General features: G+C 39.0%; 3 protein-coding genes across 4 annotated transcripts; all 3 read left to right on the top strand.

Annotated features, from left to right (window-relative positions):
- The first annotated feature begins 2,215 nt into the window (after nt 1–2,215).
- Nucleotides 2,216–6,714, top strand: clic3 (CLIC family member 3). 2 transcript variants are annotated; one of them, XM_084746206.1, is made up of 7 exons: nt 2,216–2,368; nt 2,463–2,582; nt 4,085–4,194; nt 4,626–4,751; nt 5,693–5,799; nt 5,901–6,076; nt 6,187–6,714. In XM_084746206.1, the coding sequence occupies exons 2-7, from the start codon at nt 2,547–2,549 to the stop codon at nt 6,361–6,363; spliced, it is 732 nt and encodes a 243-aa protein (XP_084602332.1). In that variant the 5' UTR covers nt 2,216–2,368; nt 2,463–2,546; the 3' UTR covers nt 6,364–6,714. The 2 variants fall into 2 exon arrangements, with proteins under 2 accessions (XP_084602332.1, XP_084602334.1); XM_084746208.1 differs by lacking the exons at nt 2,216–2,368; nt 2,463–2,582 and adding an exon at nt 3,786–3,804.
- Nucleotides 6,715–8,859: 2,145 nt separating this feature from the next.
- Nucleotides 8,860–37,776, top strand: pnpla7a (patatin-like phospholipase domain containing 7a). The gene is made up of 36 exons (XM_084746015.1): nt 8,860–8,982; nt 9,470–9,521; nt 9,655–9,729; nt 11,959–12,046; nt 12,200–12,282; nt 12,416–12,516; nt 12,641–12,781; nt 12,866–13,025; nt 14,090–14,170; nt 14,775–14,903; nt 15,113–15,193; nt 16,536–16,665; nt 16,789–16,860; nt 17,019–17,095; nt 17,208–17,363; nt 17,598–17,675; nt 18,573–18,778; nt 19,779–19,910; nt 20,068–20,191; nt 21,366–21,479; nt 22,107–22,173; nt 22,261–22,410; nt 22,918–22,981; nt 23,205–23,373; nt 26,756–26,938; nt 27,133–27,251; nt 27,401–27,557; nt 28,718–28,834; nt 28,963–29,032; nt 29,948–30,064; nt 30,225–30,373; nt 30,515–30,667; nt 30,893–31,012; nt 34,294–34,378; nt 34,740–34,855; nt 36,983–37,776. Exons 2-36 carry the CDS (start codon nt 9,471–9,473, stop codon nt 37,118–37,120), a joined length of 4,053 nt encoding a protein of 1,350 aa, XP_084602141.1. The 5' UTR covers nt 8,860–8,982; nt 9,470; the 3' UTR covers nt 37,121–37,776.
- Nucleotides 37,777–73,430: 35,654 nt separating this feature from the next.
- nsmfa (NMDA receptor synaptonuclear signaling and neuronal migration factor a) lies at nt 73,431–129,385 on the top strand. The gene is given in 15 exon segments (XM_084746543.1): nt 73,431–73,758; nt 92,321–92,382; nt 93,599–94,510; nt 95,922–95,994; nt 99,749–99,817; nt 107,422–107,474; nt 110,530–110,619; nt 115,132–115,262; nt 117,577–117,660; nt 117,770–117,803; nt 118,668–118,738; nt 118,967–119,046; nt 120,154–120,256; nt 126,841–126,916; nt 128,420–129,385. Coding segments are annotated over 15 exon segments (2,007 nt in total). The 5' UTR covers nt 73,431–73,687; the 3' UTR covers nt 128,518–129,385.
- Nucleotides 129,386–144,179: the final 14,794 nt, after the last annotated feature.

The raw sequence follows: 144,179 nt of genomic DNA, 5'->3' as shown, positions 1-144,179 counted from the left end.
GAAAGCAGGAAAACCACAGGCATATTTTATTTTATTATTTTGATTCCACAGCACAGAGTCATAGATTGACAATCACACCCTCATGATTTCCTCCCTTTTGCACCCTCACCTATACAAATACATTGTTGTGTGGCTCCACTCATTTGTGTCTTTCTGTTTCGGGATCTTTATCTCCCTCCTCTCTGCTTGCAAACCTTGTTTCTCTTTATGACAACCTGCTTTTGGGGGCGATGTTTCTCCCTCCTCTGAACATTCACAGAAAGTTCAGTGAAACCTCAGTGAATACCTGCTACATGACAGCATTCTCTGCCAGTCATGAATGCTGATCAGCAACTAAAAGTTGGCTGGCCAGATGAACGCAAAACAAACACATCCAACTAAGAGGAAGACAGGGAACAAGACATACCAAAATACAGAAAACACTGCTGACAACCCAGAGAGAGAGAGAGAGAGATGAATGTGAATCTGGTATGGTAAGACCTGTATTTACACTACCTCATATCAGTACGGCTGCCATGAAAAAGGTCTATTGTGACCATTCATAAGTCCTGCTCCTTCCTGTCATGAATGCTGATCAGCAACTAAAAGTTGGCTGGCCAGATGAGCACAAAACAAACACATCAAAGTAAGAGGAAGACAGGGATAAAATACAGAAAACACCGCTGACGAGAGAGAGAGAGAGAGAGAGAGAGAGAGAGAGAGAGAGAGAGAGAGAGAGAGAGAGAGAGAGAGAGAGAGAGAGAGATGAATGTGACTCTGGTATGGTAAGACCTGTATTTACACATATCAGTACGGCTGCCATGAAAAAGGTCTACTGTGACCATTCATAAGTCCTGCCCCTTCCTGCTAGCTCATCTACAACAGTTGTTACATACTGTTTTACATAATGTCACAGGTTTTAAAAATGGGTTTTCTCAGCTCTGAGAAAGTTTTACAAATTTAAAACCTCCATCAATCAACAATTCAGACAATAAAGCGTTATAATTGACCTTGTTTGCAGTTCAGGGTGTCCTGTCAACAGTTTGAAAGATATCTCTTCTCTAATGGGGAAAATGCTTTTGGGACAAGAAGGGAAATTTTCACTGCAATATTGTGAGTGGACCCTGGGAAAAAACTGGAAGCAAGGCTGAGTGGCAATGCCCTGTCTAGGTTCATATGATACATCTATATCAATTATTAGCAAGCATGTTACATCTAAAAATTGATATTGTCCAAACACTAGCTAACTACCTAACTAATCTACAGCTACTTAGCTAAGTAGTTAGCCAGCTAGTCACTTTTACAGGTAATCCTGGCAACATATTTTATCCATCTACAAAATGTACTTCAGATGAGCCTAGCACATCTAGAAACAAGTAAAGACAAAGTTGAAAGAGGTTCTGCTGGGTACCAAGCATGCTCAGCTGTTATGGAAGCACAGAGCCAAAAGGGGCAGGGCTTAGGAAGGGTCAACTCTCTACATGTTTTTGACATGAAAACAAAATACACTACACTGTCAAATGTATGTGGACATATTTTTGTGCACCCCTGTTTCTGGGGCTGTGTTTCATTGTTTGGTCTCTTAGTTCCAATTAAGAAAAATCTTAATGATACGTTACACAGTGTGAAAATGTGTCATTCCAACTTTGTGGCAACAGTTTGGAGAAATCTGCTTCAACATGACAATTCCTCCACGCACAAAGTACGGCCCACAAAGAAATGCTTTTCAGAGGATGTGTGGAAGAAACTGACTGGCCTACACAGAGCACTGACCTCAACCCCATTCCAACTGCCTCTGATACGACCTGCAGTGCCGAGTGGGGGCCAGGCCTTATTTCCCCCAACCTGATAAATGTTCTTGGGACTCAATGGGAGGAAATTTCTGCAGCCAATTTCCAAAAATCTTGCAGAAATCAGAGGAGTGGAGAAGAAATAAAATTAGTTGTGTTGTATTATCAACTGTGTTGTACATATCCTTTGTGTTTAATTGGATCATTGTGTAATATCAACTATTTCATCTATTAAAAATATGCTCTTCACTTGGTAAACAAACCTGAAACAGAAGATACACTGATGTAGCAGCTTATGTGACAATGTAATAATGCACCTGCAGTATACTGTACTGAACTGACTTATTTTGGTGGACAGAAAGAGACAGAGAGCAAACAGGGGCAGACAGATCCAGATTTGCTGGTCTGACTGGTAAGGCCGGAGGGGGTGTGGGCTGCCACTCAGTGCTTGACAGGTGTGGTGAGACACGAACAAAAAAGAAGACACAGGAGAGAGAAGAGAGGGAGGAGAAGGAGAGGTGAATCACTGGAATTACAACAAATACAGGTGGAGTGAAGATAAAGCAGTGTTTCTGTATCTCCCGACCTTGACCACCAGTGTGAGTACAGGCTTCAGTAGTACACCTTACAACCAGTTTCAAGTGTGTGTGTGTGTGAGTGTGAGTGTGAAATCTTAAATCTTTGACTTTGTAGTGACAGAAACAAACCATTTTTGGATCCAGCAGGAGACAGGTGGATATTACAAGACAGAGAGGGAAGGTCAGAGAGACAGAAAAGATGGCCGAGGCCCCAAACATTGAACTCTTTGTTAAGGTAAGACCTACAATAACTGTAATGTGTATTTTTAAGAAATCTTGCACAAACAACGCAATAGAGATGTTGCTAAATCAGTGTAAATGCAGTGTATATCGATTATTTTAAAAATCAATATGACCTTAATATGGGTAATCATTCCTGACCATTCTTAATAGGGATCATTTCTGTTAAAGTGACTGCAAACATACCTAATATTACGCAAACTTGCAGTTATTTCAACTCAAATCTAACAGGGCTGCAACTAATGGTTGACTGTCAATTAATCTGTTGATCATTTCCTCTATAAATTGATAAATGGTTTGGTCCATAAAATGTCATAAAGATGTGAAAAAAGTTGATCGTTTTTTCAAGGTGATGTCATGAAATGTCCATAACCCAAAGATATTAGTTTACTGTGACAGAAAGGAACCCAGAAAATATTCACATTGGAGAATATGGAATCAGAGATGTTGGACATTTTTCCTTGAAAAATGACTCAAATTGATTGATTATCAAAATAGTTGCCGATTAATTTAATAGTTCACAACTAAATGATTAAAGCGACTAATCATTGCAGCTCTAATATCCAAGTAAATCAGTAGTTTCCTGTTTTAGTCTTAGTGTCTCTGGCCCAGAATCTCAGAAAAGCTGACAAAAAACGGATGGAAAAAGACAATTTTCAGGTGTTAAAGTGTCAGTATTTTTAATTAATTGACTTTCTTTTTTTAATTACCCAAACTTGTATGGGACTTTCAAACATACTGCTTCAGCTTGTCAAATTGTGTTTGTGTTTGATTTAATATTAGTATCTAAACCCTTCAAAAAAAAAAAAATCTCTGTTGCAATAAATTCCATGTTAATACTACAGTTGAAATGATACAATTCTTGTTTTGTTGTTGTAACTGATGAAGACTGATTAATATCACTACATCTATCTTGTGTTATTTAGGCTCAGTATCAGTGCGAAACCTTATGATGAACAGTAGAAAGTGAAAAGAGGTCTGTCCAGTTTGGACACCTGTGTCCTGCCCTTTAAAAACACCTTTGCTGCCACACGACTGTGACTCAATAATATCAGGCTGTAGCAGAAAATATATGATATAGCAGAGGCACCAAACACTGTTTAACTACTGGGTTGTTCAAACTGCGTGTAAAGCAGCCTCAACCCTCCATTTCGAATTCCTCAGTGGTTGGTTTAGTCTGTCAGAGCAGAGCAGGCTTGACAAGAATACCTGAGAAGGTATTCATGCTTTGGTCAGACACGTTACCGGAAGGGGGGGGGGGTAAGTTTACTTTTAAAAAGTATCACCATATTAATGTAATGTAACTTTATTACTTTCTGTTACTTTTGGATACCAGCTGAAATTGAATAGTTTCATAGAAAGTTTTGTGTTTGTTGTTGATTGTTTGTCCAAATATTTATACCTTAGTTATGTGAGAAGGCATGTTTATATTAAAAATGCTGATTATGCACATTTAAGTCTTATTTGTTAATAATGTAATGTCTGTTTGTCTGTCAGGCCAGTGAGGATGCTGAGAGCGTGGGGAACTGTCCTTTCTGTCAGAGACTATTCATGATTCTTTGGTTAAAAGGGATCAACTTTAAAATCACCACCGTGGACATGAGGAGGTGAGAGCACATTTTGTTTCTGTTTCTATGAAGCTATTGATCTTGTGTTTGAAATTTTTTAATATATATATAGTATTGTAATTTTAAAACAATACCCAGTCCTAAAAATAAGGGTACACTTGTACCATATTTAGTTTCTTGGATAATGTAGAGTTAGAGACATACCTCGAGAGCACTCAAGGAAACATTGAGATCAGACTATACCTGCTCTCCATTATCACCTAACTTTAATAGGACCATTCCAAAATTGAAAATACATATTTTTCCTCTTACCTGTAATGTTATTTATTTTTTCATTTAATTTTTGTTGTGAGCAGTTTCATGTAGGAACTGCTTTCTCTCTACAGTACAATCTTCCCATTCTTGGGATGCATTTGCACATTATTTCAAGTTATTGGGCCATTTCTAGCTGAACCATGAAACTGTTGCAGGACACCTGTTGTGCTGAAGGATTTGGCTCCAGGCTCTCAGCCTCCTTTCCTCCTCTACAATGAGGAGGTCAAAACGGACACTAACAAGATTGAGGAGTTCCTGGAGGAGACCTTAGCCCCACCACAGTGAGTAAACTGCATCCTAGAGACATTTAAAGGTGCTGTATGCAACATTCACTGCAACTCGGGGTTGCAGTGGACCTCCAGCATCTCCAATCAAAACAAATCTGTGCTTTGTTTACACAATAAGGTTGTGTGTGTGTGTGTGTGTGTGGGGGGGGGGGGGGGGGGGGGGGGGGGCAGCATCCGAACACAACACTCCTCATAAAAGTTACATCAAACTGTCAAACTAGGCAGTGCTAATTAAATGTGGATCAAGATTATGTTAATAAATTGCTTATGTCTGGAAGTGTCAGTTGTGTCCAGAGGCATTTTGGCCTGCATGTGTTGATAACACCCCTTTCATAGACATTGAAAATGAACTGAATGGTTCCAGACTATTTCACATTTGTGTTACTAAATTGCCTAAACGTCACCCAAAATGTTTTCAGAAACATATTGTCGTGTGCCACTTACCTGTAAATGAGAAATATTGTGACCAGACAGCCGGCAGTTGTGTCTGATGTCCAACGGAGGCTCCCAAAACCCAGATCAAACTGTCATACTAGGCATTTTTGGTCAAAAATGACTCAAGATTCTGGTATTGCATCACCTATTTCTCTGTTAATCTGTAATATGAGAAAACTACTCACCAAGCTGCCATGTTGCCATGTTGCTGTTTGAAAGAGAGCAGGGAAGGACTCACATGCATGTTCAAGCACACACGGCCAGACCGGATAAACAGAGGCTCAGATTACAACACAAACAGAGACAGTGTGACTTCATACTCTGCTCAAGACACCTTTAGTCCTGTATCTTCACCCAGCAAGTAGTTGTTTGCTGACATCTAGTGAGACTGAATGTCATAAATCACACTTTTACAGACACAGGCTGGCTGTTAAAAATGCTTTGAATATCCAATTCATCATTTCACTGAAAGGCTCACACTTTTATTCTACCAATGGCAGGTATCCAAAATTGTGCTGTCGATACAAAGAGTCCAATGGTGCCGGAGAAGACATCTTCCGGAAATTCTCAGCATATATAAAGAATCCCAATCCTGCATTAAATGACAGTAAGGGCAGTCGTTGTATATTTCAAACTGAATTTACACTCATTTCTATATATCTTTATTTTGCCGCATGATAGAGCCTGTTCCATGTTTCTGCATTTCAGAACTAGAGAAGACATTTCTTTCAACTCTGGTGCAGCTGAACATGTACCTAGAGACGCCTCTCCCTCATGAACTGGACCAGAACCCAAATGCCACTGTGTCTTCACGCCTCTACCTGGACGGTGACACCCTCACCTTGGCAGACTGCAACTTGCTTCCGAAGCTCAACATTGTCAAGGTGAGCCGAGTTCAGAAGTACTCATTCCTGGACTTAATGGGTTTTTTTGTTATTCTACTAATGTCTTTTTTGCAAATAATACAATCTTAAAACCTCCTCTTCCGCCCCAGGTGGTGTGTAAGAAGTACCGTGACTTTGCCATCCCTGCAGAGCTGAAAGGTTTGACACGATATCTGGAAAATGTCTACAAACGAGATGAGTTTCGTTACACCTGCCCAAATGATGATGAGATCCTCACTGCATACAGCTCTGTGGCGAAGTACCTGAACAAACATGTCACCAGATAAAGCAGCATAAATCAGAACAAAGGAGAATGAGAAATGCAGATCACGACAGAAAAGGTGACAAAACGCTTGAAAACTGTACATGATTTATGCTCGATTTGAGTAATACGAGGCTGGATAATAAACCTTTTTTGCAATACCATGTAGCCTTCTATATAAAAAGTATCATTGTTTTCATGAATTGGGTTCTAGTATTATTTAAAATAGCAAACTGCTACTTCAGAGTTGCTTAAAAGTTGTATTTGTATATGCTGTACACACTGTATTGCATGCTGTGGTTGCACTGATGTGGAATTCTTATTCAGCCCCTGTAAGAGCCAGGAAAAGCACTGTAAATCCGAGAGAATATTCATGTTATGATTCATGAGGCCTGCATGTATTGTTTTGAAGCATTTACATAACGTTGAATGCAATTTCTTAATTACATTTTGACTTAAATATAGATGCACCTTTAAAGGTTCAGTGTGTAAGATTTATGGGATCCACCATGTTATATCGCCATGTTGCAATCAGCGAGCTCATTGCTAGATGCCACTAAATTCTACACACTGGTTCTTTACATCAAATATTGTTTTATATATCCAGAAAGTGATTAGTGTGAACGTAAAAAAAACACAAATGGCATTGGCTGTAGATTAAGCACACTTTAAAGCTATAAAAATGTATTTTATTGCTAAGTTTTCAAAGTAACAAGAAATAAGGTTTGTCTTAATAAAAACTAGTTAACACCCCTTTACATCATTTTCCCCAGTCTGTCCTCTGATTTTTTTTTATATATATAAATTACTAGATATATCTCAATAGTGACTCAGTTATGTTTACTTTGTGACATACATTTGATTTAACAGAAGACAGAAACTATGTTGATATGTATTAAAGGCTATGTGAAAACATTTTACTGCTGCTGATGGTATGGATATTGGGAGAACTTTTAATGATGTGCATCACTGATGTGAAAATAATGTGCATGTGACTGTCAGGAAAATATATTAATTATGTGGCCTAGAAGTTAATTTTTCTTCAAACTTCTCAACCACTTCAATTCACACTTTTCAAAAAGATGTCATCAGGGAGGATCGTCAGTGATGATCATTTGTTTTTGATGATGATAAGAGAGTTTTCATCATAATGAAACTGGTTTGTTGATTTATTTTGGATTAGTTTAGTTCAAGTCCTATGATTCACTGTCAGATATGTCAGATTAGATTTAACTGATTAACAAAGAGAATGATATTAAACAAAATAGTAAATAAGGAATAGTAATAAAAGTACTTATGCAGTTACCTGTTTGTCTTTTTATTATTACATACAGCCTGTATATTATATGTTTATTGGATTATTATCAATATAGTATTCACATATAAGCATTTACAGATTGTAACTGGTCAAAATGGTGTTAATTTTAACAACTGCATATACTGTAATGTGTTTTATTTTACTGTATAATAATGCATCATAAGTTTTTTAAATTGTAATCTACAAAGTAACCGGTAAAATTTAATACAGCTGTCAAATAACATTAGAGGAGTAAAAAATAAGACATTTTCCCCTGAAATGTAGTAGAATCAAAGTATTTGAGAATAGGAGAAATTAAATGCTGCAATCAGACACAGGCTGGAGTGTTATCATTTATTCTGCACATGCTCAGTAGAATTCTCTCTGCCTACCTGTGGAAGAGGAGCAGGATTGTTTCACTTCTGCAGAAGTTTTCCGCAAAAACCTGATTTTGAGGTATGAAAGTTACTTTTTTGGATGTGCAGTATTTTTCTTCTGCTATCTAAAGTTTAGTTGACTGAGAATTCAAACTTACATCAATTTTATCTGTAGGTTACTGGTTAAAAATGAACATGCGCTTGTAATGTCTGTGTTGACATTCATTTTCATTCATTTTCTAAAATGAACACATTTCACAAAATTTAAATGTAAAATGACTTAATGACTCAAATAATTAAATTCTAGTTACCACTGCAGCACAGTCTTCTATAAAAATAGAAGTAGACTTTTGCTTTGAATGTGTACAATGCCTGACATGTATAAGTATTTATACTACATACAAAAAAATCTTGAGTAATATTAGATATTACAGCAGTGATATGAAGTGCCATACATTAAATTTAATATTACAGTCCTGTCCTTATGGGTGAAAATCAGTTGTATTATTAATTAGCGGACATACATAGAGTCATATAATGGAAATAACCAAGTACAGTGCAAGCACTTCAGCATTGTACCTACAGCTTTCATATAAGATTTGTACTTATATTCATTTTTTGTATGTATTTATTACCACTTGTATGTTACTTAGTTAACACAGTTAAACGCCTGTCTCCCTGTAAGAAAATGTTGTGCTGCTTAGGCAGACCTTTGTGTATGGATGCTTTCCCTTACCGTTGTAAACAGGAAGACTAGGATGTGCCTACTCCGTTCCTTATTGGACAAGTGCTTTGAACGGTACCAAGGCAACAGCAGACATCAAAAACACCATTGGTGGACGTACAAGCTTGGGCGGAGCTGAGCAAGTGACAGCACACAGAAAACTTTGTTAGCTACTTGCTAACTTTGGTCCCTCGTCTGTTCGGCAATGTTACTAGTGTGAAACAGCACGCCAGAAATCCTCGAAAAGTAAGCCTAGTGTTTCCTGTAAAGTTAGAATAATGCTCAGCTGTAAAGTTGATTTTGTATAGTTTATAATTATTGGCAAGACGGGTAACGTTAGCCAGCTGCTAGCTAGTGTTGTTATAGCTAACCTCAAGCTATAGCTAACGTTCAGCCTGACGGTTTTTAACGTTAACCAGCAACTTGAAATCAGTCGCAGCCACCAGTTGCTTTGTTGCTTTGTTATTCTAGCATGTCGTTTAATTGTTACCTAACACGAAGTCAGATGACAAGGCAGAATGGTGAAATATGCTGATGGATCACAAATTCACTTTCCTCTTTTCACAGTTTCCCTTTTTTTCCCGACACCTTGAGAGCCCTCCATGAAATTTAGCTAACATCCTCGCATATAACAGTTACTGCTACTGTCTCTGTCGCGATTGTACCCAATTTTTACCTGTTGCTTTAGGGATAGTTGGCAATCGTGTCATCCACAAATACTCTTGTCTTAAAGGATGGACTGCCAAGACGAGGCTGATGGAGAATTCTGCACCTGGACCAGTTTAGTAAGCACACTAACGATTTCCTCTAGCATTAACGCTACGTTAGCAGTGGCGACTAAATTTGTCCAGTGACAATTTCATGGACAGTTGATAGATGTTAGAAAAAAACTGTGCTAACCTTACTTAACGTTTTTAGGTGATGGTGAACAGCAAAAGTGAATTCAAAGAGCGATTGCAACGGTTTGTGGAGGAGAGGATGCAAACCACCATGGTATGACTAAACATTTCATGTACAGCCTGTGATTTCAACAAGGATGGAGAGTAGGGATGCACAATATTGCTAGTTTTCAGCTTATACCGATAATTTACCCTTTCTCATGACTAATACGATAAGATAATTAACATTCTCTTATTAAAAAAATGAGCTCATATAACCTGTAGTTGGCTTCTTATTATATGAGGGGAAGGAATGCTATTTCAAAATCAAAAAACAGTTATGTTTTTTTCAGAAAAATCAACAGGTTGACATAGACATTGTTTTCTTCTTTTCATACACACCTTTATGATACGGCACATTACACATTGTTTAGCAAATTTGTGTTGTTTTTTTTAACTACAGAGAAATTAAGTGACATGGCTGTTTAAGGCTTTTACGGAGCCTGGTATGAAGTATCAACATCATCATCTGATCTCATCTGATCTTGAATGTAAAACTAATGTGATACTATCATTTATTTCAGGAACATCATATTTTAGAGATCCACCTGAATTTCTCAACGTATGTTTTCATGGGAGCTGAGCTCCCCTTAGCTCCCCTGTAATTCAAACCATGCATAGCTCTGACCCAACCAAATCTAACAGACATCATAATTACAACAAAAACAAAGAACAGTTCTGACTTCTTGTTTATTTATTTTTCTTCTAAATTGTGTGAAAAAAATTTCACAAATATACTTTGATGTCAAAGAGCATTTGCCTAAGAATTCGAATGAAATACTTTGACATAATCAGTCAAACCAGTTATTATCATATTGTGAGATTTATCAGCTATGATTTCATATCAGAATAATCAATTCTAATAAATTTTCCATTATAGGCTCATAATTTATATGCCCCAGTATTTATGGTGCATCCCTAATAGGAGCACTGCCCTGCATTGCCTACAGTGTAGCTGGACAAGTAAAAATAGTTGATTGTGATGGTTGTGGTAATTTGGGCTTCTTTTTGTGCAGTTTCCACTGATTGGAAAAAACCCTGTATAGTGGCCCCTCCACTCCTTTGATTAGTGTTAGTAACTATTAAATTAATCACCAACAATTTTAATCATCTTTTTTTTCCAGTTTGAGGAATATTTAAATAAAAAAAAAGGTGAAAATTCTCTGATTTCAGCTTTCAACGTATTAAATGTAATGTTTTTTGGTTTCTGTAGTCCTCTATGGCAATAAACTGAATATCTTTGGGTTGCTGATAAAGCAAGACATTTGAGGGCATAATGGTGGGCTGCAGGAAGCACTGATTGATATTTTTCACCTTTTTCTGACATTTTATGGCCCAAATAATTAATTGGTTAATCAAGAAAATAATCGGCAGATTAAACAACGATGAAAATAGTCATTACTTGCAGCCCTACAAATGTTACTTGATGAGAGGTGAAAAAAAATCCATATTGTGCATCCCTACTTGTAATAGCTTACATCTGTTCATATAAGTGAAGACTGTTTATGGTAGTTTTTAGCATCAGTCAAGCAAACTTGCATTTACATCAAGGAAATAAAGACCCCAGACCATACGACATACTGTTTTTTCCAGTATATTTTATTACTTAATTTTCAGAGTCTGCTGCTTTTTCCAGTTTGCATACAAAAAACAATACCATACTTTTTTATACCAGCAAACCATGGCTTTTGAAAATATTTAATACTTATTTGTCCCTGGTGTTGTTTCACCACTGTCCACAATTTGTACAACAACAACAACAACAAAATAATTCTAGCATTGAGCATTTCCTGTATTTTTTAAATCTATTTTCCAGTATGCGCACTCTGTATACTCAGATCCTTCTAAGAATTAGTAAGTGGTGTTTAACAGGGACACAACTTTGGACTTTGAAGGATAATGTTGGCAGCTACTCTGCAGTGCCTTCTCATGTGACCTTAACTGTTGTTGCAATTGGTGAGAGCAGCCATACATCACGTCCAACAACTATGCCTCTCTTTGGGTGAAAGCAAGCACTGAACGTGGCTAGTCAGTGTGTGTGTCTATGGTAAACCCTTGATCAAAGGTTAGGCAATGGTGTTACTGAGTAAATGAACTGTGCTGATTGTATCTGGAGATCAACATGAATCAGAAAAGAATCTTAGTGACAGTTTAAACTGGCAAAGATCTTGGAATTTGTATTGACCGCCAGTCAAATTAGAGGTTGTTGTTTTCATCCAAAAGGGATGCAAGAGCAAAATACCCAGATGGTCTACTCTCATCCATGTTCTTGTCTGTCTTTTAGCTCACCGGTGTGCTGATTGGAGCTGCAGTCGCAGTCTCACTGATTGGGATTGTGGTGCTCTTTCTGTACAGGAGGTTCAAGCTTTCTCGTGAGTCATCCAACCTCTTCTTGAGCTTTGTACTTATATTCTGATGTTATAATGCATGTTTGTATTGTTTGTTTCCCTTTTAAGCTCCGTCTTCTTTAGAATATGGTCTTAACATGGCTTTATATTGATTTTGTTTTTGCATTCTCTGACAAGGTGAACAACAGCCTGGTGTACCTCACTATCGCTTCAGAAAACGAGATAAAGTGCTCTTCTACGGAAGGAAGATAATGAGAAAGGTTTTCTGTATTTCCCTTCTGTGTCACAAACATTTACATTCAGGTCAATTTATCTCAGTAATATAAAATAGGTAAATATTTTTCTAAAAGCAAACTTGCAACTTCTAATCTTGAATATGTTTGTTTTTCAAAGGTCCAGACACTATCCTCCATTCCTCCTCCCACCTCTACCTCAGTATCAAAACAACCACAGCGAATACGCAAAAGAACCAAAGTTTTAAGCATAGCTCGCAAGTACGCTACATTTATACATTTTTTTCAAATTCTGTGTGCAAATGGATCCTTGAAACAGTTCTGCAGATTTGTTTTGAGCCTTGTTGAGTGGATTACTTTGTGAAATTATTTTGCCTGCCAACAGAATCTTGAGGATCCGTAAAGATCCTCCCACCCTGCAGCCCAAGGAACCTCCCCCCTCCTTGCTGGAAGCTGACTTGACTGAGTTTGATGTACAAAGCTCAAACCTGCCCTCAGAAGTCCTGTATATGTTGAAGAATGTCAGGTAGACAAATATACAACTTCAGCCTCCTCCATTGTTTCTCATGTTTATTTTCATAATGTGTGTATGTTCTGCAACTTGTTGTAGGGTCTTGGGTCATTTTGAGAAGCCCCTTTTCCTAGAGCTGTGTCGCCACATGGTGTTTATCGAGCTGCAGGAGGGGGAAGGTCTGTTCAGGCCAGGAGACGATGACGATAGCATTTACGTGGTCCAGGATGGACGACTTGAGCTCTGCATCCAGGAGAATGTACGTGGATAGTATGTTGATGTTCAGTGAATCTTAATTTCATTCTATTTTACAGTAGTAATTTTTCCAGTATCTCGCCTATCGTATTACACACAGCCATTTGATCAATTGTTAATGAACAAAAATAGCAAATAGAAAAACTTTTTTGAGTGTGTAGGATTTAGTGGCATCTTACAGTGAAGTTGCTCATTGCAAATGCCTCACAAAAGGCCCTATCTAGAGTCAGTGTTTGGGTTGTCTGTTCATTATATTTGCTTGATAGACATGCTGTGAAGGCAGTGATTTAGCGACATGTGAAAAGAAATGGTCAAACTGCAGGAATTAATTTGCCTGGCAACACTGTGTAGCTTTGATTAGCACCATTTAAACTACTAGGCAGAGTCACTCAGTCCACTGCGGCTGATTTAGTTAATGGAGAGATAATCAATTTGGTTGAAGAATAGGTAGAATTTCAGTTGACCCAGATTTTCCTGCCAAGCCTTACATTTCATACATGTGCATATTCTGCCAATAAGTCCCCATAAAGCTTCTACAGTGGTCCTTTAAATTTGTATCTGCAAGACTCTGAGAGTGAGGAACAGGCAGACATGTGTTTAATATTAAGACATAACTAACAAACATGACACCTGTGATGGGCTTTTTGATACATGCTGTTAAATTTGGGACATGTCATCAGTGATGGTGTCTCAGATCATTAACGCTTGTGAAATTTCATCTTAATGAAGTGTGAAGCAAGGACATATGAACACTTAACTCAGTGTAATGGCTGTTTCAATGTCCTCCTCCGTTCCTATGTACCTGGCTCATGAAAAAATGTGAACAGAAGAGGGCAGCATAACAACATATATCTAAATCCAATCTGCTGTTAAAGAACACAAGAAGCAGAGGAAGAATTACGGCTCCTCACACATTTTTCTGTATTTAAATGTATTTTGCTGTGGGTTTCTTTGAATACATACAAATCCTATGTCATCCTATGCAGTAGTGTCCTGTATGTGGCTTCACCGTGAATGAAGACTCTGCTGTTGGTCCTTTATTGTATTCATGTTTTCCTGTGTTTTTAGGATGGTACTGAACCAGTGGTGAAAGATGTGCTCCCAGGGGACAGCGTCCACAGCCTGCTCAGTATTCTGGACATCATCACTGTGAGCTCCTTATTTCTTCTCTGTCTGTACATCAGACTAACTTCTCTCCTCTTTTGTCCTTTGATCCATTTGTGTCTCAGTCCTCCGTCTCCTCCCCTTTGTTTTATGTATTTCCACTTATGCTTCTCTAAATTCGAAATAATTATTTTTGTACTTCCTGTTCTGCTCAGTTTGTTTCTCCATTATGTTTATATCCTCGTGTGTCAAGTGCTGAATTTAGGTGTTTGGTCCAGAACAATACGACACGCTCTGTTTTGTTTCCACTTTCTATGCTGTAATACTCTTATTTTGTTTTTCCATTCAGGTGAAACATCTTTACTTGAACTTAAACTACTATCTTTTGGGTTCTCCTGATCGCCAGGAATATGTCCACATCATATATAAAAACTTATTTTATACACACTCATATAGCTATTGTTTATATATTTTACAGATTGTAACACTAACTTATTAGTTCAAACACTGAAAAATACTCTTAGTCCAATTAATTATTCCATGGACAGTTTTAAGAAGGTAGTTATCAGCACTGAAGTCAAAGGTGTTTATGAGGTTTTGCCCCCTCTGTCTTTGCTAAATTCTTTTCTAACTGTTTTGTCTTTGACAGGGTTATCCAGCTCCATATAAGACTGTACTGGCACGGGCTGCAACCCGCTCCACTATCTTACGTTTACCTGCATCAGCCTTTGAGTCTGTGTTTAAGAAATACCCAGAAACACTTGTTCGTGTCATTCAGGTAACACATTGTTTATCAGTAATTATACAGCATGTTGTGTTCCAGTGTCTGGAAAACATCATTATAATATAAAACAATCATTTTGATCTAATTTGGGTGTAACTACAATCTGATGTATAATATGTTCTGCTCTGTTTACCTCAGTGTTTGATTTTATGTGTGTGTGTGTGTGTGTGTGTGTGTGTGTGTGTGTGTGTGTGTGTGTGCAGATAATCATGGTGCGCCTCCAAAGAGTCACCTTCTTGGCGTTACATAACTATCTGGGCCTAACAACGGAGCTCTTCAATCCGGTAGGAGGGAAATTAATTAGTGCATACATATTTGTGTGTATACACACACAGTCATGCCGAGAGGCCCTCATTGAATACCAATGCAGCACTGGTTGTATTTGTACACAAACAAGCACAGAAAGGCACATACACACTCTGTCTCACACAAGCTAATTTCACACAACATTAAGCACAGTATCATAACTCGGTCCTTCAGAAGGCTCATGGAAAATGAATAAAAATGATTACAACCCCTCTGCAGAAAACAGGGAGGGCAGTAACCTTTAACCCTGGCTTGCCTGTGACTTTATCATAACTAAAAATACTCCTCAGTTTTGTCTTTTTTTGGAGACAATATGTGAAAATCTGTTCACTTTTCCAAATTCTGTAGGCTTAAATTGATTTTTTTTTATTATTGTAGTCATACATACAATACTGGATATTATACTGCTTTTTTATTATTTTTTTTTAGAAATTTGTAATTTGCCTAGAAGCAGTGAAGATCTGAAACAGATTGTTGTTATATGAAGAACATGAATCAGTAGTTACTGACAGTACATTGTTGCATCATCCTCAGTTTGGACAAGCAGCAGGAGTACCAGTGTAGGAAGCTAAGCAACGTACTACTGTGGACAGAGTCAGCAGCAAAACATATTTCAGCTGCCTAAAATAAGAAGCACCCACCCGCCTGTCATACCCCCTCTCTTCACCCCATTTCCTGTCAGCTCTTCAGCTGTCCTATCGTAATAAAGGCAAAAAAGCCCAAAAATATAATTTTAACAAAAAAAACCAAAACAATCAATGTCAGTTTAAGGGTATGTACAGTTTTTGGGCTGAACAATTTCCTGTCCTGGCCCGCACGTCATATTCTACAACCTAAAGAAAATATCGTTGTTTTTTTTACAGATCCCCTGAAAAATCACACTGTAAACATTTAATATATTTTCTAATGGAAAAAATCATAATCAAATGTCCATGGCGATGTCAGTCAAAATAATTGCAATAAAATGGTTTTTGCTCAACCCTATGATATTTTGGAATATTTTCACTGCTTTATCTTGCTGCTAGACAGCATTTTCTGATGGGAAACCCAGAAAATTCGTAGCGCTACGTGTGTCGTAAGTTGTATGTTTAAGATACAACTTACGATGCACATAGTGCTACGAAGGCTCTGGGAAAGGGGCCCAGTACACTTATGCAACCCCACTTCAAATAATCCAAACTATCCCTTTAATGTGTTAATTTTGCTGTGCTTCAAATCTATAATGAATAAAATATTTTATGGTCACTTAAAATGCTATGGTTGTCCCGGCTAACTGAAATGTGGACTGTTAACTGATTCATTTTGTGATCTAATTGACAGGAGAGTCAGGCGGTGCCCTTGTCCAATATAAACAGTGTAATGGGAGAGGTGAATTCTGGGAAGACTACTCGGCGTTTGCACTTCCAGGATGAGTTACCCACTGGGACCACAGAGAGCCCCACTGAGACAGGTCACACACAAACACATACACACACCACACAAGTCTAAACATGGTCTCCACACACATATACTGTACAATTGTTCTCTGTGTTGAGACTGATCCAATGCTGGCGCTTCACCTTACAATAAACAGATGGTGTAAAGGACAGCCCTTCAAACAGCACCAGGAAGCAACGATCCATCTCGATGCCCACCGACTGCGCAGGTGGGTCTTGGACATAAGCGTTCACCAAATGGCATATGTCTGTATTAATTTCCTGAACAGACTTATCACACTCACTGATCTGAAAGCAAGGACATACACACATAGAGACAGACACGTAGCCAAACTCATAATCCTCCTCCTCCTCCTTTGTCCTGCAGGTAATGACCTGAACATGGCTTGTGAACGAGCTCGAGTCACTATAGATGATGCTCCACCCAGTCCTGTCAATTATAAAGTAAGACTCTCCTGCTGTGTTCTCTCTTTACACTGAATCAGAGCTTGAGCTGTGTAGATGCAACACCATCTCTCAGCTCTCATTAGTCTCTTTCTTATGTCTGTTTTTGCAGTCCAGTCTGAAGAAGAGTGTGACCATGCAGCACACACCGTCTGAAGTGTTTCACTACACAGACAGCGGGGGGCAGTCTGATGCCATCCACCTTAACAAGAGCAGCACAATCCTCCAGGCTGCTAAGAGAGACCTGCTTGGAATTATCCAGCTGCAGGTGAGAGGTTGATCACAGAAAATTAACATCAGCTGGTTTAAATATTTTAGAGGTTACATCATTTTTTAAAAACAAATACTAATTTTAGATGCATATTTTACAATGTGACTCATTTAATGGGGAATTTATGATCCTTGCTTTTGGATAGTGTATGGTGGCAGGTCTGATGCATAAGGAGAGCTCAGTGTTCTTGTATTTTTTGGTTTGATATTTTTTTGTTATTTTCCATTGCAGGACCCCAGTCTACTGGAGGGCAGAGTGACCCTCCATCAAGTCAAAGCTGGTTCTGTGGTGGCTCGGCAGGGAGACCAGGTCAGAACAACTTACAAAGCAACTTCTTTTCTGTATAGTGACACCGAAGATTAAATGGTGGGGTTTCTCCATTTTCACTCTTTTCACCCATGGAGGGGTGTAGAGGGTGGGTGAGCATGACCAGGTTGACTGGAAGGGGCCTTGTGTTATTTATGTGTGAAACTCGTTATGTGGGGGCTTCCATTAACAAGACCACCTTGAAGGGATAGTTTGGATTATTTGAAGATGGATTGTATGTATTATCCATAGTCAGTGCATTAGCTACAGTAGATGGCAGTTGACATGCCCCCAGTTTGGAGAATCACAGAGGAGTACCACCATGGAATCTGAGCAATGTACTGCTCATGGTCAGTAGCAAAATGTATTTAGCCACCTAAACCACCACTATGCAAGCCTAATATCATTTTCTGTCACTTAACCAGTCTGCTTAGGCAAAAGGAGTAATTTCACCTGACAGACAGTCTACCATTGCTTTGATCAGTTAGTTTGCTTGTATTATTGTGTGACTTTGGTGAATTTGAACCAACTGTGTAAAAACAAGACAGTCACACAATAACACACACAAACTATTAGATCGAGGCAAACATTTTTGATCTGTTAAATGCTTAACAGCAATTAATCTTAACAGCAATTAATCAAACAATTATTAATCATTAACATCCCTAAACAGCAGTTGAACTTTTTACCTACTGTTTTAAATAAATGCATACAATTTTTAAGAAGTAAATTTATAACATATCAATAATGAATTAATACTGTTATAATTATCATGAAATAAATTTTTTGAGTAATTTTTTATTTGACAACCAATCAGCACACCTGAATCTTGGCATTTACCCTCAGACTGTCAGCTGTTATTTGTGCCCTTCTCTTCTCTCTGTCTTCTCTGTGCTTTAGGAGGTGAGCATCCAGTTTGTGATTTCTGGCCTCCTCCATGTTTACCAGCGCATGATTGATCGCGAAGAAGAGACTCGTCTGTTTGTGACGCACCCCGGAGAGCTTGTTGGTCAACTTGCTGTCCTGACGGGAGAGCCCCTCATATTCACTGTTCGAGCCCAGCGAGATTGCAGCTTCCTCTCCATTTCAAAAACCCACTTCTATGAGTCAGTCACATAGACACACCTGCACACACCCACCAAAGTAGAAATATAGACTTAGGACTTGTGGTCTATTTAGTACTGCCTTACAAAGACAGAGAGCAATAACTAAAGATACAGTGAGGTTTGAAGGCTAGCCAGACTGAAAAATGGATATGCAAATTGTAAAACTTTGATTGTATGCTGATTTTTAATATTTGCCAAAGCCCTTATGTAAAATCTGAAAACATTTAGATGATTTGGTTTTCTTGTCTGTTGTTATTAGAATCTAGTTTAATAAATGGATCCTGAGGATTTAACTAATCTTTAACTAGCAGTAGTGCAGTCACTGCTGTTTGATTTTTACTTTTGTTTTCTAGTTCTTGTGAATTTTTATCTCCACTATTGAGGTTATACTTTTGGTTCTGTGTTTGTCTGGTTGTCTGCAGGATTACAGAAAATCTACTGACCCGATTTTTTATGATACTTGATAAAAGGATGTAGCATGAGCCAAGGAAGAACCCATTCAATTTTGGACCAGATCCATATCATGGCGCGGATACACAAATTATTTTTCACTTTTGTTAACTTTATGAGATAAATGGTAGAGTAAATGTCATTCATCTTAAAATCCAATAGATGGTAGTAAAGTTCAGTAGTGACAAAACATACCCAACTGTAGCAATACGATAACTCCATATCACAATATTCACAGGTACCAGTAATCCTCTTGGGTAGCCTTCTTAATGTTGCCACAATTATAAGAAATCTGAGACATATTAACTGTACTACAAGGGGTTTTTAACTGGTTTTGAAAGAGTTTTGACGTTGTAGTTTGTGACCTTCAAGTTGATGCTGTTTTTGACCCCACAAAAATGACACATTTCTATGGTAAGATGTCCAAAAGTCTGGTCTTAATTTAGTTTTGACCAAATATGTAGTTACTGTCCTTCTGTTTTGACTTTGTAGGGCAGTGTGGACTGTAGACTTTTACATCCTTTTTCTGTTGATTTTTGTTATGCCTCAGGATAATGCGTGTGGAGCCAAAGGTCGTGCTGAATGTGGCTCACACAGTCGTGCGGAGGATGTCGTCTTTTGTCCGACAGATAGACTTTGCCCTCGACTGGATGGCCGTGGAAGCTGGCAGAGCAGTCTACAGGTATTCTACCAATATCCTTGTATATCTTATGTAAAATGGCCCTCAGGAAACAAGGTTAACTTTACTGCACTATGTTCTTAAATTTGCTTTTTGTTGACAAGCTTATTTGCATATTAGCAGTGAATTGAAATTGAAAAATTATCTGTATATTTTTCAGGCAGGGAGAGAAATCTGACAGTACTTTCATAGTGCTGAGTGGTCGACTGCGTTCTGTAATCATGAAGGAGGATGGCAAGAAGGAGCTGATAGGAGAGTACGGACGCGGTGACCTAATTGGAGTGGTAAGGACCGTGATGGTGAGGGGGAAGACAGATGGTAGATAGTAGGTGAATAACTACGAATGTGTGACTGTGTTAAGCTTTTTTTCCCACTTCTAGTATCCTTATAAATATTAATGACTGCATATCAGGATAAACAGTTCTGAATTTATGGAACATTTGCAGATTTAAATATGCATGAGGAAAATAGTTTGTTAACAGTAGTTAATCATCACATTCACAGCATATTCACTGTCATTATGTACTGCTGACAAAACAGTGGCTGCCAGTATGCATGACCATGAGATTGCTATCACTGCCAGAAAATAAAAACAACCAAGTACATCTTATGAATATTTTAGGGGAAAATGAACTAAATATTAGCTGCAAGCCAGCTGAAACTGAATTTAAATAAAAATAATCAAGATAACACTTAATCTTTATTATTTTTATGTACTGTACTTGTACCCAAAAAGGAAAAACAAAACTCAGACAATTAAACTCATATATTTAAGCCTGAAATGTGATAATTTACATATACAAATACTACATCATGAAAAAAAACACTTTGTCTCAGTCACACAAGAAATTTATATTCAGTACCTGTTAAGATATCCATCACATTCCTATACATGCATTTACCAAGAATATAAAACATGTTAACACACGTTTTATGATGTTGTCCTTCAACATCTAAAAATGGATACTGATGTCAGACTGTATGTTCATTTTGATAAACTATGTAAAGTCACTTTGTTACACTTCACCCACTTTCCCATTGGCTGGTGTGGCTGTTCCCTGCCACGATGCTTCTAATAATACCTGGGCTGATGAATGCTATGGTTACTGTTACCTGGAAGAGAGAAGCTGTCACTGCAGAGTCTGTGACAGTGGAAGTTAGATCAGTATGGCTAACATTCAGAGGCACGTTGAGCGCCTGCATTGACGTCACCTTTAGGTGATGAGATGGAGACCTTATTTATAGCTCTTTTTCTTTTTTTTTTTTCTTTTTTTCTAACTTTAAGTTAACTCTGAAAATCTTTGAAGTAACTGTACAAGGCTAAACAGTCATGGACTTGTATTAAAACTGATTTTAGAACTGCAGTTACATACACAAATGTTTATGTAAAGTCTCTGTAAATTGAAGTGAAGATTCTGGCCGAGTAAACAATATGACATGTCCTTGGTTCCTCTGTAGGTTGAAGCCCTGACCCATCAGAACAGAGCCACCACAGTGCACGCTGTACGAGACTCTGAGCTGGCCAAGTTGCCAGAGGGAGCTCTCAGCTCCATCAAGAGGAAGTTCCCACAGGTAGGGTGAACCTTAATTGTTAAATTCAATTCCAGCTGATGTCAAGACACAATTCATTTTTTGTGGATAGGGCAAATGTGTGTAGTGATTTCCAAAAGGCCAGTTTTGAAAATGGAAGGAACTGACTGAATCTAACCCCTCTCCAATGAGCATTTGAATAATTGATCATCAACTGGACAGTAATGTGGGTAAAGGGGTCCCAAAAGTAGTCAAATTTTTTCTTTTGATTTTGACTGTAAAAACAAGATTAATTTACCAATCAGTTCAATTTTGAAGGTCCAGTGTGTACGATTTGGAGGGATTTATTGGCAAAACATGGCAGAAAAAGAATATAATATACATGTTTTCAGTTGTTTTACAGAGTGCATGGGTCGTTCTCCATGCAGTCCATCATGTTGAACCACCAAACACTGACTCTAGAGAGGACCTCTTATTTTTCGCGAGTTTCACAGCCACCGTAATTTTTCCTACACGGCTTGAAAGAGATGCTGAGGTGCACTGAGTGAAATCTACAAGCTCATCGCTAGATGTTACTAAATCCTACACACTGGTCCTTTAAATTAAGCATTACAATGTACACGGTGTCTGTCTGATGACTAACAGAGTCACTTCTAAAATTCCTCTCAGGTTGTCACCAGGTTGATTCACCTACTAGGACAGAAGATCCTCCAGCAGGTCAACGGTCCTCTGACAGGTGTGTGCGTCTCCCTGCTGCCAAGGAGTCTCAGTGCCACTGTTGTTTTGTTTTTTGTCTAAACTTACTATGTACACCTGTCTCCAGCTCGCAGTTTGGCCCTGCACACCCCCGGAAGTAAGTGGGATGCAGGGAACCCAGCCTCCAACCTCTCCACTGTGACAGTCCTGCCTGTATCAGAAGAGGTACCTCTCACTGCCTTCACCCTGGAGCTGCAGCATGCACTCATTGCAATAGGTAAGAAAAAAATACACATGTGAGTACATGTTCACTTCACGTCATGTTCACATGTATCTAGCCATCCTACTGCTCCTGCTATTTCTACTGCTCGTTTGACTTGAAAAAAAAAATCTGATGTGATTTCTAGAATGACCAAGGAGACTACACTGAGAGTATTTACAAGTTGCATAACCAGACAAATGGACTGCAGGGTTTCCATGGGTCCTTACAAAGTCAAATGCAATAACCAGAATTTTAGGCCTTAAAATGTCTTAAATACAATTTTGTCCAGTCTTAAAAACATGATTGAATTATAAAGTTATCATTACTTTTATAAAGTTGCATCAACTTCAGTCTCACTTTAAATTGTCTTCTGTCAAAATAATCACATTTTTTAACCATATTGTACAACCCTATATAAAAGCAATGAAGACATATATTAAAAAAGTCTTTAAATTGTAAATTTTACTTGTTTACACCTGTAAAAACCATGTGACTATAACTGCCATAACATTTCACGTACAGGTCCTACTCTTTTGCTGACCAGTGATATTATCAAACAGCGACTTGGAGCTGCAGCTCTAGACAGGTATGTTTTGCAGCTGCCTGAAATTTTCAGTAATATCTCAACACCAGCTTTTCCTGTCATACTACCAGTTATTTAAAAATTTTTTTCTCTGGGCTTGATGTCTTTCTAAATCACTCATTAAATTCAGTTCAAGTATGCTTTCTTGGCACAACAGGAAAAATGGATCTACTGTGTGCTGCCAGCACAATGCCGCCTGTCATTAATGGACTCCTTTCCTCTTCAGTGTCCATGAGTACCGTCTGTCCAGCTGGCTGGGCCAACAGGAAGACATCCATCGCATAGTTCTTTACCAGACGGACTACACACTGACCCCGTGGACACAGCGGTGCATCCGTCAGGCTGACTGCATCATTATCGTTGGACTAGGAGAGCAGGACCCTGCCGTTGGGGAGGTGAGGTGTTAGGGGTGGGTTAGAATCAGTGGCAAAGTAACCATGGGTTTAAGAATCCTTTTTATATAGATTTAGGGCTGCTTAACTTTTAATTTGTATATAATTTGTTTTATCAAACATGTATAGAATAATGAGTAATGGTCATCATTTTTTTTTAATCCAAGGGGATGTCTTCATATTGCTTGTGCAAAACTCAAATACATTATTTTAACTCAGTTTACCATTATATAAAACAGAGGAAAGCAGAGAATGTTTGGGATTTTCTTGTGATAAATTATTTAAACCTGCAAAACTGATTTTTTTTTTTTTTTTTTGGCCACTTGGGGGCAGCAAAAACAACTTGTAAACACAATACTGACATACAGTTTGCTAAAATTACAAAGATGGTGGAAAACTGCTTCCTATTCATCATGCAGTTACGAAGACTCAGTCATTTTGAGTTGCATTCTGGCCACATTATGAATATTAGTATAATAAATTTTAATGTAGTTTTTTATAGCATTTTTTGGTCTCCACCAACTCCTGAGGTGAAGGTGTGTCTTTTTAGCTCCTAAAAGCTCCGCTGTGTTCACAAGCTAGTTGTTAACCCTGTCTGCCATTTGGTGCTGAGCAGGTAGTGTACAGGGTTTTTTTTTTTTAGAATTCTTTCTCTGAAAACAGCTGCTTGCTGAGGCTGAAAACAACACCATGAGAGCAAAGAGTAAACCAAAACACTTTTGTGTGAGATGGACAGCTAAAAATGTTCTGAAACTCACTATAAAAGTCTGTAATGCTGGGTCGAACTCCAGATTTAGGTGATAGTTCTCGAGTGACCCCTTTAACTTGTAGTATGATGGGGAACGGCATCAAAATGGGCACCAGAATGAATAGCCTTCTAAACTAGGTGCACAAATTGAAAAAAATACCAGTTCTTACACAGTTTTGCTTTGATTTAATTTCATTCCCTAAAACTGTTTGGGACTGTAGTTCTTAGCCAATATTGCTAAAATTAAAGTAACTAGAAGAGTGCACTCAGTAGAGTACAGATCCCCTCCAGGCAACAGACGGTAAAGCACCTACTGCAGAGCCACCACAACTGCCAGATACAGCCAGCAGAGATTTGCTCAGTTCACCCAACATTAAAATGACCTCCACATACATTGTCTAGAGGTGAAACGAGTTCAGACTGAAGCAGTTGTTGATCAATTGTGGCCCCATTAGACAGTTAAAAAGAGTGAGAATTCAGCTGTCAGTGGTCGTATAAAACAGACCAGTAAAATAAATAGAATTACTACCTCACAGTTGTATGACTCTGCCAACCAGTCAAGTTGCAGTTTACACACGTCTGTCCAGACTCGTATAATGTACGCAGTGAAGACTTAAAAGGAATTTAATATGGAACCTACTGCTCTTTTGAATTGTAACTTTGAAATAATTTAATAAAAGACATTAAGTGTATTTCTGGCAAAATAGAATTTCTCACTACACGTGATTCCAGTGAATAATTTCCAGTGAGAAACGTGATGTCTGCACTTAGAGACTATTTTTTTATATAGCAGTACAGAGGACTGATAGAGAGCTGAGCATTATGATGTCACAGTGAAGTTGACCTTTGACCTTTTGGACATAAACTGTCATCACTGCATCATTTTATCATATTAGACATTTGTGTGTAATTTTGTTATAATTAGTGAATGAATTCTCTAGTTGTAGTCAAATATTTGTTTAGTGAGGTCATCATTACCTTTGACCAGCAAAATCTAATCAGTTCTTCCTTGATTCCAAGTAGTCATTTGTGTCAAGTTTTAAGAAAGTTTAATTTTAATCATTTTAATACCACAGTGGAGCTCTACAGCACAGAAGAATAAACTATATCAGGCTTTGGATACATAGACAATAATTGTTAGTAGGATCAATTCATTGTTGGTTTTGATCTTTTCATGGAATTTGTTGATTGTAATAGAAATATAAAACAACACCGGAGTTATCCTTTAACTAGTCCCAAACCGCATCGTCTGTACATGTTATTGTCAATTTATGTTCACAGCACTAGATGTATGTTGTTGTCTGGAATTTAAAACCTCAGCCTCTTTGTTAAGGTTGTTCTGATATAGTAACCAGTAGTGGAACATGCCTCTGACACTGCCTAAAATGTGCAACTGGATATCGACATGTATGCAAGTCTATTCACCAAAATAACACGTCATGTATTAGCCCTGGGACCCTGCCACTTCTCAGCTGTGTCTCATACTGGAGGAGAGAAATGCCAGCTTTATTTCAGCATCGGGCCACATTTACAGTGGCCAGCTTGTGGTAAGCAGAAGGTCTCTGGAGTCTGGAAAAAGTGTTATCGAAACCTCTCTACCTCTTGCAAAGCTGGAGCTGAATAAACACATTTGTGGCTTAATGGCCTGTGTTACAGCTGACCTGATAGGATTGAACTATTAGGAGTTTTTTCTCCAGAGAAATCATCACACCAATTATTATTAACTGAGCTCTTGTTCAGTCTGCAAGTGTGTCACCAGGCAAAGAGTCTGATTTGATATTAAGGTCCGTGCTGATCATTATGCTCTTGAATCATGGTTTCACCCAGGGGTTTAACCAACTTAATGGTCATACAGGTTGCGAAAGGTTTGTACTTGACCCTTGGGCATACAAGAGAAATGAGCAAAGGGGTGGATGGATGTTGTGAATGAGAGGCAGGGTGGGAGGGAAAGGAAGTGCTCGTCTAAGCTGATGAGGAAAGGTAATTGCCTTCAAAAGGAAAAATGGGTGCAGAGAAAAGTAAGGAATGTATTCCCATTTAACAGGAGATGGTGGAAGAAATGGATCGATATTTGCTCTGGCTTTGAATGAGTCATAGCTCTGGGTTGATTTTATCTTTCAGGGCACACTCATAGACACCATCTCACCTTGCACGAACACTAAACCTTTAACAGAGGGCCTGTTGGCTGGGTGGCACATCTGACCTTCCTCTCAGACTATTAAGCCTTTTTTTTTTGTAAGACTGCTAATTTAGGAGCACCATAATAAAACTGCTTCAGCTGGGAAATTGCACTTTAAAAAATGTGAAAATAAATGAAAATGTAATTAAAAATTCATCTCTCAAATAACCTTTTCATTCTGCTATTATTGCTCAGCCCGCTCCACAAAATTCTCAAATATAACTGTAATATTAGTGTGGCTCTTCACATATAATGATATTTTTCAAAATCAGAAATTATTCCCAAACATGAGATTGCAGTCACATACCTGTACACGTGCCTGGTGTAGTCTCCTCTAGTCACAAGTTTGCAGTATTTTTCTGGGCTAGCACTCAAAATTCTGTGCACAGGAGCCACTGTGAAGAAAGAGCACATTCTAAAATGTTCAAAAACATCTGTGCTTGATGCCTTCCCTCTAGCTGGAGCGTATGTTAGAAGGAAGTGCTGTGCGTGCCCAGAAGCAGCTGGTGCTGTTGCACAGAGAAGACGGCCCCCCGCCCAAAGGAACCGTGGACTGGCTCAACATGCGAAGCTGGATCTCCAGACACCTCCACCTCTCTTGTCCCCGGAGGGTCTTCTCTAAGAGGAGCCAGCCCAAACTGGTAGGGATGGAAAATATGACTTAAGTGTCGTTTTATTTGAATTTCTTATCTGCAGATCAAAGCAGTTTCCCTTGGCCCCTTCTGGATGTTCCCCTCTTAGCCTCTCATTTAGTATTTTCTCATAATCTTTTATTTCTCATCTGTTCTTTATCCTCTCTACTTTTATTGTAGTCATTTTTTCCTTTCTGTTGCAGTTGGAGCTGTATCAACGTGTGTTCGAGAAGCCAGCAGACCGACACTCAGACTTCTCCCGCTTGGCTCGAGTCCTCACGGGCAATGCTATTGCCCTCATCCTGGGCGGAGGAGGGGCCAGGTAAAGCCAACCCAGTGTCTCTCTTTCCTATTCTAAAATTTCGCACCATACTATACTGTAATCTAGGACATTAGCATTTATATACATTAAAAAATATAGCATTTTTATAGTTAAACTTTCCATGTTTATTTCTCCACCCTCCTGTTCAGGGGCTGTTCCCAGGTGGGGATAATGCGGGCTCTCTGTGAAGCTGGCATCCCAGTGGACCTTATTGGTGGCACGTCTATTGGTTCCCTGATGGGGGCGCTATATGCTGAAGACCGCAGCTACAGCCGCATGAAAATGAGGGCCAAAGAATGGGCAATGGTATGAATCAAAACAACACCACTAATCTTGCAATAAAACCAAGTGTATGAGCCAATAATATTTTGATCAGCTTTATATTTAGGGTTTTTCTGATACTGAGACAAGTATTGAGAGAAATCTTGCTTCAGTTCGAGACAACGTACTGTATGTGGAGGTTGTGTTGCTGTTGGTGGAACTTTGAGGAGCGCTTAAAGGGCCTCAGATTTCTGAAATTAATCCTTTACCTTACCTTTGGTAACGTTTTAGGTGATTTATTAACTGTAATAATATTACAGAAATATTGGAATTATATTACTTTGTTACTGCTGAAAGTAATGTATTACTGTAACATGTTATTTTTGAAAAGCATTACACACGACACTGACTAGAATTAGGCTAAATAATTGTGGCAAACTGTTTAAGTGAGATCATTTAGTTGAAATACATTATTCTGTTTTGTGGAAGAGAAGCTTCCAGTTCAACAGCTCCTCCACAGAGGAATATTTTCAGGCAGTTTCAATTTTCCGCTTGCCAATCTGTCCTTGTGAAGGTGACTCTCTCTAACAGCACTTTCTTTTTTAGATTTGAATGCAGTTTAGACTTCTGTTCTACTTTTGATTTAATTAACCATGCTGTGCTGACTAACCATCAAAAGTAATGGGTTGGTATTGCACATACAGGCCTGGATGGTTTGCACAGAGCTTTTTAGTTGTAATATGAAATTCATCCTTATGTTTTTAATACTGTCCACCATGACGGCTAATGTGAGATACCTGCTCAATCTGCAGGCTGAGCATGTGTTATGATTCGTGTGTCCAGCCCCTCCTCCTCCTCCTCTGGCTCTGTCCTTGGTTCTGAACCTTCCATCTAGAAGCAGCTGGCTGGGTTGCTGCTCCTTCATATCGAATTAAAAGAACCCACTGTTGTAGTAAAACATTTGTCCTTAGCAAAGTCAGACAAGGAAAGTCAGACCAGGACAGTCTTGATGCTTTTTTATGAGAAGTTAATTTTTCGAATTACCAAGAAAAGCATGTTTACAGGACCAGGTGGAAGGGAAAAAAAAAGATAAAACTTTTAATTTTGAGGGATTAATGCAGCATTGTACTACAGAAAATGGCTCCTTTCCCTCTACACAACTGTAAGAGCCATTTGACCTCTCTTTTCCCTGGCTTCCTGTGCAGGAAATGACTTCAGTATTCAAGAAAGTTCTGGATTTGACGTACCCAGTCACCTCCATGTTCTCTGGTGCTGCCTTCAACTCCAGCATCAGCAATGTTTTCAAAAGCAAACAGATCGAGGTGGGTGAGATGATGATACTGAACTCCTCAGAGAATATGAACCTAAGAAGAGAGCACATAAATGACAGTCAGTAGCAGATAGACATCCAGATCCAGAAATATGATGATGTAACCTTTTGTGTATATAGGACCTTTGGATCCCATATTTCAATATCACAACTGACATCACTGCCTCGGCCATGAGAGTACACACTGATGGTAAGTTCCTTTTTTATTTTAAGGAGTTTGTTGTTGGCTTTAAGTGCTTGGATTTTGGATAGAGAGCTTGAAACTGCTGTAGATTGTAATTGCATCATTTTTATAATGAATTGTCACCTGACTGACTAGTTCATTTTTTCGATAAAAAAGTCAGATATTGACAAATATTGAGGTTATATCAGATGCCAAGTCTAAACTACAGACTTAAAACATTAATCTTTGTTGTGTTATCCTTTTATTTGTCACCCTTCTGTAGAATGCCATAACAAAACATTTTTGTTTGTTCATGGCACAATAACATCTGATTTAATATGATAAAAGGTGTGAAAAAATTATTTTGAGTATATGTATAAATGTGCAATTTACCACAGATGTAGGGTGCTGGAAAAGCTTGAAAATCCTTGAAAAGTGCTTTAATTTTACTTTGAAAAAGGTGTAGGTACCCTGACTGTAATTTATAGAGATCTTAGTTTGATCATTGATTAAGAACCCTTCATTATCTTCTACCCTAAAAATAAAATTCGACTCAGAAGGCACTCCTTAAGACAAAATGCTCTCAAAACAGGCACCCCTGGCCTAATTAATGGTCACATAATTCTGTGGGTGGACTACAGACAGAGAAAAGCAGCTGCAGCAGAGCCAAAGTAGCTCAATTTTTTTTATTAATTTATTTGATCAGCAGTTAAGTTTTAAAAAAGAATATTTCTGATTATTGTAAGAGCTGTTGAATATCAGAGACAATAATCAACCAGGCCAATAACCAGTTCTGCTATTGCTGCCCTCATCAGTGGACTGACCCTTTCATTAGTGTCACTGGTGAGTTTAATTTCCTGCTGGTGCAGGTTGGTTGGTTGCAGTTAAATACTTGGTGTTTAATAGGCATAAAACTAATGAGCATCTTCTTTGCTGTTTGAGGTTCTCTGTGGCGTTATGTCCGTGCCAGCATGTCTCTGTCTGGGTATCTGCCTCCTCTCTGTGACCCCAAAGACGGACATCTGCTGATGGATGGAGGCTACATCAACAACCTGCCAGGTTTTTTACACTCACTCTTCAGTTTAAATACTTGGCACTCTTCCTCTCAGTGCCACGGTCATGTAATTTTTTACTACTTTCCTATCTCTGTCCGATTATCTCACAAAGAGATCTTCCTCTCCTGTCCCACCTTTGTCTCTGTTTCCTCCTCTTCTCTCAGCTGATGTGGCCCGCTCCATGGGGGCCAAAGTGGTGATAGCTATTGACGTGGGCAGCCGGGATGAAACCAACCTCACTAATTACGGCGACTCGCTCTCAGGCTGGTGGCTGCTATGGAAACGCCTCAACCCCCTAGCAGAGAAAGTAAAGGTAATGGATTGATTAAAAATAAAGACACAACAGACTGTGCGAGGATGTGTAAAAGTAAGTAGTTCTATGAATAACAATGAGGATATTTTTGTAGGTGTTTTTCAGTGATGCATATGTTCTTTTCTACACTCGTGGTCGCAGGTTCTGAACATGGCAGAGATTCAGACTCGGCTGGCCTATGTATGCTGCGTCAGGCAGCTGGAGTCTGTGAAGAACAGTGAGTACTGCGAGTACATCAGGCCTCCAATCGACAGATACCGGACGCTGGAGTTTGGCAAGTTTGATGAGATTGCTGTAAGTTTGAGAAAGGTCTTATTGTCCTGTGATTCTGGTTTTGTTAACTTTTTGTTTAACATTCTTCATGATTTATTATAAAAACAACAAATATCAAACAAATCCCTATCAAGTATTCTGAATTCATTTAGATTTTACAGATACTGGTGCACCTTTGAATGATTTTTCCCATCAGTAGAGAAAATGTTATTGATCTGTGTGCGTTTGTATGTTTGTGTAATATAGGACGTGGGATACCAGCATGGAAAGACTGTGTTTGACGTTTGGAGTCGCAGTGGAGTGGTGGAGAAAATGTTGAAAGACAGACACCAGGAGGAGTTCCACAACACCCAATGCAAGAACAATGTAAGGATGGAGGGAGAGAAAGACATTCGGGAATGCTAAAAGGGTAACTTCTGTATTTTTCAACTAGGACCCTTTTCCTACGCTTTTGTGTTCAAGTGACCAATGGGGACAACAATTTTTGCAATTGGTCAAGTAGTGAGATGGAGCACTACAAATGGCCACTTGGAGGCAATTTTGCTCTGTCAAAGTATGTCCACAAAAAGTGCTTGTTTTGCCACTGACAGGCTGAGATTGTTACTCCCAGTGTCGGACACTAATATGGAAAATAAAGAGCAAGATCCTCTTTGTTTATCCAGAAGTAGTCATTTTATTTGCTCTCGCCAAACCCATCATAAAAGACACTTTATTCAAACTCAACAGAAACAAAATAAAACTCATCAAAACCGCCTTGGTTCATCTTTCCAATGTTCCAACAATCACCAACTCTAGAAAATTTTCATGTCTGTCTTAGTGAATTAAGGTTTTTTTTTTCCAAGGAAATCAGTTGATGATCATTGGAGCAGTAGAAGTTATCAAATTTGATGGGTGTTTTTTATGATGATAAAGGGATTTCCTCTATAAATATTTTTGTATTACTTGTTAACAAAATGGTCTATCAGACACATAACAGTGTAAGCTTGTCTGTGGCAAAAACAAGAAGTTGTATTTGGACAGGGCATTGCAGCTTGTTTTGCAGATGATTGGCCTCAGCGGTCTCAATACTCGACCAGTTTCAAAATGTTTTGTCCCAAGTACTCACTTAGACACAAAAACATGGGGAAAAGGGTCCAGGTTGATATGAAATACTTATGTTACCATTTAAAACAGCATAAAATTCTATAGGAATAAAAATAACACCCCATGAACATTGAAATCTATACTGATGACATCAATTATAAGTTGTACACATTTCTAGGCAACAAATGAACCTCATTAAAATCATCATATCATCAGTAATACTTGCCTACATTAATACAACCAACGTGGAGAAACTGTGTTCACATAATCAACGCAATAGCAAATGTAAATCTGCTACAGAGTCAATATAGCCGTCAAACATATTCTGGGAAAATAATCATTACCTAACTGAAAGAAAGTGGAGATGAAGTAAAGGCTAAGTGTGTGCTGTTGTTTCCAAACTTATACTCTCAATTATATTATATTAAATTGATGAGCTTACTTTAAAAATCCTAAAGTTATCCAAAAACAACAATTTTCACATCACATTTCACTCTTGAGTTTGGTCATTATATCTGTCATCTTATGTTGTTGTATGCATGTTTAATCAACTACATGGGTACACTATATTGCTTACATTTTCTCTCATTGTTAATGTCTCTACAATATATCTTCTCTGTCAGCTGCACTTCCTCTTCAACCACCTCACGTTTCAGGCCTTGGGCTACACTGCTGTTAAAAGTCATAGCATTAAAACTATGCACCAGTCTGCTCTAGAGTACAGAGAAACAGATTTGCCGAGCCCCAGATTTGTCCCCCAGCCATGTCAAAGAAAGATAAAGGACCAACTAAATAGGGGAGGAGAGAGAATGATGAAGAAAAATGAGATATTTATCCCCAGTCTGAGCAACAACATTAGGAGGATGAAGGGAAAAATATCAGGGTAGATACTGAAAGGTGTTGCTACTATAGCCCCAGAGCAAAAAATTAACAAACAAACAGATTTGACACTGTAAGGCTTTAATTCATAGTTCAGATTATTCACAACAGGGTTGTATGAGGTACTCATCCATAGTCAGTGTATTAACTATAGTAGATGGTGGTCTGCACGCCCGTTTGGAGAATGAGCAGGAGTACTGCTGTAGGAAGCTCAGCAAGTTGGCAACAAAATGTATTTTAGCTACCTAAAAAAATCAATATCAGTTTAAGTGTATGTTATATTCAGAATATTTTCAGTGCTTTACTTTACTGTCAGACAGCTTTTTCCCCATGGAAAAACACACTTATATAAGTCAAATATCACAACCTGACTCCTTTGAGAAAAACATTCATTTTACCTTGCAGAACATGGGAGTTGCTCGTCTACTGCTGCCTCATCTGATCTCTCCCTTAAGACAGTCTTATAAATAAATCAAATTTAGGCTGTTAATGAGTGTGTTTCTATTTTCAGGTGCTACTGTAAGGTGCAACTCTCCAGGGAAATAATGCATCTTTCCCCATGATGGAATCTACTTCTGTGTTTAGTAGTGTCACACAAAGAAAAGGAGAGACAGAGAGTGCATAGATTTTAAAACAAAAGGAAGAAATCCATTCTGATAAAATTAATTCTAAATTGTACACATTTCTATGCAAAAATGTTACATCCTCATTGAAAATTACCCTAGATTCCTCAGGACTCTCAATATACGCTCAATAAGTAGCTCCATAGTAAATCTCAAAATCTCTCTAAAACATTTATTGTTAGTAAAACAAGAGATAAAAAAAGATTAAAAAAACCCCATCTAGTTAGTGATCAATAAATGGTTAAATGTGTGTCAATGAAGATCCAAAACAGACAATATCTACTGCTGAGGCTATAGCCTTATTTGCCCCTAACCAGAATCTGTACAACCTATAAGGACATTAAAGAGAGTGTAGGAGTGTAGAGTGAAGGAGCTGTTAATCTGTGAATGTTGTGTGGACAGATTTTGTGTTTCTTCGTTCCCTTTTCACAATACAGCAGGTTAAAGGCGGAATTCAGCTGCACAATAAAGCTGCAATGATTAATTGATTAGTTGTCAACTATTAAATTAATCTCCAAATATTTGGATAGTCAGTAAATAGTTTTGATTCTTTTTTTTTTAATTCTCTGATTTCAGCTTCTCAAATGTGAATATTTTCTGGTTTCATTTTTCCTCTATGACAGTAAACTGAATATCTTTGGATTGTTGACCAGAAACAAAACAAGACATTTGAGGACTTCATCTAGGCCTTTTTGGGAAACGCTGATCAACATTTTTTCACCATTTTCTGACATTTTATAGACAAGCTAACCATCAGCTAAACAGTCAATGGATAACAAAAATAATCACCTTACTCTGTTGCTTAAAAGGACACAAAACAATTAAATCCAAACCAACTCCTTTCTCCTCAGCAAAATTGCTGCTTTCACCAGTGTTTGGAAGAAGGAATACATTATATATTCCAACAGACAAGGTTTTGACATCTGGCAGCTGGTGTAGTTTGAGCACGATTGGTTAGTTAGCTTGTACCAACAGATTAAAATGGTCTCTACCCAGACTCAGTCTATTATGAAAATTTTTTTAAATATATAATGTGTGTATATATGCATATGTGTCTTTCAGGTGGTAACGTGTCCCAATGCCTCCTTCACTGATCTGGCAGAAATTGTGTCCCGCATCGAGCCCGTCAAACCTGCTCTGGTGGATGGTAAACTACCGACACACACTTCAACACTTTTCGATTTGAACATGCTTACAGAAAGTAGAATATGTGAAAATTCCACGTATGCAGTCAAACAGAATTAGTAAGTGCAATCTAATACAGCAACCCATGTTTTTCTCAGATGCCTCCATCCTCCTCAGTCTTCCTCTTCTTTCTATTTAAAACATATTTGTCAACCATCACTCATCAAACTGCCCTCTTTGACTTCTCACAATGTCTCACGGTGATTCACTCACCTGCACACCCACTTTCACTTGTCACCTCTTCTACACATCACAAATTCCAACTTATTCACCCACAGTGTGCTTCTTTCTTTCCTGTCCTCCACTCCCCCTCCCTCCATCAGAGGAGTCAGACTACCACACTGACTACGAAGAGGAGGCACTGGAGAGTGCTCTCTCCGATATGGAGCTATACAATCGCTATGGAGAGCACACTGAAGGGGAAGAGACTGCGGACACGGTGTGAACCACTAGCTATGAGGACATTATGAGGTTTGTGGCATACCGCCACACTGCAATTATTTCTTTACTTTTTATTTTCACTCTTGCCGGGCACAATCACTTTTTCTTACAGCTCCACCTTTGGAAAGTCATAGGTGACTTGTTGGCCATTGTACAAAAAGAGATTTCAGTTCATCCTGGGGCCAGGCCAATTCATGCTTTAAAAGTGATCAATAACACCATAAAATGTATTCTAAGATTAATTGGATGGTACTGCAGGGCAAGCTAATTAAACTAAAGTGATATGTTTAGGTTCTAGTTAAGAGCCAAGGCCTGAGAAAGTTGTAGGGCTGTGGCTTCCGAGTCGAAAATAAGGGGATTTTCTGTAGTTAAGCCAAGACTCAGTTAAGCCTTAAATAATGTTTTCCCAATCAGACAAAAAGTAGTGATCGTATATTACAGTCCATAAAAGATTCACGTCTTCAGGAATCACAGGGTTTCTTTTGTCTTTTCTCGCAGTGTCATGTCTTAGAACAAAAAAAGGATTGAACCTGCAAAACTAAACTTAGTTTTGTATTTTATGGCCTAAATTAGTTCACCTTCTCTTTGCCTGAGAAAAATGTCAGTGGTTCCTAAAAAATCTTATATGTATATGGTCAATTAAAGGGACAGTTTGGATTATATGAATTGAGGATGTATGAGGTATTTACTCAGAGTCTGTGTATTACCTACGGTTGATGGAGGTTGGTAACCCCCAGTTTGGAGAAATGGAGTGGAGTATCAGCACGGAAACTAAGCAATGAACTGCTGTGGACAGGTTCAGCAGTTAGCCACTTAAAACAGGTCCACCTAAAACAGTAAATATCTTTTTAACCTGATAATTCCACTGGGCACGGCACATCTGCGCCACAGTTTTGACCCATCTTCCACACAGCTGCATGTCCCACTAGCAGCATTTCAGAAGTGGAGCGTTTTGCCCGCCTGATTATTTTTACTTGCTCAGAATTTGTTGATTTGGTCCTTGTTCCTAGATTTTTGTGCTTCTCCCATCGATAGGAGGCTACATGATTAATAGTTTCTTTTTTGTCTGTTTTTAATCATCACAAGTCTGCACAGGTTTGTTGTGTTGAAAATTGACCAGATTCTTGTAGGTTTTCTATGTCTGCTCTGTGCAGATTGACACGGCATCTGTCAAAAATACACTGTGTGCGTATTTAAAACAGCACAGCCGCTCCTCTGATGTGCTGCAGCATTGCTGGTGGAATCACAAGCACTGTGTAGAATGGCAGCGTGTACTATATATGGAATATTTTCACAGCTGTACTTTGGCTTATGTAATGACAGTTTCCCATCAGTAAAGGTGATCTGACAGCAACTATATATATATATATATATATCTCTCACTCAACCAGACTACTTTGACAAAAACGTAATTTTGTCTCACATAACATAGGAGTTGCCGGTCTATGGCTGCCTCAAGCTGTTTGTTTGTTTTATTGTTGAGAGCAATATTTGGAATATAGTGGCCGATTCCTGTTGCAAAAGGCTGTCTGATGACAAGGTAAAATAGTGAAAATATTCAAAATATAGGGTGCACTGATACTGATTTTCTTTTTTAGGTGGGCCTTGTTTTTGGTGTCTAAAATACATTTTGCCACCCACAGTGCTCACCCTGTCCACAATAGTACATTTCATGGCTTCCTACACAGGTACTCCTGCTGCTTTTCTAAACTGGGGCGTGTTGACCACCATCCTCTGTAGGTTATACACTGATTATCATAAAGTACCGCAAACAACCCCCATTCGAAAAATCCAAAATATCCCTTTACGATATCGTGATCAGTTGTCAAAAGAGGCACAAAGGTCAAGTGACACTGGTACAGAGCGTCTCTCAGCCTGACTCAAAGTAAAGCTGTGTTAGTATGATTTAAAATTGAGCTTTATAAAAAAAACAGAAAGGGAACTAAATCAAATTGTCAAATTGGTCATGTATCACAGTAGTTATTTCATTTAGTGGGAGTGTATTATGCATTTCAAACCATTATTTCTTCATAATTTGATTAGATGCGTAGAATATTATTCTGATGAAATGTAATTTGAACTTCTCATCTCCTCACTGATAAATAAATGTGCTTACAATTCTCAGGATGAAGAGCTGGAAGGGAGACACACATGCCGCATTACCTCACCCACCAGCAGCCACCCTCAGTGCCCCATCGTCTCTGAGAGTTTGCTGGACATGCCGTCAAACCAAGAGGTCCCTTCCAAACAGTCCATTACATGAAGACAGATCTAATGAACTCTGCCCCAAACAGGTTATCACTATTTAACCTGCCTGTCTTTACTTTCCAGTCTGTCCCACATGACTCAAAACCTGTCCCCTGCCCCTGAGACTGTCAGCATGACAGTGATTACCATTTTGCCCTCCGTAACCTGGCCTCCATAGCTGCGTGGCTGACATAACAAATGGACAGTCGCTGAAAAAGAAAAACTGAATACAGGCAGCCATTAATATCACATTTACTCAGCTGCAAATCCTATGCATTCCTATTATACAAGAGCAGCTGTAAGTCTCATCATTTCTCATATTGAGATGACCAAATTTCTTTCTGTAGCTTTACATGAATTACACCAGAGCAGTGGAGGATAGAAGGCAGGAGATACTATTTCCATGAAATATTTATTACGTGAACCCAAGTGAAAACTAGAAATCTTGGTTGATTACACTCACAAGACTGATTTGAGGTGGTTAAAGAGTAATTTCACCTTAATCACAATGTAACTTTTATGTTCACTTCTGTCTTCATATGCAGATAGTTTGGTTATGTTTTTTTTCATGTTTTGACATCTCCGTCTGAGATTTCTGCCACACACTGAATGGAAAGATTATATTAGAAAATATGTAAAGTAAAAAACATGTCCAAAGATGATTAAAGAGATGCCCTTTTCAAATTTGGCTATTTAACACTTCTTCAGGACACTGAAAATACTTCAAAAGAAAGAGTCCAAGAAGGCAAATTCACTCTTTGGTTGACCTGCTGACAGCTCCTGTCCACAGCAATGTCATACATAGAGAGAAGTTTTCTTTAAAGGAATCACAAACCAAAATGTTGTTTATCTCGTTTGTCAGTAACCAGCAGCACAGAACAAACGGTGGACAGTTTTCACTGGGACTGATTCCTCAGTAGAAACTGTTGACAGAGAGGTCTGTGTCCTCAGTACTTGCGACACTGTTTTTGAATTGGTAGTTTTTAGCAATAGTTTAAGCAAGTGACAGACTGATTAATTAGTCCAGTTGTCTGGCATTTTGAAATGATCGGCATCAGCCGATGTCTGCCCTCTCAAGGCTGATAAACAAAAAATGTCAGCAGACACATCTGCTGGCAGCTTTAATGCTGCAGACGCGATATGTCAGCGCTCCCAGGAGTATTGGAAGAGTGGTAGTTTTGAGCCTTGTGCCATAATTGTACTATATAACTAACTTACTAAAATTTCATTGGTCATAATCGTCTTTTCCAAATGTTAATATGTTTCTCTCATCCTAAATGACAACAAATCTAATCTAAAACCATTACTGGCTCGTGTTTAATATGTAATGTTTTAAGTATAGAAAATTGCAGTTGAATTAAAAAATTCCGTCTAAAACAACATGTTACTGACTAAAATAACTGTATATAAAATTCTAATGTGTATGGAATAATGGAATTATGCATAACTTAATTTTTTTATATCAGCATAATACATTGGCACACCTGCTCTCTAAATAATCAGTCAACCACAGGTCTGAGCACGATAAATGAAACTCCGCTCACCTCACTTGTATTTGGAGTGGCAGAAATCTCAGAAATGGATATCAAAACTATTTACATGGCTTGATACTGCTCGAGGCAAGTATGACAAATAAAACTGTGCAATCTAATGCAGTGCAATACAACGACCCTGCCATAACAGCAGTCCTTATAAAGCTCATAATGTTCTATTTGTGATGAAGAAATGAAAACGCACCTGAAAGAAAACATGAATGGTTTTAGTCCTATTTAGAACACAGCCTCCTGTGGCAGCAATGAATATTACAAACCCCTGAAAAAAATGTTTCACCCACCAAAACCTTTTCCCCACCCATTTTCTCAAAGTAACTCAGAAAAATGATCCTGGAAAAACTTTTTTTTAACGGGCAAAACTTAGTAGTATACAGTTTAAAAGTGTTGTTGTACTTGATTATATTATATTGAAAGGTGTATCTAATTTTTTGTCCTTCCTATTTACATAAATGAAGAGGGGGGCAGAATATTAGAAAACACCTTTTAACATATTGCAGGTTTAGTTAACACCTCTGTGACTGTGTGAAAAGAGAAAATGGATTATAGGCAACATAAAAGACTCATGACAGAACCGTTGGATTGCATTAGATTGTGCATGTTTACATAATGAAGTTGTCAGTGGGTGTTTTACAGCGAACAGTTACTCTCTAAATTTACATGTGGCCATGTGAGTATACATTGTTGTATTCAGATAGACCCTCTCCTCGAATGTTTTGTACACTCAGTCTGTGTAATGATCCTCACTGACACAGGACTAATTTAAACCCAGAAAGAGAGCAAAACAAGCAGCCCACTCCATGGCCATGGCTGTCAGCGCAGTTTTGTTGTGCCCAGTGTGCCAGGGACATGGAGGGAAGTAATGATTGCAATCCACTTCAAAGCACTAGTTTCCCACTCAGCTGGCGAGACAGCCTCCCCCCATCTGTTTTCTGGCTTGAATCTATCAGACGCAGACTGAGCAGCAGACAGTGTGGATCTGATGGGTGAACTCAGAGCTCTGCTCGTCTCAGTACAGTTGATGCACAGGGGCTATTTGCAGTTCTTCACAGGAACATGTTGTAACGCAAGTTATCTGGCCTGTCAAGATGTGTTTTAGCTTTTTTTTTCAGTGTTTTGGATCAAATTTTTCATTTGAAACTGCAAGCTGATGATCAGACTTTTGCTGCATACATATATTATACTCAAAAAGTGAATAATTATATATTTTCATATTTTAGCCAACAACGTATGCAACCTTAGCCCTAGATGATTTTATCCATAAGTCACAACAGCTGGACAATCATTCCAGAGATGCAATGCAATGCACGATAAAACTAACATTATATAGCCTTGTTTAACATGCCTCCCTGTATGACACTAGTATTTTTATAGAGTTAACTGAATCTCAGTCACAAATAGGCCTGCATCTAATGATTACTTTCATTATCGATTTGTGTGATGATTTTTTTTTTTTTTTTGCAATTAACAGATCTTTTGGTCTATATAGTGTCAGAAAATAGTGAATCAATATCAAAAGTTCAAGGTGCCATCTTAAAGTGTCCTTCTGACTGACCGACAGTCCAAAACCCAAAGATAGTCAGTTTAATGTAAAATAATTCCAGACAAAGCAACAAATCCTCATATTTGAGAAGCTGGAATCATCAAATGATGAATGGCTTAAGCAATCAATTGATTTACCAGAGCAATTAGCAATTAGTTTTCTGTTAATTGAATAATTGTTTCAACACTGCATAATAAACATTTTTGATGAGGATCACTTATTTTTTAAAGAACTGCGACCGAGACATAATGAATGGGGCATTTTTTTTTTGTTATCAGCTGACTTTAAAGGAGCAATATTGTAACAATTGCGCGTCCATTGTACTGCAGTGCAAATGGCGAGTTGGAGCAACAACCTAATATCATCTGTCCAATTTATCAGTCTGGCTCTGATCATTAGAATATCAATGCAATGTTTCATGATTTTTATTTTCACCCTGTGAGCCTCCCTGTATGAAGCTGTGATCTTAGCCAATACTGGTGCTACGGTGCCTGCAGCCTTACATATGTAGACAGCAGGAGAAACCCTGTGATAAACACTGTGTGGATCGCATATGGTGTTGGTTAAATGGAGAATGTGTGAGCAAGGCGGAGAAAAGAAAACAGTTGCTGTTTACCAATGAGGTAATGGTGTTTGCACTGGTGGGGTTTTTTTTTTATACTTTTGGATGGTTTCCAAACCCGAGCACAATAAATTGATGTTGTCTGGCAGAATGAATGTTTCTACTCTATTAAATGGGAAATGGTAATGAATGAAGTGCTTATGTAATGTGTGGAACTCTGCCATAAAGTTAATGCAACAAAGCCTTGGACGACCTGTATGGAAAAACAACCACTCGTGCCCTCATTTGGCTTACATTTTGATGACTAGACTACCACAATGAATGACGTTTACCTGTTAGCCTGTACTCTATTACATTAGTTACTTGTCTGTCAGGCTTGGGCCGTGTCTATTTTTTCATATTTAACTGACATTTTACTGGAATATGAAGTGTATGACAGCATTTACGTAAAGAAAAAAAAAAAAAAATCAAATATCTCAATAAGCATATATTTGAAAATGAGTGTCATTCACAGACTCGCACACTCTCATTTGACAGTGTTAACCTTTTTAAGAAATATTTACATATATAAATGTAATGACATAGAACAGTCCCAAATGGTCCACTCCATCTCAGCATTAGCCTTACAAAGTTCAGGAGGATTTAAAACAGTAGAGATCGTGCTGAGCCATTGTCTGTTCATGAAAAGCTGATTTTTATGAATTTGGTAAGAAATGTCGATATTAACACAAGAATTAATGTGTCTCATCACAGTTCAGTCATATCATTTAGTTTACAGCTCAAAAAACACTCTAGTGTGTAGTACACTGCATACTGTAATACCTAGATGCCGCCCAAGCCTGTTTTTATATTTGTGATTTGATAAATATTGGTTTTGATAATCAATTGTTACTAATAAACCACTATTTGTTGTGTATTCTGTGGTTTTCATTTTTTCAATTTGCCATCTAGCTGGGTATTTTGCTCTAGAAAGAAAATGTGACTGTTTAGGACTTCAACTTCTGATTATTTTCATCTTTGATTAATGTGCTCATTATTTTCTTCAATGAATTGTTTGTCTACAAATTTAATGGCAAGAAATCACAGTGGACCTCAGAGCTCAAGGTGTCTTCAAAGCGCTTGTTTTGTCTGACTGATGGTCCAAATCAGCAAAGTGGAATCAAATACTTTTACCTGGTTCATGAAATATAAATAATTTGTCAAACATTTCTACTGAATCACTTTCTGCTGATCAAATAGTTGATTAATCAACTTATTCTTTCTCCAGTAACCATCTATAGTTTACTTGAAAGAGCGTTGGAAGAGGAGTGATACTTTTTAGTAGAGAAAGCAAATTCAGAAGGAAGTTTTTCTCAAGTTTAAATAAATCTGCTCAGTGCTGTCGCCTGCAGGTGTCTCCAAATGGGATCATGTGTTAATGACACTCACCTGAGTAAATACAGCATCATTAAGAAAATAAATAAAATATCAACTAATGATGAGTTGGTTCCGCTGGGTGGCTTGATTGTTAAATACCCTTCAGTGGGAATACCCTGGAGTCATCAGGTAGCCTGAGCAAAAAGAGAATGAAGCTTTAGAGGATATTCAGTACAGAAGAACATAATCTTATGAATCATCTTGTGAACCCTCATATTTATCTTAGGGTGTTGTGACCCCCATGTAAGGAATTACTGCTCTTTCAGTGACATAAATAAACAAAGACAAAAAACAAAATATAAGACAATGAAGGACATGTGGTTCAGCTGGATGACTTGTCAGTGTTAGAAGGTAGAAAACATAAAACCCTCTCAGTATTGACACAATACACTTCCACAGCATCACAAACTAAAACATCTGAAAGAATGATTAAGTCAAATCAACAAAAAAAAAAAAAAAATAGTATTACAACTTTGATGAAGGTATGATTTTCCCACAGTCAACCAACATGAACCTGAGGTAATTTTTATACCCTAACACTGCCCTTTGATGTGAGTATGTTTGCAACTTTTTAGCCACATTCACACTGCAGGAACTTTCATTTGTGCATTTCTGACTGGGCCGTATTGAAGTAGTGTAGTGCTGCAGAGATTCACTGGCCTACAAATCTTGTAAGACATCATGTTTGTTACCCTATTGTGCAGCCCTTTGTTTGGGTATCTGAGTGGAAATGTGGTTTATGTGTTACTAGCCCTGCAATGGACTGGTAATATGTTCAGGATGTGTCCCTGCCTGTGGGCTATTGCATTCTGGGATATGCTCAACTCCCCCCACGCCCCAGAGACCGCAAGTATAAGACGATGGATGGATGCAAACAGTATAATAAGATGAGTAAATGTAAGAAACCATGTTTGTGCTATATGGAGGTTGAGGGAGAGTGCTGAAGAAAACACAGATTATCATAAATGCTTTCACACCTGTGGGCTTGTTTACCACACACACACACACACACACACACACAGAGCAATGGATCACACGTACCAATGGATGATTAATCCACCTTATTGATGTGTCCTATAATGAGTTTTTTCAATCTCCTACCCTCCCTCAGGAATACAGACTTGCATCAGCTAATTAATGAGCACACAGGGGGGAATTTAGGTCACAAGAAGGGCCGGGAGAAGAGAACGAGAGGGGAATAAGTAACAACAGCCTCAAAATGGGGTGAATGAGTGTGTGCTTCCAGGATATTAGACTCTTTTGACCGAAAGACAAGGTTGACAGCGAACAAGAGGTGCCACAGTGCTGGTGCGTTGTGGGACAATGACCCCACTCAGGACTGAATCACTGACAGGCAGCAGGAGATTGGAGAGCCATTAACGGGAAAAAGAGGGTCAGGAGTAGAGGGGGACAAAGGGAAGTTTCTGACCTTAAACAGACAGACAGTTTGATTTATAGAAGGTCAGATGAAACGCTCCAGAGCCACATACATACGTTCAGCATATCTTTCTCTTTTCATCCATACGGCGCTGCCCTCTTCCCTTCCTCCCTCTCGTTTCATCGCCTCTCATTCCTCTTCTCCTGCCTGCGGGCTTTTGGAAAACGGGGACAAAAAGGACTTAAACAGGTAAGTGGGTCACACGTTTTTGTTGCTGTAGTGAGAGCACCTCTGTGACGTATAGAATACAGAAATAGAGTGTCAACACACAGAAAGGTCCCCGTACAAAAACGTAATAGCATCACTTACTGAGGATGAAACGGAATTTATAATTTAGCTTTTAGGTCAAAGTCATTACATGAACGTTGTACCACATGTGACATAGAAGTCAATTCATTCTTACAATTTGCCAGCAGAACAGAAAATTGACAGAAAGTTAAAGTTATAATATGTAACATTTCTGCATTAAAAAAACACTAGACACATTAAAATGTGACTAAACATAATGTGAATAAAACTGAAATACATTACCTTATCCACCAACATGATTTCTGCCCGAGTCATGTCAGGCTTTAATGAGGAATGGCGGTTGTTTAACAATAATCTCACTTGACATAATGATGTCAAACTATGTCTTTTGTTATTGTTTTAATGTGAGAGAGACCACTGGTGGCAGACCTTAGTATGGCTATTTCCATGTAAAAAAAAAAAGAATAACCTGGGAGTGAAATTTTTTTTTTTCTAAGATGTAATAGTCCTAAAAATATGTTTCTTACATGTGAGTTAAGTACGAGAATTATTCTGACTGATTTTGAGTCAAGGACTCACATCTGCAATCATTCTGCTGCAGTCACTTTTCTTCACTCCCCTCGAGTTCAGAGCTCCATCAGCCTGCAGCAACCACTTGTGTAAACCTTTCCCTCTCAGTGTGACTCCGCCATCCATAACATGAGACAAGTGCTTTGTTCCAGGACAGAAGCAGCAGCCTGTCCCAACATGCTTTCTTCTTAGAGAAAGCGTCTTGATAGATGTGATTCTGCAGCGCAGACTCTTACAGAGGTAGGACTGTGTCCATGGCTGCAGAGCAATTTCTGTTCTTCAGGAGGAAAATCTACATTCATTCCCTGTACAAGTGACTCTGGGGTAGTTACACGGACTTATCAGCTCCAGCTCCAGTTGTCAGTAATAAAAACATGACACTCAGATGGACACGGTCATTTTTGCCTCTTGTCTGACATTAGATCAACTATATTTTCCATCCATCTCCAATAACGCAGTGCTCAAACAGCCTTTTTCCACCTCAACACCAGCTATTTTGGAACGATGTTTGAGCGCTGGTCAATAAATTGAGCGCTGGTCAATAAATCAATAAACAATATTTGTTTATATTATAAAACATATTATTTGCTAAACGGTCCAATAAAAACTTAAATCTTCTGGGAGTTATTTGATGTGTCAAACTATACAGGACAAGAAATTAAACATAAACTCATCCTAAAAGAATTGCAGCATGTAAAAGAAGAATAAACCTTGAATCTTGCTGTAAATGACAAAATAATCACACAGTAACACACACTGGTAACTTTGGTTTCATCCTGTGTACAAACTCAGTGCCAAGTAGATTTGCTTAGTCCTCTGTTGGCGCTCACATCTCTAACACAAAGTAATTTTCCCCAAAAACCTCGTATCCAACAGGGTCCAGTTATTTAAGGTTGTCTGTTATCTCTAGATTTTTTCCCTTTTTTTTTTTGGTCTAAGTTCCCATCTGTCTCAGCGTGAGTCAGTTGATCAGTGCCTCAGGCCTGTACAGGATGGAGCGATAAGAAGAAAATGAGACTGTCTGTTGTACCAGTACAGACAACGTGAGGCTGCTGTTTCTCTCAGCAGTTAGTGAAACCACAGAGGTGATGATTCATATTTTACTTTACATAACGCACATTTTATCTCTCAGACATTTACATTTACAGTAAATGTGATGGAACACTTAAGCGTTAACAGCCCTCTGCATATGCGACTGAAACACTCATCCACATAACAGAATTCAATCTCTGCACGACTGAGCTGCTCAGTACACCACTCAAACACCTTCACATTACTGAAAAAAAAAACACTCTCACACTACTAAAACACTCAAACAGTCACTGATTATTACCTGATTTCCATCAACAAAATGCTAAAATATGTGTGAAAACTGCAGCCCACCTGTCAGCGAGGAAATGAGTTAATCTGTGACCAGGGAAACAGGACATGAGGGCATGGGAGCAATGTGAAAACATTTGTCCATCATACATCACACATTAAAATAATAGCTAAAACATGATTTGATAACATGAAGCAGCGTGGGTTCATGGGAGTTGTTGTCTTTAAACAACCACCATTGCTGATGAAAATCTACCTGACAAACTCGGTCAGAAATCATGTTCATAGATGAACTTTTATTTATGTTACATTTGGTCATGTTTGCCCACTTCATTTCTGACTCTCTATGCCCAATGTATCTCGTATTTTCCTGGAAGTTATTGCAACTAGTGGTGGTTAGCAGGAAGCACACCTTTACCTTGAATAAATTACATATTTCTCAGGGTCTCACCATTGTTGGATACATTTGGGATAATGTCTTAATATGGAAAAGTTATATTACAGCTTTAATGTTAGCTAATTTATATGTCCATATCCAATACAAGCAGCTCACTTTAGACTCTTCATCTAAATTTGTATTGTACTGTTAGTGTTACAGACACTAAACAACAAAAACTCCAAGCTCTCCACCTGCAGTGCTGGAGACTAAAGAGTTGCTGTCACTGGCTGAAGTTTAATAGTCTCGCTTTAAAACACCAGTGTGTAGGACTTAAGTTTAGCAGCGAGGTGGTAGATTGCAGCCAATTGAATAATGCTCGCCCAGCCCATTCTCATTGTGCATCAGCATGAGAGACAGAGAGGCAGTGACAACCAAGATGAGAACAGGTTACCTCGCCTCACCCTCCCCTTCCCTGTGTGTGGGAGAAACTACGGTGGTCATGAAACTCATGAAAAAGTGCAAAATGCCTGCTCTAGAGTCAGTTTGGTCTCCTGGTACTTTCAAAATGAGAAATTAATTCCATTGTAATCATGGAAGGCACTATCAAGTTAGTATTATCTAATAAATCTAATAACTCAGATATTATCTCTTACTTACTTGTACAGGAAAGTTTTAAAGATTTTGGTTGAAATAAACCCTAAATTCAGCACATTAGATGTGAAAATGTCAGGAGAGGAGTGAGAGAGATGTCAGACATCAGAGAAGCAGCGGGGAGAAACAGCGTGCACAACCAGAATATTTTAACATCTAACACAGTGAATGAAGGGTTTACTTCAACCAAACCAGAGTCGGTGATTTTTGCATCAGTGGAAGGATGAGCCAAGATGGTTGATGAATTTTATTTCATTGCTGTCAAGTTTGAAGGAAGTGTGTTTACAATGATTAAATTACAGCTTCTGTAAATAGCTTCGTGATGAGAGCACTAAAACGTCTATTTCTGGTTGAACAAAACTTATTTTAGGGTGTGTTCACACCAGCCTGCATTATTAAATTATTGAATAATTCAGCACTCCACATCAACTCTAACATGAACAGAAGCTGACGGTGCTCCACGAGGAAACGATGTCAAATTGTGACATTTGTTGCCTTTTACCTACTGACTGTTTTACCGGTTTTACTTTTACCTCTAGACATTTCCATTACAAGACCTATTTACAATTACAATACAATGAACCTGCCCCTACACACAAAAACCATGGAGAAGGTTCAGGTTGAAAAATGCATCACTATGCCTGCATGCAAATGTCTGTCAACAATTAAGTAACAACCAATATGCAGCCCCCATTTCATGCAAAATATATTGGCTGTCTGCAACAACCTTTACCACCAGCAGAGAAGAACAGTTAGGACAAAAAAAGGATGATTATTCCCATATACCTCCGGCCATCTCTGCTGTTAGGTAATGAAGGCCAACTACAATCCACACAAGGCATTGAACCTGTATTGAAATTTAATTAGCAGGAAGGTGAGCTGACGAACCAAACTGACTCTTGAGCAGGTTTCAATCCTCACTAAAACAAAACCTGAAACTACTCATCGCCTTTCCATGTTGCTGTACATTAGAAAAGAACAGAGCAGCTGAAAATAAAACCATAACCTCCTCAGGCAGCTTATGTGGATCTGGATATGAGTCTGCGGAAAGCCAGTTAGACTCAGAATGTGGCAGCAGATCCGTGTGTGGGAGCGCAGGTCCTGTGTGCTATGTACTGTGTAATACATTGACAGACATACAGTGTCGGAGGTCAGGATGAAAACAAAGACAGAGTCACAGCTGCTGGTTGATCCAGCATCAGGTCTGGGCAGAGATGCTGCTTCTTTCAGCTCTCTGCCAGGCTAATAATACCCTGCTAACGCTGCTGATTGGGAACACGAGGTGAGAGCACCTCACTATCCAAGTACGTCACTGGGGTTTGCAGCTTCTAAAAGAAGACTCCCTTTTCCCTTAGATAGAAACAGGGTCATGGGTTTTGAGTAAGCACAACGCAAAGACGCCCACACACTCGCCAGAGTCTGAAAAGAGCAAATACAGGATGCAGTGACGTGAATAGTGAATTTTTACATCAGGCTTCTTCAGGTGATGGTCAAACATGGATAAATTTAAAACAGGTTGTATTATTTTTAGCGTAGTAGCTCACAGCTTCATGCCGCCCAAAAAGACTTTAAAAAAGTCTACAAGGGTTGCATGGTAAGTGATTTTATCCCTATTCAGGTTAGCGAGGGCTAAGTGGAAGTTATTCACATGCTGCAGGGGGTCTTCAGTGTGCTTGTTCTATGGGCCACACAATGCTGAAGCATATAGGGAAGCTACAGCATGGAAATTGACTTCATGCGCCACTGAGCATGAATAGAGGCCCGCCTCCAACGTAGTATCCATTTCTCTTTAATACCTCCATTCTGTTTACCCTACTATGTCATGTTAAAACGGCTGCTGTGAAGGTCTGTCAAGTTGCAGGAGAGAACCATGAAATAGCAGTACTGCTACACTACTGAGGTCTAGTTGGAAAAAAATCTATTTGTTTGACATTTGCAGTTTCTCAAAGAAAAGTCGAGGTCGAGGCTAACAGAGTGTTGCAGGAATGAGTCCTAAAACCTGAAAATTAATTTGAATAGTGGCGCCTCTAGTTCCCCCATCTCATAGTCAATGGGTTTTTTTGAATGGGTTTTTCATTATTGTGGTTAATACAAGCTTAAGAGATTCATGTTTTGTTCTACAGTATAAAATACATCAGTAAATACCTCATTCCTGAATTTTGAAGCTTGTGTGTGTTTTGAGACTATAGCTAGCAAGTGGCTACGTGAGAGTAGAGGTTGTCAGGGATGTTAAACGTCATCATGCCAAATGTGATGTGGTCATGCTGAGTCACATGACCATGGTGTAGTTTGTTTATAACCTACCATCTGCTTTTTACTTTTGGCGACTGAAGTAACCCTTCAAAAATAATAAAAGTTGTGTTCGTTTGTGAAGATTATCTAGCTTTTTGTGGAGGGAACCAGAGCAATGCTAATTTTTCAGGTGGTTTATTGCCAACGCTAACTATGCTTACTTAACGTTAGCTTAAAAGCTAAGTAAATTTGTAAATGTGTCATGCTGGAAAGCCACTTTTTTCCCACATTCTTCATGTCAAAATATCTGTGAAAAATGTTTTAATTAGTAGGGTGGACTACATTTTTTTTAATTTTTTTTGTTTCCAGGCCATCACTTAATAAACAAACACTCTTAATCTCCAATTTAGATCGATTTAGAGTCTCTGATCCACCTGACGTGCCACTAGTTTGAGAAGAAACCCTCAGAAACATCGAGGAGATGCACCAAACATACCATCATGCCGCCTGTGTATGAAAATATCAGATTATGAGACATCAGAATCCAGTCAGCTGTTTTTGCAACAAGACCTCATAAAACAAGATGAGAGCTGTGATTTCAAGAATGTCATCGCTTGTGATGGAAAGATGTGCAGCAGCGGGAAGGAGTGAGAAAAGCCACTGAGTGCAAAGAGGATATTTGAAAAGCAGCAGGAGCTTGTAAGGCAAAAATATCTTTCAGAAACAGCACACTAGACGCATTCTGGCTTTACTAAAGTCTACAAGAAAAGCAACCGAAGCTTTTTAACCAGTAGAGGCTAAAAGCAAAAAATACAAAAGCAGAAATATCGACTTTAAGACTAAAAATGTCACTGTCATCCATGTTTTATACAGGCCATATTTTAGTGTTTATGAATGACCAAATGTTCCGTTAACCAGAGAAATACTATGAATCATTTTAATGCTGTCATCAACATGTAGCATTGTCCTTCTCCTTGAAACCGGTGTGCAAGTGTGTGTTTCAGTGTCGGGGTCTAAGGGAGTGCACTGTCTGTCAGCACCAGGGCCTCCCATAGCTCACACCCAGCACCCCTCCCCGAGCTTCCTGATGGCCGCTCGTTTATCACTTTGTTCTCTCGCGCTTCGCTCGCCTGTCCGTTCAGTTCTGTGCTGGATGTGCTGTCACCACCGGGCCCCATCCCTCCATGTTTCATCTCTGTATGTACAGAAGGTTCAGTCCTCGCTGGAGTTTACTCTCCTCCCCTCTCTGCTGTCCATCAGTGAAAACAGGCACTTTCCATCTCATTCATAGGTTCATTCATAGTTTACGAATCCAGGGGCCTCACTGCAGGAAAAAAAAAGTCCCTAATGCTTGCCCTATCTTAAATATACTACAAAGAGTTTTTAACTGGTTATGAAACAGTCTCAGTTTAATGCTGATGCTTCTGATGACCTACATAAGGAGATGACACCATCAGTGAGAGGACAGGCTCTTTCCATACAGTTATCCTGAATGCCTACCACCAGGCTGGATTCTCCTTGCAATCAGATGAAATGATTAAAGGGACAGTTCACCCTAAAATCAAAACTACATAATTTTCCTCCTTTTTCTGTAGTGCTGTCTATCTGTCTATACTGTTTTGGTGTGATTTGCCTAGGTTTGGTGATATTGACCGGAGAGGTTTCTGCCTTCTCTCCAATTTAATGGAACCAGATGGCTGTGGTGCTCAAAGTGCCAAAAAGAAGACACATTTGAAAAATTCAACAGCAATGTCACTTTCCAGAATTCATGAACTGGTTGCTCAAAGTTGTTGTGAGAAGTTTCATGTAGTAACTATTTTATTTTGGCAGTAGAATCTACCAGAACTACATGAAACCGCTCTCAGAAACCTGGGGGTCATCACAGCGGCTACATCCATGTTTAAGACAATCTATGATATATATACACATTAATACATGATCTGAAAATTTTAAGTGTCAACAGTGAACTGCCATTTTTGGAAGTTATTTTGAATTTAGTCTATGCAAGTCTGAAAATTCTTCAGTAAGGACAGTTCTGATATATCCAAATGACGTCTTGTCATATGTTGAAAAGATGTCCCTCAAGGAGCCGGAATTAAAGTTTTTAATTTAAACATCTTTTTATGGCGTCCTCTGAACATCCAATATTTGACACTGTGAGGTATGCATAAAACTCTCTCACACACTTTCTCTTCCCAGTGACAACAAAAATATGCTGTTAATAAATTATACATGTATTTTTTAATCACAAATGAAAAGTAGTTAGTTAATCACATAGACTTCCCGCACATCCACAAACAAAAAAACACTCATCTAGTCAGATGTTCAAATATTGAACGTCCACATCCAGATGTTGTCCTGGACCGACTGATGCAATACAGACATGATCTGCACACAGGCAGGCATCCTATGTTTGCTGGTATAAGTTTCTGTCATGAGATAGGATTTCTGGGAAACATGTTACTGTAATACCAAAAAATTGCAGATGTCATCCTAAACTGAGATAAGATAGGATTACAGATGTAGCAAGTTTTTGTAATGAGGTCCCAGGCCTTTAACTCTCCTTTTCCCCACCGCCTCCTGTTTTCATTTGTACTTGCCCACCTCTCCCTGCTCTGTTGGTCTCACTGCCAATGCCTTCCTCTGAGTTTTGTTTCTACTATGGGAAAATCCTGTCTCCCTGCAGTAAATTGTCTCCCTCTCTCATTGTTTGCCAACCCGTGGAGATCTGAGGCGTTTTGGCAGGGCTGCCCTCAGAGGCATTAGGCCACGGTGAGTGAGAAACCAAGTCAGAAAGAAATGACCTTTTCCCAGCCAAGCAGCAAGACAGAGCAGAGGGCTGGGAAGCAAAGGGGTTTAATCAGATCAATGTGCCCTTTGTCATCTCGCTGTCTGCCCTGTCAGTCTGTGTATCTGTCTGCCCATTTGTTGACTGTTTGTTCTTCAGTATCTATTTTCTGTGTCATCTATCTGGTTGTCCAACTATCTGTCTGTCCATCTTTCAATCTCCTTGATCTGTTTTGCCTGTGAAACCACAGGTGTCTGAACATTCAAGCTTGAGTACATTTATTAGTTTGCACAAGTGCCTGACCATTACTGGGTGTTTAAGGCGGATCAACATAACAAGATATTAATTTTTTACACAAACACATGAGGGATCTCTAGACAACTACAACTATAGCATGATGGCACTATTTCTATAGTACTGTAAAAATACAGTACAGCAATTTCTTTTCATTTATCAGCAGTCATATGTGCAGATATTACTGTATCTGCAATAAGCTGACATATTTCAGTCTACTGTACTGTTGTTTATCATTTGCAGGTCTTGGGCTGGGTAGTAAATTACTATTAGCATTTATCAATATTCTCAGAATCATGTTATGATAAGAATTATGTTTCTTATTGAACAACTTCCTATTGTTCAAAGTAAGAGCATTATATGCAACATTTTCCTAAAACAACAATATATAATACCTTTCAACCATCAGTTATGACCCAGTAGAAGTGTGTGGTGGTGTCTGCATTTAAGATCCTGCCCTCTGTCTGAATTCCCTTATTTCTGTTTTGTTTTGCTGTGCCCCGGGCCACTTTACAAACCAAAAATGTTGGTATTTGACATCCTGGTAATGACACTGGTGTGTTCACGAAAAGCTCAGACAAATCCCACTGATTCTACCTTCAAGGATTTTTAGCAAGCTGTAATTAACAACACAAGACACTATTTAAATGATTTATAACACATGGTCTAAAGTGTATGGCGTATTTAGGAAGTGTCAAACTCCACTTTGCTATTTAAACGGAACATAATCTGGGCACAAAGGGGTTGTATTTAGTTTCTTAATTAATCATAGTAGTGTTTTGGGCCTAACATAAATCAGAGTGGGAGCTCCAATTCCCCTGAAGAGCCTTGTGCACCTTCACCAGGTGCATCGCTACTTAAAGCTACTACAGGGAACTTTCTTATTTTGTTAATGTTGAAAGTCTCTGTGGACAAAATCGGTGGTGTTTCCACCATAGTAGCAACAAAATACAACTTCAAAAATAAAATAATTTAAATAAATATCTGCTTCTTTCAGAATGGCTAACACAACACTCATTGTAGCTTTGACTGTGAAAATATAAACACAGGGTCATTTCATCTGATCTTACAGAGAAGTAGACCCATGGCAGGGATTAAAAACAACTATATTGAAAGAGCTGATCTTCTTGCAGATGGTCTTGTTTGCTTATGTAGGTCACACAGAGGCATAAGTATTAAATTGAGACAGTTCCATAAACAGTTTAAAACTTGTAGTAGCTTTTAATGGTGCATTTAGTAGGTTGGAGAACCTAACAGTTTTCTGCTGAGGAAATGAATCAGCTCATGTGCAAACTCAAGGGATGCTGGAAAGACCCACTTGCAAAGAAAAGAAGCGTAACAGTGACTTGGACAGCAACAGGGAGTGTACGTATATGGACAGCTGGCATGAGTCTCATCATCTGACAGGTGATTACAGATGTCTGTTACAGCCTGGAGGGATATGCAAAGTGTACCACGACATTCGTCTTCACTGAATGACAGGTGTGTGGTTCTTTGCCGGTGGACCCTCTGCCGTCTCCCAATCCTCTGTCCCATCAATGGCTCCATTTGACTACAAATGGGCAAATGCAGCAATATGCACTGCTATGCACTGAATAATGCACCTTTTAATTAATTAATATTTAATTCAATATTTAATTTACTGATTTTTTTTAATAGCAGAAAAATACTGCACCATTGACTACGGACCAAGTTTTTGGTGGTGAATGACATAATCACTTTCCACTTCCTCAACAAAGCAATGCACCAATAATGTTATCTGACCACACCTCACCTCAAGACAGGCTAGTCATGCACTTTTGTTACTTACAACAGCGCTGGCTGGAAACTTGCAATGACAGCTATGCACCAGCTTTAAGATCGATCCCTAAGAGTCACTGGTGCTTTGAGCTAACAACTAGTGTAAGCATGTTAACACGCTAACATTCACTCATTATCATTAAACAAAACCAAAAACACAAATTGATCTTGCATGATTGCTGGTGCCTGATGAGTTAAAGAAACAGTTTGCCCCCCCAATTAAAAATACTTATTTCTCCTCTAGTTTTGGGGATATTTGCAGTAGAGATGTCAGTCTTCTCTTGAATGTAATGGAACCATGTGAAAAACTCAACCACAATGTCTCTTTCCAGACATAATGACCTAATTATTCAAGATAATCCACAGACCTTATTATGACCGGTTTCCATGTAGGAACTATTTTCTTTGTAATATAAAAAAGTAATTCTGGTAGATTCTACTGCAGAAAGAAAATAGCTCCTACATGAAACTGTTCACAAGGTCTGTTGAATACCTTGAATAACCAGGTCATGATTTATGGAAAATGCCATTGAGTTTTTCAAAGGTGTCATCACAGTCCCACTATGTTTGAGAGAAAGCAGACATCTCCATGGCCAAGATATTCAACAAAACAAAATTAACTAGATGGATAAGTAGCACTGCAGGTAAAAGGAAAATGTATTTTTGATTTTGGGTTTGGCTGATCCCTTTAAAGGATCATTAAATTTATTACAGTTAATCCTTAGGGGACATGAAGGCAATCCACCGATTGGTCAGGGACCTTCTTTAAGCAACAAGCAGTTTTTCTTTAAGAAATATTATAAGTACTTTGGCCCCATTCATAACACAGTTCATTGCTTTGGACACCAGCTTGATCATTTCATTTGTGATTATGGATAGACTTGCCATCAGCACTAATGATATAATCTCGAAATTGATCCATTTATACAAGAAGTGAGTTTATACCCAAGGGGCTGTTGTATACAGTGTAATACAGTAAACACTGCATGTTACCATGTCTGTTTTCCCTCCATATGTCACTTCATATATCACAATCTATATGTCTTCCTATTAGTTCCAGTCTCCACTCTGCTTTTGGTTTTCTTTCTATCTGTCAGCGGACACTGAACAGCTGACGGTCTCTCCAGCTGTCTGCCGTTGTTGTGCAGGGAGGACAGACAGATGCTTTCTGGCACTTTGGCGTCACATTCAGCTTCATCATGATGTCCCCGGAGCTACAGAAAAGCACTGCCCTCACTGCAAAGGACACATTGTTCCGGGTGGGTTTCAGTACGCACCAACAGAGTCCTCAGGATGGTTGGCAGTGTGTTTGGGAGTGTGAGAAAGGTATCTGTTGCCAGCTGGTGACATCACTGAGCCTACAACCTTAGCATTTCTGTCTTCTACTCTCTTTCACATACACACTAGAAGTGAATGAATCCGGCAAGGACACGTTCTAGGTAAAAAGAGACAAACAGGCCTCTATAATTCATCATTCAGCCTCTGGGAGGACAGCCAGTGCTGGCTTCAGTCGCTCATTCATCTGCAGTGGAACACCGCTGTAGTGGAGCCCCCATTCACTCTGGGCAAAGCTTAAATATACCCAGTGGACACTTCCAAAGAAGCACTCAGATTTGTTTATGTTCAATCAGAGCTGTTCCTGACCTCCATGGGGCCCTAAGCAAAATTCTGCGAAGGGTCCCTCCGAACTGACCGGAGAGCCACATAAACCATTTGCCACATAGTCACACCTGACACCCCAGTGTACTACAATCCCTCCCCCTTTCAAACAGTTTGCTCCATCTGTCAGTCAAAGAATAAGTAGATCTATATAGAACAGAATGAGATACAAAAACAATATTTATTGAATAGAATATTTTTGTGTAGAATCTTAAGATAAGTGAAAAAATATGAAATGAAAATACTAAAATATGACACTGAGCTTTGGGTCTGCTGCCTGGTAATTAGTCAGTTCACTGATTTTAAATTCCATATTTAGTCAATTATCAGTCACTTTCAAACCACTGATGTCCATCTTGCATTAGTTCAGAGTTGTAATCAGTGGTGGACTGTCACGAAGTACATTTTCATGAAGTACTGTACTTATTTTGTACTTCACTTGAATTCCATTTTATCAAACTTCACAGTGCTACACTACATCCCATAGGCAAATACTGTAGCCTACTTTTTAAGGATCTGAATACATCCACTTCGGAGGGGTAACATCATGACCATGTCTGGACAGACAGGTTGGTCTCCACAGAGGCTGCTGCAGGAGTGTGTGCACACGCACATGAAAGCCAGCTCACGCGCGACACAGTTATCTTCTCTGAGCAACAGATTATAGACGCCGCTGCACGTGGGCACTGATCAAACGTGATGAAGTACTTTTATTTCATTCTCACTTCTGTCAGATACAAATTCACAGAGCATCTCTAGATTTGTCAGTAAGCAGGACACAGACAGACAGACTGCAGCACAGCTTACATCAGACAGACAGAAGGAGGAGCGTCAACTCAACGTTACTGTGATGATATCAAATTTGGAGAGGAGGAAACACAAGTTCACCTGATTACTGTTCACCGATATGTTATTTTCTCCTTGGTCCTGCTTCATTCTCTCATCAAAGTTATAATCACTGACACCTGCTTGGACATGAGGGAGAGGTGTGGCCCTTGCGTACCTTGTGGGGCCTACACAACTTGCGTAGTGTGCATATAGGGCCGATCGGCTCTGCATTCAATATTAACTCTGCAGGACTTAACAGTAGAGGGATCATACGGGAATTAGTACTGGATCTGAGAACTGTAAATAACTCATTCATGCTGCTGTAGTCAAAAATACTGACAAAATAATACTCTTTTTATGGTGATTGTTTTTCAGGTTTATATGATGCATATACACGCCCAGAGCATCATGATGCTCTGGGCGTGTATATGCATCATATCACGTCTTGCAGAGGAGTACCTATTCCTCTTTTTTACAGCTTAGTGAAGTTCTACTGTAAGTGCCCTCTTGAGGCAGCTTGATACCTAAAGAGTGCTCTATTATTGTCTTGAGGTAATGCCATTTAGCGCAGACCTTTTTTAAAAAATGTTCCTGTCAATGCAGTCAAGGACAGCATTAAAGATTTTTGATTTGGCTGCCAAATAAACTTTGTGCTGAAGGAAACAGCCAAATTATCCTTTCACAGCCTCCATGTTTGTTCATCATTTTTGAGTTTGAGTTTTTGAGATTTAGCAGTGCTTTTCTGCAGCTCAATCTCAAATGTCAGATGTCAGAATAGTTTCCTGTTCAATTCAGTTTAAACAGACAAACGTGACTAAAAATGATTATCAATCTTGATTAAGTTTCAAGCGTCTGTAAAGTGAATCCCATACCATAAACTAAAACTGAAACCAGTACCTGCCTGAAAGGTGGGAAAAATCTAAACTACTATTACTACTACTAATGATTAGTTGTTTAAAGCTATAATAAGTAACATTTCTGAATTAAAATGTATAGAAATGCCATTGATGTTATGTTTTGTGAAGCTGTGTACTTAAATTATCTCAAATGTTTCCAACAATGTTCAAATTCCTTATTCAAGATAATGGCGTGTTTTTGACTAGCTGTTGCCAGCTAGCTGCTATAACTTCCACAAAAACATGGGATACGTTGGATACTTCAAAAAGTGAGCAAGGAAGATGACAAATGTGAAAAAACACAATGTTAATAAAACTTTAATATTATCTTATCCATGAACATGATTTCTGCCTGAGTCATGTCAGATAGATTTTCATCAACTGTGTTTTTAAACTCTCATGATCCCATAACACCCACTGTAAATTTTGTAAAGCCAGTTTCTCAGACAGTTAATTCTTATGACTTTGATGATCCCCTGACCTTTCCTCTAGTGCAACCATTAAGTCAAAATTAACCTAAAATTACAACCTGTAACCCTGGATTAAATCCTGCTTCAATTCCTAGGAATCCCTTCCAAGTTTAGCAATTTTAATGCACCACAAGTACAACTAAAAACTACTATCTTGGGATGTAATAACAGAATATAAATGCATTGAATGGCTATTGCCAGGGGTGAAACCAGACCAGTATGGTCAGGTATTCCGTACCACTAAAAGATTCAGTGCCGGTATGCAGTACCACGAACAGGCGACAGCAGCTGCCTGCCAAAACCCAGATACAGCCTGTCATGATCACATTTCTATCAAGAAAACACATCTTATAACATAATGTCAACAGGAGGGAACCCTGCTGTGTTTCCAGAACTGCTGGGTAATGCTACAGCTGACTGTCTGATATCGAGGCTGAGGGGTTTCGGCAGACAGTCATTTTCAGCTAAAAAACTCCCAAGTAAAATGACAAACAAACATAATGTTCTGTTTTATTCCAGCAACAGGTCTGTTCTGTAACTCAGGCAGCACAAGCACATCTTTACTTCCTAAACACACATAATGCTTGAAAGGGTGCATTTGATTTATTGTTCCCGTACTTTCAATTTTTACACACCGTTACAAACTGTTTTTGCTTTGATGGAAAAATGCTTAGAAGTTACCTTCCATTTTAACGCGTACATTGTTAGAGACCTGTTGAGACATTTTACTCATCATCATCTGTTCTTTCATTAATGCACCAAATGTTCTGAAAATTCAAAGACAGACTTGTAAACTGTTCAGCTGTTGTTGATTGATTTAGTTGCAATTTTCTTCTAATTTAACACTGATTGATTTACAGTGGATTGACTGTAATATATTAACTGTACTAAATCATAAAATGACCATGTCATCAGAGAGCAAGGAAACATGTTAAGTTGATATACAATAACAGTTAAATAATAACTATTTTCATTTGCTTGTTTCATGTTTATTACAGTTAAAATTAATGCTGAATGTTTGCTGAATGAGTTAGTGTTTGTTTATAATCTTTTAGGAGGAGTAAATGTTTATAATAGTTGGATTGAGTAATATGTTAATGGAGTCTGGCTGGCAAATATTAATAATAATAATTATAATTAATACGCAACGATAATATCATGAATATAATATATAATATATTTAAGTTCAATTAATTATATCATTAATAATAACACTTATTAATTAGTAAGTATTCATATATATGCAATCTGTAGACTACACTTTTTTTTTTATGATAGCTACAGTGGAGCCTAAATCTACATTGGACGGTGAACCAAAGAAGACACAATCCAGCCACATAGTGAAGAGGTTCAGTCCCTCTTTCACCTTCTGCCTTGACCATGACTCTTATCAGCCGCTCCAACCTGTGCCCCCTTTTTTCCATTACACCTCACCTATTTCTGCTGCTCCACTTTTATTCCCATTCCTTCTAATCTATTCCGCTTTCCTTTCTCCATCCCTCCTCATTTTTTTTACACCTTCTCCCCGCTTCCATCAGCTTTCCTCCTCTCTCTAACCAGCGTCTCCTTCACCTCTCAGAGAATCAAACCACCGCTCCTCAGCCAACCAGAGAGCGCAGGAATCTATTAAGCACCGTAGTGGAAATATGTCACCTGGGAGCCGATGTTACGAGCAATTTAGTAAGGAGGGAAGGGTGCAGAAGAAGAGGGGAGGTGTGCTGCAGTACCAAGGTGAGACAAGGTGGGGATAGGCATGGGTGTCACGTACGGAGAAGGCCTTCCCTCTTCTCTCTCTCTTACTTACACACACACACATAAACACACTGCGGTTGAACCTTAAGAGCCGACATGAATGTCGTTAGTCTCAGAGGTGATTCTGGAGAAGTAATGAGATTGGAGGACTGCCCTGTTGGAGTTATATCACCCTGAACAACACTGTAAATTCACCTGCTTACACCGCGGCGGGCACACATACATGACAACTCATCTCCTGCCACGTCGGAATAAATATCAGCAACTCGATTTTTTCAATTTCCTTAGATTTTTATTTGTGCTGGATGGCTCATATCATAAAGAGCCAGTGAATCATTTTGATCAGCACTGATCCATCATTTTGTGTGTTCAGAAACACTATTTCAGAACACACAAAATGATTTAAAAGACACAAACTTGGGTGGCCATGATGTTTTAAAAGAGACAGGTTGACTAAGATACCGTTTCCGCTGAATTTTGTTGCAGGTTTGAACATTACAAGTTATGTAATTTATCATTTATTTCATGGGGGTGGGGGGCTTTCTGTATTCTTAATTTTAACTTAATTAAATTTTAACATTTCATTCCATATACTTCACTGACCCATTTTGTGTTGCAATCCATGCATGCTATGTGTATTGGCCTAAATGGTGTATTATTCTGGATGCCCATATAACTGCACATACTTACACATGAAACTACATTTCCCCAAGTGCTTCCTAAGTGTGAATGAATTATAAGCGTCTGCTGTCAGAGAGCACTGCAGAGGAAGATGTGACTGTTTGACCTTATAGCTGAAGGAGCTCTGCCCGGCCTCTTCTCTGCTTCGCTGTTAGAAAGAGAGCCTGCTTTTGTTCAGGAGCATGCAGATGACAGAGCTGACAGTGATAGCTGCCTTTGTAGAGCAAAGGGCCATCTCATCACTGTCAACACCACGCAGAGCTGCAGTATGAAGCACTTGCGGTGCCGCTGAAGCAATTCACTGTACACACAAGGGAGCAGATCTCTTTGTATGCAACTGATATCAAGTGTTGAATCTGTGCCATCTGGAATTTTCCAAAAAAAAAGGTGCAGATTCTCGCCAGGCAACACATAGTGAAGCACCTACTGCAATGTCAATTACCAGATGCAGACCCTGGTGGCTAGTTAAGTTAAGAAGAGTAAGGCTGAAGATATACTGTCTGTTTAACCATGCGTTTGTGTTCGCGTATGCGTCGCGTTAATTTCTGAGGACGCGCACAACCATTGCTCCAAATGGACACAGGATACGCGAGGCAGCCATGAAGTATAGGCATGCGCAGGGGTGCGTATGCAAACGCGTAGTTAAAAGCAAGTATATTTCCAGCATTAGAGGTCAACTGTCAATGGTCGTATAAACTAGAACAGTCAAAAAATAGAAATACTGCCTCACAGTTGCATGACTCCACCAACCAGTCAAGTTGCAGCTTACACTCATGTCTGTCCAGACTAGTTATGTAGTTAAGACTTTAATAAAAATAATTATTAGGAGGTATTAAGTGTATTAATGTTTAGCAAAACGGAAGTTGTCACTATATTAATGTGTATAATTCCAGTGAATAATTTCCAGTGAGAAACATACTGTCTTCACTTAGAACTACTTTTACAGGGGAGTATAGAGGACTGATAGAGAGCATTTTGGATGTTTAATGTCATAATGTTGTTGTATTAGATATTTGTGTTTAATTACAGTTCATCCTTGAGCCCAAGTGGACGCTTGTAGCAAGTTTGAAGAAATTCTCTCCAAGCGGTCCTGAGATATTGCCATCACGAGAACGGGATGGAGATGAGGTCACAGTGACCTTGACCTTTGACCTTTGGCCACCAATATCTAATCAGTTCATCCTTGAGTCCAAGTGGTGAGCTGTGGCAATTTTGGAAAAATTCTCGCGAGGCCCTCTTGAGATATTGTGTTCACAAGAACAGGATGACTTGAAAACAAAGACTTTAAAGGTTTTTCAAAAATTCTAAATCACAGAGGTTCTTCAGCAAATAGTCATGAACATACACAAAAGATTAGGCTGATCAGTCAAGTAGTATTTGAGATTAGCTGCAGACAAGCATCAGGTTCGTTAATCACTCACACACACGCGCACACACTCTTATGAGTGATTGTATTATCTCCTGGCTGGAATAGTAATAATAATACACACTATAAGTTCACTATTGGTGGCAAAAATCCTCAGGGAAGCTGTTATTGAAGACAATCCTATTGGTCTTACGGGTGAACAGATTCAGTGAAATCATTTGTTGGATAATCAAAAAATGATTCCATGTGTCTGATGAGGAGGCCAGAGGAGAAGAGAATGAGGCCTGAAAGAAGAGAAAAAGAGGGACGAACATAATTACAGATGGAATGAGCGTGATATCTGCGCTTTGTCGTTCATTGTGTGGTGTCACTCCTTCATCACAGTGTAATTCCCTCATCATGGCAATGAATTAAGACCTTTAATCCTCCACATCATCTCCAGGATTCCACGGCTCATTTATCGCTGCCGCCTGAATGTCAGGGGGCGTGGGTGGACGACGTGACAGCGGGGATTCCCGCTAACCAGAGAGAATGACAATTATCATCCGGCCACCTTTGCCTAGCAGAGAAGAAGAGGACACACATGGAGCGATGGCGGGTGAGTCACCAGGAGACTCATGGCAGTTTAGCCCTCTAATGAAGCTCATGTCTACTGGTGATAAATAATGAGGGTTGTCCTACAGTATGTCTCTGGGGAGGTAAGAGGAAGTGGAGGAGGGCACCGTGTGTGACGCAGGTTTACTTCTTAGACATGGTGTACACATGTCCACACCGGACATAGACACCCCCATCGCCGGGGACAGTTATACTCTCCATCTCTGTCTAACATTTTATTTCATTAGTCTGTTTCATTTCCCCCCGGCCCTCTCTACCCCTGTCTATTAAATCCGTGTTTCCCATCTGCCCACTTACTGTCCTCTGTTTTGAAGTCTCTGTTCTCTCCTCTCTGTATTTCTCCTTGGGCCCATTTAGGGTCAGCCATCTTTTTCCCAGACTCTGCCAAATGCTCTGTCTAGGTCACTCTCAACATTAGTATTCACAGCAGTCAATTGCCTCAATGGTTCTCCTTTTAGTGTTGGAGTGTCTGGTTTCAGCACCGCAGAGAAGGACGCAGAGTTTCACTTCCCTGTGAGGGAGTCATGAAGGATTTTTACAGCCTGGTTTTTGTAGCTTTGGTGATCATTCCTTTGAATTTCAGTCACTGACTTCATTGTGAGAAAGGCCTCTGGTGAGGCTGGTGTTATCACGTGAATAAACCAGCAACACCTGTACTGCATTTGGATGGTTTGGATTATTTAACATGGGATTATATGTTATATGTAGATTATGTGGTATTTATCAATCGTCGGTGTACAGTAGAGGCCTGTCAGCCTGCGCTGTGCTGCTGTGGACTTTTTTTAAAAGTGGCAATAACACAATATGTTGCTGACCCCATCTACAGCAATTCATTGCTTAGCTGGTGCTCCTCTGTGCTTCTCTGCAAATAATATCCCTTCAGACAGAAATTCTATGTAAGAATTGGCATAAAGGTGAGGTGGCCATTTACAACAGGTGAATAATATCATAGAGAAAACCATGTAAGCATTTTGTCTGTTAGAAACCAGGTCTGGCAGTCACCACTTTTATATGTAGTTTTCAAAGAAAACAACAAACAATTGGAGTGAGTGGAGGTCAAATGCACCAATTGCTGGTGCATCAATCCAAAAAAAAATCTCTTTCTAAAAGTAATATAATTTAAAAAGCTTTTTGTGTCTTTAGTGGGCTTGGAGCTGAGCCCCATAGGCCAAAAAGGAAAGCCTGAAAAAGAGAGATGGCCTTTTCAAATTGGGGTCTTGGGACCAGCAGGAGTCTTTGTGTGGGTTGTAGGGGGACCCCAGCAAAAGGAGGAACAAAATATTTAACTTTAATCACATTTTTTGGAAGTTAGAACAGCAAGGGAAGAAATGGGTTGGCTGTTTTAATTGATTATAGTTTATAGTGATCCTAGATTGAGCACTGATCAACTAAGACTGCATTTTGAGTGTTTTCTTACTTTTTCTATTCAATTGACACAGATATTAGTTGCCAAAACCATCCCTAGTTTTGGTCATGGGATTTGTTAAAAAAAGAAAATTCTCCCTAACTTTTAAAACTAACAACCTAGAAGATGAGAGGCAGTTCCAGTCCTAATAACCAGCACACCTCCTCTGCCTGATGGGGAATATGAAATAATGTTAAAATGACATTGTCATTTTAAATTGGACAGTTTGTCAAAAGCCACATTAACATAATTCCCAATTACTTATTTAGACAGACCAAACAGCTCATTTAAGCTACTGCTGGCAGCTTGTCTGCTCTGTTTAGTGCGACGCACTGACATCAAGCACAAACTCGGGTGCACGCTACAGTCACGGCCCTCGATAGGAATCTGCTTGTATGGCAGCTTATTCCGTGCACTGCCTGCCTGCTTCTCTGTGGAAGTGCTCATGGTTCGTTTATCAGCTACAGTGAGTGTGCCATTGTAATTGTATTCAAACAGGCTTCTTAGGGCGAGATTGATGTGGTGGCTAGTCCATGTATGCAAACAGGAATAAATGTCTTTTCACTGACCTTGTTTGTGAGTTTATTTGTTGGCTGTAGAGGATGGAGAAGCAGTGAACGAGAATCACTCTACCTGCAAAAATGTGTCAGCTGGATTCTTCTAGAAATGCAAGGATGCTGGTTGTGCACTTGTAGAAATAAAGGTGCTAACTAGAACCATAAAGCGTTCTTCAGAATGTCACCATAAGAGAATGTTTTTTGGTTCCTGGTAGAACATTTTATAAAGGGATCACATGAAACCCTTTCAGAGTTTTACCTATAACCCAATATAAAGAGTTACACCTAGAATGATCTGTTAAAATTCCCACCCAGAACCCTCAATGAGAGGTTCTACAGGAGAACTCTCTGGGCCCTTACACAGCAAATAATCTCTGGTTCATGAACCAGTTCTGTTCAAGATCCTGGGAACCTTGGGGCTCTGTTCCACCAACATGGAACCAGCACTGTTCTGGTTCAAGCTCCTTATTTTGGACGGATGAGTTCTTGGAAGCACGCTTAGAAGGTGGAAAGTGGACACAACCCATAGACAGGCTTTTTCACCAGCATGAAACCTTTTGAACCGTTTAGAGCATTTCCACCAAAAATAAAGAATCTGAAAAGTTGATTCTAAGCTGGAACCTAAAAAGCAGGTTTTCCTTGGGAACCAAAGTGAACCGATCATATTCTAGAGGTTGTGCTTTGTGCAGCGCCCTCTGTTGATGATATCCTTGATAGTGAAATGCTCCACATGGTTAAAAATTAGGCACTTGAACCAGAATGGGGCCAGTTCCATGTTTATGGAAAAGGGAGCCCAGTGGGTTCTATTGAGAACCCTTTTATATTATGGTAGAAAGAACCCTTGATGAAAGAGTGCTTCAAGAATTTGAACAATCCTTGAAGAACTTTTTCTTCAAAAAAAGGTTCTTTGGATGAAAAAGGTTCTTAATGGAACCCTTAGTCTGACAAAGAAGCTTGATGAACCCTTTCTTCGAAAGACGGTTCTTGAAAGGTACATGGTTCTGGGTAGAACCCAAACTCTTTAGGAGGATCCCTTTTGGAACCCTTATTCTAAGAGTGTGTGAGCAATATATCAGAGTTAGGTCAAGAAGAGCCGTCACAGCATTTTAGTATTCTAGGTCTTTACAAGGACAAGTCCTGACAGGAACACTAGCTTTGGCGAGCTGCAGCGTGAAAATAAAACCAACAGATTTGAAGGAATTTTTCTCACTCTTGACTTTACTGGGACAGATCTGCATGTTTTTTAAAAATTGCATCCATGCTAATGGTAATATAATTTTCTGATACATTTTTTCTGATATACTTTTATATTTTTGTAGTCAATCCTAACCAAAACTTGAGACTTCTCAGCCTCCTTGGTCACCCACAGTTAACCTGACACACACACACACACATACACACACTCAACCCACTTTCTCTCTCCCCGCCCACGGATAGCACTATCCATCATCTGCCCATGAATCTCTCCTCCTCCACTAGCACACTTCATTTCTGTGCCTCGCTTTCTGTCACTTTACTGCTGCCATCCATCTCCGCTCCCCCCTCCCCGCTCTGTCAGGTGAGCAGGTCCTCACTTACACAGAGATCATGTGCTGAAACCCTTTTGATTCTCCCTATTTGAACACCGACAGTGATTCCTGGCAAATTAACCAATACACTGATGGAGATGTCAACCTTTTCTTCTGTCCGTTTCAATATTCGTTCATGCAAACTAATCCTGGCAGTGAAACATCATTTTCTCTCTTCTTGCCATCTTTTTAACCCTCATTTGCCCTCCAAGCTGTATTTCTCTTTACTTTCTGTCTTTCTTCTCCCTCGTCTCCAGACAGCCTGCCTGCCACAAGAGAATATGGTTTACTTCAAAAGTGCTTGATGTTCTTATGGAACAAGATGTAAAGTTGGTGTGACAAAAGTGCTGCACAGCACCGTGGGACAGATTGATGCACGAATCAGTAGCCTATTAGCTTAAAGGGTTATAGAAGCTTTTGAGTTTTTCCTTTATATACGAAAGAGACAAACAGCAGCTCAAGGAACAGTATAAACTCAGTGGTAGAAATTCTAATTGAGGTTCTAGGAGTGCCATCATTCACATGCAGGTCCATTACCTCACTTCATTACCTTTTTTTTTTCTTTTTTGACGAAGAGTCAACACATAGCAGCTCTTTGAGGCTGTACTGAGACACAGGAGTGTTATGAGCTAAATGCTAAACATGCCAACATGCTGGGGTTCAGTGGGTTCAACGTTCAAATGTGCCAGCATTTACTTATGTAAATAGATATGTCTGTTTCAAATGGCTGTCACTGCCCACACACCTCCATGCATCCTTTACTTTGGCATGACTGTTAAACAATGCACCCACAAGAGGGCCATCCTAACATTTGCTCACTTATCACTCACCAAGCTATGCTACTCTGATCATGAAAATAATACCATTGTGATTTCTTAATAACCTGATATACAGTAACACCTCAATACCACCCCGTAAGCCTACTGCTTACAGTGTTAAATGAAAAGTCAGAGGATTGTAAGAGTGACGGGAATTCATCCTCTGGAGACCGTGAATAACAGTACCAAAAGAAACTGTCAACCTCATGAAGGCACTGAAGGAAAAAGTTTAAGAACTCATCCTCAGGAGACAATGAATGTCTCTACAAACTTAAATGACAATCCATCCAATAGTTGCTGAGACCAACATTGCCAACTCTGAAGCCATACCGCTAGCATGGATAAAGAGGTGTATGTTAAATCTCAGAAGTGAACACCTCACTAATTCAAACACATAGGCTTATCTCCATTGTTGGATAGGAAAAAAGTCTACAAACCATCCAATGCCAGTAGAATTGGACAACTTATGTACCATAGAATACTTTTCTTAATTAGAAATGTCTTAAAGTTAGAATAGAAGAATTATTTGTGTATAAAGCATAAAGCATATAAAGCATCCTTTGTTAGTAGAATTTCAACAAAGCAATGGGACACCCCCACTCATCCAGAGATACAAAATATTTTATATATGTTACCACTGGGCAGCTTAAGCCAGGAAACAATCCTGAATATGTGCACTGTGCTGCGTTCAAAGTTGCATGCACAGTCTGCCATTTTTGAGCTCTAAACCCAAATAATTTGATAGTGGAAATGGGTGTCAGGATATTTAAATACATAAAAGTCTGAATATATGCATTTACTGTACAGCTTATAGCTTCAATTAGTAAAATTACATTCCAGTAAAATGAACAGCTACAATATAAAAATTTGAAACATTTGAAAAATAGCTGGTTCTTCTTGCACCATGCTACATTTTATGTGACATTTCCAAATACTTAAGAGTTGAAAGTCTTCATGTGTTAATGATAAAGATTTGAACTACTTGACACTTTGTGCAGCTGTCCTCTATAATGGTCATGAGACTTAATTAAGCGGTCAAATATGGCAAATGAGATTATAATGCACTATCAAAGTTCATTACCAATGGAGAGTCTCATTCTTTAATGTGGGTTAGACCTGCTATGTCATTTTCCTTAAATTAAACAGTATATTTAAAGAAACAAGGAGTTCAGTGTTATTAACAATCCCTTTGGTAGGTATCAGAGTTTTATATTGTCTCACTTAAAGCCTTTTGAAGCTTTAAGAGTCTTAAGCTTTACTACCCCCTCAGTATACCATCCACACACGCTCTCATCATCCTCCAACTTTATCCTTAAATTTCCTCAAAGTCTCCAAAAATAGGGCATATTTCATGGTTTCATCTCACGTTTGCCCTAACGTGTACAGATTAAATATCTGGACTGCCCGAGAGTCACAATTCATTATCACAATATCTCACTTCTTCTTTAGCCCTGTCACACAACTTCGTGCTTTGATGGTATTTTTATCAACTGGTTTACACATGTTTTCTCACTGTCAGATGGACTGATGAAGTCTCAGATAAAAGGATAGATAGTATGTGACAGTTAAATATGTCGAGACGTTTGATCATGGTGAAATAACTCTGAGCTGATTAATATTACTGAGGAAACTTTCTATGAAAAAAGACTAAAAGAGCTTATAGTTAGCTAGCAGCTCTGTGACACTGTACTTTGGCATGCCAAGTTGACTTGAAAGACGTCATTTACACCATGTTTTTAGCCTGAATCTTCACTGTAAAGCCTTAGCTTAGAGCCACGTTCACGTGGGCACACACACCATCTGAACTGTGTGTGTGGTGTGACAGTGTGTGAATGGCACATCATGACTTTAGGAGACTTGGATTACGCCAGCCGAGCGGTATGGAGGCATTTTATGTTTTTTTCAGTTGCTTTTTCCTGTGAACCTCCAGCAGTGTTTTCCGGATTAAAAAACTAAACCCAACCTTCAATGAGGGTGAGTAGATAATGACTGAATTTTCATTTTTGGGTGAACTATCCCTTTATGATGATCCTAGTGCAAGATGGTGTGGTGTTTTTTTTGTCACAACAATAGCAAGGTAGAAAAACACCATTTGCATTTCAATGCAATCCATCATGAATAGATGTGACCTGCCGATGCAGCAGCTTGGCTAAAAATTGATGCTGTGGTATACTGAAAAAATGTTTTTTCATCAGGTGGGACATTCATACGTTAAATTAAATTACACTCAACATATAAAAGGACATATAGGATGTCAATTTGGTTTCATTGGTATTTAGTATGAATTTTCGTCTCTAAACTAAACTGATCTAGAGAAAAATCAGATTGCGAGTGTAAACTCAGCCCCCCTCACAGTGATTCTCGGGCCACTTGGCTGGTTGCTGTTGTAACCGTTGCAGACTCAAAATATCGATCTGCTTTGCAATCAATCAAACGGTGAGTGCTCGCCAGGGTCAGCGGAGACACTAATATCTTGGGCAGATGTGGATTTATGGCTGCATGTGTCTTTCTTGTCCTCCCATTTTCACAGCTTTTCATCTTTTTTGTCGCTCCTTTCCTCCCTTTTAGCACAGTGCAATCCCACCATGTTTACTGGTAGCAGACACATATCTGCACTTCTTCTGTAGAAGGAAAAACATGAATTATTTTTTTCATTCATCCTTGCTGCTCTCTTTCTTGCTGTGGTTCTTCTGTATGCTGTCCCCCCTGTGCCTTCTTTTCTGTTTTGGATCTCTGCTGTCCATTCATGCCTCCTCCTTCCATCATCCATTTCCTCCTGTTTTTTTTTTTTTTTTTTTCTCTGGCTTGTGTAGGGAACTCCACGTCCTGCCCTCTCTCCATTCATTCATCCCTCCCTCTCTTACTCATCTACAGTCCATCCACACACGCTCCCTCTGTCTCGTCAGAGCTGCCTGGAATTATTTACTGCTTAATGGCTTACAGCAGCTCACACCAGCCCAGCAGTGCTTTGCTTTATTTATTGATTTTCATTCCTTTTGTCTTAGTGTGTGAGTGTGTGTTTGTGTGAGCGTATGTGTTTGTGTGTGTGTGTACATACTAAAGGATATAAAACCCAAGGACATCCTGCACATTGGAGCTGCTGGTGAAATGACCTGTGGATTGAAAGATTGATTGACTTGATGGTTGAAGGCTAATCGGCCGTTACTGGGCAATTCGTCCGCCGCATGTGCTTCTCTCTGTTTATATGATGTGTGTATGTGCCCATGTGTGCAGGAATGTTTGTGCATACAACACAGCAGCCGACACACACTATCTTCTACATTGATTAGTGATCAATCGTCTCTGAGCAGTGAGAGCTAACAAATTTTCTATTCTCCTGGGACTACTGCCAACATTGATTTATTTAAATAAAGGGAAGAAAAACAAGCTGCACAGCATAGCATTACTTCTTAAAGTTTTACATGCCGAGGCCTCCCAAAAAGCATTATCTTATGGCCGGGCCCCCCTTTGTAGCTTGCCTTTAAAAATCCATTGACAATACTAATAATATATATACATTATCAATTAAATATAATAATAATAAAACAAAATAAAAATGTTGTTGACTTGATTTGCTAAGGCTCCCCAGTGCCCCTTGGTGACCCCCACTTTGAAAATTAGATTATTAGATTACTGAAATGTTTGCATATCATATTAATTTCTACTATTGTGGCATATCGAACCTCATGGTGGCCCAATGTTGACCCACAGAAATAGAATAGAATAGATAATAAATAGAACTGAGCACATCTGAACTGTTGGTTTGGCAGAAGATAAAAATGAGTCTATATGTCACATTTAAAGACCTGCAAGATTCTGGGAACAAATTAGATTTTAAATAACTTGTCTCCACCACACCCAACTCCCTGTGTAGACTCCAACTAGGGCTTGAAGACACTCAGAGGAAGTTATATTATTTAACCTCTCGATTAAGGTCCAAACCATGCAGTGCTAAACAGACAACGTTTGCAAGTTAAATTAAGGACTTTTCAGCTTTATGATTTTATCTAATCTACTTAATATCCCATGTATGCGCGTAAGTGTTAAATGGATTGTTTTGCATTGCATTTATGTAAGAGTCTATGTTTAATAATTTCTAAAGATGTACTGTAATGCCAAGTTTATGGTTCATATAACATTCAAACAGGGCACATTACATAGAAACACAGTAGAAGCTGCATTAAAAGGAGCACCAGGTGCTCAAGAGTGAGGACTGAGTTGGTGTCAAGAGCAATAAAAAAACAGGTGTAAAGTAGGTGTGTATGTGCTGAGGTCCAAAAAATGACTGTCCTTGATGAAGAACTTATGCCAACAGCGACAAACGATTTTCTGTAGATGTCTTACTGGGGACCCTGTACATTTGCCCTCAGGGCAGCAGTTGAAACTGGTGATTTAAGGATTGGCTGGTCAATTCAATCTTTTCCATTTGAAAGATTTTATCTTATGCATAGAAAAAGAAAACATCAATCCACCCTCGACTGAATGTCACTCTATTTTCAACTGCATGTGTTTAAATGTGCTACGCTGCGTTGTGAGCTGTTCGATGAAATATTGATTTTGCCCTCTCATGTTATTACAGTTGAATAATCTAGGAGGCGTGAAGAGGTAAAACTAAGAATAAAAGAGAGCGAAGTCAGAAAAATTAAACATAATTTTGCTCAACAGATGTGTTTTTTTCTTGTTTTCTATACCAGTAATCATCTCACAACCTCTCCAATTTATCTTGTCTTGACCACTGTTTCAAACTACTGCCAGATAAGACACTCTTTCCGAGAAGAAATAGTGATGAAATGCTGTAGATACTGCTCTTGAATAAAATATAAGGGATTTGCAATGGCTAAGTATTTTTATGACACATACCATTTTGACTTAAAGGACCAGTGTGTAGGATTTAGTGCTATCTAGCAGGGAGCTTGCAGATTGCATATATTTCATGTCACCCGAGTGGTCTTTACATTGGCAAAAGCCAGATAACTAAATAAAAACAAAGTTATGATGAGGAAACTATGACAAAAACTACTGAGATTTTCATCAGTGAATAAAAACAAGATGAAAATATTAGGGAGAGATGAGCTGGAGGTAAGGTGGTGGTGGTAAGGTTAGATGCTCACAGTTGGTTAGTGCTGATCTACTGGGGAAGTCAACTAGCATGTACTGCATGTCTGATGAACTGTATAGAAATGTCAACATTTGAGAGAAAGACAATAACAGTCAATAGGAAAAATTTAATTCTTTCAAAAAGAGGACTGTAAACCCTGTCACCTGAAAAAATACAACAAGGCTGAAGTGCCATTTGCAGATGAGTCATCCTCAAGTTCATGCAAAGATAAACACACTTAAACGTTGTTGTTTTTCAGGCTAACCTCATTTTATCAGCTAACCCAAGCTACTGTGTTTTTTCCCCTAAATTTGAAACATGAGTTTAAATAAATCACAACTGTCCTGGACTGATTAAAGAAGTGAATGATCCAGAGTTGCTTATCTTAAATCTTAAAAGATCAACTGACACACTAAAGATTGAGTGTAAAATTTCACTGTCCTTAAATTTAAACAAATATGTAACAAAAAGAGGAATGCACATTTGTCCCATCATATGTCTATATATGAAGATAGATAGACAGATTAGATAGATAGATAGATTAGATAGATAGATCTTCACTTGGACTCAAAAAAAAAGAAACGATTACCTTTTGGAGGTCAAAGGTGAAGGTTGCAGTAACCTCACAAAATTGCCCAAAATTTTTTAAGGTGTAGTCTATGCACATCATGCGCATTTTGCTGCAATGTGATAATTATTTTCTTGGCTGTGTTAGGGCTCAATGTAGTTTGACAGCACACGTCCAAAATTGTGCTAAATCTGAACAGAATCAGACAGATTGAACACAGCCCAGATTTCAACGTCAAGTTTTAGACTACATTTAGACAAATCCTATGGAATAAACAAGGCGCTTGGTGAGTACTCACTGTAACTGTGAAAACACAGAACCATGTGGGAAGTCAGCCTTAGAAACTGGAAAAGGGCAGGGACTTTCAAAACGCATTCGGCAAGTGATGAGATGAACCATCTATCACATCTAACACGGGCTAACTGGTCAGGAAAAGAGCAAAAACATCTTTTCCATCAAGAAAAGCCCTCAGTGCTGTTCTTTGCTCTTCTTTCAATGAAGAAATACTCTCTGCAGTATCTACGCTAACCTCTTCAGGAGGTGCCACTATATGTTCAAGGCGAGTCCTGTCCATGGACACTTCTTGCTGTCATCACACCTAAAACCACGTCCGTGGCTGCCAGTAGTCCCTCCTATAGGATGCTGGTTGGCTGCACCACTTTTGGTGCAGACACAAACTAATAACTTCAAGGTAACGTTTCATCTGATTTCACAGGGAATCCAACCTGGTGGCAGCCATTAAAAATAACTACTAGAATAGCAGCCCTTCTTTAAACTTATATAGGTCATGCAGAGACATCAGTAATAAATTGACACCGTTTCATAACCAGTTAAAAACTCCTTGTAGTAGATTTAATATCCTACAACTAATCAATGAATCGACTAATTGTTGTAGCTCTACTATTGTTATCATGTTCCTGTTTGAAGTGATGCTCACAGAGCACTGCAGACCTCAGCCTCACTGCTGCCTCTGTCCTTGGCCATGGATGAGAGAGTCTCCATTTCAACATGTGTATGAGAGACAGAGGGGGACCCTTTCACCAAAATGACCGATTACATAACAGGAGGCAATAAATAGCCTAAACAAAGATAGACAGATAATAGTTCAAAAATGGATGAGATGAAAAGGCAGAGGTTCCTACATGTGTCCCTCACACAGCACCTCCCCTTTGTGATGATGATGATGGTGATATCACCACCCCGACCATCCTCCCGGTGCATTCTCACATCAATGAGAGAGAGAGAGAGAGGGAGAGAAGGAGAGGTCTGTGTATTTTCAGCCAAACGCTGACAGCTGTGCAGCCTCCCCACGTACGTGCTCACATCCACACAGACAGACAGAGGTGGAGGAGAGAGGCTGCTCTTTTGGGGAGCATCTTTTCCTCCTTGCGTGACATATTTGCTTCCGGATTTCCCATCAACTTTTTTTATACACTGTTTTCACTGTCGCATTCCTCCGTCCTTCCTCTGGAATGATCTGTTTTCCTGCCTGCGTCGTTTCCATGTCAGCATGGGAACCGCCGTGTCCAAAAGGAAGAATTTAAGAAACGATGCGATATCTTCTGTGGCAGCAAAAGTTAGGTGAGTGACAGCCGGAGCTCTCCGCCCTTTGTGTCCGGTTTTCACAGCAGCCTCGGGGAAGACTCGGGAGGTATTAGCGAAGTTGTGTGTGTGTGACAGTTGTGTGTTTTGATGAATTGCCTCTGCGCTATCCCGGCTTAATGCGCAGAGAGAGGAGGCTCTTTGCGCTTTTCGCACGTCTGCCCGACTGTCCCGTTTAGCTCGGGGCGTGCGTCTGGGCAAATGTGTACTTAAATTGCCATTTATTTTCTCCAAACGAGCACATGTAGCCTACCTGTTGGGAGGGCATCCCTGTAAGCCCCTGACAGTGTGTTTTATCAGGACTAAACGAGCTGGATATTCGCCTCTGGCGCGTCGCAGCTTTTTACCTAATGTTGTGAATGAAGCATCATTGTGTAATGAAAGTCATGCAGAGGCAAAGCGAGGGGCTGCTGTGACTCACAGTAACCCTGATACGTTTTCTCAGTTAGACTTCGCCTAAAATAGACCACCACCTGCTGCAAAAAATAGCCTGCCACCTGATTTTCATGCTAATTTAAACAAAAAATGTTTGGAGCATTGACTGGACATGTCAGTGGTCGGGACACATCGATCCGATGAGGCTACTGGCTTCACATCACATGATCCAGCTGTCAATTAATCAATCACCGCGATCGATTACCATTAGCAGTGATTACCAATCACGGGCAGTTATTGGAGCGGTCATACAGGGCAGCTCTGGTAACAGCAAGCAGGACTCAGACTGTTTGGCAGGAGTCCAGCCCGTTAAAAGCTGTTAACGACTCAGTCTTATGGAGCTGTATGGATTTCAGCTGTTATGGCACCATCTCCACCTCCACCATCTTCATCCCGCATGTCTGAGGCTGAGCTGCAGACACGTGTGTCTGTGTTCATATGTCTACACATGGAGTGCAGCGGACCTCCACTGAGATCAGAATAGAAAAAATAAATTAATTAATTAAATAAAAAAAAAAATCGTTTTTCTGAGCCTCAGCAGTGATCTCCCTGCAGGCCCCGGTGTGTGATTTAACTCAGTCAATGAATGACCTTGACTTGTGCAGACTCCCCCAACATCCACAGATGTGGGCTGATGTGATATTACGTCATTATCTCCGTATGTTATATCTGGCTTCCTTACATACACAGTCTGCATATGTGAGCCTTCTTTGCATGCATTGCAGCGCGTGTGCCACCTTGAAAGGAAGATGAGAATGTGATGCTCATACATAATGGCAGGTGGGGTGCCTTGGGCAGGTAGCCTACTGTAAGTGTGTGTGTGTTCGACTTAGGGTGTTTTCAGGGACACATTTCAGACTCAAGACTAGTTATTTGGGGACGGCCTGTGAACTGGGGACAAAAGCTGTGTCCCCAGTTGGAAAAACAATGAATTTTACATCAGTGGTTAAAGGGATAGTTTGAATTATTTCATGTGGGGTTGTGTGAGGTAATTATTGATTGTGTGTTAGTTACAGTAGATGTCGGTCAGCACGCCCCCTCCAGTTTGGGGAAGCAGAGGGCAGTACCAGCATCAAAGCTGGGGACAGAGTCAGCAACAAAAGGTATTGTAGCCATAGTTATCAGTATCAGTTATCTGTTTAAGTGTTAGCTATATTTATATAATGGCAGTTTTGCAGAAAAAGTGGTGAAAATATTCTAAATATAGCAAACACTTAAACTGATATTTATTGGGGTTTTTTGCTAGATTTTTTTTTAGTGGCTAAAACACATTTTGCTGCTGACCTGTAGTACATTGCTTAGCTTCCTACAGTGGAACTCCTGCTTCTCCAAACTGGCAGGATGCCGATCACATCTACTGCAAGTAATGGATACCGACTACCGATACAAATAGTCCCTTTAAGATAATTTCCAACAGTGTGCTTATGGTTGATTAAAAAAATGCTCAGCATAAAAACCCTTGCTCATGCAGATTCTAAGGAGGCCATTTGTGATCTGTCAGTTTCAAATTAAAGCCACTACAAGGAGCTTTCATATTTTGTTGACTGTGGAGGCCCCTGCGAACAAAAGCAGCAGTTTCCCCCCACCGTAACCACAAAATATGACGTTAAAACTGAAATTTATCTTCTTTGGCTTCTTTTTAAATGGCTAACACACCATACACCGTAACTTTGCCTGGAAAAATGCAAACGCAGACTTGTTTTGTCTTATTTAAAGAGAAATCAACCCAGTGGCAGGCAGTAAGAATAACTATATAGTTGATCTTCTCAGGGGTAATTTTGTTTGCTTTTGTAGCACAAAGGCATCAGTATTAAAAATTACTTTCATAACAGCTTAAAAACTCCTTTTAGAACATGTAAAATCAAAGACATTATGCAACATTGTCCTTAAAAAAATCTATTAATCAATAAATCATAACTTAAGATCCACTAGAAGTGTGTGGCAGTGGCTGTTTTGCAGAGATCCTGCCATCAGCCTGTATTTCCTTATTTTATCATTATTTTACTGTGTTTTGGATACTTCATCCACCTAATATATTGGTATTTGCTGTCATGAGAATGAGACTCAACAATCAACTATCTTTCCGGTGTTTTTACTACCAGCTTGGACAAATTTGAGTCTACCTTTAAGATTAGGGTAAGGATTAAGCTGGCAGTGTTTTCCATTCATTCATTTATTTGTGGCAGCCCGCCACAATAAGAACATCAGCCACCACGAATGATTTTCTATTTTTAGAGCTGTGTGCTAGTTTTTCTCGGCTGTGTCTTGAAGGGAAACCTTGATTTGCAAAACTCTTGCAAAATTTGTACTAATTTCTGTTAAAATCATCACTTCTATGCCATCTTTCATGGTTCTGGGGATCTCTTCTAGACATGACCCGTGTCTGTCTCTCATTTTCAGACTCATGATAGCAGGCCTGTCTGCGAACAGCACGATGTTACACACTCTGCAGTGTTTCACACACACAGACTTTATTTGGGCGGGAGGCCCAGGTGTGTTTTGTGACCTGTGTTGGCATTTTAAATTTTTTTATCCATCTGAAAGGGTGAAACCATGCACGACTGATCAGTGGATGATCTGCCCTCTACACCTCCCTCACCTGTTGGCTCTAATGTGTGAGAGGGGTTTAATGTCATCACACACAGACTCTGCAGAGAAACACAGGGATAAAAAGAGTCTTCTGTTTAATGCATATGCCTATTTAAACAATTGTTTTGCAAGTGCAGCTGGTCATTATATATGTAGTTCGGTATAGTGTTGGTTTGAACCTCCCCATGCATCTTGATGTAACAAAATGTTTGATTTCTATACATGATTTTCTTTTTCATTGTATGACTAGATACAGTTTGCATTCAAGTATGGCTACAGCCTTTTCCCTTAAAACTCTAGAGAAGCCATAATGCTTCCATATGTTTTCCATACGTAAGCCACAGTTGCCATTTGGCAAGTAGTCATTATGGGTAAATGTCCAAAGAGTGAATGTAAGCCTATGGAATGTCTCCAAAAATGATAAGTAAATGCGTGTGTGTGTGTGTGTGTATGAGGGAGAATAAGAGAGTGTAAACTTCAAAGCCAACAGTCCTTTTTTCTTAATGTGTTCAATTGAGCTGCAGAAATACTATTAGACATCTGACCTAACTGGTAATAACTATTGAGGATGATACCCTTCCACACACACACACTCAAATTTATGCACATATTTAGTTATTCATACTCTTATTCGTCTGTCTTCAACCACTGTTGGCCCCCCACACGTACACACAAAAGCTCAAACACACACAATTCAGGGTTTAATTGTTCAGAGTTAATGTCAGAATGAACTTTGCCTCCCATAGATGGGAACTGCAGCTGAATCACATTCAATATTGATCAGCCTCTCACCTGCACACGACCCCATGAATATGGAAGTAAGCACTCAAAAGAGGTTTCTCGCTGCTTCGCTCTCAAACGAAACACACAAATATATCTACATACAATCAGGCATGTGTGCATATACTCAGCGCTCTCAACGTTTAATCTTCTTGTGCTCGCTTCTCTCCTCATTTCTGTTTTAAGGGCAGGCTGGACTCAGAACTGTGACATTAACAATCTGCAGTCTGCAGTGATAGATAACAGATTGTTCCTCAGTATGTTTATGTAGAAATGTTTAGTATATTTATTTATTTTAAATTTAAATTAAGGATTTTACCTCTGAAACACAATTTCTTTTTCAATTTTATTTCCAAGGATTTGTTTTTTGAGGTTCAGTACATGAAGTCTTGTTACCAGCCAGAATACACTTTGAGAAACATTTGGAAACAACTGGAATTATCTGTGTAGTAACTGTTGTGATTCAAGACATTTTTACCCCTCTCTGTTTTTGATACTACAAGGCCAGACAGCTAAATCTTTCTTTTTATGTTTGGAGAGGCTGTAAAAGGTCTGTTTACTGCTATTTGGTTGCATCTCATGAGGAAAATAGACTTTTATGTTTATTGATAAATGACATTTGGATTAAAGTTGGTCAGACAGATCAATATGTGCCTTTGTGTATTTGCAGTCTACCCTTTGGCATGCTTCCATGTTCCTGCGTGCTGGGAATTGTGTGATGGGTGAGGCTAGGTGGGCGTACCCCGCCGCCGCCGCCAATTATAGCTAGTGTCCAGCGAGTGACATGCTAATCTCACCGCAGCTTTTACACCATATTAGAGGACATAATACAGTATATAACACTGCTGGTCTGGTAATTAGACTCTGGTGCACACTGCTTCTCAACATTGAATACCTGACCTGGCTGCATGATTGGATGAAGACTCACTTGTGAACTGCGTACTCCCAGATTTCGAACCAGACCAACATGGTGTCTCATTTGGAAACTCTGTCATATTATATTATAAAAACAGTTCACCAAAATATGGTTGTGAAAACAATTTGGGCAAGAAATAAGCCATGCATTTCCTGGATCTGTCTTTGTTTTAGATTGCCAACAATCAGTTTAAAAGTTTTTCAGGAAGTTTTCCAGAGTTGCACTGGATGTCCCTGATTTCCATAAAGTAGCCTAGACCTCAACTTTATGCAAATGAGAAGGGGCCAATGTGATGCCCCTCTTGAAATTTACCGTGGCACTACCAAAATGCATTGCACGGCTGCTTACATACACAAGGAACAGGAAGTGTGCAAATGACAGATCCTGTGGGTACGTACCTTTAGGTCACTTTTGGGGACATTACATAGACTTACATTCATTTTCAACAGAATACCCTAACCCTACTTATAACCATTATTTGCTTACCCCTAACCTTAACCCAAACTTATCCATAACCACAGATCCCAAAATCATCTCATCATTCTATCTCCAATTGGACAAGCTGTCCCCAGTTAAGTGGTCCCTAGAATTAGACTAAGCCAGAAACCCACACAGACACATTTTCCCATGTCTTAAATGACAGCAGGTGTATGTGTCTCTACGTCTGAGTCATCATCCAAACATAACTCTACTCTTTTGGACCCCCCACTGACTTTAATCACTCTCTGTTTCCTATCCATAACCATCAGCTCTACATGCTCAACTACGCTCTGTTAAATTTAAACCAAATCCTTATCCTAACCATAACTCTAAACCAAAGTCCTAATCCTAAAATAGCACCTTAAAGAAGCATCCTCACTCTGCAGGTGTAAATCTCAAGCATTAGCCTGACAGAAGTATATGAAACATTTATTGAATAAGCCAACCTGCCTGTAGAGGTCAAGGCATAGAGTGAGTTTGTTACACTTCAGTAATTTAAAAGAGCAATGAATCTGGCAACCAGCCAGTGCACTGCACACTGTGGAGAGAGTAGTGGTCATTCATTCAAATGGCTAAAAAGGCCTCATACACAGTACAGTATACTCTACATTTTCCTGTCTGGTGACTGGTGCAGCTAGACTGTCCTTTTCCAAAACAAACAAAAATTAGGCAACATTCGCTTGTTACAATACAATAACATTACGTTGGTGTTCAGTAGCAAAGCAGAAAATAGCGTGATGTTCTTATACTATTGCAGATATAGTAGGTATAGAGCTCCAGAACTGGATATAAAAAGCATCTGACAAACTCAACCACTCACCTATTTCTTTCACATGCCACAGTCTTTCTATTCATGCTGGTGGCACTACAGGAAAGTTCAGGAGATCAGCAAAGTAGCTGTGGACAGTATGGCCAATACCATGGCCAATAATCATACCATACTTCATCACTTTGGATTATTTTCTTCTTTTATTTTTAACTTCCATACAACAAAAATAACTGCACATAACCAAAAGGGATTGTACGTCTCAGCCAACAATTTCAGTCTCCTCCTCCATGTCTAATTGTCACTCTTCCTCTGTGGTAGTTGGCACACTGAGAGATGCATTACCAATATCAACTGTTGCTCTCATGTCACACAGTCTATCTGCAGACTCACAGTAAAACATGACAAACCTATTACACGATAGACCCCCTGAAAAGGTTGGGTTTAGGCACCAAAACTACTTGGGTAGGTTTAGAAGACAATCTCCTGATTTGCTGCATAGCCCAAATATATAGCAAAGACACTAAGGGTTAGCTCCCACAGCGGAAACAGTTTCTCTATTGATGGACACATTTGTACCATCGTACAGTATATACCATAATATCGACCAACCCTAGTCATAAGGATTTATCCTTAGATATCTGAAGCAAATGCTGTGGCAATCAGTCCCATAGCTGTCAAAGCATGCCATGAAAAAACCAAAATGTCCACCTGTTGGAGCCGTTAGAGGTTAAGTCAGGAAATCGTGAAAGTTAGTGTGATTTATTCTCTTGGGACCACTAGTGTCAGATTTAATGGTAATCCATCCAGTAGTTTTTGAGATATTTCAGTCTGGACCAAAGTGGTGGGCAGACCAACACTGCAATCGCTAGAACCACGCTGCTATGACTTAAAATGACCTCTGGTGTGTCTTTGTTCTGCCGACGGGTGTGCCACAACAAAAAACACTCATAAGAGTCATTTTGCTAAGCTCTGGCAGATGGCCCATTTTGTCACTGAGGATTTATGAGGACTTGGTAGAGGACAGCAAACAAGTGTGAATGACCACAATCACAGGAATACATACGAACAATAAACACTAAAGAGACACTGTCTTCTTGTCACTGGTGTTCCTCTGCCCGTCTCATCTTATGCATGTTTATGGATTGCTGGTTATGAAACAGGTCACACTCTCCCCTCCAGCAGCTCATGAGAAGCAGCGAGCGACTGAGAGCGAGGGGGGAAAAGAGAGGAGAGATTACCTCCAATTTACACACCAGAATTCTGCGACATTGAGTGAAAAAGCAAATGCTTTGATCTTCTATCAGCCAGAGAGGAGAGCTGTGCTCGGCTGAAGGGCATCGGACAACGGCGTTCACTGAGCTGTGGGGGAGTGATAGATGGCATGAAAGATGAAAGGATTGGGGTTTTTTTTCTTTACAGACTGATGCAAATGAGATATTGTTTCTTAATGTATTCTGGCCAGTCGACAGGTGCAACTGTCTTTGTTGTGGTCCTGCAGTCACTCTGTTTGTGGGGTCAAGGGCTATTACGTAATTGGTTTTTGAAATAACAGCTATTCAGATTCACTCAAGCTCAACATTGGGGGAGACTATTTTTCATGAGAATCTGGTCATTCTATGCTAAAATCTTGCTTTTAGATTTTTAGTAGTATGCTATGCTCAGTGCCTCCACATTTGAGCAGTGTTGGGTAACATTACTTTTAAAAGTAACTTGTTGCAATACAAACTTAGTGCTTTAAAAAGTAACCATTGTTACAGTGTTATCTACTGCCACCCACCATTTTGTAATTCCTTGCCTGGTCATATTATCCAGTGGCCATGTAGCCTACTGTACATCTACCTTTAAACGTATTGACTCTACTTTCCAAAGGTGAGTCAATAATGCCATGGATCAAAATTATTGCAAGGGACAATTTAGTTATCCCTAGATATTGGTGGGGACATGTCCCCACTGTCCCAACCCACTTCTACACCCTTCGTATTGTTACTGCATAGCCTCGTCTGTGGCCCATAATCTGTAATTCTGTAGACTAACTCTTCATTAACCATGATGTTGAATTACAACGGTTTTTTTGTAATTCAACTGAGATGAAAAAAGCTGAATTATTTACAGTATATGAAAATTAATAGAAACTGAAGGTACTTGAACAGCCTTTGTGCAGCTTTTTGGCTTCTAACAATCTGACAGCCAACTTGGCAGTGCCATATTATACAACTGCCTCCATGAGAACAATAAAACACAGGCTTGTGTAGCCTACAGTAGATCACACAGGCTTTTAAAATCACATAGACACATATAACCGGCGCTCTCTGTAGTTAACTCAGTTATAACACAGATGTTTTTCAGAACATGTGTCAGGTAGTGGGTTCCTCTGACAAGACTTAAAAAGCCTCTCCAGAGTCACACTGAATAGTGTTGGAGTATTGACTCAAGACAGATTTGATTATGGAGACTTTGTTCAATACATCCATTTCAAGACCTAACTTGAGATACTCCACAATATCAGTGTCCAAAGAGACTGTAGGCTACTCTGTGATGCTCAGAGTTTCCTCTGACGACAAGTGCAGTGGTTGAAATACGGTAAATGGTAATTGTTGTAGTTGTTGTAGTTTAACAGATTACTTACATGAAAACATAAATAACTGATGACTTGAATTGCAAAACCAATGCATTATGTTGCTTGTTACAACAAAAAAGTACTTGAACATGGTACTTTGTAGTGCATAACCCCCAACACTACATTTAACCCAAGCAAATATTTATCACATCTATCTCCCTCCTTATTCCCAAGGTGCAATTCTTTGTCATAAATATGCTGAACAAGGCAGATTTTATTGATTACAGTCAGAAGGATGATTAGGGCTCCCGCAGTGTTGTGACTGTTTGTCTGTCTGTATGTTATGGTGAATATTTGCACTCTTTTTTTGTATTCTTTGACAAAGCAATCTCAGCCCAAGTTTTCTTGAACTTTATCTACACTTCCAAAACATAAAATGTATGTTCTGCCACTTTTTCATATTAAAACAACAGCAAAAGTTCATGTTACGTTTAGACACATTCGCCATTCGTCATGTTTTCCCTTAAGTTATAGCAACTAGTCAGAAACACACCATTACTTTAAAAAAAATAATGGATTTCTCTGGGTTTGATCATCGTTGGAAACATTTGGGATAATGTAAGTACACAACCCAACCTATCATGGATTAAAAAATTAATGTTAAATATATACAGGCTACTACAGAGAGATAAATGAGTGCTGTGTGTTAGTGTGTGTGTGAATCACTTGCATCACTCAGCATTGTATATGGTAGGACATTTGAGTCACTGATATTTTAATCAGCTCCTCAATCAAGTACTTTGTTCCCACATGTCCCATAATGCACCACACTTCAAGACTGCAATTAACATTCCCAAGTCCCTTTGGCCCTCAGCACATGCAACAAGCCTCTCAACAGGTTCTCATCACCCCAGCTGTGCATTTATGTGTGTATGCTCCTCCGTGTGTGTGTGTGTGTGTGTGTGTGTGTGTTTGTAGGCGACCCAATTCAATTAGACCATCTGAGAGGTGGATTCGATTAAGGAGCATTAAGAGTGAGGAATCTCTTTGCTTGGCAGGTCATTGTTTACAGTGGAGAGACGCCCAGGGAGACATCAGCTCTGATGATATTCAGACCAATGGGAACACTGCCAGGGGAGTTATGGCCTGTTTTCAGTCATGAGAAGCTTGTCCTCTAAAGATATATGGTCACGGTGTTAAACAGCATCAGAATCCACAGGGGAAAAACATGAGATGGTTAGATAAGGGTCAATAACAGAATGAAATACTGTACATGGCAGCATTATAACATAAGAACCTGTATGACAGCTTTTTAATCTCAGAGTAACCTGCAGTCTTCAGGGTCTATATTTAAGTTCTTGGTCAAAATTACCGCTCAAACTGTCTTAACTGTTTTTTCTTCTTTTTAAATATTTATGTCTAGTATTAGCATATAGCATATATCTGGTTATTGAGAGTGATATGACAAGAATTTCTTTTGCACATGGTAACATGTTGTGAAATGTTGCAAAACAAGTCATCAGGAGACTTCATAATGAGCTCTGAGACTTTCTTTTGAGTGGGATTTGTATGGATTGTTATTTATTGGCATTTCCAAGTTCTACTTGTGTGTTTTCACTCATACAGTACAGGTGTCATGTTTTCGATTCTAAACTTAAAATTTATGGACATGAGCTCAATCAAAAATCGATCAAAATTCAAAGCAGATTTGGTGATTCACCTGGTATTTTTTTTCTTTCCACCTTGGCCTACTTGTCCAAAAAAAAAAAAAAAAATCAAAGATGACACAGTAGCTTACAGGTAGCCTGCAGTTTAGAAGTTTAAACTGAAAGATTAAATTCTGACACCCTGTGATATTTTATTATATTTTAGTTTTAGGAGGAATGGAAAAAATCAGTGGGAAAAATAATCAAAATGTTTAGCATGTGAATATTAAGTAAACACAGCCTCATAAAATTTACAACAAGAGTGCACCTTTAATAATTAGTGTTATCAACAAGTCAACATGATATTGATGATCATGAATTGAACTGTGACACAGTGCAAAAGCACTGCATTCTTGCATATTTGCCATATAAAAGGGTTAAGATCTGCTCCTCTTTTCCAAATGGTCATCCTATCTAATCATCTTATAGAAATAGGGATATATTTGACATCTAATTATATTGACCTTTACCTAAAATTCACACATTACATTTATTTTAATATATGTCGTCTTGGAAGTGGACAAAGCAATTTGCTGATTTTTAGCAAAAGATGAGTCACATATCCAAATGTGGGTGGGCATTTTACACCTGTCAGGAAAAAACATTTGATTGATGAGCACTGAAAACGTAGAGGAAAAAACCAGGACGAGTGGAGGAAAAACATCAGATAAGAATGGGATAAACTAAAGACTGGAATAAGTAATGGGCAATGTTTCATCATGTGTATCCATTAGTAAACACAAACTTGAAGAGACTGACGAAAACGGGCATATATACAGTTTTGTAATGTTCCCATCCATCAACTATCTAGTAAGAGTGTCCATTATTCTTTCTAAATCTGTTAAGAGTTGAAATGCTGAGGTGTTTTTGAGGGTCCTTTTATGCATCTGCAAAGTGGTTAGAGGAGTTTGTGGCACAATGTGTACAAGAAGGAGTTGAGTGTGTGTAATTGTGTCTGACACATTCAGCTAAGTACACTAGAGTATCTGCTGAACTGCAGACCCAGACAAAGGCAAAGTATGGTCATATTCACTCCGAGCAGAACAGATGACCAGATAATAAGCAGGAACTAAAGGGTTTTATGTTGTACCCACAGTAGTTTATATAACAGATGTAGAGCAACTCTTGCACCTGAGTTCCATCCAAGACTTTACACCATAAAGTCTAAAAGACAACAGGTGACATTAAAGTTTGCATACAGAAGAGACAAAGGTCTACTGATGTAGCCTGGGAAACAGGGCGATATGTTATATGATATGATATGAGTCTCAGCTGGAGGGTTTGTGCGAGTGGTGAGTTAGCTACACCATGTACATTGACTCTGTCCAATAGGACTGTAATGAGAGGCTTGTGGTTTGCATGTAAGATGAATAAATGAGTGTTTTGTCTCTTATGTCCCGTGTTTGATAATGTATGAATGTACTGATGTTATATGTTGCTTTACACCATTCAAGGACAGAACAGGCTATGGGATACATATTATGGTATATTATTAATTTTCTTGTCAAACATAACACAAACACAAAATAAAACTCACTAAATCTGTCCTGGTTTGTCAGTCTGGTCTTCCAACATTCAATAATCCTGTTATGGTCAAAATAAATCCTTAATTCACCATGTTAAATGTAAAAATATTCTGTCTCTACAGGCTGTTTTCCCCTCACTCGATCTTCAGCCCAGTGGGTGTGTCCTGTCCAGCTGAATGAGAGTGTGTCGCTGAGCAGCAGCTCTCACTCTGTTACCATTAATTTAGCAAAATAAAATTACAAAAATCTGCCAAAAAACATGTCAGAAAAAAAAAACTTGCCATGGACTCAGCTCAGCCAACTGCAGACAGCTGATATAGACTAGACTAGACTAGGCAGTGCTAATATAAATAAAGATTCTGTTACTGCATTGCGAATTTCTCATTACATTCATTGCTCTAATTGGCTGTATAACTATCCAGTTGCATCCATAGGCATTTTGGTTTGCACCTGTTGATAACACCCCTTGGAAAATGAAAATGAACAAAGATTCCAAATTAATTCACATATATGAAAAACAAAACAATGTTTTTCTAACCTGAATAAAGTACTTTAAGCCATTTCATCAACTTTCTCCAACCAATCTGACCAATAAAATGCATGATGCAGAGGTGGTTGGTCCATTTTTAAGCAGGACAGAAAATAGTGGTTGGCTGGTTGCAATCTTTCTTGCATTACAGCTAAATAGTGCATTAAAATATTTTTCTAAAAACAATTGAGGGAGGAGTAGGCAATGCAGTAACAGAGTCTTGATCCATATTTGATGATCACTGATCAGAGTTCTGGCAGGACAGACCTGCTGACTGGATGCAATTGGATAGACCTAGAACCAATCAGAGTAGTGAAACGTGACTTTTCAAATTTGGACTAGTGATTGTCCTCTGTTAATCCCTGTATAGAGCTTGAAAGATTATTAACCAGTGCAGAAAAGTGAATAATTTGAAATTCAAAATTCAAGTTCTCAACATTATGATTCCCTGTAAAAATGTTGTAATACAGCCTGTATGTTCCTTACAAGCGTCATTTGTATGTTCTAGACTTATTGAGTTTTGGTGAGGATGGCTGAGCGTGAGAATCGAACTTGAGGTGCCGAGAGATTCCCGACCCTGATTTACCTGCCTGATATTAAATAAATGGCTGTGATTGGACTGGTCCAAGGCTGGTGGTATTTGGTGTGACTGGAAGGAGGGGGACAGGCATATATGTCAGAGCAAATGAAAACATGAGCTGGGCAGATCTGTCTGGTTCCAAGGCTAACTTTAAGGACTTTTAGTCCTAAAAAAATGAATTTGAACACCTATAAATCCCTGACAGTAGGGCTAACTCTATCTGCTGATGAAGATCATGAGATATGATCAGAAGTTACATACAGAGCCGCCTTTTCATTATTTATCTGGGAAGCAGCAGCTTTCTGAGGTCCATGAAGGTGGAATTACAGCTTTTAAGCCAACGTGGGCGAGAAGTCCTTAGAGTGCTGAGAAAAATAGAAATGTGAACATCTTCTCTTCCATCACAGCTGGGCAAACTCCCATCTGCAGAGGAAGATTGTGTGATATGATATAAAGCTCAAAATGGTCCTCCAAACTAAATGGACCTTGTGATGAGAATGTCGCTTCTACTTTGACCAAGGTCAAGAATGAAATGTGGACCTCATTAAAGACAAAAAAGGTTTGCGGTGTTGTAAAACATTGCCTATTTGTGAAATTTATTGGGGAGAAAACATCTCAGAAACAGAATAAAAAAAAGGTAACAGCCAGTTTGATCAAGCTCGGAATGTTTCATCTGATCTGATCTGAATCTGGGACACTGAACTTGAACCTGTGCCATCCTTGTCACTCCCGTCTGACATGTGTTTCACAGCAAACATATCGTACTTAATGGACCGGTAGAAGCCCCTAAAGAGGTTGAACGACACAAAGCATTTCAGGGTTGAGTTGATTTTCAAAGGCGCATTTGTCCTGAGGAGGAAACAGCAGAGTTTGTTGTCAGTTTTTCTCCATCTTCCCCATTGTCCTGACTGTGCTCTCTGTCTGCCTCCGTTTCCTCAAGTTTACTCCACCTTTCATTTTTAATATGCCCCCATTTTTCCTCTGTACACTCCTCTTCCTCTCTGCTCTAATCCTCCTCAGAAACTCCCCTCCCCAACTCGCTCCTTTCCCCAAACCCCTGTCACATGTCTGAGAGCATGCAGGACGAATTTCATATCTGCCTGTCAAGCTCTTCCTCTTCTTCTCGTCCTCTAACTCCTCTTCCTTTTTCATTTTTCACCTCGGAGCATGTCTCCCCAGCCACCTCATGCACCTGTGTCCCTGATGTTTTGAGCTCACATGTCATATATGGAGTGGGTGCAAAAAAGAGAGCACAGAGACCTTTAACGGATGGATTGAGAGCTGTTTTTTCTCTATCTGTTTCCAACTCCGTTTCCTCTCATGTATAATGGATGATGCTAGTCTCTTGCACCATTGTTTGCTGATTCTAATCAGAGTGCCCTGGCCTGTTGAATAATAAAACAGGAGGGTTAAAATGAAAATGTCTCAGAGCTTCACAGGGACACCTGCTGATTAGTGCACGGACTACATTTGTCATAACTGTCCTTAACACGACCGGTTGCTTGTTACATCACCACATGTAGACCCAAACACATACAGGCACACACTCATATACAAAAATTTCTTATCTTTTGTCTGTTCTATCTTCTCTTTTGCCCTTTAGTATATTGTACAGAAACTGACTCAGACACACACTCATGCAAACACCAAAGGGATCTGGAGACCCTGTCTTCTTCTAGAGTTACATCAGGTTTTAAGATTTATTTCAGTTTACTGGGTTTAGATGGTGCATATTCTTGGATTCTTAATTCTTAATTTAACCAAATTACTACAAACTAACTGGCCCACAGCAATCCCAAGGCAAGGTATTATTCCAACATAAGAGTACCAGTTGGCCTCTGGGACTACAAGTGAAGGTGCCAATAGATCATCTATTCCCTGCAGGGACCCACTGGTGGATTTTTCTTTCATGTGAGCTGAGGGCAAAAATATAAATATGCAGTATCTTACTCAGTGCTGCAGTACGGTGTTATCTTTGTGATTTCATTTGCTTTTTAATGGGGGGTTCACACTTACACAGGTGTAGTTGATCTCTCGGAGAGTCTTCACTAAAACCTATCGGTAAAGGAGATGTTATGCTCTTAAATTACTAAATTACTGAATTAGCTTTGGCTGCAGAAGAAGAGCAGAATTTTTACCTTCTTGTCAAGTAATATGGCAGATATATTTATTTATGACAGTATTGAAAATCATACCGTTGGGATTTCTTACTTTGGTATATGGTAATACCTTTATACAACCCAAGCCTATGATGCATTATAGTGCGCATCATACACAAGGCAGCGCAGCTGAGACACATGGTGCCAGGGGGTTAAAGTTACAGGACTAACCAGTAAAAAGGGAAAATGCTGCTGTTTGGGAGTGTTTTGGATTTAGTCCTGATGATAAAGGTATGCCAGCAAACACTGCAGACTACGGATTGGTCAAAGAGTAGAGTAGTGACTGTGTAGCAGAGGAAAAGGTGAGCAGTGAAGTTATCAGTCTGGCAGTAAATGTACATTGTAGGTTTCAGTTTGTAAGTGAATAAAGGCTGCAGCTTTTCAAGACCAAAGCAAAGCTCCCAAGTGTGTGAGTACTATCTGCAGCGAATAGATACCATCCAAGCCAAGGCAAAAGAGTAGCTTTTTGTGGTCACAGGCCATCGAGCCATGGCTAATGTCAAACTGTGCATTTATCTTGTGACTTGGCCTTTACTCTCTGTTGCATTGCAAAGGACTAATTTATGGTTCCAAGGTGTGTAATTAATGTTGATAGACTTGTAAACATGAGGTCATTTTCTCACTCGTCTCTCAGGGTCTTTCCTTTAAACATGTAAAGCAGCTTTGTTCACATAAGTCGTCTCTGGAGAAATCCTGCGCTGGAGAAGAGGAGGAGGAGAGAGACAGGAGAGGGGGAGGAGGGGTGAGGAAGCAAGAACGCAGGGCTGAGTTTAAATAAAAAACTCACTGTAAGAAAGACGGAAAGATGGTGCATCAGAGAAACATCTGAAAAAGTCTGTTTTTTGACTGCACTCCTGCTCTTTCCTTGTGTGTGTATATGCGTCTGTGTGGGTGAGTGTGTGTGTGTGTGTGTGTTGCCTGCTGTGTTGGACAGGCTTTAATAATTGACAGAGCTACCAGTGAGGAGGCGTACACCCACAGATTCCCCTGTATACAGGGGATTCTTCCACACAGGTGTGTGTATGTGTGTCAGCAGTCACCCCTGACATTAGCTACATTAGGAAAACAGGCAATTTTGTGAACACATCAGGTTCTTTTTCCAGATTGCATCAAATTTTATAAATTATGCATAATGCTTATTTACACCAGGTTTAGAAAAAGAAAATAAGCATGCTGACTCTTAATCAATCCATTAGTCTGCTTGTACTAATAGATAATTAGTGATTAATTGAGTGTTCTCATGAAACAATCAGCTATAGAATAGGTATTCAAGTAAAATTGATAATACAATATGTATTTGATTGCAGTATACACACATATATGTACATATTATATATATATATATATATATATATATATATATATATATATATATATATATATATACATATATATATATATATGTATATATATATATATATATATATATACCACCTACTGCATTCAAATACATATTAAGACATTGTTGTATTATCACTTTTACTTGACATACATATATGTATATATTCTTCATCTGCTGCTGAAGAATATCACAGTGTGAAAATACTCTACAGGTAAAAGTTCTGCATTCAAAACCTAACTATGTATGTAAAAGCATAGAAGCATTTTCAGCAAAACTAAGTATCTTACTTTTGTAGTATCAAAAGTAAAAGTAGTCATTGTGCAGTAAAATGGTCCATGTCAGTGTTTTACTATTACTTTACTGATGTTTTTGGATGGATTGATATTACTGCTGTATTAATGTGTTTGTTGCATTTTACTGCTGTACACGTTTAAGGTTGAGCTAATTTTAACTGTTTTATATACTGTAGGCTATTTTGACAGTAATGCATCATGTAAGATCATCATGTTTATAGCATCGTTGTCTTGTGAGAACCATATATCTCTAAAATGTTTAATTTCATGAGCTCATAGAGACACATGAAGCCCTGTCTTCAGCTTTGTGACAGTGCATCTTCCAGAAGATTTGAAAATATTTTATATATCGTACCCCTACTCATGTATCCTGCAGTCGTTTGGAGCAACAGTTCTGCTCATGCTCAAAGGTAAACAAATGAGTGGTTACAAATGTAGTTCAGTATAAAGTACAATATTTTCCTTTTAAATGTAGTTGAGTAGTATTAACCTACATATTTTTCATATTTTGTTTATTTGTTTTGCCTTGTGGACAAAAGCTGCGTTTCCACCATCATGACCACAAAATATAATGTCAAAAATAAAATTATCTAAAGAAACATCCTGCTGCTTTTTTTTACTGGCTTTAAACAAAATACTCACTGAAACTATGCCTTGGAAAATGAAAACACAAGCTTTCTTGTCTGTATTCCAACCCAGTGGCACCCATTAAGAGTAACAGCATACAGTAGAATAGCCAATCTTCTTGCTGATTGCTTGTAGTATGTTTAAGTACTGTACTTGAGAAAATTTAGGGTTACGTTCCACCACTGGTTTACAATACAGCAGGAGTCTGATGTGAAATAACAGATGAAAGATTGACCAGATTTTTGCTTTTTGCAATCCAAAAAGTAATTAAGTTAAATTATTAAGTCTCCAAAAATGATAATAATCACTTGAACCACTGCTTAAAAAGTATACTTCAACAGAATAAATTAGTATTAATAGGTTACAGTATTAGAGTTACTCACTTTTTTCTTTCATCGCCTCTCATTCTTAATTATAGTCATGAATCGTTATTCCTGATAGTTATTGCTGCGGTACATTTCCTCTCAGTTAGCACCCAGATTGACATTGAAAGCACATCTTCAGAGTTATCTGTCTTTCTGTTACCCTGTCTCTTTCCCTCTGCTCATTTCCCACTCCTGTCACACACGGACTAGAGGAGCATTAAGAGGTCAGTGTCATTCAACTGTGAGACCTGCGGCTATTTTACTAAAAGCTGAAGCCCTCTATGATATTGAGTTTGTGGCTGAATGGATGTCTGCAGCGTATTTCTATTTCTGTGTGTGAGTGACCAAGAGGAACAAAGGAGCTAAGCACCAGATGCAGTACTGTGCTTATGGAGCTAAAAACATCTATTTTCAGTGCATCTCCCAGCAATCTTCTTCAGTTGCTGTCAAGGTTAAGTATTTTTCTTGACATAAAGATACAGTATAGATGTCCACACAGGAATTCTGAGTGCATATGAGACAAGAAAACAAACACACACATGGTCTGCCAGCTGCAATTACATCCGCCGACGCAAACTGAGGTCATACTGAGAAATTAAGTCAAACAATCCTTCACTCCATCTCCTCCGGCTGTCTCATACTCTGTCTCTCTTTCAGTCTGAGGCTGCCTGAAGTGCGGAGATAAAACAGCTGCATCTTAATCTGTGGGAGGCACAAGCCTACAAAGAAGGCAATTAGGTTTATAATTTACAATTCCCTTGCCCTTCTCTCTTCTCTACCCTGCCATTTCCTCTCCTTTCTCGCTCACCCCTCCTGTCCACCTGTGAATTAATGTCTTTATGTGTGTCGTGTGTGTGTGTGTGTGTGTGTGTGTGTGTGTCCCAACAGAGCAGCACGAGCATTTGGAGAGTACCTGTCCCACACACACCCTGAAAACCGAAACGGATCAGGTCAGCGTCTCTGCCATCCTGCCATTTGTCCACAGACAGTAGAATAATTATTGGAAGGAGCTACTGTGAAGTCACCTATTGGTTTGTGGACTACTGTTTTTAAGCCTCAAGTCTGGCATCATCATCACAAAGTGATGCAGTGTCCATAAATCCACTTACAAAACAGAAAAAAATCTGCCCCATAAAACTCCAGAACTTGCCTGACAATCATCATCTTTTTTAATTTTCAATAATTCAGTGATAGTTGTCTGAACATCCATGGAAACACTGCAAAGAGGAACTGCTAATAGCTGATTTGGCTATTTTTAATGGTGCTAATTTACCAACAATAAACAAATACTTGCATTTTATATTGTTTTTGTGCACAACTCCTTTGCTATCCAGGTTGGATGTGCCCCTCCGACACAGCAACTGGCCCCAGTCTGGCCCACCCGGTAAAATTAGTCTAGAACCATCACCTTGGGTGATGCTTGGTTTTGCGCTCGTTCATTCAGAAAGAAATAATGGCGGCCTGCCTGGTCATGATCTTTCTCATGTTACAATTAAACAGTATGTTAAAATATGTTTCTGAAAACATTTAAGTCAGAAATAGGTGATATAGAAACAAAATCTTGACCCATATTTGAGCAGCACTGCCTAGTTTGACAGTTTGATCTGAGTTTCATGAGCTCTGTGCTGCACTAGACACTCACTGATAATGACCTGTCAATCACACAGTAGCCCCGCCCTAAATGAGACCATATTTTACGAAATGAATTTTGTGTTGAAGAAGGCTTGAAACTCACAATTGAGACCATAAGACATCATAAGACTCTATACAATTAGACTTCTTTTTGAAACCACTGGAGTCGCCCCCTGCTGGCCATTGGAAAGAATGCAGGGTTAAGGCACTTGACGTTTCAGACCCGGAAGCTCCATCTATTTATTCTACTGTCTATGTTTGTCCATCCCTTTGTCCTGCTCTGCGTATTATTCCTTTGTGGTCTTTAATCCTTCCTTCACCTGCTTCACCTAATCCACTGTTGAAATGCCATGCTGCAATCATTAGTGTATCATTTCAACAGCTGATAACCGAAGAAAGATGAAGATATTATCCTCTGTGTACCTCAGCTTGTCCTCCTCTTTTTCCTCTTTCTCTCTTATCCTTGCATTTTAGCACCTTGGTGTATTGCTTATTCTTAAACACTAATATTTATCTCTTTCGCCATCATACTAGCTCATCTTCTGTGTGAAACCTTGGTGGGTCCTGACCCGGAGTCGCCAAGTGACACAATTGGTCCCAACAACAACAACCACCTGCATCCCTGTTCCAACACCACCAAAGGCTGTGAGGACAACCGGGAGTCCAGCCTGGTGAAACCCCCACTGGGCTTAGTTCAGCCACCTCCCCCTGCCATCACTATCTCTACCAAGTCATCGCGACTGTCCCTTGAGCGCAGCTTCTCAGCGGAGGAGGAACAGCAGAAGTGTGTTGAGTGCACCCTGCAGCCCGCCCGTGTGTACACCATCACCACCCAGCGCGGTATGCTGATGAGCAGCGGCCGGGGCAGCAAGGAGAGCCTAGAACTGGACGTCCTTAAGGAAAAGTCGGGGAGTCGTGGGGTAGGATCCAGAGGTGGCTTGATCCAGCCCTCCACTTCCCCTTCCTCCACTTCATCATCTCCAACTCAGTACCACCATGCCAGCACCGGCAGAAGCCATCACAGCAACCATCACCACAGTAATCATCACCACGGGAACCATCACAGCGTCTCGGGCACCAATGTGCCCTCCAGCAGTGGAGGAAGCAGCGGGGCTAGTGGAAGCAGCAGTAGCAACCAGCAGCAGCAACAGCAGTCTTTGACCGTTGCTGGATCCCACTCCCACCATGCATCACACCACGGCCACCACCATCACCTATCTCACCCGCCGCTGCAGACCTCTGTCAGTGCCCACAACATCCGCAGCTGGGGCGAGGGCGGAAAAGGGGAGGCGGAGTGCAGCGGGCTGGCCTGTGACTCATGCAGCGGCGCCCCCTCACGGAGCCAGGGCTCCCTGGACTTGGAGAGCACGTCCCGAGAGGCAGGCAAGCAGCACCGACGCCTAGAGCGGATGTGGAGTGTGGACCGGGTGACTGGGCTGGAGAGAGGTGAGAGGGCGGAGGACACAGAGGAAGGGAGAGGCACTGAATTCCAAATGAGGGCGGGATGTAGACCCTTTGGCTGGGTTTCGCGGGTTGGTATGGAACCAGAGATGAAATAGCATTTGACTAATTTCAGTCACTTGCAAGGAAAATACACACAGTGAACATGAGGTCAATGAGATCTAGCTGATATTAATTTGTTTTGTTTATAATGGTTGCTAATCAAGTTTTCTAATTTGAAATATTAACAGTGTATGCTCAAAATAACAAGAACACCTAATATCGTCTTCTTCTTCACTTGAAACTAACAATGCAACAACTAGTAGTGCAAATGTATGTAATGTGGTAAGAACAACTATTTTGCTAAGATAAATGTCAATTTTAACTTTTTTAGACTTAGTTGATTTATTTTCAGTCTTTGGGTTGGGTGGGTAGGTTTACAAAAAATCACGTTTCATGGTTAAACTAGACCCTTTCACAACATTAAAAAGATTCTCTGGAGATCACACGTCATCAGTGCTTAAAGAACTAGCCAATCACAGCTCAGTAGTAGCCAATCACAGCACAGTAGGGCAGGACTCTGCAGAACAATCTTGGGGTAAATAATTAGCCATTAGCTAACTAGCAAATTAGCATAGCATATGTAAGTACAGGAAACAAGAAAAGTGAAAATTGAGAGAGGTAACAAACTTCAAGTGTTATTTTAAGCACAGAGTAAAAAGGAGAAGGACTAAGGAAGGGTCAGCTGCACCTGATAAGGAGGTGTTCTTGTTATTTTTAAATATTGCCTGAATGCATTGTTTAGTTTAAAAACTAAGCAGCCATTTAAACTTGTTTCCTCATTAGTCTAGTGTTTGTGACAGTTTAATTATACTTTGTAGTAACAGTAATAATCCTCAGCTTTGTGGACGTTTTAGGACCACTTCAGTGAAAAACAAATCACACTTCACCCTTTAGTGGGCAATTAGTTAGGAATTAAAAAAAAAAAACTGGCTGGTTACTTTCTCATTTGAAGTCCTTTTACTGTGTAAAATAAAAGCTAATACCACACAGAGCTTAGCCTTAAGTTTGGATGAATTAAAGAAAGACATCTGTTAAAAGTATGCTAATATGAGATTTAACTGTTTCAACACACTTTGTCAAATCTATTTCCTCTCGGTTCTGGTGGGGATTTGAGGGTTTGATGTTGGATGTGACATGGTGGTCTGTATTTCTGACTCTTCGTCTCCTCTGCTGTCTCCTTCTGTGTGTCTCCCTCTCTCCATTTGTGGAGTGGTGGACTGTGAAGTGCTGTTGCTGGTTTCGTGCTTTCATTTTTCCAATATATTTATTACCAAATTTGCCAACATTTATCAAGTAGATTTTTCTGTCTGTTTTTGCTTAACCCTGGATTCATCATTTTTCTCTCTAATTGCAGAGGACACTAACTGGTTCCCCAAGGAAAACATGTTCAGCTTTCAAACTGCCACAACAACCATGCAGGCGTAAGTGTCCAACCCTCAAGCACACATATAAATCATGCATGTACACAACCACACACAATCATATTTATGGTGTCTGTTCTGTCTGAAAGGTCAGGCAAGTGTGTTGACAACCAGAGTTAACAGACAATACTGGTGTTTCTGCACATTTTAGGCCACTAACTGCAAATTGCATACTTAACATTACCGCAAACCATTTTCCAAAGCATGCTATAGGTTTTTAGATTGATTTTCTACCTTCAAGGCAGCCATTGATTTTCATTTCAGTATGCTATAAAAATCAGCTTGCCGACCCTTAAAGCTTGCTCAAGGAGAGCAATCCATCTTAGTGAATATTTTGTCAATTATTTTTCGACATCTGAGATTTGATTGTTGATCTTCTCAACAGTGTTTGTTATTAAATGTGAGAAGTTGCAAGTTCCAAGTATCTGCAAGTTGATTTTCAGCTTGTGCTTGTAAGCATCTGTGTGAGTATGGTAGTGACCTGACATTCTGATAACCTGGAGCTGTAAAAGATATCTCAACTGCCACAAGCGTTTCACATCAAAACGTGGAATCTCTAACAGCATCCAACAATCTGTTTCTGCCTGACTGTCACAGTCTTTTTTTTGTTTAAATCTCTTTTGAAATGCATCTTTTACACTTTCTTGGTGCCTTTCACCTTTCATCTTGTATTTGATGCTTGTAAGGCCATGTTCAGAGTACAAACTCAGATTCAGTCAGTTCAAAATTCTCCTTGTATATTCATTTGGACCATTAACTAAACATCAGTACTAGCAATTAAGTGGTGTCGAAAGTTTTTAGACTTTTTATTCATGGAGGTCAACTATGACATGCTTACTTTTTTGTCTCTGTCTCATTATAGCTCTCCCAGTTCTGCCTCTCTGTTTATTGGACTCATTGCTCACTGGTGCCTAAACTGTATTTTTTTTCTCTCTTTCTTCTCTCCTCCTGCATACTAATTAATCACGGGACACTCAAACAGGATATCGTGAGTATACTTCCCTGCCTGCTTCCTTTTTTCTTTTTTTTTTTCTAAACGTGCTTACCTCTTGTTGTAGATTTGACTAATTCTAATTCAAAAACCTTTTGTTGTTTGGGTTATTCCAGCCTTACTAACCAAGACAGCACACATCCAAAAAAGCTTTTCAAGAATCATCAATCATCATCTGACTGACAGTTATGGATTGTCAGGAAGAAGCCAAGTCAGCACAAATAATGTCGATTAATTCAAATAAAGGGAAAAAAAAGCCAAAGGGGGAATAATTGAGTTACAAGTTTTTCATGCAACAGCAGGGATAAAGTCCAGTGTAATCCACTGCAGCAGAGTAAGTCTGCCAAGCTCAAGTCAGGAAAAATGTCAGTCTGTGTGTTGGCTGACCTAAACCCTGTCAGCTCGCATCCTCCCAGCAGTTCTGTCAGCTTGGCACACACACATGCCCTCGCTTAGGACACAGGAGTAGATAGAGTTGGGCTGTTTAAAATTTTTGTGGCAGTCATGTTAGCGCTCTAATCCTGCTCCACAGTCGTCGCCAAACTATCACTGAATCTGTGCTGGCTGACTTTAGACGTGTTTGGAACTGACTGTGGCAACTGGCTCTGGAGAGACTTGTCAAGAACAAGTATTTATAGGGCTAACATGTGATCCCTACTTTCAGCTATCTATTCAATAAGTCACAAAACTTTGGTAGATAAATATCTAGTATTAAATTTGTTGCGTACAAATTGCTAACTTCTGTCAAAGGATTCTCGAGTGTATAGGCTAGCTGAGAAGCAATCAGATAAATCTTAACATGATAGTTCCTAAAGTAAGGCAGGCCTTGACATTTCATACTGCACAGCCCCTGCTCCAGCCACACCTTGCCTAACTAAACCCAACTAACCCAAGCTGCGCTTAAACGTTTTCAATATTCTTGTATGTTGACCAAGCTAATCTTAAATGTTGAGGGTTTATTCAACATTCTTACAATAACTAAAGGATAAAGCTGATGGTATTCTGTATTTTTCTTATTGTCAACAATTCCCATGAAAAGACTGTCAAGATAGTGGTTTTATGAGGCTATGGAGATCAGGTGAATGGAAGTAATCCAAAAAATAATACAAAGCATTTCATGCATTTATTTTTGGCAGACTCCATATGTGTGTACTGTAGCCTTACTTTAGAACATTTTGGTGGTGCTTTGACACAACTCTGTCAAATACGCAGCACTCGACATGTTGCATGAAGTACACTTGCAATGAAAAAAAAATCGTAAAAATAGTTTTTTCCTTCTACATTTGGATACAAAAAGGATTGAATGCAGGTCATTTGAGTAGAGAAGTTTCATTAACACTTGGTACTGTTTTCTTTTGGCTGATTCCTCAAAAGGTACCAAATACTGATACTTAGTCCTGGTTGTGAAGGTATTTTGTCAAACCCAAAATGTATTGGCCATCAGAGACATTAGGCTTCACCCTGAATGAATGTTTGTGCCAAATTAAATGACAATCCCACCAACAGATGATCAACAGACTGACAGACTAACTTTATCACACATAGAGCACATTAATGAGCCGCACTGTTGCTCTGGGTAACATGTCTCTCCATTACAATGAACATGGGTAGTGTAGCTTATTTTGACTCAAGCCCATAGGTGCTTGTCCCCAACAAATGTACTGTTTGTTTAGTCATGCTTGAGTAATGTTTGCTAAAAACTACAAAAGACTTATGCCCTCAGTTTGTGCAACAGGAGTGCCACAGACTGGCAGGGAAGTCAGAAACGCACACATTGAGAGACAGACTAGTTGTCATTGACTGCTCTGGTGTTTTTCTGGGATTTGTTGACAGCAAGAAAAAATTCAGCCTCACCCTGTAAAATATCTAGTTTAGGGGGAATTTTTCATTCTGCTTTCCACTACTGACCCAGAGTCAAATCAGCTACAAAACACAAACAATCACGTTTATCATGGTCGGAGATGCTCTGTCTCCAGCTTTGTCTCTGCTGCGGAGACAAGTGTTCATCAGCTTCACAAGACTGTACGGTCACACCTTCCATGGTTAATGACAGTTAAGTTTGAAAAAGACACAATCACACATTGACAGTGATGCATTTCACGCCATGTTTGTACTTTAACACATAAGAGTACAGCTTGAGCCCAGTGTATCACTTTCTGCTACAGCCAGGACAATTTAAAAGTTTCACAATGGCCAATTAAATGGCAGCAACTTTGCCATCCTTGATGTCGACATCTTCCTAGTGGATTACAGCTTTAACATACAAAATGCATGCATGAAAAATGAAGACGAGATTGTAAATAGGAAGTATTGAACCCACAGCATTGTAGCTGCTGCTTGAGCCCACAGACCTCCAGGAGCCGAATTAACATCTCACAACACATGAGGATAGAAAAGAAATATATTGGGACTGATTCTGGGAAAGTATCATGAATTATAAAATTCCCCTAAAACAAACTCTTCCATCCTCAAGTGGAATGACTGAAAATGTGACATGAGGTCCTCTATTGAAAGATGGATTATATCACACACAGGCTGGCACATTTGGTGCAGTGGTGAATAGAAAATAACAGCTGGTGATGTGATGTGACTTTCTGGATTTTATATTCAACGCTAGCTGCTGCCTACCTACAACAGCTTCCCTTTCACAGCCAAATAAACCCTGCAGCTAAAAGCCCTGGCATATCAGCCTCCCTGCACTGTCCTACCCCTCGCTACGCCAGCATTCGCCCTCTCTCATCCCTTTAATACTGTGCCACGTCCTGGCAGGGCTTTCCGGGGATTTGTGCAGAGAAAGAGGAGAGAGAGGGAGCAGAATTCAGCAGAAGTCATCCAGAGGTACGAAGCGCCCCCCCCCCCCGCCAAGGTGTGCTTTGCTTAGAGCGCTGCTTGCACTTGTTTCTGGCTATACAACTCCGTTGTCGCTTATTTACAGCCCTGTCTAATCTGACTAAGCCAAAGAGTCACAACGTGGCAGCTGAAGGTGCAAGGACGTCAGCAGCTCTCAAAAGGATCTGTTTACTTACAGTGCGCCGATTTTGAGTTTGGCTTTTGTACTGCCAAACACAGCGAATCGGATTTTTATTCTTACACTAACCTGGAACGATTAAATGGGTGTACACTGTATGGATGGTTAAAACCCTCTGATAAATCTACTCATATTGTGCATTCCACTCAGCCACACCCAGAATTGCATTTGTTGCGGTCACGCATTTAATCAGTATGAAAGTTATGTTGCAAAACATGACAATAGAGTCATTAGTAAGAATAGGAATTAAGATTTGTTACCAAACCCATAGTTTCTGCTTATCAATTGATTCCCTATTAGAGGTCTTCATGGGTTCACCCAAACCCGAGGACCCGAGACCCGACCTGAGAACGGGTTTCTATACACATTTATATGATCAATCAGGTGCGGGTTGGGTCCTGTTCTATTACCACCGGGTCTGTTTGACCTTATCTGTAGTACCCATGTGGACCTGAGAAGACCCAGCCATGATCAGGCACAGGGAGAAGGGAGAAGGCTACTAACAGTACATTTGGTAAGACACAAAGTTTTGTTTTGGCCACTTGTAAATTAAAGTTAACTTGTTAATAGCAGCCATCTGTAAAATTTGTGCAGTTCTCAGTTCCACATGGGTCCGGGCCCAGTGTTTTTGGCTATTACATTTCTGGGTCTTTGTGGGTTCAGCCACAGCTTGGATCTGTGGAAATCATTAATTCTCCTATTGTTTCCTGTGTGTAAAACAATAAGTGAAAGCATTTGAACGTGCTGACAGTGTAGAAACAGAATAGAAAAAGAAAGACATTTCAGCATATTGGTGGTGTTTCAACCATTACTCAAAATTACAGCACTTTACGCTTTGAAACTTTACTTCTTTTCCGCTATGAGTCCTTCTTGTTGCAAGGTGCCGGCTGCATAGATGTATGAGTTTGATGTTGCTGATTTTCAATGCGCTGTCAGAAACACATGCTGAACAAAAGTAATCAATAAGCTTTGAAGCATACAATTCCGAATGACCAGACAATTTGGAACCGGTTCTCAACTGGAAGCGGTTCTCGATTCCCATCCCTATTCATTTGCAACTTTTTTGTTGTACAAGGTGATGTGCTACTTAAGTATTCGGTCCCAGATATTTCAGTATTATTGTCACAAAACTGGATGAGGATTTGTATTTGCCTAATGGCATAGTTTGGATTATTAGGAAAAATAACATTTTGAGAATGAGAGTGAGATTCTACAACTCTTGCAGGAGTAAGTAACAAATAACAAGTTCAGAAACCGTCCCACTCAGGCCCAGATGCTCCATCACACAGGGGCAGATGGCGAATGTGACACCAGGCAGTACATCTCAATTCCTTTGACATCTTGGTGTCATCCATCTGCAGTGTCAGCACATTAAGGTTGTGTGTTATTTCCTCAAAATGAGTGATTTGAACATGAGGAAAAGAGCAGAACAAACTTTTGGGAACACCTTGCCTCCTTGTACTAAAATCCACTGGAAAATAAATCCTGCATCCAACTGAAACTGAAAAAAAACATTATATCTTATCACAGAAAGGCCATGTCCACCCTAAGGCAGTGGAACTGAAAAATGCCTGTTTATTTATTTATTTATTTTTTTTTCATTTTTGTCTTTTATCTTTACACTGCAAATCAGATCAGATCGGAAAACCAGCTCAAAGTCAAATTATGAAATGTCACTCAAAGCCACAAAGCTGAACATAAATTATTACTTTCAGACCGTTTGCAGGCAGTGCAAACTTCATCCCCACATACGAGACAATTCTCACCAGAATTACAAACAAAAGTAATTTCAGCATTGATCTTAATTATCCCCTCTGATCTCAGAGTGCATTTCATCATTGAAAAAAGAACTGATTTTCCCCTTGTTGTATTTAATGTAAGATGTTGCCTCTCCTTTTTATCATGCATTTGAAGTCTAAATTTACTAAATTATAGTTGTGGGAGGTGGGCCACCTCAGGGGAAATGAAAAAAATACTGCATTAGTTATTACATTAGTTATCAAAAGTGATTTGGTTACAGAGTTCAGAGATACTGTAGTCTGGGAGAATTTTATACTTTACCAACTAATAAATGCCTTTGGACAGACCTTTCTATGTATGTGGTGAATTTGAAGTTATGTAAAACGGAAATATTAGGTTATCTCACTTTAATTGTTGAGTGTCTATTGGATCAAAGAAACATAATTATCCAGAAATTGAATGAAATTAAGCAAGTAAACACAGAGGATGGTTGCCTTTTCCCAAGCTTTGCCTGAGGGGAGGCCCATGGTCTCAGACTTTGAAAACCCTTGCATTAATGCATCAGTAATTTTAATCCAATAATAAAATGCATATTATTCTGAAACTGATCATTCATGACCACTTTTACTTTTGGTACTTTAAGATAAATTTTTCAGGACTTTAACTGGGATAATATAGTATATATAGATAATATGGATGGATAATGTTTTTACAATATAGTGTTACTACTTTTACTTGATCTGAGTAGTAGGGGTCCATCGAAGTGTTCTTTTTTTCAGGGCCATTACAGATATTGATTATTAGTAATCACAGAATCTGAGAACAGATATTTGGAACTGATATACAACTGATATGAAAATATGTGTCAAAATGTAGAATAACACACAAAACACACACACACACACACACACACACACACACACACACACACACAATACAAAACATAGTTGAAATGTCTTAGCATATATTTAATTAAAATAGAGAGTAATTTAAATTAATTTAGCTTAATCGGCAATCATATTTTTAAAATAACAAACAAACCAACAAACAAAAAACGTTTTCAATAATTGGAAAACTGCTCAATATTAGATCTGACAATTGGTCAGGCTAATAATCGGTCACAAAGATCCCCTTTCATTTTTCAAAATGAAATGCATCAATCAGTTTTCTGTTTACCAGGACAGAGAAACTTTCTTGCCATAACTAGAGCTGCTAAATACAAAGGTTGTGAGTACTACTTCCGTGTTCTCAAAACCGACAAAACTCTTGGCAACACACAATATTAGAAGACATTATCAAAGAAACATAAAAGACTGAGAGAAGAGCTGCCTTCCAAATCACATAGCCTACTTTTTATTTTTACTTTTAGTATGTACCCCAGCTGCCCTTACAAAGTACGAGTGCTGCATGCAGTATGCGTACAATTGGGACACACTTTCGTGGTCATAACATTGCGCCTTGAACTTTGACCCTCTTGCTCATACATTCTTTGTAGCCTGCAGGGAAAAATCTGAAGTAAAAAGGAAAAGTGTGGGATTTGAGATGTAGCTAAAGTTCCCAGAAAGAAAAAGATGGGAAAATGCTCAAAAAGACTCTTTGAGTTAAATAATGCAGCTGTGATCACGTTTTTTTCATATTCAAGTAAAGATATTACAAATATTAAATATACAGTCAGCAAATATTACTTTTAATATACAAACCCCCAGTTTTTGATATTAATCATAATCATTATACCGGTGCACGCATAGCATTAATTAGCAGATAGAAGAGGAGTAGGCAGGAGAGAACCAAAATAAGTCAAAATATGGACCATATAAAGATAAAAATGAATAGACACAAGTTACACAGAAAGAGCTGAAGAAGGACCAGATAGATTGTATTTAGTTAGAAGTGGAGGCGGACATGGTTTCTCTCACATTCCCTCTCTTTCTGTCTAAATCTCATTAACTGTCTCAACACCTCTCCTTTGTGGGCAGCTGAGGTTTAAGCGCAGGACAATCAGAGTGAAAAGATGTCTGTCTGACTCTGTGTTAGTGCGTTTAAGATCAATTCTGTTCAAAGTAAGTATCAGTGATGTCGCTTATCTGTAATTAGTACCAAGTTAATAGCTATTTTTAGACCTCATTATGTGCCATATTTTGGCATGTTGTAATTTGTGTTGCTCATTATCAGCGAAATTCATTGTTTGATGTTGCAAGTTAATTGTTGTTGACATTTTGTATGGAGGTAAACCAAGGAAAAGACACTACAAAGACAATTTTCTCCTCCTTTTATCTTTAGCTCCTATTTTTATGTGCTTCTCCGCTGCCGGATCAACATGGACCCACTCACACACGCACTCAGTCACTCACAAACCACATGCAGAGATCATTAATCATGAGTGTAGACTGGTAGCTTGGTGTACTGAAACTGTGTGTAGATGCGACATGGGAGGGAGGCAGAGAGATAAAAGGATGTTTATCTGGGGCTCTTGCATAGAACATCATGTCAAGATTAGGCAGAAAGTCACAGAGAAAAACTCTCCAAACCCGACTGCTTTGTTGTTATTTAAGACACTAAGTGGGTTTCAAGTGGAACACGATAATGCAAAGCCTTTATGATTAATTACTTGCAGAATACAAAGATGTAGTTTTGTCAGAGCCATTTAATGTTGCTCAGAGATGTGAAAACCTTCGTCTACTTCAGGGAGACAAATGCAAGTAGCACGGACCTGCAACATGTTTATAGCCTACTTAGTCAACTGTAACACAGCATTCCTTTGATAATTTGACATATTTTATCTATTATTAGATAGTGTGAAGCAACAGGAATTAGAGAATGTGAAATACAGCAGGCATTTCCAAACTTGCCACAGGCCACTGTGAAATCCCAAAATTTAATTTAAATGGCACATAGTCTGAGTACAAAGTGTGGTGGGAGGTGCAAAGGGGTTGTATTTAGTCTGTTAATCATAGGTGTGTTTTGGATGTGACATAAATAAACCAGAATATACCATCCCCTTAAAGAGCCAGCTGCAACTGCCTCTGGGGCATTGCTTTTTGTTTTAAAGACAGTTTAATGATTAGAGAGGCTGCTTTCAGTCATTTTAAACATTAAAAGTCTCCATGTGTGCAGTGATGTCACTGCAGCAAATATCATTAATATGTAAGCAGTAAAACTAAAAACTGTAGTTATAAACTTGACATGACAGAGGAAACTCTCCTGAGGAAATCATTTTTAGACAGCTCTAATGTAAGTCAGGATTGATACGGCTACTTTACTCCAGACAGTTTCACTGTATGAACTTCGACTGTGTGTGAAGTGACCTTTTGGATGCGTAATAACGCAGGATAGTAATTAGCATCAAGTCCCAACCATTTCTGTCCGAATAAATGATCTTAAGCTGCTGTGCCTCGTACGTAAATGCGCACAGTGTGTCTCTCCATGGGGAGATGTTTCAACCCATTTCACACACTGGCAACCCATCCACTGTTATTCATAGAGCTCATTTTTATGACCCATGGATTAACTGCAGAGCCAGAAGAAAAGTGTACGTGTGTTGTGAACCCACCTGTAAGCTCATCTTACTGCCTGAATAATGTATCCTTTAAATAGCAGGAAAATAGAGCACAATTGACTTTAGACCACATTTTTGTTGGGCAATTTTCCAATCGCTTTTTGCTGCCTCAAGATAGCAATGCGCCAACAATGCGCCTGATCACACCTAATTTTAAGACCAACACACAGATGGCCACAACTACATTTGCTACCTACACAACATGGGTACTGGGCGTGAAACTGCATCGGTCAGAAAACATAACGACATCTGCACTGTGCAACGCTTTGTGCTGGGCAGAAGATTGAGCCCTTGGGGTTAAAAATTAAATAACATAAACCAATACTGCTTAACTCTTTGATTAAATAATTGATATACATTTTCGAGTGAACATTCCAGGTGTGATTGTACAATGTGAGTAAATAACTGTTCCCATTAGCATAAAGCAGATCTATAACAATTACAATCTTGCTCTATCAGGTCGACACCACAGTTCTGCACCTGTGAGTCTCCTGATGAATAAAGATGTCGACGGACCAAATGTTTTTCATTGTAGAGCATCATTAGCCTGTGATTAGCCTCAATTAGATACAGTAGTCTAGATTTTTTTATAACTACATTTAAATAATGAAGATGAAAAAACTGCTCAGTGCATCCAAGTTCTTTTAAACCAAGAATGGAAAATACCCTCAGACAGATTAAAGTAGTCTATGTGAAAGCACTAGGGTGAAATTGGTTTTGACGCAGGCTTTGAGAAAGAAAATAAAACCATAGCACTTCTGTCTGGAACTCCACTGTGCATATGAAAGGACTGTGGAGTAATTAACACAGCTGGCTTCACTTGCTAGCTAATAAATCATCTTGAACGTGCAGTCCATGATTTCTTGCATTGTAATCAGAAGACATACATTATCTAATCAAAAACTGAAACTAATGTTAATGGACAAGAGAAATGTTGGCTAGGAAGCATATGGAGTGGTGCGCTAACAAGAGATATGCAGGGTGGAGGCTCACCATCTGCTCTGCGTAGACAGGATTTAATGGAGAAATATAATGGAAATAATGGAGATGAACTGAAGCGAAATTGATTTTATGGAGCAGAGGCTCGCGGGTTTTGCTTTCTGTTGTTTTCCGCAGTTGAAGTTTATTGCTGGGGCAGCTGACAGCAGCACAGCATAGAAATGAGACAAATTTCTGTTACATTTTTTAGATTACATCCTTATAGACACAGTTCACCTCCAAATCAAAAATACATATTTTTGCTCTCCATCTACAACCTCAAAACAGTTGAGACTTTGTATAAAAGGTGGATAAAACAGAATGCAATGATTTGCAAAAAACAACTGAACAACTGAATACAGTACAAAGAGAAGATTTGGCCAGTCTAGTTTAGTTTAGTTCTATTTTTACAACAAAGCCACACTGTTGTTAACATATGCAGGATGTGGCATGGCATTGTCTTGCTGAAGTAAGCATGGCATTGTCTGGATGGCAGCATACATTACTCCAAAACCTATATGTGCCTTTCAGCCCTAATGGGGGCCTTCACAGATCAAAGCTAGTATTGGTGAGGCTCTTTCCCAAAATCTAAATAAAATCTCTCAGACATGAAACTAAATTACAACACAGATGCAATCAACAAAGCAACATATCATCTGCCCGGTGCAAAGCAAAGAAATGCACACCATTATACACCAGCAGAATAAACTCCCTCTGATGCATCACCACCGCCTCTGATGTGGTTCTACTGAGAGCAGATGCATCAGAACCTACAAAATGCTAAAGTAGGGTTTCCCTTTTGGCTGTTGTTACATGAATGAATCTCCTGTGCCTCATAAATCTACACTATAAAGGATGAAAAGAGGTACTTTGGCAATGTGGTACATTACACCCACACTGCTCCTGTGTAGAAATGTTTTCCACTCACACTGACAAGGAAATGTGTATATTTACCTATAATTATCTCCTTTTTAACCTCTTTTAATAGAAATAGAAGCTTGGCACTAAACTCTCCCCTTTTTGTCTCGTCTTGCTTTCTTTTCCACCCACCCCGCCCTCTTTCCTCTTTCTCCTCTTTACATTTTGGTTCTTCCTCTGTCCTCTGTTATCCCTCCCCGGCTTTGATTCCTCTACCCACAGGAACTTCCGGAAGCATCTGCGGATGGTGGGCAGCAGAAGGATTAAAGCACAGAGTGAGTCAGAGATGTGTGTGTGTGTGTGGTTGATAGGTTTGCTCAAATTGACTGTGATGTTGTTCACCCCGCCATCATCTGTGGTTCTTTTCTCTGTTTGCTGGTGTGTTTTTGCATGTGTGTGGCACCGAGCGCTGCTGCTTTGCTGGGATTTTGTAATGCTCCGTTGCATTTCCTTGAGGATTATACGTGCATCAGTGTGTGTTTGATACGCCAGCGATACGAGTCTGCATGTGTGTGTGTGTGTGTGTGTGTGTGTGTGTGCATGTATGAGTGTGTAAGCTGTAGGTGGTCTCTTCCTGTTGCATTGCTTTGAATGTTTGGGGGCTTTTTGTCTGGTTGGTTGGGAAGTTAAAAGACAAAGATATGACATATTTTTTTAAAAAAGGCAAAAAGCAAAGAGGTGATTGGTAGTGATGAAAGGGTGTGTGTCTGTGTGAGTGTCACTGAAAATCTATGGCTGAGTTAAACCAACAAGGATTCATTTTTAAACTCAATTAAATTGTGATTTAACCTTGAATTATGTTGAACTTTAATAAAGTTTCCATTTAAATCTCTGTTTAGTTTGTACCGTTAATTCTGCTGCACCAAAAATTTAAACTCCAATTTAAAATGTGATCCTCTATTAACTTTAAACTTAGACTTGTGGAGGGTATATTTTTAAAATGACACTTTTAAAACAAGTTTTTGACTTTATGAGTTGTTTCTAACTATTAGTGAGTAAAAGTGTTTCACCTATTTTCCTGTGAAAATTATTTAATTTGTCGCATTACTTTCTGGTCCAGAAAATAAAGTCAGAATGGAAATGCATAAAGGTGGCTAATGATTATGTCAGGTGTGTAAAAAACAAAACAAAACAAACAATAAAACTTGTTTTGACATAAGAGCCCAAACCCAATTAAAACCCAAATGTGCCACCCAGCTCCCTATAACAATAACTTGGTGCTGCAGACAGTAATGCCAAAGTTGTTCCACACCTCAGACTTCCCTGCTGTGAAGAGGAATTAGTTCTCCTGGGGCTAATTTTCTTCTTCAGACAATCTCCTCTCACATCTCACATGCATCACTTTGAGTGAACAGACAGACCTTCTCCTCATGATCACAAAATCTTGTGGCAAGTTTGCAGTGTTAAGTCAAATGAAATAAATGATGAACAAATGTATAAAATGAAATGGAGCCCAAAAAAGGCTCCCTAGAGAGGTACGTATTTATAGTCAGTGTATTACCCACAGAAGGTGGTGGTCAACATGTCCGCAGTTTAGAAAAGCAGAGATGAGAACCAGCATGGAAGCTAAGCAATGAAAAATCTAAATTAGTTTAAGTGTATGCTATATTCAGAACATTTTCACTGCTTTACCTTGTTGTCAGACAGACTTTACCATTGGGAAACTGCTTAAGGAGTCTGGTTGCTTTGGAGAGAACAATATGTGGCTTTCACAACAGCAAACAGTTCACCCCAAAATCAAAAATACACATTTTCCTCAGGTCTGCAGTGCAATTCATCCATCTAGATTTGTGTGTGTGTGTGTGTGTGTGTGTGTGTGTGTGTGTGTGTGTGTGTGTGTGTGTGTGTCTGTGTCTGTGTGTGTGAGAGAGAGTGTTTTGGAGATATCAGATGTAGAGATGTCTGCCCTCTTTCCAATATAATAATAAATGAATAACTGGCACTACATTCTTTCTAGTAGAAATGAAAGTGGTTCCAGTAGATTCTACTGCAGAAAGAAAGACACTTTTTTTTTTTTTTTTTTTTTTTTTTAGATTTTTCTAAGCTTGTGGTCCTTTAAGCACCACAAGCTGAGACCCATTTAATCCCATTATATTTGAGAGAAGACTCTACAGCCAATCTCTAAAACTCTGCAACTCACCGCCAAAAAATCTAGATGGATAAATATCATTACGGGCCAGGGGAAAAGAGGTGTTCTTGATTTTAGGGTGAACTGTCCCTTTAAGGAAAAACAGCGATTTTATCCCATAGGACATGCTAATTTCTAGTCTACCATTGTCTCGATCTTTGTGTTATTGTGTGACTTTGGTGAATCTGAATTAATATTTTAAAACACAGTAGTCACACAATAATATGAACAAACTACTGTACCCGATGGATGCATGTAATGTGAGGAAAAAATAATGTGTTAATGTTAATTAATATTAATGTGTACATGGGTGGTGGTTTCTCATCAGAAAAGGCTGCCAGATGGCAAAGTGGTGAAAATAATAGGAATATAGAGTATATTTAAACTAATAACCAGTATATTGCTCAACTTCCATGCTGGTAGTCGTCTCTGCTTCTCTGAAGTGTGGGTGCTGACCTCCATCTTCTTAAGTCGCCGATTAGTACCTCATACAACCCCACTTCAAATAATCTGGACTATTCCTTTAAGATCATAGAGTATTTGTAATGTTGGGATCACAAAATAGGGAGCAGTCTTTTCATATGATTAAAACATTTATTTCTAAACGGAAACCTATATCAAAAAAAAGTCCTTTTGATGATGAGAAGAAAAAACATCAGAATGTCGTTGACTTCACAAATGCTGCAGCTAATGAAAAGACATTTGTACTCGAAAAGAGCAAGCTGGTACGAGCAGAAAAGTGAACAGTGGAGCATTAGCGAGGATCCATCAGCTTAGAAATTACAGAGGCCAAAAAAAATATGCCGCCTTGAGGGACACTGTTGATTAACCGTGTCAAACACTTTCAAGTAGTCTAAAAATATTCTAAGAGCACAGTAATTACTTTCCAAAGCAGAGCCGATTTTATCGAAGAGTCTGTGAAACAAGAACAGTCCTTTTAAATCCATATGGATGATTATATGAACAGAAATGCACAGATATATGAGTGTTAGAACACTGTACGTTTGTCGGGCACTTTGTACATGCAGGCATTTGTTTGTGCAGAGGAGGGATGGCCTTGTATGTACACTATATCTGTGAACTTCTAGCTGCATCTGCCTTTGCACTTGTGTGTTCTAGGTGGTGAGTGTATAGAGGAAGATTCCAGTTTGTTAGCGTGTGTGTGCTGTGTGTGTGTGACTATCTCTCCCCGCCTGCACTAGCATTCGCTGAGCGTAGATCGAAGAGTTTCAGCCGTTCCTGGAGCGACCCCACCCCTGTCAAGAATGACTCTCCTCATGAACCCAAAGACAGTGAGTTAACACAGACTTTGGCACATGCATGCACACACACGGGCGCGCACACAGAGATGCTGACACACACAGTTTCTTCCAACTGCAGAGGGGAGACAAAAATGGTGCAATTAAAAAAACGAATAAAAAAAAGGCTTAAACTCTGAAGTAACCAAACCACAATCGAAAAAGTTGGTGTGAATGTTGAGCTAGCGCAAAACAATTTGCATGGGAATGAAAAGCATACAGGGAAACACTGACGAGCAGAACATGTTTTGAGAGCATACAAAGACATTCTTTGAGGAGTAATGGATGTTTTAAGCCTCCAAGGGGACTTTTATTTGTAAATGTGAGAAAATGGTAGGGTTTTTTGCTCTGTAAATTGTCAGTTTGTAATCCTACTCGTTGGGCTGGGTACCAAACTAAGATCCTTTATGGCACCAAACAAATTGCTTTGATCCTATCAAGTACTGAAAAATGTCGTGTCATTCCGTATACCAAAAGAGTAAATCTCATCAGCATCAGTAAGCCATTAAACAGTCAGCATGCTCATATAAAAATCTAATAATGTTAGTAATTGGCTGTCTAAAGTTACACGTTGTAGAGACATGCAGGAAAAACAAGACATAAACATTATGCCCATAGACAGTAACAGACTGCAATTACAGTTGCGCTGCTCGTATTTTAGAAGACATTTGTGTGAAATTTTGTCATAATTAGTGTAGGAGTTCTTGACTTATGGCCATAAACATGTTTTGTGAGGACATGGTGACCTCCAAAATCTAGAGAGTTCATCCTTGAGAATGGGATAGACGTGAGGTTAACCTTTGACCACCAAATTCTAATCAGTTCATCCTCCAGTTTAACTGGAGGAATGGGATGACCTGAAAACGTAATGCCTGTGGCCATAGCTGTCACCAGTGTGGAGCCATAAAAAAGGTTTGTTTTAAAAATCGTGAATCACATTCAACATACAGTGCAGAATGTGCACAAAAAAATTGGCTGTTCGGTCCAGTAGAAGGTGAAATTAGCTGCAGGCAAACTCCAGGTCCATTGATCACGCACACATGGATACACAGGCACGCACACACACACAAGCTTACGACTTGCAGAAATAATGACTACTTACAGATACAAACATCCTTTTTAAAGAGCTAATTCACAAAGTGTTTAAGTGCCATCTTATTCTCAAGTGTTTATAATCTGGTCAAACAGCTGCAGTGTAAATTGTGACAACATATTTTAAACAATGTATTATGTGTGCAGTCATAAATTACCCATCAGACCCTTTGTGCCCTCGCATCTTGACTGGCAGATTGATTACGGCCTGAATTTGCTTTGTGCTCGCTCAGTACTTTTGTCATTAATTAATTTGCTCACACAGGTGGCTCATATGGAGTTGAAAGCCACTTAGCACTTAGTATTTGTCAGCCACAAAAAAAGGCCTGGTAATCAGCACTTTGATATATGAGCCGACTTTGAGCGCAGTTGGAATAAGGCCAAATAATATGGAGCCTTAAATGAAGATTTTACAGTCAAAAATGTATTTCATAAATAGGAACAAACACAAAGTGCATCAACAAAGAGCAGGATCCTGACAAACATACAAAGTACAGTACACAGTGCAGGGGGTGATCAGTACTGCCATCTCCATAAGTCCAAACTGTGGTTCTCAAACAGGGGTCCGGGGACCCACAGGAAATAGACTCTCTACTCTCTCTATTAAGAAAACAAGGCAACATACTTCAGTACATTTTTGGGTATTGAGCCCAACTCAAACTCGTAAGTTCTGGAAAAGTTTTACCAACTAATAATGTTTTGTTCAGATACTTTACTTTACTACCTGCCAGGTTCACAGCTCCCTGTGAAATACAATTTTTGGGGTTTTGAAAACTCAAAGATTCAAGTTTATCTTGACCGGAAAAGTAAATTTAGTCAACAAAAGATTATAGGTTATAGGAATTTATTCCAAAACTTAACAGTTACCTTGATATTCTGAGTTTTCTCAATTTTTGTCACAGCACATCATGTTCAAGTCTCAAGTTAGGCATATTATTGTTCTTTTTTTTATTATTATTATTATGGCTATTTTATATTTCTTTTATATTGTCCATTTTGGGCAGTTGCCTACTTTTATTCAACAACACACTGTATCAGTTAGAAATTTTGTACTTTTTCTCCACTACACTTATCTAATGGCTATTATTATTAGTCATTAATTGGGCCTATGTTTTTTATTTCCTTCCTTTTAGCTTCCTTCTTCCTCAGCTAATTTTAATTTTTGAAAATCCCCAAACTCTACCCATTTTCATAATGAGTCGTATTTTTTTTTTTGAAAACTAACTTTTATGTAAAAGTGTGCATGCAGTTCTGAGTGCTTAAAATGTTTTTCTATTGTGATATTGTTAATTTAACTTCTTCCATATTTGGCAAACTGGAAGGTGGCCTAATATTTAATGAGCGTTTTCCATGGTGATTTAGTTACTTTAAAGTTAAAGCCACTTTTCTTCAATTAGATATCATTTATCCTGCAACCTGCACAGACAAAGACATGCAAAGTAGGACTCGAGATATGACAGTACAGTACACTACGTACTGCAGTAAAGTGACACTTTGTCATCACGGTTTTACAGTTCAGTTCCTGGTTCCTGCAGATGAAGAACAACTCACACACAGAAAATCCACAGGCACTTGCACATGAAACACACGATCACACGTACAAACTGACTGTCTCTGCTGTTGACTCTGACCCTGTCCATCTGTCCCCCTATGACCGACTTTGTGATGCTCTCTCTTTCTGTGAGTATGTCGTCCAAAATGGAGTGTGTGTGTGTGTCTCAGTCCGAGCGTGTCAAGCTGGTGCAAATGTCAATGCAAAAAAAGTGTGCAAAGTGTGTTTAAGTGTTTCTAAAGGGCTTTGGATGCGTGAATCAACACACACTGTTTGCATGTGCTGTTCGTCTCTGTTGATGTCTGAGTATCTGTGGTTTTTATGTTTTTTCTCCACCTCCATCGTCAGTGTCTCTGTGTTACAGAGTGTGGTGAAAGATAAATGAACTGTTGATGACAGTCTAATGGTGTGGTTGATGCCTCATTCTTCCTCTTTCCCGAGGGAAAGGTATTGTTCTCTGGAGGAGCAACATTAATTGTTAATCTCACTTGTCATTTTCCTCTTTTGTCCATTCTCTTCTGCTTCAATTCCCCTTTTTCAAAGTGCCATTTCCCCCAGGGTACCTACAGTTTCTTTTTATTAGATGTCTTTATTAGAAGTCTTTGAACCAGAACATGACTCATACTGGGTTTTGAGATTGATACCAACAAATTTGATAATATATTGACCAATTTTGTGCAAACTATGTAATAGTGACTGTTCCCAAATGACAAACACTTTTTTTTGCCATTTCCCTTTGATGATATATCTGTGAAAAGCAAAATAAAATAAGAGTCTATGATTAAAGCTAGATACAACAGCCTTTTTTGAGTTTTTTGTACAGGTCTTCAGTGACTCTGTCATTGATTTACTATGGTGCAGGCCAAACTAATAACCTTGATGATCACTCCATGAGTCTGAGGGTTTTCTCTGTAAGTTTTATTCTCTCTCTTATTCTCTCTCTTATCTTATTCTCTCTCTATTTATTTATGACAGTGACAGATACAATATATACATAGACGAGCTGGAAAACATCCATCCGATGCAACTATCAGTGTTTAAAGCAAATGCTAGAAGGGCCTTTATGAAAACAAGCGATTGGAGCAGTGAGATATGCTGAAGTGCCAAAGTACTAGAATCATTGCTGATTCCATAGAACAAGTTTGACATCACCTAATAAATCTCCCTCCTGTTGTGAAATAATTCAACAGCTGTCTTGTTTCATAAACCAAGGTTGTCCAGAGGCCCAGTACATAGTTTAATTGAATGACAACCTAATATACTAATGAGTGCTCTGCCTCATCATCATTTTTTTTGGGTGTCTTTCAAAAACATGTCAAATAGCTCTGATCACCAGAAAGTACGCACTGACTCTTTGTTTCAAATCATTCAGATTCCTCCTTTTATTACACATCACTTCTGATATTTCTGAATTCCACTGAATTCCAAATTTGAGTGATGTTGTAACTCAAAATACACACCCTCATCACAACATGTTAAAATATGAAACATCAAAAAAGCATGACTTTATGGTACCTTCATAGGATCGCTACCCTCTGATCCCAGTTTCCATAGCTCCCCTTGTTAGAAATCCTGCTGCTACACTCACTATCAGTCATTCTTTCTTTGCTTCTGCCAGCTGTCTCTTCTTTTTTCTGCTCCATCTGTCATTTTCTTATGCCGCCACCATTATCAACAACTCCATCCGTTCCTTTCCGCTCCTCCGCACTCACCTCTCTTCACTTCCTGGACACGTCCGTCCTTCCTCCACTCCCAGAGTTTCTTTTTTCTGTGTCACCTTTCTTGCCTCCCACCCAACACTTCTGCCTACACCCTATTATCTAAGGTCTTTTTCCTTACCGGTGTGTTATATTCTCTTTTAGGCGGAGACCTGCAGACCTCCTGTGGTACCCTGGATGAAGGAGGTGTCGATGATGGTCTAGACTGGGAGGAGGAGCGAGAGATGGAGAGGCTGGCCTGTGAGGGAGATGACTTTGTGCCTCCCAAAATAATGGTAAGAAATCAGGATTGTAATAATCTGCAGATTAGTTAAGCAAATTCAAATGTCTATTCACTCATTTCCTTTAAACTGTGAGCGCAGGCGTGTTAGTGCCCATGACATGGCTAACTGTCACATCTGTGAAAGTCCCATTAATGCTGAAAAGTAAATACGGGTTTTGGAGCAACATATGCTGCTATCCAGACAACGTCTTTTTTTTTTTAGAGATGTCCCTCCTTATTTCGGCAAGACAATGACAAGACGCATTCTGCACGTGTCTGCTTGTGTGCAACACCGCGATTTTACCTGAGCAGGTGTTGCATCAACTTATATGTCTTCTGATATAATGCATCATCCTTCTAATGATCCTGGTGTGCTGTTTTTCTGATTCTATTCTCATGTCATTCTCTTGTCAAAATCAAAGCAGCAAATTGGTCAGTAGCAGAAATCCTGCATTCATGTGGAGCTGGAAAAAGTTCCCCACTGGGAAAATTTATGTGAATACCACAACAGCAACAACAACCACAACAACGGCATCAGCATCAACAACAATGACCTCACCCTACCCTTAGCAGCATCCATATAACTTAAAAGTTCATGAACACACCTTAGTCAAAAGAGCGACTCCCCAACTCGGGAAACAGGACAATAAAAGTTGCATATGAATGCACTATTTGACCTCCCTGCCTGGCAAATGCTGATTTCTTTCAAACGCCACACACCCCTAGTTTGTTAAGCAGGCTTTCTGCTAAAAATGTAAAGTCTCTGTCACAGTTCTGCAAGCAGGGTAACAGAGGCAGAGCTGATGCGGGTCAGTGATTTAATACAAAAAGAACAAAAGGCTTAGTCCAAAGTATAGTGGAGCACTTAGACTAAAGGCAACAAACTTCATTCAATGACTAACATTTTGACGCCAATTGCATCTTCCTAAGGATGCATGTGGTGTTGAAACACTAGTCATTAGTAATATTTCCAAGTCTCAACAGACAACAGACAGGCCTGCAATTCTTTGTGAGTTGGTTAAAATCGTGTTTAACCACTTCGTAAATGCGACAGGGAGCAGGCAGACAACTCAAAGTCTAAAAAGTCCAAAAACACTGGGAAATCCATCAGGAATATTAGTGAAATATTCATTTTGAATTAGTGATATAAACAGCTTAGTAGCAATATTGTCTTTTTCAGAATAAGGGCAAAAAAGTGAACATTTAATAAATATAAAGGTAGTCACTGGCACAGAGTGCAGGGAACACACACACTGAATACTCTAGAGAGGGGAGGGTAACAAGGGACATGTGTAACCAATCAGGAGGAGCAGACGATCAAAACTGGTGAGGAACAAACAAAGGCAGGAAGAGAAGGTATAGAAACAAAAGGAGAGAGGAGTATCAAAATAAAGCAGGAAACAGACCAAATGATATGAAACCAAGAAAAACATGACCTAAGGTGCAGAGCAGGATGAGTCAGCCTCTAAACCAAAGCTTTACCCCAAGACAAGCAAACCTACTCATGAACAACACTTTGTGTTTGCTATCCCCCTTAGCCATTACAGATTCAGTAGGAAGCTGACAGATGGACAGATGGGGAACAAATCCGTCTGCTACTTCAGCACCATGGACAGCACCATGGATTTCTCAACACACAGCACAGATAGGTCACTGATATTTCAGAGCTGCGGTTGGGGCCACAGATTTTAACTTGCATGAACATCAGCCAGATAAAGGATCAGTGAGATCAGGCAGACTAGACTAACATATTCAAACAGACCCTCTGCCCCAGCACTCTCTCTGCTACCAGGGGATGGAGAGGGAAGATGGCAGGTTAATTAGGGGGATGCAATTTGATCATTTTGCTAAAAAGGAGGATTGCAACCCCTTTCATCCCCCTCAAATCACCCACTGCCCTAAGGTAACCCTAATGATGGAATTATTTAGTAATTTGGGAATGGAATAGATTTTTTCTAATCCCTAGTAACCGAGGCATAATGAAAATGGTTGTTTTAGAAATAGTTATTTTAGCATTACACACCGACGGCAGATGTAGTTTAAAAATAGCTTAATCTCAGTAAAGTGAATTAATATGCAGGTGTGGTATCTTGAATGTGACTCAGGTATTCTCTGCCATACCACTGTGGATAAGAGCTGTACACTCCCTGCAGGCAGAAGAGTGTGTTACAGTTTGTTCTTTTCAGCTTTCCTCTCATTTCTCCAAAACTCTTTTTTCCTCTTCCCCTCACTTCGCTCCATTTTCTCCATCTTTCCTCTTATTCCTTTCCTCACATCCTACGGAAACCATCTTCCCTCTCCCTCTTCTGTTTCTCCTTCACCTTTAGCTGATCTCATCCAAGGTCCCCAAGGCGGAGTACGTTCCCACTATAATCCGCAGGGATGACCCCTCAATCATCCCCATACTCTATGTGAGTTAAACACTGACATGTGTGCAGACAGTCTCTTTAAAATGTATTATATGATAAAGATAGATTGCATTGTTAAATGATTGTTTTGTGTGAATGTTTCTTTCCATAGGACCATGAACATGCAACATTTGATGATATTTTGGGTGAGCAAACATTCCTTTGTGTATCTGCCTTTTTCACCTGTTTTATGAGACTTTTACTACTTCTTAGATGTCATCTAATAAAGAACAAGTAACAACTGATACATAAAAATAGAGCCACAGATACAGTATATTTGTATACTGATAGAAAGGTAGATTTATATTACATCCTGTCTATAAAAAGATGACAAAAGTTCACGCCTTTGAAAGGAAAATCAGTCACCTTCCGTCTTGAGCCTGGCCTGTGCAGCAGTTTGCCTGAGGAGTGAACTCTGACTCACACTGTGGGAGTTAAAGGTCAGAAACATCGCTACAGGCTAAAATTCACCTGCAAGCCAATCTACTGTATAAAATCTCAGATATGGTTTGTTTGGAATCAATCGAAATCCAGCAGAATTACTCGGATGCTGGTTTTAAAATTGGTGCCTGCATTCTGAAAAAAAAAAGATCCTCTGTTGCTCATAACAGAAGCACTTACAGTAAACGGTCCCTAGAGTTTTCCAGGATAATAATTGCTTCTGCATTGAATAAATCTCCCACAGAGTTATTGAAAGGATGTCAAAGAATAGTTTAGTTTACACCTGTAGATTCCCAGTTTCCATTTTACTTTCATTGACCCGTTTTATTTTTCTGTGAAGTACACAATGTTTAAAGCAAATTAGACTACATCCTCTATTAACGTCTCTGCTGTCTATTATTGCACCTGTACTTGAACTCACCCTCCAGAGAGTTCCTCTGTGTTCTCATTTCTCCCTCTCTCTCCGTCTCTCTGACTACACTGTTACTTGTCTCTTTTCATATTGCTTTCTCTTTCCGTTCTCAGTCTCAGTCGTTCACATCAATCCAACCTTTTTTTCTCCCTCACAGAGGAAATAGAGAAGAAGCTCACAGCTTACAGGAGAGGAAGCAAGTTCTGGAGGATGCTCATCTTTTGTCAGGTGAAGATGAAGAAGACAAAAAAAAATAAAAGCAATACTGTAGGGTTTGTTTGGGATATGGAATGGTGTGTTCATTCATACGCTGCAGATAGAAATCCCTGAGTGACCATGCTAGACTGTGTTAAGTAGCTTCCTTTGGGATCAAAGCTCTTACAATCTTAATTAGGAAGAGGCAAATTAGGAGTTGTAGTAGTACGAATGCATTTTATTCCTGTGTGTGTTTCATAGGGAGGACCCGGTCACCTGTATTTACTGAAGAATAAAGTGGCAACCTTTGCTAAGGTGGAAAAAGAAGAGGACATGAGCCAGTAAGTTACTATTAGTTTGTGTTGGGCCTATTCGATTTTTTGTTTTTATAAAAAAATGATTTTAGGAAATTCAATGCATAAAATAATTCACCTTTTCATTTTATCTTGACTTTATTAGCTTTCACAACTGGAACAGAAACATTATGCACAAAAGTAGGGCTGCAACTAATGGTTATTTTCAACTGCTATTACTGACAATTATCGATTAGTTGTGTGGTCTATAAAATGTCAGAAAATGTTGAAAAGTGTCAATCAGTGTTTCCAAAAGCCCAAGGTGATGTCCTCAAATGTTTTGTCTTGCCCACAACCCAAAGATATTCAGTTTACTGTCATGGAAGAGTACAGAAAGCGCAAAACAGTCACATTTAAGGAGCTGTTATCAGAGAATTTGCCCTTTTTTCTTTAAAAAAATAAATCACCCAAACTAATTAATCAAGGCTAATTAGCCTGCTAACAAAATGATTATCTTCTAATAAAGAGTATAAACAAATATAAAATTAGAATTTTAGCAGGTTATTTAAATAAAATCACAATGATGAAATCTTTCATAATCATAAATGATCAAACAGCCAGATTGAGGTTGTTAAAAAGTAAATAAAACTGAAAACTTATTCATTTTAGACATTTAAATGATCAAAGATTCTGTGGTTAATTTGTCATGTAAATGCTCTTTACTGTATTTTCAGAATGTTCCGACTTGATTTAAATCCAACATGTTCCACTGGGACCATTCAATACTCTCTCTGCATTTGTTTGTCATTTATGAGCACAATCCACTAGTTTTCTGACTGATGCATCTCTCTCAGGGGACCATCTCTGAATAGGTGATGTTTACTTGTTTTACAGAAATAAACACAAGGCTCACCTTCTGTTCCATAGCTCTACTACATTCTGCTAAAACAGTTGCTCCAGTGATAAATGACAAGTCTTCAGCATTTATCTTTTTAAAAGTTACACTAGGTGGTGTGTGTTAGAGCCGTTTTTCTCTGATTGCACGTCGCGGTGAATGCAAACAGGGCAGGGTCATGGAAACTGTCAATCAGACTGATTACATTCTGAAGGAAACAAATCAGATCCTGTGTAACTGCAGCCTTTGTCTCCGCTCAGATTCTGGAGGAGGCTGAGTCGCTTCATGAGTAAAATAAACCCAGAACCCAACCTCATCCACATAATGGGATGTTACGTGCTGGGCAACCCCAACGGAGAGAAGGTATGCAGACACTAACGCACATAGACACACACATAGAAACAACATTAGCTCACTGTTCCACTAGATTTTTTACCCAGATAGGACTAAAAACATAAGAGCTCATCTTTATCTTAATCTTTAAAATTTCAACTCATAGTACATATTAATAATGTATATTAATTCAGCACAGAAAAAAACACAATATCTGGCATCACAAAAGCAGTCACAAGCTGATTATCTTGGTTTCATTTCATTAAATTATATGATTATACATGTGTCAGCTATTGACTGTTCTGGCTCCAGTTGCACTCTGTAGATAGTGTTGGAAATTAACTTTTTTTCCCCATTCGCCACTTTTCTTTTTTTTTTTAAACCAGCCACCATTTTGTAACCTAACTTTGTAACTTTTTTTTGTCTGTCTTTAAACAAAAAGAAAAAACAGAAACAAAAAATAATACACATTTTCCCCATAATTTAATATTTATTCACTCATGGTTATCCATTTTTAATTCTCTCTCCCATACACACACACACACACACACACTCTCTCTACAAAGGCACAAAACAACAAAGTACAGACACACAAACAGTAGTGCCACGTTGATCCATTATAAGTCAGAACTTTAACAGCCTTTTCACATTAAACTTTAAAGTTCCCCTGCAGACACGTCTGCTCTGAACAAGTGTTTGTCTAACATTGTGTTCCCACATAAAAAGTTAAAAAGAAACTCTGAAAGCTCATCCACTCTTTCCCCCTCATTGAGAAATTCTGGATCTGGCCTCGCACCCCGCCCACCACTGCTGCTTGCACTAAGTTGACTGGTGAAAGAGCAGCGTGCAGGAAGATGGTTTGTGTTAGAGTTAGAGGAAACATCGGAGAGATTCGGCCATACTTGTTTGAGCCTCAGTCAGACTCATATGAGTCTTATTGGATTGAATAGATGCCATCTCTGCATCTGGCATCCAGTTCTTATCGGTGGTGCTGACTGCAGTCAGAGAGAAGTGGCTGTATCAAAGCCAAAGAAATGCATTTTTCATATTAATTTGTTTTATCAGCAATTGTAAGTAATTATTAAAATGCTGAATATCTTATCTGATAATCGGCCAGGACGAAAATCAGTCTACCGTTACTATTTAGGTAGCCTGCCTAATGATTGATTTGACTTTTGCTAAATGCTTTTGGCTAAATGCTTCCTTTATTTACCTGCCATTATGGCTGGTAGTTTGATCAAGTTCACCTGCCACTTTAAGGTCTTCATTTAGCCAGAGGTGGATCAAGTACTGAGGTCTGTTACTTTAAGCCAAACTATGGAGTATTTTCCTAGAAAAAGCAATTCATAGACTCATACAAAAGTTATTTCTTGGAATCATCACTCACCAGAAGTGTGTGGCAGCGCCTTCATCTGCAGAGACCCCACCCTCTGCCAAAACCATCTTATTTTCTTATTATTTTGTTGTGCTCAGGACACTTAAACAAGCCAAAATGCTGGTATTTGACATCCTGGCACTGATACTCAGCAATGAACTAACTCTCTGGTGCGTTCACAAACAGCAACTGACAAATCCTGCTTAAGGTGGCCCCACACTAGAAGAAGTTTTAACATCCTACTAGATTTTAAAATTTGGTTGCTCCACACACATCAGGAGAAATTTCACAGTTTCTCTCCTCTCTAATCTCAAACACCCACACACTACAGGATTTGAAAATAATGGCAGACCACAAACTGCAGGATATTATCAAGATTATTGTGCCAGAAGAGAAAGGAGGTGATCTCATGTAGCGAAACAACTCACTGTAAGAACCTTAAATGCTTTGCAGTGAGAAAAAACAACAGCAGAAGGATAAGTAAAACTAGAAAGTAGCAGAAAAATGGAAATATTAAAGTAAAGTCAATTTCCATCCTTGGTGGCTACACTGTAGTTAACATTTACCTCCCTCTAAATGTAACCACACAGTGGCCTGGTAGCTCAGCTGGTGGAGCGTTCATGCTGTGTACTAAGGCTTTGAGTCCTTTGCAGCAGATGTGGGTTTGACTCTTGCTTGGGCCCTTTGTTTCATGTCATCTCCCCATTCTCTCTCCCCTTTCCTGTCCTCACTTCAGCACCCTGTCAGAATAATGACATAAAATCCCACAAAAATATTGGGAAAAAAGTAACCACACATCTGGTATACAGAAATGCTCCAACGAGAGTGCAAGAACTGTTATTGGTTAGCTTGGGCTGATTGTGTTTTCTCCTACAAGGTTCCAGCCTCAGTGAAGATTGTTGATGTCAACGACAAGAAAAGCCAATTAGCAAAGCCAGTTCCACTGCTAATTTACTTTTAACACAATTACACTGGCAATCAATGATTGCGTGACAGAAATCACATATTTTGTCGTCACACAAGGCAAAAACTTCCCTTTGTCACTCTATATAGCCTAATGAAAACTGAATGAAAGAGTGTAAACACAATTACTGTGGAGTGTACAAGCAGATAATGTACAACAGATCCAGAACAATGAAATCTGATGCTGAACTATGAACCAATTCCTATACTGGTGGGACCATCTGTCACACACAAATATAATTCCAGTTCATTCATAACAAGGTATCTGTTGATTTACATGTTCAAAAGCTAATAATTCATGTGCAGTAACTTAGGATGCCAAGGGTGTATAGATTTTTTGTCTCTTTTCATTATAGTGAAAGCTTCCTTCTGCTCACTTCAGCCCAATTTTCTTTCTTCTCCCAGCTCATATCCCCGTTTGCTGCCCTCTGCTTTCATATTTATGCTCACTGCGTCTGTTTCGATCTGTGTTTGTCTGATAATCAGCTTATTATCCTCCTGGTAGTTTCTCCCTCTCTGTTCCTCCGGTTGGGGTACTATTATCTCAGCCTGTGTTCTGAGGAGAACACATGCTGGGTGATGCTGCACCTCTCTCTGCCTGACATGAACAAATACTGAGACACGTGAGCACATACAAAACACAGGCACAAACAAGCCGGCAGACACACTCACACAGATGCACACCATAGCCAGCGGTGTTTGTCTGACCCAACTGTCTGTTTCAGTCACGTCTGCCAAAACGCTTTGTTATATAAAGTGGATCTCTCTGGAGTTGATGGACAGTCTGGCAGTCTGCAGAACAGACTGCACATCACTGATATCTCCACCCCTACAGACGAACACAAACACATGCAGCAGTTTCAAGAGAGCTTGATTCCAAAACAACAAAATTGGTGTCTTTCTTTGTTTTTTCAAGGGTTTGGCTCAGGACCAAGATCCCAAAGTGATATTTTCACATGCAGGGCTTGTCTGAAGTAAAACTGCAGATAAAAAACACAAGTAACAAGATTTTGCTTGTACCTTTTTGTTGATAATGCTTGTCATTCTGGGAAGCTATAAACCTCTTCTCTATTGGCCATGTAGTGTAGTTACCAAAGGTATGTGGACAGTTGAACATTTTATCTCCGTGGCAATGGCAGTGTATGCTGTCAAACGTCACCACATTTGTTTTATTTTTTCTCCTTTATTGCTGAAAAATGTATTATCTATGATAGAAAAGCACTAATAGGCAATGGAAATGGAAGCATTAGGTTTCAATTAAAGAGCAGCGGACCTTGAGACAATGAACATGGTATCTTAAAAGCCGGACACACCACCACTCCAGGAGAGAGGAAGAGAGAGCCATGCTCCTGCTCGAACTTAAGACTGCTCCTGAATAATATCAAGTCAGGAAAATGTAATGGATGAAACAGGACTCATGGGAACCAATAGGAAATTAGAGACTGTTGTGCCCATACCTTACAGAGACACTGCTCCACCACAACATCCCGAATCAAGCTATTACATTTGACAGCAGAGTCCTGCACGTGTCCAGTTTTGCAAACTTCGACCCGCCCACGACATTCCCCGCTACCCGACTCACTTGTCACTCACTTGTGTTCTCGGAAAAGTATCTGCCAATCAGTGCGGCTAATGTGCTCCTGCAGCTGTCAATGCGTTTTCCCAGCGACAATGTGCCTCACTTCCAGCTATAAAAAGCTAACTTAATACTTTGTGACACTTTATACACGACACTGACAACTCTCACAGTCTCTAAACACACTGAAGTTCTCCCAGATCTGCACCTTATTTGATCTGAGGTAAAATGATGTGTCATAGAACATTGTTCAAGTTTTGCTGCAACACAATGCAACATCATTCTTTCCAGAGTTGTAAAAACCTGTCTGATCAGACTCCGACTCAGACAGATTTTCATTGGTTGGTGGCTGTTTTCTATCTTAACACCCACTAAGGGACCTAGCTCAAACCATGAAAAACAACCCCAGAACACATACTATTGGCCATATAGTTTGAGAAACCAATTTGATTTTTGTTTTATGCGGCTTTTCTTTAAAAAATAATATAACCTCCACCCAGAGACAAAGAGTGTATCATCAGTTTAAATGGTGTCCCTGTTCAATCCATTCTTTAACAGTGAGTTTAAATGTTGCCAACAAAGAAAGCATAAAACAAACATGTGCAAACACACAACAGTGACATTTATTTTCAAATGCCAAAGCAATATATCGAGCTGAAGGTTTCTGACTGCAGATCTGAAAGTAAGACATACATACTCAAGTTCAAGACTGTAACTTTACACGCACACTCAGTCAATGATGTATGTTCATATACTGCGTTAAGAATATGTGCAGCTGTGCTTGGAGGAACTTCACTCCTGATATAATAGGATAGTGAAGTGTATATATACACATCGCAGAGCGGGTTGACTTCAGCAGAGAGGTAAATTAAACCACCTTTTTCTGTTTTAAAGGTAAAAAACAGTGATTAATGCATGATTAGTATAATCACTCAGGAAATATCAAAGAGGTCTAGCTTGTTAAGCACAACAAAGGCTGATTTAGAGGAGAGAAAACAAAGGCTCAGGGTGAAGAACAGCAGGTGAGCAGGTCAGACAGGCAGTCTGACCCAGTTTTCATGCAGAGATATTCAAGCATGTTCTGGTTTTGTCAGCGCAAAATGTGCATCAGTCTTGCCACTGAGAGCTCGTATAAAGCCACCCAGGAGGAGAGGAAACTACCCAACATGCAACACTTTATTTGAGATTTATCATTTGCCTCCAGCTCTCTCTGCACTACAGACAAGCCACACCACCTGCATCTCCCCAGCCACTCTCCCCCATGTCTGGCATCCAGCCATCTTCTTTTATCTTTTTCAAAGGACTGCAAATACAAAGAATAAAAGCGGCTTTTTCTTTACCACCTCCATTTAAACATCAAAACAACGGTGCATTTGGCCTTTGATTTTCTCCGACGGGGGGATTCAAGATCCCTCATGACTTAATTCAAGTGAGAAATTAGTTAACTTCAATTTTTCATGTGCTCGATGAGGCAAGATGACTGAAAAACCTAAAACCGCTGTACCTCTCTGATTAAACAATCATTAATGTAATTGCAACTAATTATTATTTTCACTACTGATTAATCCATCCATTTTTTCTTTTGATTGCTAAAATAATGGTTTAGTCTAAAAAAAAAGTTCCCAGAGTCCAAGGAGATGTCTTCAAACCGGTAGTCCAAAATCCCAAAGTATTCTGTGTACAATCATATAGGCCCAACACTGAGAAAACTCAGGATATTATCACATAGGACTAGGACCTGCAAATTATGTATGATCCAGTCATTTTTTTTGCCACTGATGATCCACGAGCCATATCGGCCAATACCGATGTGTTTTTTTGGTTTTGTTATAGCAGCTGGTATAACAGTATTGTAGGTCAGTGTGACATTAAGCCAAACCAGACCAGTAACACCAAATTTTACCACTAGGTGATGCAGGTTACTTAGCCATTCCCAAGTGGAACAGAGAACCCATGTTGTGTCTGTTGTGAACTTTTGAATTTATATCAGCAGTGTTATGTAGTAACTTTAACAGGGAAAATAGGAGGGATCACAAACAACACTTCATGCTTCTACTTACAAACTATAGCTGGTTAGCTACCATGCTAGAGTTATATTTAAAATGTAAAATAATGGTGACAAAAAAAGTTTTTATTTCTTCTGTTTCACATTTTGGGTAGATGACTGACAAGCGATTTATTGTTTATGAAATTTTCTTATCGACTAATCATTTCAACTACAAATATCGTAAGTCCTGCAAAAACACTTGCAGGACTACACCTGCAAACTATCGGCAAGCATCTCAACTCTGTTTAATTTACAAATAAGTTCACAGTTTGATTCTGATCTTCTTTCTTTTAATTTCCTGAACATGGGTCTCTTTCCCGGAGGATATGACAGGGAGTGGCGTCCTACTCTGAACCTCTAACAAGCTCTGACTCAGAGAGGTTATATGAAGACAAGCAGGAAAAAAACGAACACCTCTGCAGCTCGTACTCTCATCTCATTTCCTGGCATCCTTGTTACCTGCTCAGGAAACAAAGTGCATATATGTCTCTTTGGCAGTAATGAGCTAAATACATTGCTGCACTTGTCTGTGTTTCTATGTTTGCTGTGTTTGAGGTTGTGTGTTGTATCTGAAGAGGCAGGCTCCCCTGCTGCGAGTGCATCCAAATGCAGTAGGATTAATTGGTGTTTGCTCTCTTATCTCGGCCCAACAGCTGTTCCAGAAACTGAAGAATCTGATGAGGCCTTATTCTGTCGAGTTTGAGTCGCCGCTGGAGCTGTCGGCGCAAGGTGGGTCTCAACAAATACACAAACGCACCCAAACATGCGGATCACACAGGCATGCATAGTGCTTTACACACACATACATCCTGTTCTTGCTGTCTCGTCTCTTTATCAGCCCTATTCGGGCTGTGTTTTCATACTGTGTTTAAAGGGGACCTACTATGCTCATTTACAACTCTATTTCTATTCCAGGATTCCACCAGAAGCTTTGCATGATTCACAGTTCAAAAATATTATTTATCTTGTACTGGCCCTTTGTGTATGTCCTTTCTATAATTCACCCTGTGTCTGGAACAAGCCATTTTAGCTCTTCTCTTTTAGTTTTATCTCTTTAAGGTCCCACCCTAAAAAAATCTTCTGATCGGACTACTTCTCAGAAGCCTGTCAAATGGCAGTGCACATTTTTCCCCCAGGATGGCAAGGTCATGACCCACCCTTCTCTGGCTGAGTGGCTAGTACTAGTTGCTAGCTACCCTAACCCTACTAGGGTAGAAAAATACCCAGTGCTTGTGAGCATTGCTACATCAGATAATGCTGGGTGCAAGGCATCCATGATTACTTTACAAAAAACAACTTCATTCAGAGATTTTGGTGCCACTGGATTATACTTCATGGACAAAATATTTTCTATCTGAGGACATACATACATTTACCTAATTTTTTGAAGCTTTGGGCACGTTTAATATGAATATCCAATATTGTAACATTATATAAATTAGAGAGCATAGAGAATGCTCTTATATAATTTTGTCCCCTTAAATATTTCTGTGTGAATTTAATGTAATTAGGACACAACAGTCACACACAGGAGAAAGTGGTCATGTTACTTTGCACTTTCTTGAGACCCACTCTCCTCCTGCTCCTACCCAGCTGGAGGTAGGAGTAGGGTCTTACTTTTCAACACAATAGTCATTATTACACGTCTGTTCTCACTTCCAGGAACAAGTGGAAATGCTCGTCTGTTACGCCCAGATCCAGAATTCCTCTTATGTAGCTCTTTTCATGCTCTCGCTCCCCTCTTGTACTCTTGGTGCACCGATAAGTATTTAGCACCTGCCTGAGGCTCTAACCTCTACACCACCAGTGATTTACAACAGCATTTTTAGCAGCATTTCCTCGGGTTATCAAATATGATTTGTATTTGATTGCTTAACTTTTAGGCTGGAATTTGTGGAATACCCAGAAAACTGACTTACAATGTATTTTGCTGTTATTAGTAGTGTAAGTGTATGGTGTTATTAAGTTATTGTAGTTGGACTAGGTTTAATTTGTTATCTGAATGTTATGTTCAACATCTGTTTTTATATAAAACACAAACGATTGGTCCAAAGTGCTTTGCAGACCAATGATGACAACACACACACACACACACACCTGCAGATATCTTGCTATATGGATTTAATGCTAATCAGAAAATCTATGATATATGTTGCAACATGTTTTTGTTTGCTTTGTTCCTGGTTTCTCAATGGATGATTTTAACTTTTCTTGTCTCATTTACCAATTAAGGCAAAGAGATGATCGAGATGTACTTCGACTTCCGTCTCTACCGACTTTGGAAGACACGCCAGCACTCCAAACTCTTGGACTATGAGGACTTTTTGTGACGAAGACACCCGGATAACGGATGCAGCAGAGCCCTCCAGTGCCACGAGGAACCTGATAAATCTGATCCAAATGACTGAACATAGCTCAACTGTAGTGCTCGACCCGCCAGTACAATATAAACAGTCAAACCTGCTTTCATCCGGGAGAGGAAGAAGAGGGACGGCGGGACAAGGAGGCTGAGGACAAACTAAAATATGCTGTGCCTCTGCTCCTCCTCATTTTCAGAGTAAGGATCAAAGATTAACAAAAAGGGCCGAAATAAAACGCATAAAAGAAAAAAAAAAATGGGGAAAAAGCAGAGACAACTGGACAGTCCACGTCTTAGTCACCAACTCTCTTTGCCTCTTGAGTTTGAAAGCAAAAACTACAAAAGTGTAAAAAGGAAATATCATTTTAGTCACACCTCTGTTGTAAGGACTTTCTGAAGCCGATGTGCTTCAGAAAAAAAATCTCTGAAACTTATTCTGTCATAATGTGGTTCTGTGTTTTGACTGGACCTCTCAGATAATCTCAGACATACATATACATAAATAACCCACATGTCGATGTGTGTATATATATATATATATATATCACTTGAATATATTAGCATAGCTTTAGTCATGCAAATAATCCTCCATATGAGAATAATGATGCATCATTTATTTTTGATGTGCATTGTTGTGCAGTTTCATATGGAAATACTTTGGAATAACTCAGGTTTTAGCCATGAAGTAATTAATCTGTTTGTCTATTCTATCAAGATATTGTAATCTTCATCGCCATCGCTTGGAATGAATGTATTATCTCCCTAGGAAATGTATCTTCGGTTTGAGGAATTAAGCTTCATGTTTTGGTATAGAAAAAATAATAATATTAATATGCTGATTTTGGGTGAGTGCGAACGGATGGGTGTGTTTTCCATGTTAAAAAAATGATCTCATGCAGATGTGTTGTGTGTATTTTTCTGCTTCTCTGTTAAAGCAAAATAAGTAATTGTTTATCACCTCCATCCCCCAATTTTTCTCTCATTCTGTCACAAAGACATTGTAGTATGATTCATGATGTCAAGAGGGATGTAACAGCCATCCAAGTGCTCCTGCTCCTGGAGTGGAGGAGTTGCCCTATTGATCCCTCCTGCTCCTCTGCAGAAGGTTCAGGCCACTTAGTCGGCCCCTGTCAACAGTGCCAGCTGCTTTCGCGATCTGCCAAACACTCTTGGCTTCTCTTAATGGTGGCCAAATGAGCTTCCGCCACCTCTCACTTCACTGGGCTGTGATCCAGTCTGAGGACCGGACTTCTCTGAATTAAACAGATCTGCCAGGAGTTTAAGCTGTTAACAGCCATCTGCTGCCGCTGCCAGGTGTCAGCTAGTTAAAAGGCCAGAAATACCGAGTGTGTGTTTGTGTCGGAGACCTTCGTACACTGACCTGAGTTGTCTCAAATAGATTAAGGATGGTTAAATGTGGATAACAGCAGCTGAGACTACTGCTGGAAAACAATGTTTGAGTGCTCGCTCACACACACAAACAAAACGCCAGGGCTGGGACCAAAAAAGATGTTACAGGTCCACAGATTTCCAGGGATTTTACTGACAGAATGTGCAGAATATGCAGCCATTAAATACATGGGGACACAAAGGGAATTCTTTTTTTTACTAACTCACTGACATCGAACGTTGTTTCCAATACTTGTGGATTTTTAAAACTTCTTTGTCATGTCATTGCTTGAACTATTGGTTACACTGCCAACCATGACTACTGGTATGATTGCAGCATAAATTAGTAATTTATCTTGCTATATCCCTCTAAATTTGCAGAGCACGTGGGCCACTACGTCCTGTACACTGGTCCTTTGAGTGTCAACTCATACAGACTGACAGTCAGGATATCTTAGTGGCTGCTAATTCGATTTGCCTAATGCCATTTTTTTCTCTCACAAGCCCCCGTCTTTATGGTAATGCAATGTTAAAATCACTTACTATTCTATTAAGAATATATATAATTTTTATTTTGTATGCAATAGAACAATTATCAAATTAGCCTCATGTAACAACATCTCAATCTAAACTGAACTTACCTCTAAAAGTTGTGCTAAAAGTTCTGCTATGCTATGCCAGATTTGAACTTGTCTGTACTTTAACTTTTCAAAATGCAGCACTGCTAAGTCACAGCCAATCACAGCAGTGTCCCACAATGACATCAGCCCCTGAATGTCAGCAAAACATTGTTGTAGAGTGGTCATTCAGTGCTCAGTGCAGAGGTGACAGGTGTGCAGAAAGTTTACAGAGTTTAAAAGATTTTACTGACATTAATAGATCTCAGCGGTCCCAGCCCTGCATAACCTACACACACACACAAACATACACACAAATACACACACAGGCAAAGCTATTCTAAATCTGTGTATGGTAAATACTTTTCCATTTGTCATTATTTGTGTGGATGTGTTAATATTTGGAGCGTTATGTGCAGACCTTTTTCTGTTGAAGTCGACCAGTCTCACTGGAGTGCTCTCTATCTCCCTACTAGCAGAATTCTGGTTTCTATTTGCTTTTGCCCTCTCTCTGACATTGCAGTGCTGGCCTACAGTTTGTCTGGCACAGACAAGTGCTCTCTCAGCCTGAGTCACGCAGGACATGTTTTCACTACAGATTTAAAATTCAACAGTTACACAACCTGTCATATCATTGAGCCTTTTTAATTCCAGCAGAAGCATTAAGCTGCCAAAGTCTCAAAAGATGTTGCCCTCAACACTGCTGGCTTTAATGGAATATTTTTTTTTTCTTTCAGATCAGACACGTGGATACTGGTTAATTTAAAGCAAAGCAGTGATGTGATGGATTTAGACAATTCAGAAAGTGTTTTTCTTATGCCACAGAAAAAAAAAATCTCATATCCAGTCTATAAAGAAATTACTGGTAATTAATCTTCTGTTTGCATTTATGGGGCTAAACTGACCATGATGTGAAGAGCACTCTGACTCAGGAGTTTGAGAGAGCTTTCTTGTTTTCTTCTGACATTATTTCACCGGAAATCTAATTAAAGATGCAAACATGTTTGTGTCTCTCGGTCTGCGTTGTATTATTTGCCTTTTTTCATTTCATTTCACATAGTTTTCCATTAGAGATTATTTTCTCTCTAACACATCAGGAATATGAACAGCAAGATCTCTGAAATCTGACCTGTTGTTTCATCATAAAATGTATATAAAGGAAACTCCAGAACACATTGCAGAGAAAAAATAATTCAGATTCTTTCTCATCTCAATGACTTTTGCTTCCTCAATTATGTAAAAGAACACAAATGAAACTCCCCTATGACTATCATTCCCTGATCACTACTCTTTCAAGGTTCTGTACTGCAAGAATCTTCTTCATTTCAGAGTTGTGAAATCATCTTGGCTGTAAAAACCTAATAGGGATGTTCCGATACCATCATATCTTTCAGAGGGTTCGGATTACTTAAAGTGGGGTTGCATGAGGTACTTATTGATAGACAGTGTGTTACCTGCAATAGATGGTGGTCAGCACACCCCCAGTTTAGGGAAGTAGAGAGGAACTAACAGGAACCTGCCGTTTGATATACCAAGTATCGCTCTCTCCAAACCAACCAAACTCCATAGGCAAAATCAGTCATTTTACCTTGTAGAACACAGGAATTGCTGGTCTTCCGCAGCCTTAATTGGAGAGTGTGTTTGTGTTATTGTTTGACTTTAGTGAATACAAACCATCCTTTTAAAAACACAGAAGTTACAAGACAACACAAATTAACCAATCAAGGCCGTGGTGGACCAGGAACTCCTTTGTTCTCCGAAGTAAAATTACTGATTAACCTATGGAGTCTGGCTGGTGAGGAGAGAGCGATATTTAGCATATCGGACAAAGGAAAAGGTTGTCTGAAGTCGAAGTAAAGCAGTGGAAATATTCTAAATGTAGCATACACTTAAACTCATCGAATCTTTTAGGTGAGCCTTTTTTAAGTGGTCAAAATAAATTTTGCAGGTGACCATGTCCACAGCGGTACATTGCAAAGTCTTTGACTTTGAGTGGCGTGCCATTGTGAGGTCAGAAAATTTTGAGTTCCAGGTTGTTTGAAATGCAGCATTAGCTCAGCCGCTACCAAGAGACTTTCTACAACGTGGGCTGATTCATGCAAAGCTGGAGCAAAATAGAGAAACAGATACAAAAGGCAAGTTTAACATAAAGAGGAGAGAAACAGTCTAACACATGTTAAAAAGGCAGTTTAATACATACGTTGCTTTCTGCGTGGTAATAAAACTTTTCAGCTTCAGTGCCAGAAAAGAAAAGGAAGCACTGATAGCAATATGAAGACGAAAACACCCCGTATTTTGAATTATTTTGTCTTAGGTGCAGTGAAAATGCAGATAAGGCAGTCCTGAGACACAAAAAGTAGTTTTAAGGTGCCTTATCTCCCTGTCCCAGAAATGCCTCGATCCCTAATCTCCATGCACTTTCCTTTCATGCACTCTGCCTTGTGTGCACTGCTTCTCCACCTCCATCTCCCTTTTTCTTTTCCTCCACTCGAATTAGAATGGCGAATTAGCCTCGAGTTTGATATGCAAAACAGACTTTGCAGACAACACCGACAGTTTGCTAATATTCAACTGCAATCCATTTTCACAGTCTACACTACATCCTGATTGTCTAGAGGGTTTTTGTTTTTGTTTTTTTCCTTCGCCAACATCATTTTTTACGGATGTCTCTTTCACCTCTGTCTGGTCTGTGGCAGACGTAAACATGGCGGACTATGTGACAGAGAAAAATGTTGAGTGAGAAAGCAGACAGAAATGTGGGTGAAGAGTCGAGAGTAAAACATTATGTCGACAAAGATGACTTATGGCAGCGAGCGTCCCACAGTAGGAGGAGCATTCAAAGATGCTCTTATCTTAAGCTGCTCTCCTGAGTCCTTAAAGGTCAAAAAGCATCTCTGCACTGCACCTCCTGAGGCTCCAAACTGCAGAGTGCATCAAAAGGCAGCATCTGGTTTAACATTGATGAATATGGCACTAGGACACATCTGGTACATCTGGAGTGTTTTACATAGAGCAGGGGTGTCAAACTCAATTTCATCCCAGGTCACATCAGCATTATGTTGCCCTCAAAGGGCTGGTTGCAAATCTCTGACTGCATAAAGTCTATCTACTTGTTATCATATTACATATTTGCCTCTGCATTTGATTATCACTGGGTTTTAGTAATAATCTAATAATTAATAACTAGCTCCAACAGCAAACATCTGGAAAAAATAATGGCAAGAAGACATTCAAGTGTACCATTATATAAATCATTTAAAAAAAATAATGAAATGACAAAATATGAAGTGACAAAATGTGAAATGACGGTATTTTGCCAGGCTGTTATGAGCTAAACAGCTTGCTTATAGTGCCACTACAAAGGTCTCGCAAGTCACATAAATGGGGTGCTGAGCCAGATTTGACCCACGGGCTCTCCAGCCCTGAGTTTCTTCAATTTGACACTTATGACACAGAGTCATAAAAGTGGTATCTGCATCTAAACAAACCTGACTGAATCAAACAGGTTAAATTTAGTAGTTGATTTATATTGTGTATCACTGCTATCTCTGGAGCCCCAAAGGTTTCAATGTTAAATAAATACGCAATTATGAAATACATACTTTATATGAATAGAGTGTGCAAAATCATTGGGATTTAGTGTCATTGAGAATATTCTTAATGACACTAAAATAATTAAAATTTCATTAGAGTGAAATGTTGTTTTACCATTCTTATTTTCATTCATTATCAACTCCAAAAATCCAATTTTCAGTGGGCCCTGTGAATAATATCTCCATATTTTTAGGCTATGTCTCAATACACAACCTTGATATACACATTTTCTCTAAGATAATATACTGTAAATTCTCAAATACTACAAACTATGATGGTCTTATAAAATATGATTTATTGCTGTACAGTACAGTTGACCAAAGACCTGATTTTTTTGTTTTCACAAAATATTAGCACAGTGAGATTTTTGATAAATAATCGTTAGTAATGTGAATATAATATGTGGGTAAAGGCAAATAATAAAACAGCTAAAACAGTCTGGTAAATTCAGAAAATGATACAACTTTACTGTAATGCAGCCGTTAAAACTAGGAAAAGACAACACTTATGCCATATCATGATAGAACTATAACTACAATCACGACGATATCCGTCTTATATCACAATATCAAAATACTGCCCACCTCTAAGTCATTCCTCCCCTTCTCTTCTGACTTTTTAGAAAACTGTAGTAATTTTTGTCCAGCATCCATATTTCATCCTTTGCTTACTGTCAGTAAGATCACATTTGACATGACAGCACTGTCATCAATACTCAAGCAATCATCTGAACGGGATTCAGTATTTTCCAAAATGTTTAACTTCTCCCTCTCTCTCTGACTGTCCTTGACTTTCTATTATATTCTTTAAATTAACAGTTATTTTTGTGAGATGACTTTATATAAAAAACAATTCATGTATTGATTGTTTTCCTATGGAAGTACTACATTAAGAAATACTTTATATTTCAAATGTGAGACGAAAAAGATTTCTATTCATTTCTATTCAGTAGCTACTTCTAGACTAGAGAAAAATGTTCATGACCAATTTGAGTTTCACTTTCTGTAGTATAATTCACATCATACTTTAAATCTCTGCAAGTGCAACAAGACATTTTAGTCTTGTCAGAACTAATTGAAAGGTTCTTTTACTGTTCTTTTACTTTGTTGGGGTTTTTTTGAACTCCTTAAACTTTTGGTGTTATGATCTTTCTTTTTAGAAGCCAGATATTGCAGCCAGCTTTAATTGAGCAGATTGCAGATGCAGTGTACTGCTGAAGAGAAAAGTGGGAGGCAATGGAAGAAAAGGGGCACCACTGAAGGAAACCATCTCACCTGCAGAAGTAGGTCTAAGTGTGCAGTTTTACAGAATGCTGAGCAAGCCCTTTGTTGTATTGTCTGAGTGCATTTTTTGTTCTTTTCTTACCTCCAGCAGCCTTCAGCTGGTAAACAATTAACTGAGCATGAGGAATGAAAGCTCCGATTCTGTCACAATCAGCACTTCTCATGTGCTGATGTGGCTCCCTTATGTACCCCAGCAGGGGGCATAACACCACAGTTCAAGACCCCAAACAGCCTCTGAACTGCATGTACACTGTATCCTATATGATGAACATTATATTGTTCTGCAGTGAAGCTAATTTGTGTTGGGCTTCAGCCCAGGAGACCCTTCAGATTAATTTATGCTGATGTTTTGATGTTCAGTGTTATTGTAGTGTGGCTGATGCTTTTTTAAAGCTCAGTCTATATTGTATATTTTCCCACATTTATAATTAGAGTTCTGACTCACCGATTTACAGTATATATCGACCAACAGTTTTTTTTTTAAACTGTATTTCCATTTGGATGCCATGCACAGAAATGATTTTGTCCTGTATCTGTCTGATATAACTTTCTGCTGCTAGAGGTTTTGCTCACATTAAAAATAATTACAGTGTAACAGAGCAGTATGTCACATTTACCGACTTTCTTCCACAGTGTCTGATGTATCCAGGGTATCTTGTGTTTTCCTGGAAGTTATAGGAACTAGCATTACCATGTTAAAGTAGTAGTAGTAGTAGTAGTAGTTACCATGAATAAATTATGGATTTCTCTGGGTCTGAACATTCTAGGAAGGATTTGTATTGTGTACTGAGTAGTGAGTACACAGCTCAACAAAATATAATACATATGTCTGGCATTGTAAAATACGTTAATGTTAAAATGTTACAAATTTTAGCTTTTATTTCTAGTGTGATTAATTATTATTATCACGTTAAATCAGCCAAATGTTTTTTCTTATGTTGATTGGCAATGTAAATTTAGTGCCCTCGGAATTAAATATATTAAAATATTAACTGCTTATAAAATATATTTCCACATCCCCAGACTGTGCTTACATCGCTCTTTTTTCTATTTTTAACTAAACAAAGTATTATGAACTGTCTGAACCATAACCAACATATCCATCTGCTACTTCAGCAACACAGACGCACCATGGATTTATCAACACACAGCACAGCTTGACAACTGATATTGATCGAGGTATAAAATAGAGTATTTTACTCAAGTAAAATAAAGATATTTTATTCAAGTAAAAAATAGGGTACTTGTTTAGAAAAGTAAGTCATTACCCTGAACATTACTGCATTACATTTTATAAATTACTGTGTGTGTATTAAATGTTAATCCAACAACACCAGTGGAACATCACAGCCACTAAGACCTGATGTTCAAACCAACAATATAATTTGTTTGTATCGACAGATTTTGCAGCATGTACACATCACTGATACACAACAACCTTCCTGTGTACAGCCTTACTGGGTTCAACCAGTAAACACACAAAACTCAGACAAACAAAAATAACCAACATCAAGCCCAAATAAAAAAAAAAAAAGCACTATAGACACCGCATGTCTCAGATGTTAAGCAACAAAAATGAGAGCAGAACAAAAACCAAAGCAGATACCAGATACAAACTTTACAGCTGCTGCTGCACCCACAAACACACATATTAAAGCAAAGAGAGATGCAAAATTTCGACACACTGCATAGCACAAACACAATGCTACAACACTAGACAACACTTTAGCAACACTTTAGTTTTCAGGGCCGTTTCTCGCTATATGCAGGCTATGCAGTTGCATGGCGCCCCTGAAGCCACCAAGGAAGTGCAGCAGTTATGATTGGAGCAGATCAGTTCCCATCAGTAACCCCACTGGTATTTAAAGTAATGCTTTCACTGTCCAGAGTTGTTGTTTTACTTTGTGACATGTCATATCATTCACATGGGCACACTTTTTAAGAACACTACCTAACTGTGATATTTTTTAAGCATATAATTAGTTCAATATATCCGATTACAAATTTAAAAGGAGCAACATGCCTAGACCATGATCCTAGTGTTCAAAAATGAGTGCTACAGTCCAAATAGCAAGTTGGCTTTAAAGATGGTATATCAGATAAGTGGAATCCCTATTTAATATACAATCTCTGGTTGAAGCAACTTGTTTTACCCCGACCCCGTCCTCCTCAGACTGAAGCTCAGGCAGGTTTCCTGCAGGCTGCAGGTACAGAAGTTAAACATGATTGACATTGTAAACTGATCGCCTTTTTATAATTCAATTGCCTGCCAGTGTAAAGTTTAGCCTATTATCAAGAAAACAAAAGCCAACTCCTCCAAAAACAAACACTCTGGGTTGAAGTTTAGTGACTGACTGCCTTAATGCCTCCATTACTTACTCAATTTAACTAACATAAACATCTACTCCTTCTAAAAGATAATTAATGATTTCTTATGACTAAACATAAACGCATCTGGCAAACATCTGGCATTAATTTTAACTTTATTTCACATGAAACATGCAAACAAGAATAGATGTTCTTGACCTGAATGGAAATCTCTCAGGTGACCATGCTGGCTGTAGCAATGTTGATGGAGAAGCCAGTATTTCAAGTTAGCATGTTTCCTTAATCTCTAATGACAAATCATGGTCATTTTATGATTTAGCACAATAAATGTATTACATACCTCTCCTTAGAAATAAAATAAATAAATGTATTATGATTTTCTGTAAGTTTAAATTGCTCAAGGGTTTGGAATCCCCCCCCACCACCATAGTTTCATAGAATAGGAGCCCCAAACATTTTGCATAAGTTCCCCCAAAAGCTAGAAACGGCCCTGGTGGTTTTTACCCACCTGTCTGAACACCGCCGGTCCGTGAGTCTCTGCACCGCGGAGTCCTCAGCAATGTGGTCCAACTTCTTTACCTGATCGGTATTATATTAAACCAGTCCACTCAGACTTTCTCTCCCAGTATAACCAGTGCACTCAGCCTGTCTGCCGCTGCGCACTCCTCAGAGTTTGTCAATATTTTGAGCTGTGACAGAAACACTCAAAAACAGCAGAAAGTCCCCTCACCTCTCTGGAGGAAGATCCACAGAGAGCATTTCAGTATTTTTAGCCAAACTCAGCACGCACCTGTTGGTCACGCACCATCTAAGGTGAGTTTGATTTCAGTCACTTGGCGTGTTCGCCGGGTGGTGCATTCATTCAGTCACTGATGCTGACTTCTATTCCCGAATTAAAAAAAAAAAAAAAAAAAACTTTTTTTCACGGCAGCGTTTTGATATGAAACGGTAAACAGGTGTTACCAATGGTACTAATTAAGGACACTTTCCATTTAGTGTATCAGAACTTTACTAATACATAACACAACATGCACCCTGACTCTGTTTGACCTGGATGGAACAGAACCTAACACTTGTGTTTACTAAGGTTCAAACGTTTAATTGTCGATCACTTTTTTTGATCGATTGATAATGTTTTTTTGAAGACAAACAAGACACAAGACAAATATATTCAGTTTACTGTCATGGAGGACTAGACAAACCAGAAAATTTGAGAAGCTGGAATCAGAGGATTTCGACTTTTTTCTTTAAAAAAAGAAAAAAACACTCAGACTGATTAATCAGTTTTGAAAATATTTGTTAATTAATTGTTGCAGCTCTAGTCTTTACCCTAACATAAATGTCGAAATGGCATTATTTGTACATCCGGGTACATTGCCATTGTGAGGATATAGGAGGAAGATAAAGAGAGAATTGAGATTTATTTGTATACTTTGGTTAAATGTGTCATTTAATTTAGATGATTTTGATCATTTCTTCCCTCATAAAGGGACATGTAATCTGTCAAGATCTGCAATGCTATGAAATTATCACAAGAGGTCAGTGTCACACTTTGTTTTTTTTTTCTATAATGTGTGAAACTTCCACTGAAGTGTGAAGAGTGAAGGTCAAACTCGTGTTGACATCACTAAAAACTGATAAGTGTAGTGTGAAAAACAGCCAACACAGAGGTCACGAGGGACAAATAAAATTAGCATCATGTTTATGAACTTTAATGCAATTATCATGATAAAGTGTACATAGGTTAAGAAAGAAAAGTTTGAAAAGTTTTTAAATGGAAATTACACTGAAATGTAATATAAATATGTCGCATTAATTTTAACAATGAAAGAAAATGTGAATCCCTTTGACAGTTTCAAGCCCACAAGCTCACGTAGCATTCATGCAGCAGGATGGGACATTTTAACAATATTTCAGTGCCATTTCTATTCTATTATAAACTGAAGAGATTAAAACCCATCTGCTGAACTCACTCGGATCAAACTCTTTTTCTTGTTTCTTTTGACTTTTTCTAGTCAGATTGCCTAAAGTCAGTAGTGGTAAATGATGAACTGAAGATTAAGTCATTACCTTCTGCATTTAATTAGATGTTTCCTCTTGTGTCAATAATAATGTGGAAAAACAACTAATCATCAAAAAAGAAGCCATGGGCACATAAAATAGTGTCTATCTAAATAATTATTCAAGCAAACTGTTTTAAACAAACTAGGAAATCTTGTGAAAAATCTCCAGTTATTAACTGAATGGAGAGTATGTGCATTTAATTCAAAGTATGTGAAAATTTTGTTGCTGCTAATATCCATAAGGAAGGAACAAATTGTGATGTTTAGGCTCTCAGTGTCAGGAGAAGCCTGCAGCTTCAGAAATGTTGTGATCTACAGCGCACACTAGTGGTCTGTTTCTGGAACTGCAGCTTGCTTTGGTACATTTCTCAGATGAACTACTTGTTCCACATTATCTTGTCACCTGTGCACATCATAAAAGAAATTTCTCATTCTTTTGAACAAATGTAAATGCTTTGTCACATTCATGCAATTGATAATTTTTTCACTTTCCTACATGATCAATTGTTTATGTCATATCGATCAACATGTCTTATGCTGGTTTTGTGCAGAATGGTCTAAAACATCTAGGCCATGGATACATGTATGCTTTGCCTGGGGCACATTTTTACAAAATGACAGGAGGCCAGGGGCCAGTTAATAAACTAACATTAATAACGCTACTTAAATTAATACCAATTAAAAATGCCATAAAATTCACCTTTATCTGAAATTCTTAAGTTTCAAATTAAACAGTTATTAACTAAATTAACTTGGTGAAAGGAGTTTATACAACATTAGTAACAACTAAGTTGGAACCATGTCTATCATGCAGTCAATGAAATTTTGGAATGATTCTTAAACATGAACCATAAACTGCTCCTACACTTACAGAATGAAAAACATTTTTTATCATCATACAACACTCACATATCTGTCCCTCCTTCCTGGGAAAAACAGCGTGAATCAATTTCTTTTCATTGTGAATTAGAAAATGATCAAAGGGCCACATGTGGCCTGTGGGCCACAAGTTGAATATGATTGATCAAGGCATTAGTTAATTGCATAGGTTCCTTATGTCAGTGGTTAGTTTTTTGAGCAGGTTACAGGCTTTACCATGTAATCCATTTATGGTGCTCTTTGTGCTAATTGTTTCGAGAAATGCATTTACTGTTTTTCCAAATGTCAAGGATGATTTGAGAAATGTACCAAAGCAACTGAGCAAAACTGTAATAAAATTCAGACAAAACATTACAGAAAGGCAATAATATTTTATTCAAATGAAGAACAAGATACAGTATGTATAGAATAATTAAAGATCCCATTTTGTTGTCGAGGACCTGTCATGCTATGACAATACAGTGGTATGTGTTCAGTATGTTGGCATGCATTAAGGGGAAAGAGCCCCCGAAGCTCTTAATGAGATCAATTTACACTACTGAATGCAAAACTGTATGAACAATAAAGGTTAATCACTCAGCCTGGCTCTTCTGACAAGAATGGGCAAAGACTGTACTGAAACAAACTACAGATTTAAATATTGTATGTATAAAATATATTATCTTACAGCTTCTCTGTGGCTTGCGCTGTCACCCTGCATTCAGACCTGAAATGCCCTTCACTTCATCTTTGTTGGTCATGGAGGGCAAAATATTCACACCAAAGGGGAAGTAACTGTCCTGTTTAGCTCAAGGTAAAAACTTTCTTTCAGATAACGATAGCCTATAGCTTACAGTATGACAGAATGTAAAATCTATCACAAATGTGTGGAAAGCACATAAAAGAGGTGACATTATCCACATTGTAACGCAGGAACCCTTGGAGGAACTCAGTGCATTTCCACTGCAGGGACCAGGGTCTAAATTAAAGGGATAGTTTGGATTATTAGATGTATTGTTGTATTATCGATAGATAGTGTATAAGCTACAGTATATGCAAGGCCATATATCCCCACTTTGGAAAAGAGAGGAGTGAGCTAAGCAATGTGCTGCAGTGGACAGGGTCAGCAACAAAATGTATTTTAGCCACTTAAAATGGGTCCACCTAAAATAACTGAATATCAGTTTAAGTGTACACTAAATTTAGACTATTTAACGAACAGATCAGGGCGGCAGTAGACCAGCAACTCCAGTGTTCTGCAAGGTAAAATTATTGATTTTGCCTACTGAGCTTGGTTGATTTGGATAGAGTGATATTTGGCTTATGCAACAGTGGTTTCCCATCAGAAAAAACTGTCTGATAGCAATGTAAAGAGGTGAAAATATTCTAAAAAGAGCGGGACATTTTATGTCAGCCACCATTTTTTTTTTAAAGTCTGCAGTTGCAAAACAATTGCTTTTTGTTCATTGTGCTTTGCCACATCAACATGGAGTTAATCACGACCAACGGCAGTACTTGAAGTGGCTCCATGCATACTGTTGCTTTATGGCATCACCGTTGTCATATGACTGCATGCAAAATGTTGCATTATCTTCATGGCGGAATGCAGACAACAATGGGCTGACTTAAACCGAGACATTTATATTATTTATGTTCTGACTAAATCATGGGCTTTAAAAGATTGCTGACTATTGAGTTTTCAAAAAAGAAAGAAAGAAAAGTATCCTTCAAAAGTACAGTACAGTGATGTTGTGAAAATCTAGAGCCAGAGTGCCTGTCTCTATTTGTAGCACTCCAAACTGGGCAGCACAACTTGATTATATCTTTTTGGATAACACATCAAATAGGCAAAAATAAAATTACAATCAGTCAGCCCTCCTCATCCAGCCACTGAGTGTTGCACCATACAGAGAAAGACACACCATATGCATAGTACTGGTCTTAAAAAACAGAGTGACATGCAAGTAGTAAAGAAAAAAAAAAATCCAAAGTCCCTTTCTCAGACATTCAACACTTAAGTGCTGAAGTAATTAGTGTGCGGAAGCATTAAATGTTATAATTAATATCATGTCAATATTCTATGTTAGAGACACATCAAGTGTTTTTTTCTACACTAACATATTTTAGAAAATGAGGAAAACAAATGAAAAGATAAACAAAAGGAACACAAGTGGAAAAATGCTAATTTACTGCTTTGGGATAATCAAAAATGAAACACATCAATAAATAAAAAAGTACTTAATTCATTTGAAATATTTGCAGAGTGGCCTACTCCTTCAAACAAAGATGACAACAGTTCTTAAGTTCAACACCTCAACAGGTATGTTGTGCATAGATGTGTACAAAAAGTCTGCAGCTGCACTATGCTTCAATCTTCAAACTTACTTCAGTAGCCAGCTCGTAGCTCAATAAAAAACAAATAGTTTAAAGGTTTGTTTTCTTTAAGTTCTATACTTTACAAAATTAGACATGACGGAAGTTTTATAAGTAATAACATTCGCATTTTTGACTTGATATTCAATAGTCCTTATTTTGTTTTCAGTCTACATACAAAATTCCACTTTTAGAAGTGAAACAAATACATGAGACAGTTGAAACGTGAAACTTACAACACATCCTTGTTTGCCCAAACAGGGAGAACTGATTTGCAGTTTAAACAATAATAAACGTTTTGAACCATTGCAGACAATGGCTATAGAATAATTTTGCACCACCACATTTTGTTTTTCTCATATGCATTTGGTAGATCACTACCATCATTACTCAACTGACCCTTCATAAGTCCTGCCCCTTTTTGCTCCGTGCTCCAATAACTGTTGAGTAAGCTTGATATATGGGTCAGCTTTCTCCTTTCCTGTAAAAACACTGTTAGCTAATCATAGCAAAATGCTAGCTAACGACTGATGGAGATTAGGGTGACCAGATATCCCTGCTTTTGGGGACAGTCCCCATCTTTGGTGGCCTGTCCCTGGATGGACCTGTCCCCGGTAACATCCTGTTTTTAACCATGTTTTGGAGATAAAATACAAAAATGGTGCCACTGGTGGATTCATAATACGAATGGTGTACTAACTGTTATTAGAGATGGGAGAGGAAGGAGAAGATTTTAATCACTTCACCTGCACCTTAGTTTATTAGTACAATTACCATGGTCAAAATTAAAAAAGCTGGAATGTTCTCCCTTTTTATTGACTACCAGACAGGAAATATCCACAGTTCTTTATTTCAGAAATCTGGTTACCTTAATGTAGGTTAGCTGGCTAGTTATATAGCGCTAGCTAATGAAAACTAACTAGCTAGCTAGCTAATGATTGATGTAGTTCAATGTAGCTAGTTAGTTGGCAGTTTGTAAATATTAACAAACTTATGATGTAAATATTTGTCACTTTTACAGGTCCCCCAGCAGCAGCTGCATTCATCCTTTATCCATCTTCAAAATGTGGTTTTCTTTTCAACATAGTCAAGCTAAGCACATGGCATATCTAAGTAGAGGAAGCTGTT

This window comes from Lutjanus erythropterus, chromosome 20, assembly GCF_056507025.1.
Source record: "Lutjanus erythropterus isolate fLutEry1 chromosome 20, fLutEry1.hap2, whole genome shotgun sequence".
Lineage (NCBI taxonomy): Eukaryota > Metazoa > Chordata > Actinopteri > Lutjaniformes > Lutjanidae > Lutjanus > Lutjanus erythropterus.
This window is presented reverse-complemented; position numbering and strand designations above follow the sequence as displayed.

Bases quoted from the DNA above. Each gene is read 5' to 3' on its own strand.
- clic3 (XM_084746206.1), top strand. From the start codon at position 2,547: ATGGCCGAGGCCCCAAACATTGAACTCTTTGTTAAG. The intron at 4,195-4,625 runs GTGAGAGCACAT...AAACTGTTGCAG, and splicing joins ACCACCGTGGACATGAGGAG to GACACCTGTTGTGCTGAAGG. The intron at 5,800-5,900 runs GTAAGGGCAGTC...TCTGCATTTCAG, and splicing joins CAATCCTGCATTAAATGACA to AACTAGAGAAGACATTTCTT.
- pnpla7a (XM_084746015.1), top strand. From the start codon at position 9,471: ATGGACTGCCAAGACGAGGCTGATGGAGAATTCTGCACCTGGACCAGT. The intron at 17,364-17,597 runs GTGAGAGGTTGA...TTTCCATTGCAG, and splicing joins TTGGAATTATCCAGCTGCAG to GACCCCAGTCTACTGGAGGG. The intron at 31,013-34,293 runs GTAAGGATGGAG...TGTGTCTTTCAG, and splicing joins ACACCCAATGCAAGAACAAT to GTGGTAACGTGTCCCAATGC.